Here is a 134,919-nt window from a genome sequence, read left to right on the forward strand (position 1 = left end):
AGAGTGCCAAATCTTAACCACTAGACCACCCAGGCTGGCTATCCACACTCCTACCATGTGGTTATTTCCAAGTTCCTGAGAGCATAATTGGAATAGGCATTTACGGCAACTGGCACATTGGCTCTCTGACCCATGGAGTGAGAACGTTATGGCAGGAAGGGCTAAGCCCTTGGAACTTCCACCTGCTATCAAGATAGTTAACCAGAAGCACTATCATATCCCTGGGGGAACTGCGGAGATTAATGCCACCTTGAAGATTTGAATGGGCAGGAGTTTGACCTATGCAGAAATCAGATGGATCTTGGAGAATGACTAGACTATTATAAATTTAGTCAGTTGGTGACTCCAATTGTAGCTGCTGTCTCAGATGTAGACATCTGTCCCTTACTGGGACAAATCAACATGGCCCCTGATATGGTGGAATGGCTTACTGAAGACTCAATTATGGTATCACTTGGGAGACCACACCCTGGAAGGATGGGGTTGTGTTTTACAGGATGCAGTATATACTTCAATCAGAGACCATTATATGGTGGTGTCTCTCATACAGCCAAAATGCAAGAATTAAGGGACAGAAATGGATCTTGCTCTTCTCACTATTCTACTTAACAACCCATTTATGTAGAATTTTTGCTTCCCATATTAGTAACTTTGAACTCTGCTGATTTGCAAGTCTTGGTCCTCAAGGAAGGAATTCTTCCACTAGGGGACACAAGGATGGCTCCATTGAACTGGAAGATGAGACTGCCACTGGGCTATTTTGGACTTTTTATGCCACTGAACTAACTGGCAGGAAAAGGGGTTACTCAACTGGCTGGGGTGACTGATCCTTAGGACCAGGGAACACTGGGTTGCTGCCACACAGTGGAAATGAGAATGGTGTGTCTGAAACCCAGGGGTTCTGTGGGGTGCCTCTTACTTCTTCCATGCCCAATAATAAATGTTAATGGAAAACTATAGCAACTAAAAGAAAGCAGGATGATTGAGGACCCTTCAGGAATGAGGCTTTGCATTGCTCCCCCAGGTAAAAACTATCTGAGATTCTGGTGAGTGCCAGAGAAATATGGCTTGGATACTTGAAGAAGGAACCGTAGTTATCAATTATGGCCTCAGGACCGATTACAGAAATGAGAACTGTAGAAGCTTGGTATATTTTCTCTTTGCTTAATATATTCATGTGTTTATTTGTATATGCTAACCATTTTCTTTCTCTCTCCTCATTTTTATTTTTATACAAGTTGTCAGGGGGTTAACTTTACAATTTAGTGTTTAGGTAGTAGAATATTCAGGAGGATTGTGACTGAATTTGAGGAATAATTAACATAACTAGCGATGTATACTATCGCAGTTCCCTGATTTTAGGGAAAAGGTAAGAACTTCACTTGTATGAAGGATAGCTGTATCTTATTAGGTGGAAACATAGAATTGTTTCATTATTGTATGGGTATTCTAATTGTAAAGAAGGGTATATATGAAAGCTGAGTAGCCAAAGAGATGGCTACTATGGCTACTATGACAGTTATCAATTTACTGCCTCTCAGCTACATATCTACCTTTCATTGCTCTGCTTGTGCCAGGCACATAATAGATGCTCTGTTAATGCTGATGAAGGGAATGAATGAGTGAGTGAATTTCAACTCTGAATTTAGAGAATGGGGTGGGTTAAAAAGTTACTGCTGGAAATAACAAATAGTTTTGGGGGGCCGGCCCGGTGGCATAGCAGATAAGTGCGCACCCTCTGCTGCGGTGGCCCAGGGTTCGGATCCTGGGCGTGCACTGATGCACCACTTGTCAAGCCACGCTGTGGCGGCATCCCATATAAAATGGAGGAAGACGGGCATGGATGTTAGCCCAGGGCCAGTCTTCCTCAGCAAAAAGAGAAGGATTGGCAACAGATGTTAGCTCAGGGCTAATCTTCCGCACAGAAAAAAAAAAAGAAAGGAAAAACAAATAGTTTTGGAAAACAGAAGTTGGGAGAAAGGAACAAGTATACAAAATGAGTCCAATTAAAAGAGAATTGGAAAGGTTGAAGGAGAAGAGAAGATAGGACTTGGCAGGGAACCAGAAGGAGGAACCAGACTGAGGAAAGAGGAGAACAGAGGGCACCTGGGAAGTAAATGAAAAGGTGAACTCTAAGTCAGTGTGTGGCATTTTAGGCTTGAGAAATAAGAGGGGCACTGGGGAAAAGAATACATGTCTGAGAGGGAGAAGAGAGTGTTTATGGCAGACAGTCTGAGTTTGATGTGGGGGTGAACAAGGAAAGTTCCTGAATGCAGACTCATCCACCCAACATCAAGAAGAGGCTGGATGGTCAGGGATTTGGGGGATACTCGGGGTGGGGTCGTTTCTAAAGGATTTGAATACTGAGCTATGGGAAGATCTTTCTCCTTGGAATAAGTGGGAAAGTTTCAAGGGAGAAGAGTCTGTTCCAGAGGTTTCAGGAAACTGACTCCCATTTCTTCCTTCCTCCATGGTCAGGAGACCGGCAGTAGCAGCAGGGTTTTCAGAATGATGATGCACCAGAGGGACATCATCCTGGCCATTTTGATGAGCATCACTGCGCTGGCTGTACGATTTTCTACATCTAAAGAAGCACAGCGGTATCTGGGGTGGAGAAGGAGCAAGGTGGATGAGGAGCCCAGAGTGAGAAAAGAAATGAAAGATGGGGGCCTGGTGACAAGACTGCGAGGGGCAGGACAGCTTGACAAAAGGAGGAAACTTGCTGCCTTCTAGGGCAGTGTAGAAATCCTGGGATTTGGGACATGGAGAGGTGGAAATTAGGCAATTGTTTCTTTTGTTTTATTTATTTATTTATTTATTTATTTATTTTTGTGAGGAAGATCAGCCCTGAGCTAACATCCATGCTAATCCTCCTCTTTTTGCTGAGGAAGACCGGCCCTGAGCTAACATCTATTGCCAATCCTCCTCCCGTTTTTTTTTTTTTTTTACCCCCAAAACCCCAGTAGATAGTGGTAGGTCATAGCTGCACATCCTTCTAGTTGCTGTATGTGGGACGCGGCCTCAGCATGGCCGGAGAAGCGGTGCGTCGGTGCGTGCCCAGAATCCGAACCCGGGCCCCCAGTAGTGGAGCGCTCGCACTTAACCGCTAAGCCATGGGGCCGGCCCGGCAATTGTTTCTTTTGAAGGAGAAACTTCTCTACTCTAGCAGCCTTATGTATTCCCAGTCTCCAAGATCTGAAGAGCAGCAGATGGAGAGGACAGGGAAGATGTGTCACAGAAAACTGGGTTCTTGTCCTTGAGGTAGACTTGGAAGCATAGTCCCTATTATCACATGGGTTGGAGCTTCCAGGGGTCAGAGATTCTGGACCCTACTGTTCTCTGGAGTACTGGAAGATGGGGAGAGATGAAAAGAAGGTGTGCAAATGCTGAGATGCAAAGCCCAGGAAGGCGCAAAGGGTTTGGGGACCAGACACTAGCAAGAGAGGAAGGCGGATTTTGAAGAATGGAGAGGTCCCTGGAAGGAGATGGAAGGAGCGAGTTTGAATTTGTGGACAAAAATGAGATCAATCTTTGAGGCTATATTCAGAAGGATAAAGATAAATGTGGGAGACTTGTCAGGGAAGACATTTATGAAAGCCAGGTCCTAGAAGCATAAAGTGAAGAAAAGTTTGACGAACAGGTGCCAGAAGAAGGTGATGGAACCTAAGGAAATAGAGAAACTCAGTGAATCAAGTGGAAAAGGGTGGGTAGGGCATCTGTTAACGTGTCTTCTCCTGCTCCCTCCCTTACTTTCCTCCTGAAGGATGCAGTTATGGAGACCTGTGCCTGGAGCTCCATTGGGAGGGAAATGAGAAAGCCAGAGCCTTCCTTCAGAAAGGAGATGGGGGGCCAGCCCAGTGGCATAGTGGTTAAGTTTGTGCGCTCCACTTTGGCGGCCTGGGGTTTGCAGTTTCGGAGCCCCAGGTGCAGACCTACACACCTCTCATCAAGCCATGCTGTGGTGGCATCCCACATACAAAATAGAGGAAGATGGGCACAGATGTTAGCTCAGGGCCAATCTTCCTCAGCAAAAAAGAGAAAGATTAGCAACAGATGTTAGCTCCAGGCCAATATTCCTCACCAAAAAAAAAAAAAAAAAGGAAGGGGAAAAAAAAAAAAGAAAGGAGATGGAAGATATGCTCAGAAAGGGAGCTCATTCACCAAACTGATTGCAAAGGCATCGCTAGGGTGTGCCCATCTTCTTCTGATGAAGGCTGAAGCAGCTCTTTGTACCATATTTGGATGGCAAAGATGTTTACCAGCAGTAGAAAGGACCACAGCATCGGCTGCATTGGAAAGACCTTGGTTGCAGGGTCACACTCTAATTGGTGAAGGAGAACAGCAGCTCTTGGGGGTCATCCAACCCAGCGGCTGCACACTGGTGGCTTGCAGGCATGTGTTGTTTGGCACACAAAATATTTCCAAGAAAAAGAAAAGTTGGGAGATTTCAACTTAAATCCTAAAATCAGTCCAGACTTCTGGCTTCTTTTAAAAAAAAATCGAGATCTCTGGCAACACTGGGACACATCCCTACCTGGGAGTTGGTTGGAGCTGAGAGGCAGACACCCCTTGTAGGCAGGACCCCGACTCTCCAGTTTGCCTGCTTGCTTCACCCTTTTTTATTACCTGTCTGTCTCACGTAGGCATTTGAGTTCAGGACCCCTCCTCTAATCCAGCCTCTCCTTTTACAGATCAAGACTGGGGTCCTAGAGGTCCAATCACTTGCCTCAGTTGGGAGAGCTAGTAAGAGACAAAGGAGAGCTAGAATTCTTGTCTCCTAGGACATACTGTGTTCTTTCTGCTACCAGATGTTGCCTCTTCTTGGGAAATGTTCAGGCCTTTGCGAATGAAAATTGTCCCTGTAGGATGTCAGGGAGAAGTAGGTGAACTGGCTTCATCACAGTGAATGTCTCGTCTTGCTGCCCCAGCCACTCTCTCCTAACATGTCTTAAGTGAGGAATATGGCCTCACCGTTTTGTATGAATGGGCTCCCGGTATCATTCGAGCCTCAGACTGGGATTACTTCTCAGATACACTGGGATAAAATACAGTGAGCACTAGGGTACTGCCTAGGGGTACTCCTGAGAGCTAAAAGCTGCTCACCTAATTAATCAATGAGTTTGTGTGTGTTCGGTATATATCATTAGGTGCTTTACTCTCACTCCTTTCCCTAACTTTAGGGATGTCTAATAATTTTTACTTATTTATTTATATGTAAATTCCTTATTTTGAAAACAATTTCAAACTTAGAGAAGTTAAAAGGCTACTACAAAGAACTTCAGTATAACGTTTACCCAGATTCACCGATTGTTAATATTTTGCTCTCGTTGCTTCATCATTTTCTGTCTGTGTGTATATATAGAATATATATAACTTGAACTATTTAAGAGTAGGTTGCATATATCATGTTCCTTTGCCCCATAATACTTCAGTGTATATTTACTAAGAATATACTCTTACATGCCTACAATAGAGTTATTACATTCAGGAAATTTATCATGGATGCATGACTTTATAGTTTTTATCCCAAATTCATCAATTTTCCCCATAATGTCTTTTACAGAAATTTTTTCTGGATCTAGGCCAGGATCAAGTATTTCATTTAGTCATTAGCCACCTTAGCCTCTTGCATGTATGTTTATACTATTAGCAGGATGCCAATAGGGTCCATGGATTTTTCTTTTATGCAGCAGGTTATAATCTATTACTATCCTTATTTATTTTGATGCTTACATTGTGCCAGATTTGGCCTCTTCAAGCTGGCTCCTGTGTCTCTTTGATGCCCTTATAGTTTCTTTTTAGTACTTATTTTCTGGCACAAGAAAATGGTCCAAGCTCATCTGGTACCCTCCTTGCTCCTGCTCAGGCTGGAATCAATTATTTCTTCAAGGAGCCCCGGGTCCTTTCTGTGGAATCATATTTAGAAAGCAAGATCTGGGAATTAAGTATGTGTAAGTTAATCTATCTTTTCCATAAATTTTATACTGAAATTTCCCATTCCAATCCAACCTCACAAAGTTTTTGCTCACTTCTCCCATTCCATATTTGCTTCTCTCTGCTTCCCCAGTGAGAACCCTGGTTCCCGGAAATGTCTATATATTTACTTCTGTGCTCAATCCTGCAAAACATCCAAAATAGTTTCAGAATTTCCCTGCCTTTACCATTATAGCAAACCTACTAAGAAGAATTCAAGATTTGTTTGCAGTTATTTTTGCTTTAGATGGAGGGTGCTTGAAAGTTACTTGAATTAGTTCTATTTTCTCCCCTTCAGTGGGTTATTTTTATTCATCTAAAATAGAGTTGGTTCATTTATTTACATCTGTATTCAGATTTTAGGTACCCTCCATCTCTGTTAATTTACTTTTTTGAATATGTTGACCATTAATATGATTTGAAAAGGTATACTCAAGGAAGTGTCTTCCTCTCCCCAGTCGGAGCTCTGTTGCTTCCTTTAAGAAGACTATAACTCAACAACCAAGGAACCCTCATTTTCCCCTACCCCTCATAGGTAACCAATTTTATTAGTTTTTGGTTTGTCCTTCTTGTGTTTTTCTTTGCAGAAATTTGCAGACATTTATGTTTTCTTATTTCCCCTTCTTTCTTGCACAAAAGGTAGCACAGTTTCTACTCTTGAACTTTGCTTTCTTCACTTAACACTATATCCTGGAAATCACTCCGTGTCAAATCACAATGATATAATTTCTAAATTGCATATGATAAGACCACATTCCATTCGTTTACCAATTTATTGAGTACTGTGTGCCAGCCACTCAGCTAGACATGAAGGATAGGGAAATGAGTAAAATATAGTCCCTGCCCCTTATGACCTCAAACTCCAGTGGAAAGGAGAGCCATATAAACAAAACCATCACAGTGCTCTGGGAGCCCGGAGGAGTGAGTCAATAATAGGATGTTTGGAAGGACTGACACCTAAACTTGAAGAATGAGAACATAGGGAAGAAACAGCACGCGGAAAGGAAGAGGTGAATGAGGGCAAGACATATTGTGGAAATAGGAGTTTAATGGGGCTAAAACTTAGAATTTGAGTATGCGAGCGGGATGTGCTGGGGGGAAGCAGGAGTGCCCACAATGAACCTGGAGAGGTGGCATGGCACCCTGTGGTGCAGGTAATGCTGGGAAAGCGATGGACTGTGTATTTAGGCATCTGGGAGACATGGTCTTTAAAATACCACTCGGATCCCTTCATTTCACAAGTATTTAATTGACTGCCTGCATTGTGCCAGGTACTGCAGAAGGAGCAGTGAGTAAGACCCCAAGCCTCAGGGAGCTGACACTAGCAGGAAGACAGAATTAAAGGAGCTCTTAGAATAAAGTGGGGTACATTGCTGGGCAAGCACACAGGAAGGAAACCTAACACACTTGAAGCTACGAGTGAGGCAGGGGTGAAGGAGTACTTCCCGAGGACTAAGGCAGACTTTTAGCCAGCTGTGTGTGTTTGGGGGAGAGGGGTTGGGAAGACTTCAATAATAATGCCTGGAGCGAAGAGAGATTGAGATATTGGAAGTTTCACTGGGATTAAGACCACAGACCCATCACTGCTCCACTCTATTCTCCAGGTTACAAATGCAAATACGATCTCTTCATTTTTCTGTAAAAGGCCCCCACTGCTTTGAGGATAATATCCAAATCTCTTTAAAATCTGGTCCCAGGTTACTTACCTCTGCAGTCTCATATTTTTTTAACCTCCTCCCTCTTTAATTTTATGCTCCAGCCATGCTGAAATTTTCTTGGCTTGTCACATCCTATTTCTTCTGACTAGAAATCCATCACCCAAAGCTGGATTAGGTGTCACTTCTCTCTGCTCATAGTGCCCTGTGCTTCACCTAATAGATCTAATTTTCTGAAGTTACCACTAGCTTGAACTCCTTGAGGGCAGGAAGTAGTTTAATTACAGTTGTATCCCAAACATCTAGCCTAATGTCCTAATGCCCAACTAATTTTGAATGAATGAAGGCTGGCTTTATTGCAGAGTTGGGTGGAGGATTCTGTACTAGACCTTAGGAGCTTTGGCCTTCAGACTGTCTCTTTGTTACTAGTTTAAAGGTTCATTCTAGGGCACGAAGAAACCATTTAGGTTTAAAATCACTGAAGTTCAAAATTTAGGATTAGGCATAGATTTATCTGAAAAGATCGACACGCTCAAACTGATTAACGTCCGTCAGTCTTTTATTTAAAGCAGACACGGTCCAGACTACCGCTTCACGGAGCGTACCACCCGCCTAAAAGCAAACGTGGGTCTAGTCCCGGGATTTTTTTGCACGTAGACTCCGCCCACGGGCCCCCAAATGGCGGAAGAACTGCACGCTACGTCCCGACATCTCACACTCTGCGGAAGCATCGCGACGCTACGCCGGCGGCGTAGGCGTGGCAGCCGGCTCTTCCTTCCTCTCTGCTTCTTCGGCTCCTCCCCCAGGGCTTCACACGCTCATTGTGAAGCGACAGCGGCCGCCAGCCTCTAGGGCTGTTTGAGACGTAGGGACCTTAAGTCCTTGGCGCGCGTGAACGCCCGCGCTGCTCCTTTCCCATTCTAAAGGCTAAGGGCGCGAGGTTCACCTTTCTTTATTTCTCCTCTCCCGCCCTGTGCTAACCGCCCAGGTGCGCGCGGACCTCTCGCGCCGCCGCTACCTCCTCCCCGCCCCTCCCCCGTCGGTGCTCCCGCCCGCGCGCTCCTCCCCCCTCCCCTTTCCCCGGCGACGCGCACGCGCGCCAGGCCGGCTCGCGCCCTCTCGCTTTCCTCCGGCCCGCGGGACCCCCTCCCCTTCCGCCTCGCGGCGCTTCCTCGCGCCGCGGTCTTCTCTATCCACCCCTGACACCGCGGGGCTCCCCCCGCCCGCCAACGGCGGGTCCCCAGCTTCCCAATCCCCCCTCGCTTCCCGCGCTCCCCGGCGGAGGCCTAGCCCCGGTCTCCTCTCTCCCTCCCTTCCCCCTAATTCCCCTTCCGGACGCTGCCATCATGCTGAAGCCTCAGCCGCCACAACAGACCTCCCAGCCCCAGCAGCCGCCCCCCACGCAACAGGCCGTGGCCCGTCGGCCTCCCAGAGGCAGCAGCCCTCCCAACGGCGGCCTCCCGGGGCCCCTGGCCTCCACCTCGGCTCCCCCAGGGCCTCCCGCGGCCGCTTCCCCCTGTCTGGGGCCTGCAGCCGCTGCCGGGAGCGGGCTCCGCCGGGGAGCCGAGAGCATCTTGGCGCCGCAGCCGCCGCCGCCGCAGCAGCAACATCAGGAGAGGCCAGGGGCAGCGGCCATCGGCAGCGCCAGGTGAGGAGGGGTGGGTTCCCGGGCGCTGGAGCCGAGGCTGCAGGGCGGCGTTGGCGGCTCGGTTCCGGGCCGGCGGCCGGGAGCTGAGTACACTCGCGAGGCGGGCCCCCATTTCTCGCCACCTTTGAGGGGCACCAGGGTGAGTGGGGGACTCCCCGTGAAGCTGGAGGTGGGCCCCCCTCAGGTCCTAACAGGTCGGAGGAAAGGGGTCCCGGGGCGGCCACCAGGGCATTTAAGGGCCGTGCTCAGCCCTCAGAGCCTAGGTAGGGCTCGGGGCCCGGGCCTTAAGGGCAGGCAGGGCGCATCCCGTCAGCGCTCTCGGAACGAGGAGTTGGGGGGGTGAAGAGGTGATCGGGGTCCCCGGCTCCATTACCGCGAAGGGTCTCGCGGTCCCCGGCTTCAGCCAATGGGGAGTCAGCTGCGGGAAGGGGTCCCCGGCCGTAGCCAATGGAGGGGGGCGCGCGGCCCACAGTTTGGCCAATGGGGAGGGAGGGACTTGGAAGCGGGTTGCTACCTCCCCCTTCCCAGTCTGACCAGTAGGAGGGGAGCGAGATGGGCGGGGGGACGGAAGGAGGGACGACTGGGAGGACTGCGGGTCGGGAACCTCCAGCGCGCGCGCGCTCTTCCCGTACGTGCGCGCGGATGCTCTGTCTTATGACCCAGGCTTTCGCGAGCCCCGGGTAACAGGGCAGGGGCTGGGAGTGTGCATGGAAAGGTTTGCCTGGTGGTCGTGGATGAGTGGGCGACACCCCACTCGGTTTCTTCTGTGTGTGGGTTAATGGAATTGAGAGCAGTGGTACACGCAGGCGCATGGGGTTCTGATCGCGGGAGGGGAGGTTTTGAAGAGGCCCGTGGGCTTTAGTGCGCAGGCGCAGACCGGGCGAGGCCTCCCGGTGGATGGCTTTTGCGGCTGCGCTGTCCCCCCGGCCCCGCCAACGGCCCCCTCATCGCCCTCTTCAACCGCCGGTTACATCAGCCAGCGAGGAGTAGGGTTACCGGGCGATCGGTGACCCCTCCCAGAGTGGGTAGCAGACTGAATGAGTAAAGAGGTCGAGAGGATGGGTTGTAGAGGGAATACCTTCCTCCCAGGGTTTGGGGCATAAGGCTACTGAAAATGTCTTTTCTGTTTGGGAGGTAATGTGGCTGAGCTAGGTAGTTCCGATTCTGCGCTTTTGAGCTTCCACCTTTCCATCTGGGCTGCGTTATTGGTTACTGAATACTGTAGTATTGGTCTGTGGGAAGCATGTAGCCCCTTGGAGAAAGTGAGAAGGTTGTGTTGAATTGCCTCTTAAAACAATTGACAACCGTTATTGATTGAGGTTTATTTTACTGGCATTTGGAGAAAATGTGTTTAGTAGCTTTTGATGCCTACACCTTTCTTTCTCTATAAGGTGAGAGTTTGAAAATCTTATTGCTTAATTGGTTTGTAGCCTAAATCTGCGTCTTCACCCAGTGTAGGTTTTAGGTATGGTTGTAGGATACCTAGTTCTTTGAATTTAGTTGTGTGAGAGAAATTGAACGTATTTAAATAACTAGTTTCTTGTTTGTCTTATAGGGGACAAAGCACAGGAAAGGGACCCCCACAGTCACCGGTGAGTGCCTTTTTCCCCCCTCTGAGGTACAGAGACCTGAAAATGTATATGTGGGAATATAGGACAGATTAAGTGCAGAAATAGTCAGAGGTGGTCAGGAGGGAACGGGGCCCAGCACATCCAAGGTGGGTGTGAGTGGAGTGTGGGCATTTAGAAGGAAGGTGAGATGTTGACTATTCCTTTATTTCTCCCTCTTATGTTACTGACAGGTGTTTGAGGGTGTCTACAACAATTCCAGAATGCTGCATTTCCTTACAGCTGTTGTGGTAAGTGGGTGCCTAACCCTTAGGTTGTTTGAGGAATGTAATGCATCAGTTTGCTGAAGACACTCTTATTGTTCCCATTCTCCCAGGGCTCTACTTGTGATGTAAAGGTGAAGAATGGTACCACTTATGAAGGTATCTTCAAGACTTTGAGTTCAAAGGTCAGTGTCTTCAAGTTAGCTTATTTTTGGAGTTGTATGGAAGGAGGAGGAGGAGAATGAAATAGGCTCATTGAAGATGTGAATTGAGTGGTGTTCGACAACATTGTGGCTGTTACTCATTTCTCTAGGCTTGTGCTGGAGTAGTGCAATAAAGGACATAAAATTTGAGGGCTGAGTGTTTTAGTGTTAAAATGCTTAAATTTAAAAATGTAAATTTTAAACTTGGGGCTTTGGCTAAGTCCTGTGACTGATGTTGAGAAGTCAGTGCACATGAGATGTGGTGTTGGGAAAAGTTTAGAAAGGGTAAGAGAAAAATTGTCGTATTTTTGCCTTCACATTTCTTAATACTGATCCTTGGGTGTTGGGAAATGGGACTTTTATAGTTTGAACTAGCAGTAGATGCTGTGCACCGGAAAGCATCTGAGCCAGTGGGTGGCCCTCGTCGGGAAGACATTGTGGACACCATGGTGTTTAAGCCAAGTGATGTCATGCTTGTCCACTTCCGAAATGTTGACTTCAATTATGCCACTAAAGGTATCGTGCCAGACTGTTACGTCAGACCCGCTCTGTGTGAGTAGAGGGCAGAGAGCAGTTACAGGACAACTTGAGTTTTGTTTTGTGTTTTGTTTTTGCTCCTTTACCATCTTACTTTTTTCTAAGGTAGATGGCTGGATTTTTCTTCTTGAGACTATGTCTTGATGTCTGAGATAGAGTGATGAATTCCAGCCTGTGTTGTGGTTCTCCATGTTTTCCTTGATTTGTTTTCAACTCTGCCCTGCTCCTTTTGAACTAATAAAATGAGACTTTTTATGCTGCACCTGCCCACCCCCCTGCCTCCAACCCTGACACACACAAACTTTTCTTTGCTCCTGAACTACTTATGGGGGGTGGGGGATGTTGAAAGTAAGGCTGTGAAATATCACCTGACTTCTGATCTTCAACTCTGCCCCCCACAGACAAGTTCACTGATTCAGCCATTGCCATGAACTCGAAGGTGAATGGGGAGCACAAAGAGAAGGTGCTTCAGCGCTGGGAGGGGGGTGACAGCAACAGCGATGACTACGACCTCGAGTCTGACATGGTACAGTCTCCTTCCCTGAGGATCTGAGAGCTGGGCAGCTCTGCTGCCGGAGTGTGGGTTGTTGACAGTGACGTCATTCTTGGAACCAAGAGTTGCTGGGGGGACCAGTGGGAGGATTGGATCTTTTACTCTTGTTTATAGATGGCAGTCAGATTCCAGATGGAAAGGTACAGAAAATAACAAAACAAAAATACCTATTCTCCCACCATCGGTGATTGACAGCTATCAATGTTGGCTTCAAGTCAGAGGGTTTTTGTTCAATTTAACGAAAAGTGTAGACAAGTTTGATGGGCCCATGTAGGCCCATTTCCCTTCCCAAAAACAACTACTTTGGATCATTTAAAATTTCTTCGTGAGTGAATGCATTATTATTTTCGTATGTTTGATTTGCGCAAGAATTTACTTTTCCTGCTTGTCTTTGAATTTTTCCATTTTGGTACATTGATCTAGTTTATTGCTTTTAAGTATTGTGTACCATTCTCTTTATATACACACACATGTATGTATACATGCCAAATTGTATTTATCTTTTTCTTTACTGATTGGTGTTTTGTTGCTATTTGTTATTAAAAATAGTACCTTATTGAATTTTTAGAACATGTATCCCCATGCACATATGCCAGAATATACCAGAATTTCTCTGGGACATAAATCTGGAAATGAACTTGTTGGGTCTTAAGACTTTGGTTTTACTAGTTATTGCCAGTTCTGCTGCAGTTGGTAGTACTAGTTGATATTCCTACCAGCCATGTCCCTATTTTTCCACTCTTGGTTTGGTCAGATTTTTAAGGTTTTAACCTGATGGAAGAGAAGGATAGGTCATCGTTGCTTTCCTTGCTGGGTTTTAAAAAATTCTCCCTCCTCTGTTGCTAGTCCAATGGATGGGACCCCAATGAAATGTTCAAGTTCAATGAGGAGAACTACGGTGTAAAGACCACCTATGATAGCAGTCTCTCTTCTTACACGTGAGTGTCTTGGTACTTCTCAGCTGGTGCAGTTTTGAGGCATGGGGTCATCAACAGAAGGCAGGTCTCTGGGTGGAACATAGCATTTGTTCATGCTTTTCTGGGTATCCAGGTTGCCCTCTCCCCAGTCCTGGTCTGCCTTGTGAACTGTTGCTTTGAAGGTTTTCTCTTAATCTTGATTCCAGGCCACCACATGCGTAGGTTTAACTGCTTTCTTGTCAGTCTGTCCATACTTTTCCTCTGAACTTAAAACGTATATGTGTCTAAGTGTCCTTCACGTTCAGAGACATACTTTGCTGCTCTGCCTGGGACCTAGTAGATACCCATTAAATATATGCTGAGTTGTTGAAGGGGTTCAACACCCACATACCTGAGCTGGTAACAGGACTCACAGGAATGGTTTTCCTTTTTCCCCTCGCACTGGGATGGTGGTGGTCCTCTCAGGGTGCCCTTAGAGAAGGACAACTCAGAAGAGTTTCGTCAGCGGGAGCTACGTGCGGCCCAATTGGCTCGAGAGATTGAATCGAGCCCCCAGTACCGACTGCGGATTGCCATGGAGAACGACGATGGGCGCACTGAAGAGGAGAAGCACAGTGCGGTCCAGCGGCAGGGTTCAGGACGGGAGAGCCCTAGCTTGGCATCTAGGTAATTGCTGGGAACAGCCTGGTGTGGGGTCACTGTGTGGGCCAGGGCTTGGGCCAAGAGCTTTGTACACTCTTGTTTAAGCCTTGCAGCCATATTAGATGCAGGTTAATACATAGTTATTCCCAGTTTTTAGGTTTAGAAGATTGAGGCCTAGAGCGGTTAAGTAATTTGCCCAAGGTAATGAGGCTAAAGCTTATGGATTCAGAAAAAAATTCTTGACAGTTTTGATATATATTCTCTTTTTTCTCTGCATTTTTATCCATATATATGTGTTATTTTTCCTTTTATGAAATTGAACTCAAACTGTACGTGATGATCTGTATCTTGTAAAAGCTTCACCTTGAACTACAGTGTGATATGACCTTTCTCAGAGGTTGGGAGTGGTAGAATTGTGAGGCATTGGTGGGGAGGCGGGAAATGGGCTTGGGAAGGAAGGGCTTCGTCTTTCCAAAATGTGTGGATTTTGTGACTTCTTGATCTTATTTGAACTCTCTTCCGCTAGGGAGGGAAAGTATATCCCTCTACCGCAACGAGTTCGAGAAGGTCCCCGGGGAGGAGTTCGATGCAGTAGTTCCCGGGGTGGCCGACCTGGCCTTAGCTCTTTGCCACCTCGTGGCCCTCACCATCTTGACAATAGCAGCCCTGGCCCAGGGTCTGAGACACGTGGTATCAATGGAGGTGAGTTATGAAGCAGACTTTGGGGGTTGGGGAAGGAGGCAGTAAGGAGATGAAAAGGATAATTGAAAGGATTTAGGGCTGGCCCCATGGCTTAGCGGTTAAGTACACGCGCTCTGCTACTGGCGGCCTGGGTTCGGATCCCGGGCGCGCACCGACGCACTGCTTCTCCGGCCATGCTGAGGCCGCGTCCCACATACAGCAACTAGAAGGATGTGCAGCTGTGACATACCACTATCTTCTGGGGCTTTGGGGGAAAAAAATAAAACGAAAAAAAGAAAGGATTTAGATGGGTTGGAAGGACGATGCATTGGTGATAATGTAATAGCAGGTACTCTGCCTTTTTTTTTTTCCATCTTTAAAAAAAAAAAAAATAGGCCCTTCCCGCATGTCCCCTAAGGCACAGCGGCCTATCAGAGGTGCCAAGACTCTGTCTTCACCCAGCAATAGGCCTTCTGGAGAAGCTTCTGTTCCACCTCCTCCTGCAGGTAAAATTTCAGCAGTGTTATATGAAGAAATGAATAGAAATTTGTAGAGGGATGTGAATATGTCAGTTGTTGGAATGCTGCAATGGGAGACAGTTTCAAGATAAGAAAGATGTTTTGGGGGGTTTGGATCTATGCTTTTGAGGAAAGTATGTTTTTCTTTCCCTGGTGCAGAAATCCCAACGTAGCAATCCAAAGATTGTGTCTCACTGGCAGATGGCTTTTGTTTAAATTAGTTGGCAACATTTTAAAACAGGATAAATCGTAGAAAATTTCCAGTTTGTTTTGAGATACAGAAAGTTCTGCCAACACTGAATGTGTCGTGCTGCATAGTGCTAGTTGGCTGGAGCTGAGTCATGACTGCCCCTTTAATCATTCCAGTTTTTCAAGGAGCCCATGAGGCTGTTTTACCTGCTTAGGTTACCTGCCTTGCCCTTTTAGGCATTTTGGTTTGTGACTTGTGCATAAAAAAGTAGATAAACTTTTTTTTGGTGTTTCTAGTAAGTCCATTGTGCCCATTGTTTATTGACCAGCAGTAACCATTGTACAGCTCTCCCTTTTCTTCCAGTGGGCCGAATGTACCCCCCACGCTCTCCCAAGTCGGCTGCCCCTGCCCCAATCTCAGCTTCCTGTCCTGAGCCTCCCGTTGGCTCAGCAGTACCAACCTCTTCAGCTTCCATCCCTGTGACATCATCAGTTGTGGATCCTGGAGTAGGCTCCGTTTCCCCAGCTTCTCCAAAGATCTCACTGGCCCCCACAGATGGTAAGAGCCAGATGGTTGAGGGCTGTGGACACTGTGAAGTGTGGTTCTGGACACAAGGACCTTGAGGTGTCTCTCTCTCCTTGTTCAGTAAAAGAACTTCCGACCAAGGAACCTGGGAGAACTCTGGAGTCCCAGGAACTGTCCCGGGTAACTGGGAAAGGTGAGGATTATTTTTTTCTGCCAAGGTCTGATGCCTCTTTGATTAGGAGAGCATTTCAGTTAGGAAAGTTGTTGAAATCCAGAAGCAGACAATATCTATCAGCCCTTTGATCCCAATTTCTCTTACAGGATTCTCAAGAGTTCCTCTTTTTTCTTTGGTTTCTTTGTCCTTTGGTCTGCTGGCACTGTGTAGCCACTTTCAAGAAAAAAAATGTATGTTTTCTTCTTTTTCACTCTTTCTCATAGTCCCTGGCCTTCAGAGTGAACAGAAACGCTTTCAACTGGAAGAATTGAGGAAGTTTGGGGCCCAGTTTAAGGTGAGAGAAGTGTGGGAACAAGCTAGGATGTTAGCTGGATGAAGTGGGGTGTGGGGGGCTTATAGAAGAGGCACAGAACTAGGTGGGATAGAAGAGATAAGAGCAAGCAAGAATGAAAGAAGCAAGGCCTGGGGTCTGGACCAGACAGTACTGTATGTGTGTTTGTCTCTTTCCAGCTTCAGTCCAGTAGCTCCCCTGAGACCAGCCTGGATCCTTTTCCTCCCCGGATCTTAAAGGAGGAGCCCAAAGGGAAGGAGAAGGAGGTTGATGGTCTACTGACTTCAGAGCCCATAGGGTCCCCAGTCTCCTCCAAGACAGAGTCCGTATCGGATAAGGAGGACAAACTGCCCCTGCCATCGGCAGGGAGCACCGAGGGGCCAGAGCAGCCCCCACCGCCTTGCCCAAGTCAAACCGGCAGCCCGCCAGTGGGCCTCATCAAGGGAGATGACAAAGATGAGGGCCCTGTTCCTGAGTGAGTGGGCTGGGGAGCCAGGTGGGTGTCAGGGGAGATGAGGGGCAAGCCACGAGGATTTACTTTATTTTTCTCTCTTAGACAAGTGAAGAAGTCAACACTGAACCCCAATGCCAAGGAGTTCAATCCCACAAAGCCTCTGCTGTCTGTGGTGAGATGGGATGGGAGAAGGTGGACTTTGATTTCCATGAGGGAGACTTGGGAGCAGGGTAATAATAGAGCACTGGAGGAGGAGCAACTGACTGTCAGGCAGCGAGAGGAGACAGTGTGTAAGTGCATAGGGATAGCAACAGCTGGACTGGTTTGGGGAAAGCGACAGGTCTCAGGCTTGAGTGGCAGGGGATCCTGATGTATCTATGTAGTTACAAGTTCCTTCCTGGGACTTAGCATTTGGCTCAGGCGGTATGTGAGTGGAGTAGTTACGAACATGGGTTTCATTTGGGCCCTATGACTTGGCTTGAACCCCTGTGCTTATAAGCGTGGTGATTTTGGACAAACCACTTAACCTCTCTGCCCCAGTTTCCTCACCTGTAATTTGAGAATGCCCATCTCATAGGGTTTGATGTGAGGCTTAACCAAGATAAAGCCGTAGAATGTGTTTGGCACATAGCACTCTATGAATGGCTGTTGCTATTATAGGTATGGGAGTGGAGATAGAAAATTTATAAAATACTTTATGCGTCTTCCCTTGTCTCTTACAGAATAAATCCACCAGTACCCCAACTTCCCCAGGGCCCCGGACTCATTCAACTCCCTCCATCCCGGTGCTGACAGCAGGCCAGAGTGGGCTCTATAGCCCCCAATACATTTCCTACATACCTCAGATCCACATGGGACCAGCTGTTCAGGTAAGAGACTGAGTGGGCCCAGGGTAAGAGGTTTGCTTGGGCTGGCTGAGGGACCAGGTTTATAAACAAGTCATTCAGCCTCAACTGTATTCTTGTCCCCAGGCACCTCAGATGTATCCATATCCTGTATCCAACTCAGTGCCTGGACAGCAGGGCAAGTACCGGGGAGCAAAAGGTGAGCAGGGTTGGGAGGGGCAGCTGGTGGGGCTGCCCAGCTTCTCCTGGCAGATGGAGCTTGAGCTCGGCACTATTTTTCCCCCACCCCCAGGCTCCCTGCCCCCCCAGCGCTCGGACCAACACCAGCCAGCCTCAGCCCCTCCGATGATGCAGGCCGCCGCCGCTGCTGGCCCCCCTCTGGTGGCTGCCACACCTTATTCTTCCTACATCCCCTACAACCCACAGCAGTTCCCAGGCCAGCCCGCCATGATGCAGCCCATGGCCCACTACCCCTCACAGGTGACTGAGGCACAGGAGGGAAATGGGGGTGCAGAGCCCCTGCTAGGGATCCCATCTTCTCCACCTCCTAGACTTGGGAGCTGGTGAGAGAGGCAGGTGGTGTCTTGGGTGGTGGTGTCAGACTCGGGCTTCAGTCCTGGCTCTGCTGGGACTGTAGCAAAGCACTGAACACCTGAGCCTTAGAGGTTTTTTCGTCTGTAAAGTGTAGATTGTTTAAAATGGCATCTACTTGGTAGGATTATTCTGAGTATTAAACAGGGTAGTTGAGACAAGGCCAGAGTAGTGCTGTGCACAGGTTATTGGGCAGTAAGACATGCCTCTCAAGTCGTCTGCCATGCCAACTGTTCCTCTCCTTGCCCCTCCAGCCGGTGTTTGCCCCCATGCTTCAGAGCAATCCACGCATGCTGACGTCGGGGAGCCATCCCCAGGCCATTGTGTCGTCCTCCACCCCTCAGTACCCTTCTGCAGAGCAGCCCACTCCCCAAGCCCTTTATGGTGAGTTCTGCTGTACCCTCCCCTTCAGGCTGTGCTCCTCAGTCGCCTCTGGTGTGCTCAGCATTGATTCTCTCCCTCTTTCCTGCTGTAGCCACTGTTCACCAGTCCTATCCACACCATGCCACGCAGCTCCATGCCCACCAGCCGCAGCCGGCCACCACGCCTACTGGGAGCCAGCCGCAGTCCCAGCATGCGGCCCCCAGTCCCGTCCAGGTGCCTGCCATGTGGGATCCAAATGGTTGGGGCAGGAATGGGTGGCTGGAAGAGAGGGATAGAGCTAGGGGTCATTCCCTAGTGGGAAGAATCAAGGGTCAGCAGGTGGTGGGCCTGGGTGCCAGAGGAGTGGGTGGCACTCACCCTTCCCCTCCTGCTAACAGCACCAGGCGGGGCAGGCCCCACACCTGGGCAGTGGACAGCCACAGCAGAATCTGTACCACCCAGGGGCCTTGACAGGCACGCCGCCTTCTCTGCCGCCGGGACCTTCTGCCCAGTCCCCTCAGAGCAGCTTCCCCCAACCAGCCGCTGTGTATGCCATCCATGCCCACCAGCAGCTGCCCCACGGCTTCACCAACATGGCCCATGTTACCCAGGTAAGAACCTATAAGGGACCTACTTCCTCTGGATCTGTTTTACCATAAGGACCTGAGCCATGGGGCTATCCCATTCCTTAATCCCTGGTGCCACCTTTACTTAGTGTTTCTGATGTTAGGACACTCAGAGCCCTTGTCAAGCTTCTGTGGTGCTCCCAGCTCTTTTTGTTCTCTGCAGGCCCATGTCCAAACTGGAATCACAGCAGCCCCGCCCCCTCACCCTGGGGCTCCCCACCCGCCCCAGGTGATGCTGCTGCACCCACCCCAGAGCCATGGGGGCCCCCCCCAAGGCGCGGTGCCCCAGAGTGGGGTGCCTGCACTCTCAGCTTCCACACCCTCACCCTACCCCTACATCGGACACCCCCAAGGTGAGCAGCCTGGCCAGGCGCCTGGATTTCCAGGAGGAGCCGATGACAGGATTCGTGAGTTCTCGTTAGCTGGGGGAATTTGGCATGGAAGAGCTGATGGGCTGCAGGTGGGGCAGGATGCACGGGTTCTGGGTGGGGAGTGAGGGGTCTTGGAGGCAGGGCTGTCCCACAGGGCGCCCGCCGACCTGCACCTGTCTGTGAAGTATGTAGGGTGGGCAGAAGCCACAGTCGCCGCCGCCAGGGGCTTGCTCCTGGCTCTGTCCTTTGCTTCCCTCCGTCCTCGCTCAGTTGTGATCCAGCAGCCCCCCTCCCCACTGCCTCCCCAGCTCTCAGTGACCCCGACTGTCTCCTGACTTAGCCGAGGTAAGGTCAGCGCAGCAGACAGGGCCAGGCTGGGGTGTGGGGGGCTGAGCTGGGCACACAAGTAAGGGCTCTGGCTCACTGGGAAACAGCGATTGATCTGTGCTCTGACAGCCCCATGAGACACCTTGAGGAGGCCGCTCCACCCAAACACTCCCCCACACCCCACGCTGGACAGCATTGGAGGAAGGGACAGCTGCTTGGGTTCTAATGCTCCTGCTCTCTTCTCTTTCCCCTCCAACCAGTTCAATCTCATCCCTCCCAGCAGCTCCCCTTCCACCCCCCGGGGAACTGAAGATTGTCCTGGCCGCGACCTGAGACCTCCATGAGTGGAGGGAAGAGTGATCTATGTCTCTTCCCCCAGCAGCTCGGACCAGTCCCAGCCCCCAACCCCCCTTTTTCCCCCTGGGGGAGCTGGGGAATTCCTGCCAAGCACCTTGAATCGGAGGGGCCTCAAAGTGGGCAGGGCCAGGGTCCAGCGGGGGTGGGGGGGTTCCTGCTCTGCCCCTGCCCATCCACACCCTATCTTGCCCTCCCATCCTATCATCTATCCCCCGCTGGAGTCGGAAGATCTTTTATTTTCTATTATTTATAACCTCAGACTTGGGCCCCCTGTTCTTTCTTCCCTGTTAACTTGAGTGACCGGTGTGAGAGACAGACAGATGCCCCCACAAGGATGGTTGGACAAGGACTTTTACTTTTTATTACATAAAAATATTTAAAAAAATTAAAAAAATAAAATTTTAAACTAACTTAACCTGCCTATAGTTTCCTCTTTGGAGAATAGAGTAAGATCTTAGCTGGCAGTCTTATCATGGTTCCCAAGATGGGGCAGGGTGGGAGCATGGTCCAGAGATGTTGCCCTTCTGGCTCTGACTACTGCACAGGTCACCCAACCTCCCAGTGACTTGTTTTCTCACCTCAAAATCAGCCTCATCTTGAGGTGTGATTTGAAGTTTTCATTTCTAATATAAATACTTGATGAATTATGTCTCTCTCTTTACACTGAAAATTGCTTGAGTGCTGGAGGGAAAGGCCTCAATGGTGCACAGCTGAGAGGTCTTGGGTGAGAGCTGTGAAGGTGAAGCTGCTTGTGGGAGAAGAGGGGAGAGGGCTGGCTTGAGGAGCCAGGTTAAGGGAGCAGGAGCTAAACTCGGGGTTATTGACGGGGCCAGAAGAGCATGTGATGTAGAAATAACAGGCTTCAGAGGAGGGTTTTTTTCCTTTGTTCAAGGCAGCAGTTTGGAATTCTTGCTCTGTGACCTGGCCTTGGTTTTCTTGTCTGTAAAACGGAAATAATTTCCTCCTTAGAGGATTGTGAGGATGGGACTGGTGCTCCATGGTAGGCAGGGGTATCTTAGCTCAGACCAAAGCCAGAGAAAATTGGCTGAGACCAGGGCAGGAATAATGAAGGTTAGATATTGGGGAAGAATTCCCAGAGTGTGTGGATCTGAAATCTGGTAATTGCCCGACATAGGGTTGGGGGAGGAGGGGGAAAGGTATGTAAAGAAAAGTGAGAAACGGGGTTATCTATAGCAGCTGACTGACTGCTAAAAAGGGGTGGTTTGGGGTCTCAAGGGAAAGAGCCCTCTTGGGGGATGTCAGTTGGGGTTGAGGGGTAGTGATGGAGCAGGAGCAGGGCAGCTTTCAGCTAGGTGCAGGATGTTTCAGGTGCAGATGGAGAGATAGATCTTTAATACCATGAGAGATGTAATTGCAGGTGTTACTTTTGATGCTTTATGGAAGGACTGCAGGTTATAATTTATCATCTTATTCCTGAGAGCAGAAATCTCAAAGTTGGAAGGGAACTTAGACTTCATCCAGTCAGGTAACTCCCTGTGAGACCTTTTGGCCTCCCCTTGGACACTGAGGAGGGTAGAACTAAATCGACTCTATTGTTAGTACTTTTTTGTGAAGTTGTTCTTATGTCCTTCCCTCAAGCCAAACCTGCTTCTCTGTTTGTCTCTGCTCTGGGGTCACAGGTCAGATTTCTGAGTTTCTCAAGATGGCCCTCTGGTTAGGCCCAAGAGCCTCGTGTCTCTGAGCTGCTCATCAGTGGGTTGTCTGTCCCAAATATACTCCTCTGTCAGGATCCAAGAGTGAAAGGGGTGTCCGTTAATCCTGCTGAATGTTACTTTTCATTTGGGGTAAGCATCCTCGCCAGTCATTTCAAGTTTTTAAAAGTCAGCATTTCACTCCCTGCATATTTGATAAACAGCCTTTTTCTTAATTTTAAGTCTCAGTAAATGCTGAAAATGAAACCTTCATTATGTAACTTCTCGCTCCTGCGTCTGGAATTGGTGACACAGCAGTGATTACCCATCAAGCACACATATTATGTATTTGTCAAGTACCTCTTTATGTGCTGGTTCACGGGGAAGATATAGTCCCCAGTATCACAGAGCTTAAACAAGGCTCTTAGCTAGACGTTAACAGCCTAGTAACTACTCAAAGGAAATGAGGTGGGTTTGGCACCTGAGCTGAGCCCATGCTGACCCCAACTAATATCCAGCAGTATCCTCCTGTAGCGTTTTGCTAGGCAATCACAGAAAGCTCACTAAACTGGCTTTCTCCTTTGGCTTCTGTGCCTTTCTCAAGTGTTACAGCAGTGCTGACAGCTTTAGGACCAGAGCTTTTCCAGCCTGTACCACAGAGGCAAGCTCAGGGATATCTCACAAGCTCATCTGTCCTGGGCTTCAGCTCCATTTTTATACTCCCCCATCCTCTCCAACTTCCAAAAGGACACGGGACACAGGCTAGCTTACTATTCACAGAACAGTTTATTGACCTACCTCACCTGGCAGGCCACATGGCCCCGTCTGCCCAGGGAAAGTCTCAGTCTGGCTGCACTCTGCTGGGTTGCAGCCTGTGCCCTGGGAAGGGGCGCACCAGGAGAGAACACGGACCAGTGCAGCTTTGAACGCGAGAGCCTGAGCAGAGGTCCAGACTCAACTCCACTTGATGTTCTTGTCCTCCTCAGTCATGGCTGGCGTGTCAGTGACAAGACCGGTGCCGATGGTCCGGTTGCCATCTCGCAGGGTGAAACGCTGGCCTTTTTCTAAGATCATTGGCTGCCGTAAGATTAGGCTGAGCTTCAGATCCTCCCCAGGCATGGCGAGCTCCTGGAGGGGGCAGAGACAGGGATCACACATGGCCTTCAGTGTGTCTTCACTCCAACTGTTTGCTGGCTATCAAGGAGATTAAAACTGAGGAGAAAATGCAGCAGGGTGATTCTTTCTGGGGACAGCCTCATCCCAGCTGTCAGGCAGATGCAAACAGCATGTACAAAGACAGAAAAGGACCAGTGATCAGTGTTCATAAGGTACCTTCTTGAGAAAAAACGTTGAGGAAATTGTGAGTTATGCAGGTTTCTCAGTCACAGGACTTCTCTGAGCCCTTACATATAGTGAAACTCTCAACAAGAGGAACCCTTTTCTGGGAAATCTTTCTGTGGGTAAATGCTAGTTAGTATAGCTAAGTGTTTAACCTACTTCAACCCAAGGAATACTGGATGAGAACTCACTCCCCCTAAATCCACTGGTCCAGATCCTTCCATCACTAGTTTCATCTACATCATCAGCCAGCCTCTCTTCACCCAAGGAAAAGTCACCCAAGTCACATCTGTGGAACTGTGAGGCAGAGCTGATAATGACGAGTGCTCCTTCTACTCCATCACATTCCCTATACCCACCATACCTTCCCTGGAGGCAAGATGACACGACAGGCCATGTCCCAAGTCAGGGAAAACATGACAGGCATGAAGTGGGATACGAAGGGCTTGTGGCGGCCACCCTCCTCCTTGCTGAGGATGTAAACCTGAAAGAGAAAGAGCAATGAGGGTGGAGCTGGGCTTGGCTGGAAGCAATGCCCCTCTGCAGGGGACAGTTTGGCTCAGCCCTGCCCACCATCACTTGGAGCCCTCACCTGTGCCTCCACCTTCTGGTTGGGTTGGATGGAACCTGGCTTGGCCATGACCAGGCCTCGCCTCAAGTCCTCCCGCTTCAAGCCTCGGACCAGGGCCCCGAGGTTGTCACCTGCCTCTGCCCTCTCCAGGCTCTTGTGGAACATCTCAATGCCTAAGAAGGAGGAGAAGAAACAAGGGTGGAAGACCTGGGGTAAAGAGACGGGATCTGCAAGGTGATCGTGGAGCCAGCCCCTGCGTCCCAAGGCTTGCTTCCTATACCTGTTACCACAGTGCGAATGTTCTTGCTATGTCCCAGGAACTCACACTCATCTCCCTTCTTCAAAATGCCACGCTCTAGTGTACCTGTCACCACTGTGCCCCGGCCTGGGAGAGAACAGGACAGGACATCAGGGACTCTGGGGAGGCTATTGGTAGGGGGAGGGAGTGCCAATGAGTGCAGTCCTCACCAGGAATAGAGTAAACTGACTCTATAGGCAGCAGGAAAGGCTTCTCCAGGTCCCGGGTGGGCACTGGGATGTAAGTGTCCACAGCATCCAGCAGCTTCTGCACAGACTTCACGCCTAGCTCAGGGTCACGTTGCTATGGGGGGAGGTGACAGGACTCAAATTTCCATTCTGCTCTCTTACTTACCAAGAGTCACTCCCCTGACTCAGAGCAGAGCTCTGGATGCCCATCCAGCCCCATCCTCTGCCAACATCAGCCCCTGCCTAACCCTGCGTTCACCTCAAGGGCACAGAGGGCAGAGCCTATGATGACAGGGGTCTCCTCCCCTTTGTAGCCAAACTCAGTGAGCAGTTCCCGGATCTCCAGCTCTACTAGCTCCACCATCTCAGAGTCCTGGACAGCATCTGCCTTGTTCACATACACCACAACATGCTCTACTCCAATCTGTAGATGGGAGAGAGACAGAGATGGTGTCCTGAGCGGCCCAACTCCCCACTCGTCCTCTCTTCACCCTTACCCAGGCTCTGAGTACCTGTTTGGCCAGTAGTAAGTGCTCTCGGGTCTGGGGCATGGGGCCATCATTGGCTGCCACCACCAGGATGCAACCGTCGAGGGGTGCGGTACCTGTGATCATATTCTGGTAGAGGGAGCAGAAGAAACAGCCTAGTTCAACGACTTCCTCAGCTCCACATCCATCTAGCCAAGCATAGCAGTTAGGAACTGAGGCCCACCTTTCTCTACCATCTCCTCACCACCCACTTTGGCCATGCCCACAAATCCATGATCCTAAACCCATTCATCTTGAGTATCTTAACCTCCTCCCCACAAGCCTAACATTTTTCCTGACAGGAGGTAGCTCCTGGCCCTGTCCCCAGCAACCTCTCACCTTAACGTAATCGGCATGACCCGGGCAGTCTGTGTGGGCATAGTGGCGGGCAGCAGTGCTATACTCCACATGGGCCGCATTGATTGTGATACCACGGGCCCGCTCCTCTGGGGCATTGTCAATCTCCTCGTATTTCTTAAACTTGGCTCCACCTCCCTCGGCTAAAACTAAGGTAGGGAAGAGAACACACCTTTCAGCTAAAGTTCCAGAGGTAGAGGCAAGGGCCAGGCCACAGCCTTGGGTCCTTCCCACCTAAACAAAGGACAGCCTGAGAGAATAAAGCTTCCATGACCCCCTCCCTCAACTCCTCCGGCAGAGGTAAGTTCGAGTCTGGAAAAAACGTTAAAAGGCCTCAAGGTCCAGCCTTGCTTCTTCCCTAGGGTAAAGTCTCTGCTTACAAGGCACTGGCGACGGCTCGGAGGAAGCCATTCGGGGTCCCCGATTTATGCATCACAAAGTTCTTCATGTTCAGGGGAAATCTGTCTCCTGCATCTTCCAACCCACCGCCCGCGCGAGTTCTGGCTCCCGGGACCACACTAAACACCTCCAGCAGCCACTCTGCTGGCCCCACCTCCCTGGCTCCAGATCCCTCCAGCAGAGCGGGTGCTGCCGGAAGCCCCACCCCAACTCCGCTTACTTTTCGTGATGGCTGCGGTCAGTGTGGTCTTGCCATGGTCCACATGGCCGATGGTACCCACGTTCACATGGGGCTTGTCGCGCACATAGGTCTTCTTGGCCTCCACGGCCAGGCCGCGACACAAGTGGGAGAGTGCCGGGGCCTTCAGCGGCCGCAAGAGACCCTGCAGTACTGGGGTGGGGCCGGCGCCGAGACCTGCAGGGGCAGAGGCTTGGAGTTAGGACGCGGGTCCAAGCCCGGCCACTCCCGACGACCCCCACATCGCCCTTCTCGCCCCCTCACCGCTGAAGAGAGGCGCGCGCAGCAGGGTGGTGGCCGCCATTGTGGTCGTACTCGCGCCCCGAATACCGGGTACCGGGTACCAAGTGCCCGCGCGTGCAACAAGGAAAGGGCAATTGCGTCTGTAGGTTACTTCCGGCGGAAGTGAGGGCCGGGAGGATAAGTCTGGGCCCCTCTAGCCATTAGTTTTTATGGCCATCTCCGCCGACTTCCGGGCGCAGGACGGAAGACGTCAGGCAAGGTGCCCGTGTCTCGAGAGTGAGAAAGGGTGGAGAAGGTGTCTACGACGCACGCGGGCGTCGCGGGTCGACGGTGGCGACGCAGTTTTCCCTTGCGGCGCCGGGAGACGTGGAGCGTCCCATAATGCACCACGCCCTGAAGGCTCATGGGCGTTGTAGTTCCCAGGGCGGCGGGCTGGGTTTGCGCTTAGCGTGGGAGGCAGATAGGCTAGGTCGTGTGCGGAGGGAGGTTGCCGGCCTCCGGGAGGCAGAGGCGGCGGCCCCGGCGCGGTCTGCTCAGGAACGTCCTGGCCCCGAACGCCCTGGAGTCCACCCCACTGCGCGAGCCTGGCGAGAGATCTGGTGGCTTTTGTGCCGCCGCTGGAGGTAGGACCAGGCTCTGCGGCCAGGCTGAGGAAGACGGTCCTGGGCGCCCTGTGGAGTGGGGCTCACGTGTGACCCATCTCTTCACTGAGCCTGTTTTCTTATCTGTAAGATGAAAATAGTAGTATGTCCTTCATAGGGAGATCTTGATGTCTGGCTCTGAGAGGAAATGGGCTGGACGGGAGGCAGGAATGGGGGGTCCTGGGGCCTCTAGGTCCCACAGTCCTTGACCCTCAAATACCCGCCCTCTTGGCTCACAGCCTGCGGGGACAAAGCTTTGCCGTCCACCCCTGTAGCCCCTCAGCAGCCTAGGGAGTAATTCCCTTGAGGATTGCCCCACCCACCTACCCAGTTTACAGATGACACCGAGGGTGTGGGACCAGCCTTGACTGGCTTTAAGGGCACCCTGTGTTTTTCTTGTTCCTGCTGTGTCCCTAGCACCCAACACAGGGCGGGGCACCCAATTAGTGCTCTATAAATGTCTGTTGACTGAATGAAATGAGTGCAAGGATAGTAAGTGACCTTTAACTTTAACATCCATCATCTCATCACCCTGGGATTAATAGCAGGTGCTTAACCCTGATTAGTGTTTTCCGAAACTCATCAAATCCTAAGACTCAATGGGTTTTTGTTTCAAATAGATTTCCTAATTCCTCCCTTGGAGACTATGATTCAGTAGGGCCTGGGCACAGACAGGGAAACTGTATTTATGTATAACACACACACACACACACACACACACCCTTCTTAAGCTCAGAGGAGTTTGGGAAACTCAGAACTAGAGCTTTTTATGGATCAGGCATTGTGCAAATGCTTCATGTTGATTCACATTCCATGCTCCCCATGTTATCTTGTGTGGTAGGAGCCATTATTTCCCCCGTTTTACAGGTGAGAAAATCGAGCATCAAGATGATTAAGGAACCCAACACAGCTAAACTCCAAAAAAGTGTGCACTTAACCACTGCACTGTACTATAATTTAACTGTCATTTTGCTGCTCAGATAAAATGAGGAACTTGCTAAGACTTCTGTTCTCCTGGCTCTCAAGTCCATCAGTTCTGCTTAGGAAGGGCTAGTACAGTATAAAAGGGTTTTCGTTGTCCCTACCCTGCACCTCAGTCATTCCACTCCTGGGAATTCATCCTAAGACACTATTGGCCACTACCAGGATGTGAGATTTTTTGGGGTGGTACTTGAACTAATGCATTCTATTTTAGTGATGCTGTATTTATTTTAATGTGTATTAGTTTGAAAAAAAAAAAAAGACTGACATAGTAAATACTGAGTTTAAAAATTAATCAATTTAAAAAACAATATTTGGTAGATAATATTATGGGTGGTATGCGTATTTGGCAAATTTAGGAGGACATGAATGACTGAAATTTGAGAAACACAGTGCTCAGAAAAGAGTCCAAAGGGAGAAAATTTTTGGTAGAGCTGTTGACTGTAGCTCTGTAATAGTCAGAAGTCTCGATTTACAGATAACAGATGTTACATTGGCCAGTTTAAGCAGAAGAGGGATTTGTTTAAGGGTGTTAGGCAGCTTACAGAATTGTGGGGCGAGCTGGAGAAATAGCTCCCAAGCCATAGAACTGATCTGACCTGCTAAGAAAACTGCTGCTACCTCCACTGCCACCAAACACTGAATGCCAGGATGTAGACTTGTCTGCAGCAGATACTGAAGTGGCACTGAAGCCACTTCTGCATCAAGAAAATGACTTTCTCTCTCCCCCTGCCCCCAAAGCTGGGCACATTCAAAGTATCACATGGATGTGTCTGATTGGAGAAGCCTGGATCATCATATGTCCTTGTAACAGAGGAGGCTGAGAGATGTGTTCTAACTTTTGATGTTGGGGAGCAGGACTGATGGCAGGAAATTTGCCCGTATGTCCAGCCGTGCCTATGGTCAATATCACAGTGAAACAGTGGAATGAACACAAGTGCCCAGTATCTGGATATGGTAGCATGAATTTTGGCATAGCTGCTAGATGAAATCTTAACGGGGTGGACTCAGAGTTGCGGAGACAAGGAGAGCCAACCCCCTGTGAAAATGCTTGTGAGCAGTGTTAAATGAAGAAGGAAGGCTGGCTACTATAGAAAAATAGCATGTGTACAAGGTGGGAGTCGGGGGTGGGGACAAAGGAAGTCGAAAACAGTCCTAACTTTAGGAGGTTGTGAATTTGCTTAGAAAAAGAGATTTTTCTCTCTTTCAAACATTTATGTGATTACGGTTAAAATAAAAAAAGTTCTCTGCAGAATCTTGAACTCTTAAAAAAAGATGCTCTTAAAATCAAATGGCCCATGGGCCGGCCCCGTGGCTTAGCGGTTAAGTGTGCGCGCTCCGCTGCTGGCGGCGGGGGTTCGGATCCTGGGCGCGCACCGACGCACCGCTTCTCCAGCCATGCTGAGGCCGCGTCCCACATACAGCAACTAGAAGGATGTGCAGCTATGACATACAACTATCTACTGGGGCTTTGGGGGAAAAAAATAAATAAATAAAATCTTTAAAAAAAAAAAAATCAAATGGCCTTCTGCCCACCCCCCCTCCCCCAGCAGTCTGTTCATTCTCCTGTGTGGCAGACACTTTGAGCTCCTGCGGAACAGCCATTTTTCCATCTTCCTGCAGGCAGGGCCCTGATTTGTTCAGGGTGGCCCTTTCCCAAGTTCTAGGAATAAATCCTGACAGGTCTAGTCCACTTCTGGTGGTCCTATTCTCCTTGCCAGAGGGTTTGTTTAGGGTTAGATGTGTGACTCCTTTGGGGCCAATAATTGGTAAGAGATCTGCTTAGGGGGGCTTCCAGGAAAGGGTCCCTCACTCTTAAGAAGGAGACACCTGGAGACAGCCCCGTGATGTAGTGGTTAAGTTCGGCATGCTCCACTTCAGCAGCCTGGGTTCGCAGGTTTGGATCCCAGTCGCAGACCTACACCACCCATCAGCTGTGCTGAGGCAGCAACGCATATACAAAATAGAGGAAGACTGGCACAGATGTTAGCTCAGGGCGAATCTTCCTCACCAAAAAAAAAAAAAAAAAAAGAGGAAGAAGGGGACACCAAAGAGCTGGACCTCATTCTGACTCTGAATGTTGCTGGGTCTGGATGGGAAGCTTGGAACTACTGTGCACATCTTGCTCCCAGTTGATGATGAAGCCAAAATCCAGAAGAGGACAAAGCAAAGAGGATTTTAGAAGACTGGACTCCTTGTAGTGTGTGATGACGAATGTCCTTATTGTTTAAGCCAGACTGTGTCAGAATTGTCTGTTATTTCCTGCCAGATACATCCGAACTGATTCTGTCTCACAGCACTTGGTCCCCTGAGACGTGTTTCTTGGTTGCACTTGTCTGAGACAGTGATTTGAGTAGGGCCGGGACTGGGCTCCCTTTATCTCTGTATCCTCTGTGCCTGGCCACCTAGGCCTCTGTGAACGTTTGCCCTTGAACTATTAATGAGCCTTTCACACTGAAGGGTGCCACCACCGTTGTGCCACAGACTTAACATATCCAAAATAGGACTCTTCGTTTTCTCCCACACTCTCCCTACACGTCTGAATAAACAGCACCACCTTTCTCCTTTCCCCTCACCCCTACATCTAACCCATTACCCGGGCCTGGTGGTTCCCTCTCCAACATATATCTCACATGTGACCACTTCTCTCTGTCTCCACTGTTGACACTGTGGTTCAGTCTGGGATTGTCTCTCATCTAGGTTACCTCACAAACCTCTCCAATGGGTCTCTCAGCTTCTGTTCTTATTCTCAATACCTGTCAAATCCATCCTCCACACAGCAGCCAGATCCATCTTTAAAACGTGAATCAGAAATTAATCCTCCCTCTGGGGCTGGCCCAGTGGTGTAGTGGTTAAGTTTGTGCGCTCCACTTTGGTGGCCTGGGGTTCCCGGGTTCTGATCCTGGGCACAGACCTAGGCACTGCTCATGGAGCCATGCTGTGGCAGGCATCCCGCATATAAGGTGGTGGAAGATGGGCACAGATGTTAGCCCAGGCCGATCTTCCTCAGCAAAAGGATTGGCTGAGGGTTGGAGGATTGGCAACAGATGTTAGCTCAGGGCTAATCTTCCTCACTAAAAAGAAAAAAAAAAAGAATCCTCCCTCAACTCCTTGTTACACTTAGAATAAAATCCAAAGTCCTACTTTAAATGGGTGAATTGTATGGCAGGTGAATTCTATCTCAATAAAACTGTTATATATAAAAAAAATAATAATCCAGACTCCTCCCTGTGGCCCACAAGGTGCATGATCTGGCCCCTGCCCACCTCTATGGCCCCATCTAGTACGATTTTCCTCTCACTCTCTCCCAGCCACACTGGCCATCCTGTTCTGCAAACATCCCATGATTGTTTCTACCTTGGGGTCTTTGCAGATGTTCTTCCCTCTCCCTGGAATGCTCTTCCCTGTAGCTTTCCCCATGGCTTATTCCTTCTCAGCCAGGTCCCACCTCAGATGTCACTTCTTCGATCTGAAGTAGCCCCCAAGTCACCCTCTTATCAATGGTCCTCTTTGATTTTCTTCATAGCACCTAAGTATCCTAAATTATCTTATTAGTTTGCTTGTTTGTTGTTGTTTTCTGTCTCACCAGCTTGTGACAATAAGAACTTATTTTTTACCGTAAGAACAGTGCCTAACGCTTAGGTGAAGAAGTATTTGTTGAAGGAATTATGTGTTGAATCATTTCAGTTGAGCCTTTGTGTTGGGCTTAAGTTTCCTGATGTTTTCAATGGGAAGCAAAGTTTGTATTCACATTCCTTTTAAAAATAAAGGTGAGTCACTGTAACTTTTTGGGTTCTGTGCTTTATTATCTATAGAATAGGGATGGAGTGACAAGGTTAAACTATATGATCTCTAAGATTTGTTGTAGCTCTAACTTCTAAAAGGGGGTGGGGTCTAGTGTAATTGAAATGAATACTGGGCTGCCAGCACTTAGTAGCAAATTGGGGACTAGGACCCAGTGCTTTGTCCTCGGTGCCACTCAACAGACTTATTGGAAGCTCAGGGGCATCCTTCACTCTTTTCCCCACCCACCAGCCTGGCAGTGCCTCCTCAGAAATCTCTCTGGACATTCTCCTTGGTACTAACCCCACTGCACTGCCCTGGACAGGTTGGCATCAGCCCTCTCCGGGACCACTGCACCAGTCTCCTCTGCTTCAAGTCCCCCCATGCCCCATACTGGCCCTGGATGCCCCTCCAAACACAGAACTCTGATCACACTCATGTCACTCAGATGTGACTGGAAACATTCCAACTGGAAACACTTTGTGAATGTCACACAAAAGCTACTAAGTAAAAGGCACTTGAGAGGCAGCCTAGGTGGGTTGGCCATGCATGGCTTCCTAGAGGAGTCCATACTCTGAAGCCTGAAACTGGAGGGAGGAAGACTGACCGAAGTGAGGGAAGTGGTGTGTGTAGGCTCAGAGGCAGAGCCTCAGTGAGGCTGGAGGACTTCAGGCTGTCAGAATGCCCTGAGTGAGCGGAGTATGATGTGGAGGAGGCCCCAGCCAAAGTGCCAAGACTGAATTTGACATCCCAAAAAAGAAGACAAAATAGGAGAAATCCCCACCTCTTTGGGTAGAGGAGGGTCAAGATGACCTCCAGAAGAATCCCACAAGCAACTGCTTCCCCTCCAGTCAGAAACCCGGGTTTTCCTTTGAAGAGCCACCGTCTGCTGTGCTCAGCCCATGGAGTTTGGTTGGAGCTGAGCCCATTGCAGTCTCAGATGATGGGTCTGTGATCCAGTGTTTAACAATCAGCATAATCTACCACTCATGATCACAAGTGTTGGTTCAGGGTTAGTATTCTGTTTCAACCCCAACTGCTGTAGTGAAGTTCAGTTCTGGCCCTAAGTGCCCAGAGTTAACACAGGCCCCACAAGTTAAGGGCTCACTCCTCCACAAGCCTGCCCCCACTCCCCCAGCCATCTGCACTTCTGACCAACTGGCTGCAGATCTCAGAGCTTCCTATGAGCCCCCTCAGGTTTGATAATTTTGCTAGAACAACTCACATAATGTAGGAGAGCACTATACTTATGATTATAGTTTTACAATAAAGGATACAAGTCAAGAACAGTCAAATGAAGAGATATATAGGGTGAGGTCTGGGAAGGTCCAAATGCAGAGCTTCCATGCCTTCTCCCCATAGAATCAGGGCATATCATCCTCTCGGCACACCAATGTATTCACCAACCAGGAAGCCCCACTGAGCTTCAGTGTCCAGTTTTTATTGGGGTTTCATTACTTAGGCACGAGTGATTAAATCATTGCCATGTGACTAAACTTGATCTCCAGCCCCCTTCCCTCCCGGAGGTCAAACTGGCTCAAAATCCCAACCCTCTAATCACACGTTGGTCTTTCTGGTGATCAGCCCCCACCCTGAAGCTAGCTATCTAGGGGCTTGCCATTAGTCACTTTATTAACAAAAACTCGGTTGTGATCTAAGAGGCTCGTGAATAACAGACACTTCTGTCACGTGGGAAATTCCAAGTATTTTAAAAGCTCTGTGCCAGGAAACTAGGGACAAAGACCAAATTCTTCATTATACAACAGTTGGTAATTGGATGACCCAAGCTGAGCTGATGAGACTCAACCCTATTGTGTTTGCTGGAGCTATTGGGGAAACTATGATCTTTTTCTGCTAGGATTGTTAACCTGGTAGAATGTAAGCTTGGAGCTGCTGGTGGCCATCTTGCTACCTATGAGGGGACAACCTGCCTGAGAATGAAGACAGTCCAGAGGAAAGCAGAGCTAAGAGACTGAGATGAACTTCACTTGGACATTGTTTGAGCCTCTGGCTCCAGCCAACCCTGAAAGTCATTCCACCTCTGATTTTTCAATTCTGTGAACCAATAAACTCCCCCTCTGTTCACGTTTAAACTACCTTAAATTGGGGGGAGGGATTCTATTACTTGTAGCTGAAAGCATCCTGAGTATTACATCCCCTGTCCCCGAGGAGGAAGTGTTTCTCTCTTTCATATTAACATATTAATACCTTGGATCCCATGCTTCCCAGCTTCCCCAAATCTCATTCCTTCAATTACCATCCTTTCTACTGGCTCCTTTCCCCTTAGACTTCCGACGTAATCAAGTCTCCCTCAGGATATAAACGAGCAAACCTTTCCACCCTCTCAAAGTACAACTCTCCATATCTCTCTCCTTCCCTTTTTGGCCAAACTGTGTAGGACAGCTCTCCACATTCCTCCTACCACTTCTTTACCTTCCATTCATTCCTCAATCCACTACCATTTGGCTTCTGCTTCCACCATTTCCCCAAAATTACTCCCAAAGTCACTAAGCAATATTAGTCATCAGCGTTTTTCTATGGGAGACAATGGCAGTGCCATGGATCCCTTTCTATCATTTACGTGTGATGTGTTTGCCCAACCCCCACCCACCCACCACCACCACCACCACCACCACCACCACACACACACACATTCTATACTCCCACACCCCCTGGTCTTTGGTGTGTGATTTCTCTTCCAACAGTTAGAACTTCCAGGGGTCTTTTTGTTTTGTTTTGAGGAATGCCCTCAGGCTAGTGGACGCTTCGCCTTGATGAAGTGCCTGGGAGTTGACATCTCCCAGCGGTAGCCCTTAGTCAACAGCTGAGGGACGTTGGTATATGCAAGGCCCAGCTCCCTTGTTTCCAGACAAATCTGAAGCATGACTTACATCTGGAGCTCCCCTGCGGAATCAAGCTGAACTATTCTCTGCTTGAGATCACATGTTTGCTTGGTTTCCCCTCCTTCCCTCTCCTGCTTCTCCCACTTCCTTACTGGTTTCTCCTGGTAGCACTTTTGAAATAAATCACTTGCACACAAATCCTCATCACAGGGTCTGCTTCTGGGAAACCTAAGACATCATCTCAGTACTTTCTACTCCTCTCTCTTTGCCTACCTGTTAAATGGGGTTTGTTCCCCAGAATTAAGTCCTGGGACCTCTTCTCTCTACATATATTACCTGGACAATCTCATTCATGTCCATGGCTTCAACCACAACTCATGTCTGATCACCACTAAACTGCTTTGTGCAACTCAGACTGTAGCTCCATCTCTCCATGGACACCTCCTGCACTAATACCATGGGTACTAGCCACGTGTGGCTACAGTATTTTAATTTTAGTTAATTAAAACTTCAGTCCTTAGTCACACTAGCTACATTCCAAATGCTCAATAGCCACATGTGGCTAGTGGCTACTACATTGCACAGTGCCAATATAGAACATTTCAGTCATTGCAGAAAGTTTTATTGGACAGCTCAGACGCATTTCCAAACCTAACTCATCATCACCAGCCCCTTGCCTTTCTGTGTTCCTCAACTGTGTCTCAACAATGGGCAACTACAGAGAAAGGGTGTTGTAAGTGTATCAGGAAGGAGGGAGGTGACCACAGAACTAGAGTCCTTTCCATTGACATCTTCCTCTGAACTGGGAAGATGGATGGACAAAGATGGTGATGAAGACTTTAACAAAGGCCATCTGTGAGCTCATGTTAGTTTGGTTAGAGCAGGGGTAGAGCAGGGAGACTAAGGCTGGCTAGGCCAGAACTTGCCCTTCCACAGTTAATTTTTCCAACTCCATCGGGCAGCCTCAGCCTTGAACAAATATTTTTGTGTGAGTCAGGGCATTTACCCATCTCCACCCTCTCTTTGGTTACTTGCCTTTGTGTTTCAGGATGAGCACTTGATGCAAGCCAATCAGCTAAAGTCAGTTCTGGAAATTTTATTGCAAATCTCAGAAAAGAGACATGCTCCTTCTACTAGAGTTCCTAAGCTATTAGGACTTAAGTTTGGAGTTATGGAAAGCCATTTTGCCACTAAGAGGAGAGCCTGCCTGAGAGTGAAGCCAAATGCATGGGGAAAGCAGAGCCTAGAGACGGTGAACCACAGCTTCCTGATATCTTTTGGCCTTTTTATTCAGCTATTCCTGAAGAAGCTTGATCCATCCTGGACTTTTCAATTGCTTGAGCCAATAGATTTCCTTATTGCTTAGGCCAGTTGGAGCTGGGTCAATGAGAGACCTGATTGATAGAGAATCTCATCGTGCTCATGATTTCAGGTGCCTTCTATACCTTAATGATTCTCAGTTTCTGAATCTGGCCTTGACGTCTCTCCTGAGCTCCCGACTGTATGTCCACCCGCCTCGTGACGTATCACAAGCACGTCCAAAACTGATCTGATTATTTCTGCCCCCATCTTTAGTTCCCGTCTCCAAGACGGAACCTCCTAGAACCTCCAGTCCCTTTCCTCAGAGAAGCCAAGGTCCTAAGCTCAGGCCCCGCCTCCTCGCGGGGCCTCACCAAGGTCACCCGCGTCTGCCCTCGCCCAGCTTTTTGGGGGCGGTGTCCGCGAATCCATCAGCGGCAGGGCCGGGCGCTCTAGGCTGCAGCGGGCCCTTCAAAGAGCCTTCTCATCTCGCTGGTTTCCAGGACCGGTGGCTTCTCTAGCCTTCAACAGGGCCTCGGGACTCTATCCCCTAAGGAGGCTTCTCCAAGGTTGACTTCTCTCCTTTGTCCCGAGTTCCTCCTGTTGGACTCTGGCAGGATCCAACCGCTTCCTTCGGCTGCTCCTGTGGTCCCTTTTAGGTGCAACTGGGGCGGTCACTGACCCCTCCGAGACCCACACCCTCCTAGCTCTTGAAGCGTTGCCCGGAGTGGGAGGATGGCGGAAGTGAGTGTGAAGGTGTCCTTCCCTGTCGCCGCTCTTCTCTATGGTCTCTTCCTTCGGTGACGGGAAAAGGGGTCCCGGCGCCTGCGCAGAACCAGGCCGGGAGCTAGTCGCGGAGTTGGGGGGGGGGCAGGGAGCGGGAGCTGCCGCCGCCGCCGGAGCTAACCGCGGGGACCGAGATGCAGGTGGGACCGGAACCGGAACCCCCCTCTTCAAGTCCCTCTTCCCTCTCCGCGACCTGGCCCCGGCGCCTGAGAGGAGCCTGGGTGGGGGCGGGCGCGGGGGGCTGGAGGCAGGAGGGACGCCCGGCCCGGAGAGTGCAGCAGACAGGGCTGGTCCCGAGGAGGCTGCGGCCCCGGGGAAGGGGCGGGTAGAGCGTGTCCAGGGAGGAGAGTAGGGTCGGAGTGGATTGACCGCCGGGCCCGGGGGGTCCGAGCCAGGAGCGGAGCCTGCACCCTCCACCACCCGCCCTTCGGGAAGTGTCAGAACTGAGCCAAGAGGCAGGTGCACCGGGAAATGTGTCTGAGTCCTGCTTGGCAGAAGAGAAACTGAGTCACCAGCTCAGGAGCCGCAGGGTCAGCGGGCCTGAAGGGGGCTGGGTCTGCCTGTGGTGCAGAGGGTTGGGTGGGCCTGTGTGAGCTGAGGTGGCCTCTGCCTGGAGATTGGTCTCTCTGCTGTGTCTGCCCCTCTTGGCTCCATTCCCCTGTGCTCCATGACTCTTGCGTCTCCTGGCTTCTTCTCCTTGGTTTGGAATTGTCCTTATGGTTGGAGCCATCTGAGTGTGTAGGGCCTAGGCCAAGGAGGGCCGGGAGGAATCAGTGACTGTGGGTAGGAGTCTGAGATTTGAGGAGACTTTCCTGAGCTGCCCTTGCCCCAGTCGTGGTGCCACTCGTCTTCCCATGTAACATGGGGGAGGAACACTAACAAAAGAGTCGTGGGTTGTCAATTCCATGCCTGGCTCTGTCACTTGCTAGTTGTAAGATCTTGGCAAGGCTCTTCCTTTCTCCGATTTTTCTTTTAGAAAATTGGAACCCACAAAGATAGTAATAATGGCAGTCATTTATTGTGTGCTTACTTTCTGTCAAGCACTGACATGTTCCATTTAATTCTCCCAACAATTCTAGGGGGTAGGGATCGTTAGCTCTGTTTTATAGATACAAAAACTGAAGCTCAGAGAGGACATATAATTTGTTCAAGATCACACAGCTAATAGGTGGCAGAGCTGGGATTTCATCCCAAGTCTGACTCCAGAACCCATGGCCTTAACCACCAGGCTAACCAGCCTTTAGGGCACACTCCTCAGTGAGAGAAGAGGGAGGTGAAAAATCCTAGGGCCCCAGCTCCCAGTTATGTTTTATTTACTTTGTGGCCAGCAAAGACTTGCCCTGACCCAACTGACTGTCATTCTTCACCTGGTGCTGCTGCCTTTGGGCCCCAGATTAAAGGGGCACCAAAGAAGTGGGCTGTGGCCTTTCCAAGCTTCCTTCACACAGTGCTTGGGTGCTGGGCCCTGGGGTCAGCTTTCAAGATAATTGCTGTTTCAATCCATCATCCATCCATCCTCCTTATGAGCAATGTCCCTCCTCAGAGCTGGACCCCAGGATGCGTGAGACAGGGTCTCTAAGCTCTGCAGGCCTATCTCCCCTTAGAGCTGGGGCGGTAAAGGGCTGTGACTGAGGCTGGTCCAGCCAGTTGCTGGGAACAAGGACTATGCAGTGGGAAGAACGGTAGATATGGAGTTCTGAGACTTTTCTGAGCTTCGATTTTCTCATCTATTGTAGAGGTTTATTAAAATCTCTCACAGGGAAAGGTAAGAACAGAACATGGGAAGCATATAATGTTGAAGGATCTGTTTTAGAGAAGGGAGGTGATGGGAAAAAGATTCCTTTTTAGAGGAAGGTGCTCCACAGTCGTTGTTGCTCCTTGAACCAAAACCAGGGAAGGTGGCTTGGGAAGGCAGCAGGATAGGTGCAGGCTGGACACTGGGGAGCTGGTTGACTGGAGCTTGTGGGGTGCAAGGATCTGGGAAAGGGAAGGGAGGCAGTTTGATGTTCTTCCCCATGGCTCTCTGAGGAGTCTAGACCAGAGTAGGGAGTCTGGCGTGGGGTGGGGCTCTGCCCCCAGTCCCACCTCAGCAGTGACTCGGTGTATGTGCCTCTCTTCCTTCTGCAGCTGCTGCCGCTCACCCCGTGTCTTCTGGCCGCTTCCCTCTTTGCTGCCCCTCCCCACAGGCTCCCCTTCTCCACCTCTTGGGGACCATCATGAATGGTGCCCCTTCCCCGGAGGATGGGGCCTCCCCCTCTCCTCCGCCCTTGCCACCACCCCCTCCCCCAAGTTGGCGGGAGTTCTGCGAGTCCCACGCCCGGGCTGCTGCCCTGGATTTTGCCCGCCGTTTTCGCCTCTACCTAGCCTCCCACCCTCAATATGCAGGGCCTGGGGCTGAGGCTGCCTTCTCCCGCCGTTTTGCTGAGCTCTTCCTGCAGCACTTTGAAGCTGAGGTGGCCCGGGCCTCCGGCTCCCTCTCGCCACCCATCCTGGCTCCTCTGAGTCCTGGTGTGGAGATCCCGCCACATGACCTGTCCCTTGAGAGCTGCAGGGTGGGCGGGCCCCTGGCTGTGCTGGGCCCTTCTCGATCATCTGAGGACCTGGCCGGCCCCCTCCCTTCCTCAGTCTCTTCCTCTTCTACGACATCCTCGAAGCCGAAGCTAAAGAAACGCTTCTCACTCCGCTCAGTGGGTCGCTCTGTCCGCGGTTCAGTCCGTGGCATCCTGCAGTGGCGGGGGACCGTTGACCCTCCCTCCCCAGCTGGGCCCCTAGAGACCTCATCAGGCCCCCCAGTCCTAGGTGGAAACAGCAACTCCAACTCCTCTGGCGGGGCTGGGACCATTGGCAGGGGACTGGTTAGTGATGGAACATCCCCCGGGGACAGATGGACTCACCGTTTTGAGAGGCTGAGACTGAGTCGGGGTGGGGGAACCTTGAAGGATGGAGCAGGGATGGTGCAGAGGGAAGAGCTGCTGAGTTTCATGGGGGCTGAAGATGCAGCCCCTGACCCAGCTGGAGTGGGCCGGGGAGGAGGGGCAGCTGGGCCTACCTCAGGGGGAGGAGGGCAACCTCAGTGGCAGAAGTGTCGCTTACTGCTTCGAAGTGAAGGAGAAGGAGGAGGAGGAAGTCGTCTGGAGTTCTTTGTACCACCCAAGGTGAGGCCCAGAGGAGGGTGGGTGACTGGGAGCCAGTGATTGCGCAGCCAGAGTGCTAACTCGGCCCACATACATAGCTTTGCTTACTTTGGTGTTTCCTGACGCTGGGTTAGTAGCTGTGGGCAGGACTGAAAAAGTAGTGCCATTACCTTTTGTCTAACTCCCTTAGGATGTAGAAGGAAAGATGAATCTCTGGAGGGAAGGGAAAGATGGTCTCTGCACATCAAAAATCTGGATCTCGTTCTCTCTCCCAACCTAGGCATCTCGGCCTCGACTCAGCATTCCCTGCTCTACTATCACGGACGTGCGGACAACCACAGCCCTGGAGATGCCTGACCGGGAGAACACGTTTGTGGTTAAGGTAGGGGCCCTGAGCTCCCCCTCCCCCTTGGAGCGCTTGTGTTGGGCAGAAAGCTCTTTGCACATTTAAGCAAGGGGCATCAATGGAACGTGTGGGTATGTCGGTGCTTTGAAAGCGTGTCCCTGGGGCTGCAGCTTTTCTGGGGGGAGGGGAGAGAGGGAGGCTGCTGTTATTCTCATTAGGGGTGGATTAAGGCCTCAGGACCTGGAAGTGGCCTGTGGGCCTCCTCTTGTCCCCATAGGTGGAAGGCCCCTCGGAGTATATCCTGGAGACGACTGATGCTCTGCATGTGAAGGCCTGGGTGGCTGACATCCAGGAATGCCTGAGCCCAGGGTGAGGAGCCTGACTTCTGTCACTGAGGGGGCCAGGGGCTGGGGACAGGGAGCAGCCTTGTGCCTCTCACTTTCCTCCCAGCACCATTTTCCCTGTCTCTGCAGACCCTGCCCTGCTACCAGTCCCCGCCCCATGACCCTCCCTCTGGCCCCTGGGACCTCATTCCTTACACGGGAGAACACAGACAGCTTGGAGCTGCCCTGCCTGAATCACTCAGAGAGTCTGCCCAGCCAGGATCTGCCGCTGGGACCCAGTGAGAGCAACGACCGCCTGTCACAGGGTAAGCGTGGAGACTTAGAGAGCTGCGAGCCTCAGAACCTGCCACGCCAGACCCCCTGCTGTCAGGCTCAGGCCCTCTCTCCAGACGCCCCAGGCACCTCATCCCTGCTCCTCAGCTGCCCACCCCCACCCATCGAATGTTTGTCTTTTGTCCCTGAACATGCCAGGCCACAGTTTGCCATTTAGAACCATCACCATCACCACCCCACACAAGCCCCAAGCAAACTGCTGTCCAGCCTTCTGTGCCCAGCCTTGTCACCTCTTCCATAAGCTTAGTGCAGGCCACCACTCTGGCTGGAGGTAATGGTTCTCTTCTCCAAGCTTCCAGAACACTTTGTACCCATCTTTGTTTTGCTCTTACTCTGCGTCTCTGTGCATATGTCAATGGTACCAAATTTTCCTTTGAGTCTCTGTACTTCTTGGCCTGACTAAACACACGCATACCTTACCCACCCATGTAAACACACACAGACGTGTCTACCTGGCCCCAGCTCACCTTTCTAGACTCCACTATGCCCTTTGCTCCTCACCCTCCGTTCTGAGTTTCAGTTTCACGGTGCTTAGCACAGAGGCTGCATTCAGTGAATAAACAAATGAATTACAGACTCTTAGAGGTAGAATGGACTTTGTAAGTCATGGGTTCCAATCCTCTTGTTTCTTAGGCAACTAAGACAAAGGAGGGGAAATGGCTTTTCTGAGGTCACCTGAGAGTCGCTGACAAAGACAGGGGCTACGCCAGCTTGATCCCTGAGCCCCTGCTCTCTGCACTCCACATATACCTATCTTCTGAGCACTACCCATGTACAGCATTCCTACAGGCACAGGCCTGCCACTCAGCAGGCATTCAGGAATGCCCTTGTACATACTGGACCCTGTGCCAGGCTCTGGAGCAGGATGGGGGAACCCAGAGATGCCTGAGATGAGCTCCCTGCCCTCCATGGGCTCACAGTCAGCTGAGTTGACAAGACATCACTCCCTCTAAAAAGCAGGCCTACCATGGAGAGCCTGTGCTTAGTGTCCTCTGAGCAGCACAAGCAGGAAGCACCCTGGGAGCTCAGGAGGAAGAGAATCGGGGAAGGTGGAACAGACAGGGAATACTACACGGAGGAGGTGAGAGAAAGGAACACGGCTTGGAGGAAGCAAATGGCGAGAGCAGAGACCAGAGATGGGGTGAGCCCAGGAGATTTGGAAAAATTGAATGGGATAATTGAGCTAAAGCAGAGGATACGTGAGTACAGGTGAACGTGAAGGTCAAGTTGGTTAGGTTGCAGGGATTAATCGAAGGAGGATATTTGATGCCTCTGAGAGTTGGGGGCTTTGACCTGTAGGCCAAGAAAGAACCCCTTTCTAATGTGAAAATATTTGAGTGATTCTAACCCCCACCTCTGCAACAACAGCTGTAATTTCAGCTGTTGATTCAGAACAGATAGAGGCACACTTGGATTCTGGGACCTCATTGTAATAACTCTGCGGTGTCTCAGCGGTGCATGAAGCGTCAGTTAGAAACCATTGGTAAAAACCATCAGGAGTCACTACCTAAAGAAGGATCCAGCATTTCAGCCAGCTGAGTCTGCCAGTGCACACATGGTAGACTGGCTGGTGGGGAATTAGGCCCAGGCAGACCAGTCCTGCCGAAGAGTAGCTTCTCAAATTCTCAACTTTGCCCTCCTCCGTTTTTTTCCAGGCGCATATGGGGGCCTCTCAGACCGCCCCTCAGCATCCATCTCCCCCGGCTCTGCCTCCATTGCTGCCTCCCATTTTGACTCAATGGAACTGCTTCCCCCAGAGTTGCCCCCCCGCATGCCCATTGATGAGGGACCCCCAGCAGGGACAGTTCATCCCCTGTCGGCCCCCTACCCGCCCCTGGACACTCCGGAAACAGCCACAGGTATCAGAGGTGTGAGTGTATGTCTGCCTCCAGGCACGGTTGCCCACCTTCCTGAAACTCTTGTCTTGGGATCCTGAGGGATCTGACCCAGGGGGAGGGATGTGACACGTGAGGGGAAAGCAGGTCTTTTCTTCTCCCAGGATGGGGGAGGCTTCCCTGACACCCCGGTTTCCCTCCCTCTCTCCTTCCTGAAGGGTCATTCCTGTTCCAGGGGGAGTCAGAGGGACGTGAGGGGGACCAGCCCCTCTCAGGGTATCCTTGGTTCCATGGGATGCTCTCTCGACTCAAGGCCGCCCAGCTAGTGCTGGCCGGAGGCGCCGGCTCCCATGGTGTTTTCCTGGTACGTCAGAGTGAGACAAGGCGGGGCGAGTACGTCCTCACTTTCAACTTCCAGGGCAAGGCCAAGGTAAGTGACTGAGGAGAAGGCTCTGTTCTCTGCAGTGAGCTTGTGGGTGGAGTGGGGGGGCGTTGCTGTCCGGGGGAGAAGGCTTCTGTGATTGGCAGGGGCTCGGGCTCCCCGTTCACCTTGCTCATCCTGCCCTCAGCACCTGCGTTTGTCGCTGAATGAGGAGGGTCAGTGCCGGGTCCAGCACCTGTGGTTCCAGTCCATTTTCGATATGCTCGAGCATTTCCGGGTGCACCCCATCCCTCTGGAGTCTGGAGGCTCCAGTGACGTTGTCCTTGTCAGCTATGTTGTGTCCTCCCAGCGACAGCAGGGTGAGCAGAGCAGGTCTGCTGGGGAGGAGGTGCCCGTGCACCCAAGAAGTGAGGAGGTGTGTGTGCCAGAAAGACGGGGCGGGGGGCTGTGCGGAGGAGAGGCTTGGTCAGGGAGAGCGGGCTAGAGAAGGTTCCTGTGTGTTGGGGTTTTGAAGGGAGAGAAGTACACTGAGAGGCTGTAGGAAGGCAGAGGGCTCCTTGCTGGAGCCAGGGAGGAAGTTGAGTGTCGGGTTGGTGCATTCCCATTCCATCGGACTCTGTTCCATCATTCGTCTGTCTCCTAGATCCATCTTCCCCAGCCTTGTCTTTGCCCCTCCTCACAACCTTGCCTTGGGCCTGCCCTTCTTGGGGATGCTTGGTCTGATCCCCTTCCCCCCTCCCTTGATGTCTGATGTCCCTGTCTGCTCTCTCCCTTTTCCCCACCCCAACGTCCCATCTGTCCCCACGTTGCCCCTCCCCCCCAGGCCGGGAGCAGGCCGGGAGCCATGCAGGGGTGTGCGAGGGAGATCGATGCTACCCCGATGCCTCCTCCACCCTCATGCCCTTCGGAGCGAGTGACTGTGTGTAAGTGTGGTCCTCCTCTCACCACCGCCCATGATCCATCTTCCATGGATGGGGGGTTGCTCAGGAGAGGGGATGTGGGGGAGATAGCACATGGCTCCTGGGGGGATGAGTGAAGGGCAGGCCGCTGCAAGAGCTTGCCTCCCTCCACATCAGTCTGTCTTCTTGCCATTCCTATCCAGAACCGAACACCTCCCGTGACCCACCCCAGCCCCCTGAACCCCCTTCATGGACAGATCCCCCATATCCTGGGGCAGAAGAGGCGTCGGGGGCGCCAGAAGTGGCGGCAGCAACAGCCGCAGCAGCCAAAGAGAGGCAAGAGAAAGAGAAAGCGGGCAGTGGAGGGGTCCAGGAAGAGCTGGTCCCCATGGTTGAGCTGGTCCCCGTGGTTGAATTGGAAGAGGCCGTAGCACCAGGCACGGAGGCCCAGGGAGGCGCTGGATCTGGTGGGGACCCTGGGGCAACCCCGATGGTGCAGCTCCAGCAGTTACCACTAGGGGGCGGTGGAGAAGAAGGGGGCCATCCCAGAGCCATTAATAACCAGTACTCCTTCGTGTGAGACACATACCCCGCTTTTTCTCCACTCTCCTTGCTCCCCAGCCCTCAGTTCCCGAGACTGGGGCTGGGCAGGGACATAGAGGAGCGGTAAGATTCCCCTCCCCACATGCTTCCTGACCCTTGACAGCCAAGGGCATGTATGTTGGTACAAGAAGAGGTTCAAGAGCCCTGTTAACTCCCCAGTTCATACACTACAGGTGCCCCATCCCCTGGGCAGGGGATTTGGGCTCCATTACCTCCCCAAGGGGCTCTTATGGTCAGCCCCACCCCTGGGGGCCATTTCCCCACTAACCACCCCCCAACCCAAGGAAGGGTGATGGGGAAGGGCTGTCAGTTATATTAAGGTGGTTGTTGTTGTTGTTTTAAACAAAATGGAGAAGCATAAATAAATAAAAGGGTTTATCTCAGTTCCATCGTGATGGCTGTGGCCAGTGTTTGCAGTGGGGGCAGGGACAGGCTGCTCAGGAAGGCAGCCCACTCAGTGTTGTGAACTCCAGCGCGGAGAGGCTAGAGGGCTGGGTCAGGGTGGGTCCCTGGCGCTCTCCAGTCCTGTGCATTCGGCCCATCGCTCCTCTGTGGGCTGTCCTGTGTGTTGAGCGGTAAGTGCAGAGCCAGACAGTCCTTCTCAGGGTTTCCAGCCAAGTTCTCTTAATGGGACAGGACAGTGAACAGCAGCAGGATCGACACTCTCCAAGGGACTTTCCTGCTTTGAATTCTTCAGTTAAGGCTTCCTACCCTAGGGGGAAAGCAGGCAGAGACAGATCATGGGGGTGGGGCCAGGGGAATGGTGGCTGTGTTAGGAGAGATTTAATGTGGCAGCCACAGAGTCTGGCTGCAGAGGGGCCCAAGGGCAGGCTGACTGCCCTCCTTCTCAGAGCCAGGCTGGGAAGCTGGAGGATGAATGACAAAAAGCACTGTCTTCCAGTCCTGGCTTTGCCTCTCATTTGCCATGTGGCCTGGGCAAAGTGTAGCCACTCTAGGCCTCAGTATCTTCATCTGTAAAGTGGGAAGTTTCATCTAGGTTGGAGCTGCTGACATGATTTGCTTGGCCTGGATAATGTTTCCCTTGGAGTTTCACATAAAAGTTCAGATTATTGGCTTCTTGTGAAAATCAGAAGGTCCAGCATTGCAGGGTCCACCTTCCACATCTGCTCCATTCCCACCTGCCCACTTCACTCACATGACATGTCTGGCCCTGTGGGCATTTGAGTTCACAACATCCTCCCCTCCTCCTGAACCACCCGCCTTAAACCCAGGCTCTGCTCTCTGAGCCGAAGTATGGCTGTGCCCTCCTCCAACGGAGGGCACCGCTGGGCTTCCCAGCTCTGGGGTTGGCGGGTGCCAACAAGGAGGGGCCAGGTTCTGAAGACTCCCACCTATTTTGCTTGGCTGTCTCCCCTCCCCACCTCCATCCAGCTCTGCCCCTTACCATTCAGCCTCTCACTTTTCCTCCCAGGCAGCGTGAAGCCCACACTCATGCCCCTCAGCCTCTGCCCCCACCTCCAGGAGGCCCTACCCATGCTTATGACCTTGCTATTCTGGGCCTTGCGTCCTGTTGGGAGATGGACAGGAGACAGCTGGGCTCATAGGCCACCCAGGCTGGGGGCTAGCCGGGGAAAGCCTGCTGGCTCTCCCAGTTTTGTCTAATCCCTGGGGCTCCCCCAAACTTTGGCCTCAGGAGACTGGGAACAGAATTGGCCTTGCAAAAAGGGGATGGTTTGGAGATCTGGGTGCTGTGTTCTCAAAGTGAGATGGCGAGTGAAGGCTGTGGCGCCCCAGGGTAAGCAGGACCTGATCCTCTCCTAATCTAGCAGCAACTGGTGCTGCGAGGCTCCCTACCCCCCCCCCCCCCAACCCTGCTGGCCTTCAGGGACTTGCCTTCTGAAGATGGGTGGGGGAGGGGTACAAGGATCCCCCCCCACCCCCTACGATTTGGATGTCTTGGCTGAAGGAGCCTAAGAGACTACTTCCCTCTAAGCCTTTCTTTATGAATGGTTAAACTGAAGTTTGGAACTGGTCAGAGACTGGCCAGGCTCTATCTCCGTGTTCTTCACAACTAGGCCTCTCTCCTTCTCAGCGGCAGCCCTCAGGAGAGGAAGAATGCCTTCCAGCTCTGGGCTTGGAGACCCCCAGGGGGAGAGTCCAGGAGAGTGCTCATGCACAGCCTTCCTCCATCCCAGTTCACGCCCCCACCCTCCCTGATGCTGATCCTTTTGCAGCTCTTGGCTGGTGGCTTTCTCTCTCTGGCTTCAGTTTCCCCCTCTGGGAAGTTGGGGGAGGTAGAAATGAATAACCTTAAAGGGCACTGTTGGCAGCAACATCCTGTAAATCCTGCCTCCTTTCCTCGGCTTCTTGCTCTCAACTCCCGTGAAGCCGCGATGTCCCCAGTCTTCTCCCCCTTCTCCATGTTTGGGCATTCCTGCTCCTTTAAGACAGTGCCCGTCACTCCTCCAGGTAGTGGGGGAGAGAAGCCAGCCAGCGCCAAAAAGCTTGGCAGGTGCTGAGCTTGACTCTGGCCTAAGAAGGTGCGTGCTGGGCCAGGTGGAGGTGCCTGTCAGTGTGACCCCCGACACTCATACCCCGTTGTCTGAGCACCCCCCGCCCCCTAGATCACAGCAGGATTTTGCTTCAGGGAAAGGGTTTGTTGGAACCACAAAAAGGGGGTGGGAAAGAGCACCGTGTCCTCAACTCACCCTGGTGGCTGCCCCTTCCCCAAGTCCAGGCAGAGGAAGGGATGCGTATGGGGGGCTAAATCCTTGAGTTCCATCCGCCCCTGCAGGCCTACTCACTGCCCAAAAGTGGGGCTCCCCTTCCCTGTGACCCGCTGTCTCTTATGCCATTGTCTGCTTAGGAACTTGAGCACCGGAGAGGGAAGCAGCCTTGAGATCCCATTCAGTGGTCCATGCTCCTCATTGTTCATCTCAGGAAACTGAGGCCTAGAGGGAGGAAGGACTTGCGGCCAGGGCCAGGAGGCTCCTTCTTCCCCTTACTGACCTTTCAGCGTTACGCTCATTGAACCTCTCTCTTCTCTCTGCCCTCACCCCAGGCTACCCTCTGTCTGCTCCTCTGGCAGCTGCCCTGGTAGTAACCAAAAGATGCCCGCATCCCGGAGCAGGGGTGGGGGCGGGGGGCTCAGACAGCTGCTTCTCTGAGGAAGCTGACACCCAGGCCAGCCGTTCAGCAACAACTTGTGGCTTTGCACCCAGCCCTGGGCCCCCGCCCCGCTGGCTACTGCATGCCTGCTCTCTGCTGTCCCCTTTCCCCACTGCTCAGACTTCTCTCTGACCCCGGCAGCCCCGTCTCTGCTCCCCCAGCTCTGTTCTGTCATCTTTTCCCCTAGACCTGACCCCTGCATCTGCCCGCTCCCCGTTCCTCTGGTCTGGCGCCTCTGCCGCACCCAGCTTGCCCAGGCCTCTTTCCTTGATGCCCCCTCCCTCATGGCCCAGCACCTGAGCGCACAGCTCTGATCCTCGCTCCCCTTGAGGACAGATTCCTCAGGACCAGGGTGGAGTGCGAACCACACACTGTCTGGGGTCTGCTGTATAAACCCCTTGGGTTAAAGAAAGCGCAGTGTGGGATGAGGTGACCCCCACCCCCATCCTGAAACATTTCTCCCTCCCCCTCTGCCATCGGTACATTCTGTAGCTTCTTGGGTTACCCAGCTGCCTGGGTATCCCATTTTCTTGGTGGGGAGGATTCCTTGTCAGGGATGGGGGGCTCCTGAAGGCTATCTTCCCAGAGGCTGAGTTAGAGCGATGGGGGTGGGGGGAGTTTAGGGGAGAGACAGACAGTCCTGGCTTTGCTCACCAGGGCTTGGACACTAAATCCCTTGTTGATGGCTGCAGCAACCCCTCCCTAGAGTAGGGTTACCATCTTCTGCCCTGTCCCTTTGACCCTCTCCCCTCCCAACTTCCCCTTGTCCCTCTAGAGCCACTTCCTCTGGCCCCCAAAGGATGTTCTCCCCTCTTCAATCCCCTGAAGGTTGGTGGATCTCTGCTGCCTTTTCAACAAACTAGGCGAGGAAGAAGGGACTGTAGCAGTAGAACCTGGTTCAAGGTGGACAAGACAGGAAGAGGAGTGCGAGGAAAGTGAAAGTCGAAGGCCTGAGAGGAGGAGCGGGCTTAAGGGAAGAACGGGGGATGAGTTTGGAATAGGAAGTCCGGTGTGACTGAGGAAGTCAGGCAATTGGGGTCAGTAGCAGAGAGTGAAGTCTCTCCCTGCCCCTCTTCCCCAGGGCTGGGGACACCTTAGCTTCCCTCATGAGTGACATCTCAGGCTGCAGCCCCACTGTTCCCCCTCTGTCAGCAGAAATATCTCTCTCTTCTGATCCCTCCTGCTGGATTCAGCCAGCCAATCACTGATCTGGAGGAGGGGGGAGCCTGCCCCCCCACTCGCTCATAAGGACCAGCTGGGGGTTGGGGGGGTGGCCGGCTGCTGCAAGTGGGACGGGGTCAGAGCTTCGTGGAGGGAAGGAAAACCTGGGGGGGGGCAGGAGAGAAAAAGGAAGAAACCCAAACAGGCAGGTGGACGCACTGAGGAAGGCCCCCCACGCGTGAGAACCCCCCCCAGAAGGAACACACCGCCCCCTGGCCCCCAGGAAGGGAGCACAATGGAGGCTGCACACTCCAAGACCACAGAAGAATGTTTGGCCTATTTTGGGGTGAGCGAGACTGCAGGCCTCACCCCGGACCAAGTTAAGCGGCATCTGGAGAAATACGGCCCCAACGGTAAGTGTCCTTTGGAGAAGAGGCTGGTAACGCCCTCTTGTGCCCCCGGCAACACACACACACACACACACACACACTGGAGCCTCTCCCTCAAGGGTATCGTAGGGAAGAGATGGGCCATGGTCCAATGACTGTGGAGGAAAGAGGATACTGAGAAAACAGGGTCCCTGAGACCCAGAGTTTTGGGAGGTTTTGTGGGATGACCTTGGTGAACCTCAGATGGCCTTTTGGTGGCCTGATTCTCTTATCTTAGCCACAAAGTCCTTGGTGTGGGGGGGCATTAGACTGAACCCCAAATGAATATGTCCTTTTCTTCTTTTTCCCTGGGTAGAGCTCCCCGCTGAGGAAGGTAAGTTACCCAACTCCCTGAGCTCTCATAAATGACCCTCCCTCTGCTCTGGGCCCCACTCCTTTCTCCCTGCCTTCGCCCTACCCACTCCTGGGGCAAATATCCCTCCTCAAAGGTTAGAGTCTGGCTGGGGGCAGAAGTTTCCAGGCACTCTCTCCTTGAGGCATCCGGCCGTTGAACCACTGCCCACCGCTTTGAGGAGCCTGTTTATTTAGACTCCTGGCAGCTCTCTCAGCTCTTCTCTCAGTACCAAGTGGCCTTGCCCATCACCCCAGAACCTTCCTGCTCCAGGCTGTAATTCAGGGCACTCTCAGTTCCTGGACCCCAGCCTGCACCTGGAGTCTCAGCCGTTCATCCACCCGCTAGACCTTAACCCTGGGGGGCCACCTCCCCTTGCCTCTTCCCCCAGCGAAGTCCCTGTGGGAGCTGGTGATAGAGCAATTTGAAGACCTCCTGGTGCGGATCCTTCTCCTGGCCGCCTGCATTTCCTTTGTAAGTGTGGTAGGGCATCTGGGGGCTAGCCGGGGTGTAGGTTGGGGGGGATCTGGAGAGCCTGTTGGCGGGGGGCGGGCTCCGAATCATCCTATTGCCCTCAGCATCCTATTCTACAGAGCAGAACTGAGGGAGGTGGGGAGGCGCTGATTTGCATTCTCCTCTGTCCTCCCCCACACCCCGCGGGCACGTTTTATTCCCGCAGGCAGGTTTTATTTTAAGCTTTAAGGGTGTTCTCAGCCAAAACACTGAAGCTAAGCCACCCCCGCAGCTTCAAGGGTTTCGAGGGCTCGTGTTAACCCCAGAGCGCAGGGCTCCCCAGCTCAGACGCGACTCCCGGGCCACCACTACTCCCAGCATGCCCTGGGGCGCTCGCCCCCGCTCAACCAATCCCTGAGCATCCTGGCGCCCCTGCCCCGCCCTCCTGATACTGATTGGTCCAGGCAAAGACTCCCTCCTCGAGGCGGGAAAGAGCTGCTGGTGCGAGGAGGACTCCAAATGCGCGCGAGGGCCCAAATCCCTCGCCTGTCTCCCAGCTTCGCCACCCTCCCTCCACATCAGGACTGGAACTCCTGTCACCCTCCTGGCCTGACCTTCACCTTCTCCTTCTCTGCCCTTCCCAGGCCCCTCACAGCCTCAGCTCCTCCCTCCCCCGGCCCTGCCATCTCTCTTGCCCTGGAGCTTCCATCAGCACCCACCGTCCCAACAGTCCATCCCGCATTTGGGAGTTTCTTCCTTAACATCTTAGGCCTGCCGGAAGATAAGACTCTAGAGGCAAAGAAGTCTCCCTGTCTCCTGGTCTCCTTAATGAAGGCCCTGCGGGCCCCTGAGTACTAGCTGGCAGGGCCTCCCTTCTCCCTTCTCACATTTGCTCCTTGACATTTCCCTGTGGCTGTTGCCTGGCAGTGGCAACAGCTGGGGTGGGGTGTGTACAAGAGGCCCCGTAACACTATCCCCACCTCCTGCTCCCTCATGAAATTGGAGCTTCCCTGCCTTGGGCTATGGGGGAGGGCTGTGGGTGGGCCAGTCGCCCTCGAGGACCACAGGGTTTTTCCTATGGCGTTTTGGCTCCCGTGGGATGGATGTGGCTGGGATGGATGTGGCTGTGGGGGTAGTTGGCCCGGGTGTCCCCTGAGCTTCGTTTACAAGCCAACAGCTCAGTCAGGGAAATCTGAAAGCATTCCCAGTTAATCCCCGAGTTGTGCATGTCTGTGCCCGCCTGTGCCCGCTGAATAACGGCAGTGGCAGTGCCCGTGTGAGTATGCGCCTCAGAGCCTGGAGAACCTCAAACCCACGTGGGGCTGCAGCGCCCCCATGATGCCCTGCCCCGTTCATGTTCTTACCTCCTTCTCCTCTCTTGACCCATTTGAGGGGCTTTCTTAGCTGATATTCTCCCTTCCTGCTCCCCAGGTGCTGGCCTGGTTCGAGGAAGGTGAAGAGACCATCACTGCCTTCGTTGAACCCTTTGTCATTCTCTTGATCCTCATTGCCAATGCCATCGTGGGGGTTTGGCAGGTTAGTTTTGACCCCGCCTCACTCCTTCCCATCCTGACACTGACCATGAGGCCAGCCTCCCTCCCTGTCTCTTCCTCCTCCATCACTTCCCCTGGGCTAGCCTTGCTCTTTGGTCCTATTGCCCAGTTTGGAAATGGGATAGAGTGTTGGAAAGAGGTGGGAGACTGGTGTTCCCACTGTCACTTGCTGGCTGTGTAACCCTGGCAAGTTCCTTCATCTCTCTGAGCCTCAGTTTCCTTATCCATAAAATGGGGCTAATATGCTGAGGCCGTGTCCCACATACTGCAACTAGAAGGATGTGCAGCTATGACGTACAATTATGTACTGGGCCTTTGTGGGGAAAAAAAAAAGGAGGAGGATTGGCAATAGATGTTAGCTCAGAGGCGGTCTTCCTCAGCAAAAAGAGGAGGATTAGCACAGATGTTAGCTCAGGGCTGATCTTCCTCACAGAAAAATAAAATAAAATGGGGCTAATAATCCTGTCCCTCAGAGTTGTGGGGAAATTTAACAAGATGGGTGAGTGTGGAAGTGCCCGGCCCTGTGCCTGGCATATAGTAGGATTTCAACAAATGCTAGTTTGATTTCCTTCTTTCTCTTCCCTTCCCTCCCTCTACTTTTCCTGTCCCTTGCTTTCTGATTTTCTTTGGTGCTTCTTTCTTCTCTCCCCCAAACGCCCTAACCTGTTTTCAGCCACAGGGGACAGTTTCCTCAACACACACACGCCTACCTTCATGTGGGGTTTGTCTGCTTCCCCTTGCCAGGAGCCTGGGCTGTATAACCTGCCTCCTCCTCTGTGACGTCCCTATTTCCGCCAGGTCTCTGGCCCCTGCTCCTCCATCTCCACAACCCCCTCCTCTTCCCCCACCAGTCCCCTCCCATTCCACGACCTTCCTACCTCTGATGACCCTCTTCTCCTCCACCCTGTCCCCCCAGGAGCGTAATGCAGAAAACGCCATCGAGGCTCTAAAGGAATATGAACCGGAAATGGGGAAGGTCTACCGGGCTGACCGCAAGTCAGTGCAGAGGATCAAGGCTCGGGACATTGTCCCCGGGGACATTGTGGAGGTGGCTGGTGAGTGATGGGAATGAATGGTCCAGGATGGAAGGCCTTGGGTTCGAGGCCAAGAAGATGTGTATATCGGGGGGGGCGGGGGGGCTGGTCAGCCCCTGATCCTGGTGTCCAGGAGGTAGCCAGGATGGCAGAGTCTTTGCTTCTCCTTCCCAGACATCTCAGGAGGTCACCCCAGGGCACTGTGGCCACAGCACCCCCTCCCTGCCAGAGTCGCAGCAGGAACAGCCAGTCCTGTCCCTGAAGCTGCAGGCAGACCCCCTGCTCCCCTCCTCTCACCCAGCACTTACAAGCAACAGGTGGAACCCAGTGCCTGCCAGTGGCCCCGTCTCCACCCCCCTCCTGAGGCCTGGCTTCCCTCTCCTTCCACCCACCCCCAAGCTTGGTCAGCTTGAAATCTTGACCTCTCAGTGCCCTTGAGGCCTCTCAAAGGGGAAGGAGTGAGGGTAGAAGGGAAGAGGGGGGCCGAAGGCTCAAGCCCCCGACCATGTAAGGGAAACTCAGGCCCCAGCAGAGAGCACGGGACCTGAGAGGAGAGGAGCTCAAGGAGTGCCCCGCCTCTCTGGTGAGGGACACTTAATGCCTGACAGGGAGGGTGGGGGCCGGGTGGCTAAGATTACTGGGATTCTGCCCCCTTCAGCGGTTTTTATATTTGCCCTGTGCAGGCCTTCCCACGTCTCCAGGCCCCTGGCATAGGGGAATATATCTTTCTAGGCCTGCTTCCCTCCACCAGACACCCAAGTTGCCACCATGGGAAACTTGGGGAGAGGGAGGGAGGGCGGGCTGAAGACCCTGGTGCCCCATCACAGGGCCATCTTGCCACAGTGACAGTTTGGAGTCAGTGCCATGAATCTCTATAAATATTGCTTCAGCTTGGGTGACAGGGTGTCCCACCCAACTCCGTCGCCGACCTCTTCCCTCCTCCATCAGCTTCCTCTGGCACAGGAGGAGGGACCTTAGAAACAGGGAAAGGAAAGCCGTCAAACGCTGTCCCCAGTACCATCCAGGGGACCAGGTGGGATGAGCCAGGGGCCCTGGGAGGCAGTTAGCCTGCTCAGCGGTCTCTAAGTCTGGCGGGGCATCCGCCTTGTCAGCCTCTGCCCAGCATGGTTTCTGTTCTGACCCACTCTCTCTGTGCATCTCCCTTGGCCTCCCCCCTCTTTCTCTGCTCTCGGGGGGTGTTGCTTTTTTTGCCTCCCACTCCTTGTTTCTCACAGCCCTCCTCTTCTCTCCTGCCTGTCCCCCAGCTCACTCACCGCAGCTCCCTGCCTTCCCTCAGACGCTCAGACCAGGGCCTGGCCTCCCCCTTCTGTCTTGGTTGACAATGATTTTCTCATTTCCCGTTTTTTCCTCCCGTGTCTGCCTGCCTCCCTGGCTTGGCTGTTCCACTTCATTCTCTTCCCCCGACACACTTCTCTCCAACTCACCCTGTTTTCTTTAGTTCTGTTCTTGCTTTGCCCTCCTCACCATTCTCCCTGTTGTTTCCCTCTCTGTTTGGCTGTCTCCCATTCTCAGTTGTATTTTCTCCATATACAACTGAATTGTTCCTGATTTTCCCTCCGTCACTCAGCGCACATTTACTGAGCATATGCTATGTCCAGGCGGTACGCCAGACCCTCCCTCACAGGGCTCACAGCCCACAGGGAGAAAGGCGCTCAACAACAGGAGCAATTGGAGTGAGCGTTAAGGGGAGATGCTCGCCTGGGCTGCGGGGAACATGCCAAGGGCCCGACTCAAGCCCGGGGCTGGGGGGGCACCCAGCCCAGGTGACCCCTCCAAGACCTGAAGGATAAGAGGAAGTAGTCAAAGCTTGGGGTTTTCCTTAGGGAGGAAGAGAACTCCTTTCTCAACTGACTTCACTCTTCTCTACCCTCTCCGCAGTGGGGGACAAAGTCCCTGCAGATATCCGCATCCTCTCCATCAAATCCACCACCCTCCGGGTTGACCAGTCCATCCTGACAGGTCTGCTGGCCTGGGTGGGAAGATGCAGCAAGGGGGTGTGGGATGAGGATTTGGTGAGGGAGGAGCTGGGTGGGCAGGGATGAAATTCTAGGTGGATAAAAGAGAACACTCAGCAATAGGGCCCCCTCCTGGTTCCACAGCGGCAGCCACGTCAGCATTGCTCAGCTTTGTTCATTCTGTGGCAAGCCTGACACAAGGGGCCATAGGAGAGGGCAGGACGTTTGTGCTCATTCTCCAAATAGCTATCGACCCACCCCTCCACACGGACGTGTGAACATACTCACCTAGAGAACTATTCTGTCTCCTCAAAAGTCCCCAAGTGAGGAACCATAGATTCTAGGACAAGATGGAAGGTTCGCATGTACTTGAAACCATGGCTGCTTCTGTTTCTTCTCTGGGAGAGGGAGGGTGAAGAGCCGGTGACCATTCCCTGTGGTCCAAGGAGGCGAGGCTGGGCTGGCCCAGGATGACTGCCTGAGCCCCTGCGATTTGGGTGAGGGGGGTAAGGTCCCAAGGGTGGCGCCTCTCCCTCCCAGGAACGTGCTCCACAGTTGACAGTGCACTTGCACATTCGTCAGCTTATTTGACTTTCACCAAGACCTTGTTCTGAAGTGCGTGTATTACTGTCCCCATTTTACAGAGGAGCAAACAGAGGTTAAGTGGCCCAAAGTCATGCCGCTTTTAAGTGGTCCAGCTGGGGCTCCGGTCAAGGTCTTTTTACTCTGAATGGATTCCCCATTTGCCTCCAGTGGCTTCTTCTGGAGTCCAGGCTTCCTCCAGGATTGTTGCTTGGTCCTTACGGGGCCCTGTCCTGCCAAGCAGGGAGGGAGTTAGGGGCGGGCAGTGGGGGAGAAGGACATGATGTCATCTGAAAACCCCTCTGCCCCTTCTGCACAGGCGAGTCAGTGTCTGTCATCAAGCACACAGAACCTGTTCCTGACCCCCGAGCTGTCAACCAGGACAAGAAGAACATGCTTTTCTCGGTGAGCCATCCAGGGCCAGCTGTCGTGCGCTCAAGCCAGAGGCCCTTGTCTGGGAGAGGATGGTGGTGTGAGAAGAGATGAGGCCCACGGTAGGGGGATGCAGCATGAGGGTCACCTCTTGCCTGATTCCTTGCTCTTCTTCACCTTCCCAGGGCACCAACATTGCAGCTGGCAAGGCCTTAGGCATCGTGGCCACTACTGGTGTGAGCACCGAGATTGGGAAGATCCGTGACCAGATGGCCGCCACAGAACAGGACAAGACCCCTCTGCAGCAGAAGCTGGATGAGTTTGGGGAGCAGCTCTCCAAGGTCATCTCCCTCATCTGCGTGGCCGTCTGGCTCATCAACATTGGCCACTTCAATGACCCCGTCCATGGGGGCTCCTGGTTGCGTGGTGCCATCTACTACTTTAAGATTGCTGTGGCCCTGGCTGTGGCTGCAATCCCAGAAGGTATGACAGCCTCTCTTTCTCCTCCTATTTGCTGATCTCATCTGCAAAGACCCTTTTTCCAAATAAGGTAACATTTACAGATTCCAGGGATTAGGACCTGATTGGGGGCCGTTATTCAGCCTATCGCACTAGGTTTCCCTTCCTCCCCCATTATTGTTCCTTCCCTCTCTCTCCTCCCTCCCCACAGGCCTTCCTGCAGTCATCACCACCTGCCTGGCCCTGGGTACCCGCCGGATGGCAAAGAAAAATGCGATCGTGAGGAGTTTGCCCTCCGTGGAGACTCTGGGCTGCACCTCTGTCATCTGTTCCGACAAGACAGGCACCCTCACCACCAACCAGATGTCTGTCTGCAAGGTCAGGGGATGTGGGCAACACCCCACTCAGAAGACTGCCTCTGGGGTGAAATGAGCCTCCAAAGATGGGGCCACCCCTTCCTCACTGGCAGCTTCTCGTTTTGGCTTGGGAAATGCTCAAAGGGCAGATAGAGTGCCATCCTGCCAGCTATGAAGGGATCAGAGAGGCCCCTCCACCCCAGCCAGAGAGGTCCCTCTAGCCACCGTCCATGTGCCAGACACTGCCTGCCAGCTGTTACCTCTAATCCTTCACAACAGCCCTGTCAGGGGAAGGTCTCATTAACCCCATTTTTCAGAGGAGGAAACTGAGGATCTGGGAGATTCAGAGCACAGTTAACAAGTAGCAGTGTTACGTTTCAAACCCAAGTCTGTCTGGCCCCAGAGCTCCTGCCTGTGCACCAGACCGCCCTCCAGCATGGTCGTCCATGGCAGGGCCTGGGGCGCTCAGCCACACTAATCTTGAACAGCATTTCCTAAACCAGGGCTCTTCATCTTTTCTGTGCCTCAGACTCTTTGGCAGTCGGGATCTCTTCTAAGTATGATATTTTAAACATATAAGATTGAATACATAGAATTCTGTTTAAAAAATATATCAGATTAGAGAGGAAACCAATGATTGAAATACAGTTATCAAATATTTTAAAAACAAATTTGTGATTTGGTAGCACATATGCTTCTTTATTAATGCATTAAGTAGCAAGTTCTAGTGGTCGGTCTAAGAACCATTGTAACGCTGAAGCAGCAATGAGGACAGATGCTATTTTGAGGGCTCTGCGACAATGCGATGTGATAGGAAAGTATCTGTGGTTACATTGGTGGCAGAGTCACGGGTTTTGCGAATACTGATGTGGTCCATTGCCTGCATTCATAATTGGAAGGAAATGCTGCATGTCAGTTAGAGAGAAAATAAAAGATATAATTTTTTTTGCCATCAAGTTCACAGACCCCTTGGGAGGAGGGTTGGCCATGGACCCCAGGCAAAGAACTCCTGCCCTAAACAGAGTCCTGTGGAATAGCGTGTTCATGAAATACAAATTGCTGTTCTGAGAAGCGAGGGCTGTGTGGTGAGATCAGGGGGAAAAAGGCTATACCCTGAGCCCCTTGGGGAGACCCACATGCCTGTTGGCATTTGAAAGCCCCTGAGAAGGCTGATCAAAAACAGGATGGATTCTACTTTGTTTCACCCAGAGTTTGCCAAATTTACTTGACCACAGAACTGTTTTGTCTTGGAACATGTCTGGAGCCCAGTCCCCTCCACGCTTGCTCTGGTTCAGGGCAGGCTGCTCTCCCCTGGGCGTTGCGTTCTCTACAGCTCTCCAAAGCACAAGCTTCGAAGCCAGACAGCAGGCTTGTGCAACTGGCTCCTGTCGTGTTTTATACAAATGAACTAATTGCCCACATTTGAAAGTCAAGAGATTTCATAGGAAAATAACCTGACTTTCTAGCTCTCCCTGGAAAAATGGCAAAACTGGAAGATCTGGCCACAAGTGGCTGGAGCTGTAGATGGGCCGTGTGCCAACAGGTGGACTAGTAGCCACGTCCCCACCACACTTTGTTGTGCACGTCTTATTTTATTAACTGATCTAAAGGAGCCTCCAGCGTGGCCTTCAGTCACTTTTGTTTTAAGGCCACTAACACAACGTGGAGAATGATTGCAAGGGAGTGGGGGAGAGGGGAGGATGCAGGGAGGAAAAAGGAAAGCGGGGAGGGGGCGGTGGTAGGAAGTTCAGTTAGTCTACGCACATGGCTGGGCAGAGGGACGTTAGGAGCACGGGCCTTCGGGGATGCAGAGAGTTAGACGTCTGTGTGCGTGCCCTTCTCCCCTGCAGATGTTTATCATTGACAAGGTGGATGGGGACATCTGCATTCTGAACGAGTTCTCTGTCACTGGTTCCACTTATGCTCCAGAAGGAGAGGTGTAAGTCCCCCCAGAGTCTTCTCCCCAGCTCCTCATGCCCCCCTACACACGCCACCTCTTCCCTAGCTCCCTCCCTCTAGTGTTGTCTTCCTCTCTCTCTCCTCTTCCTTCCCTGACCTTGTTCTCTATCTCAACTCATCTCCAAGTTGGTTGCCATCTCCCTGCCTGTCCGTCACTGCCTTCCCCGAGCTCTCTCTGCATCTCACTCTCTATTCTTCTCTATCTGTCTCTTTCCCTTCCTCCCTCCCCGACCCCGCTGCCAGCTTGAAGAATGATAAGCCAGTCCGGGCAGGGCAGTACGATGGGCTGGTGGAGCTGGCCACCATTTGTGCCCTCTGCAATGACTCCTCCTTGGACTTCAATGAGGTAACCTCTCCACTCCTGAGGCAGCCCCTTCTTCCACTTCCAACTGGCTCAAAGTCTAGGCCTCCTCAACAGGCCACAAGGAAGGGGTCGTGGGAAGGGGGTCCCTTGTCCCAAGTCCTCTGCTGGGTGTAAGGGGAAGGGAGTGGCTTGCTCCCTTCCCATTCTAGGTGGAAGGCGGGTATGATAGGTGGGAGCAAGGGGCCCAGAGCCCAGGCACCTACTTCCTCTTCCTCCTCTGCCCTCTCAGGCCAAAGGTGTCTATGAGAAGGTGGGCGAGGCCACCGAGACGGCACTCACCACCCTGGTGGAGAAGATGAATGTGTTCAACACTGACGTGAGAACCCTCTCGAAGGTGGAGAGGGCCAACGCCTGCAACTCAGTGAGTCTGGGTGCTCCCTCCCACGGGGTCACACAGACTAGGACCCAAGGAACTTCGGGAGGCAGGGGCCCCCGGTCAGGCTGGGCAGGGCTTCATGCCCCATGCTGGGACCCCAACCAGCACAGGCAGGCGGCTTCTCCACAGCTTTTCTTGGCCAGGCTGATTTGGGGTGGGGCCTACTGCCCCTGGACTTATAGCAGAGCTTATACGAGGCTCTTTCTCCCGCCTAGCCGTAACATCCCTTGATGAATTTAAGATCACTTCTTCCCGTTGTCTCTAGTTGAAAGGGACGGAGCTGGACACAGAAACCACAAGTGACCTATCCTGAGGCAGCCACGATTTCAACTCTTATCCCTTTGTCTCTAGAAGCACACTTGTTTTTATCAGACCTCAAGACCTGGTTTAGGATTTGGGAAATATGACTACTGCGTATTCCTTTGCTTCCCCTTGTCTGGAAGCCCAGTCTGTAACTCTCACTCTAAGTTCTGGCTGTTAGTATTTACCGAATGTCTCTCTTGCATTCCTCTGGGGTGTTACGTTCCCCATATTGCTCATTCTTTTTTATGTATAGGCAAGATGCTCATTGCTGCTTTATTTAATATAACAAAAATAATGAAAACAACCTAAATATCTGTCAATAGAGGATTAATTTTAAAAATTTACAAATTATAATATAAACATCAGCTTATTTTTTATTATTGTTATTTTTGTTTAATTTTATTTTGTGGAGAAATATCCATAATGCATTTGGTGAAAAAAAGCTCTCATTAATTTTTATGGTGTATTACTGCGTGCTAGGCACTAGGTCTGCTCTGTCCAACAACACGTATCTCTAGAAGCACATGTGTGGTTATTTATATTTAAATTAATTAAAATTAAATAAAAGTAAAAACTCAGTTCTTCAGTGGCACTGGCCACATTTCCCGTGCTCAGTAGCCATGGCTCAATTGCTCCATATTGGACAGTTCAGATTATAGAACATTCCCATCACCACTGAAAGTTCTGGACGGTGCCCTACTACGCCGTCCTGTTTCTGTTGTGCTTAAACTGGACACTGTAAGACGGTGGCAGCACGAGCCTTGGAATTCTCTCCATTTGTGCGGTAGGTACCAGACTTAACTTGTGTCTCAGGCTCAGCTTAGGGTCTGCTCGGACCTCGAGATCCTTGTTAACTATGTTTTAAGGGGTCTGGGACTCTTCCCTTCTGGCACGGTATCGTTGCTCTTTTCCCACCAGCCTCGTGTCTGGCCTCTCCCTCCCTGTCTCCTCTCTCCCAGGTGATCCGCCAGCTAATGAAGAAGGAATTCACCCTGGAGTTCTCCCGAGACAGGAAGTCCATGTCTGTCTATTGCTCCCCCGCCAAATCCCGGGCTGCTGTGGGCAACAAGATGTTTGTCAAGGTCAGAAATCAGAATGTGCCTCGGCCCCCCTGTTCTTCCAAATCCTGAACCCCTCTCCTATCCCTGCCCCGTCTCACTGTGCCCTGGAAGACAGTAGTCTCTGAATGCTGTTCTGTCTCCTAGGGTGCCCCTGAGGGGGTCCTCGACCGCTGTAACTATGTGCGAGTTGGCACCACCCGGTTGCCCATGACAGGGCCGGTGAAGGAAAGGATCTTGTCGGTGATCAAGGAGTGGGGCACTGGCCGGGACACTCTGCGCTGCCTGGCTCTGGCCACCCGGGACACCCCCCCAAAGCGAGAGGATATGATTCTGGATGACTCTGCCAGGTTCATGGAGTACGAGGTGAGCAGACAAAGCCTCGCATTGTCCCAGAGTCGTCCACCTCACCCCTCCACCACCCTTGTCATTGCCTACTTCATCATGGGTCTGAGAGGCACAGGACGTTAGAGTTTGAGAGAACCTTGGGAGTCATCTAGTCAGGGCGACTTTGCGTGTGATCTGCAGACCTGCCTGCGATGAGGTGAGGTGCTTATACCAGAACAGAAATCAACTAGATCACTAAGCATACTCAGCTGACGTGTTTGCATAGTGACATCTTGATGCAAGACGCAGTGCACGACCTGCGTTCTGATACAAGCTCCTTATCTTGTAGTGGACTGGCTCTCTGAATGGCACCAAAGTCCACTCCCTTCATTTTACCGAGGGGACACTGTGGCCCGGCAGGTAACACAAATTTGCCCATAGTTGTAGACCAAGTGATGGCCCTGCTAAAGGCAGAAACCACTGCTCTAACTTCCAGCTCAAGTTCTTTCTGTGAAAGACACTACCTGCTACCTACAACGGGCCTGTCACCACCAGGCCTGCAGGTACACGTGTGAACAGGGAACATTTCCTGCCCCTGAGTGTACGAGTCCCTACTGAGGTTTGAACACCAGGCCCAGGATCAGCTCGCCCTCCAGCTCAGTGATCTTTCTCCCTGTCTCCCCCTGAGCTTCCTCCTTGGCTGATTTTCCATCTCTGCTCTGTCTCCCCAGACGGACCTGACCTTCGTTGGTGTGGTAGGCATGTTGGACCCACCCCGCAAGGAGGTCACAGGCTCTATCCAGCTGTGCCGTGATGCCGGAATCCGAGTGATCATGATCACAGGCGACAACAAGGGCACAGCCATTGCCATCTGCCGACGAATCAGCATCTTTGGGGAGAATGAGGAGGTGGCCGACCGGGCCTACACAGGCCGGGAGTTCGATGACCTGCCCCTGGCCGAGCAGCGGGAGGCCTGCCGCCGCGCCTGCTGCTTTGCCCGCGTGGAGCCCACCCATAAGTCCAAGATCGTGGAGTATCTGCAGTCCTTCGACGAGATCACGGCTATGGTGAGGATGCCAACAGGGCTGCCCAGGCCGGGGTCCATGTGGAGTCTGGTGTGAGGCAGTCTGTTTAGAGTCCACTGAGATGATCGTCTGGGAGAGCTGGGGGCTAGGGAGAGGGGTGCTGAGTGGCGGCCCCGGGGAGATGCACGGAAGGAGGGATTCAGGCCGTCACGGGAGAGTCTCAAGGAGGGGTGTGTGGAAGGGGCCGGGTCCCACCTTCTCTTTCTCCGCACAGACAGGTGATGGTGTCAATGATGCCCCTGCCCTGAAGAAGGCCGAAATCGGCATTGCCATGGGATCTGGCACTGCTGTGGCCAAGACTGCCTCCGAAATGGTGCTGGCCGATGACAACTTCTCCACCATTGTGGCTGCCGTGGAGGAGGGCCGAGCCATCTACAACAACATGAAGCAGTTCATCCGCTACCTGATTTCCTCCAACGTGGGCGAGGTGGTCTGGTAAGCAGCCAGGGCGGGCATCCAGGAGGAACCCAGGGCTGGTTGGGGCATGACCACAGGTCTGGGAGGCAGGACAGACATGTGGCCCCTCCTTCTGGCAGCATCTTCCTGACAGCTGCTTTGGGGCTGCCTGAGGCCCTGATCCCCGTGCAGCTGCTGTGGGTGAACTTGGTGACTGACGGGCTCCCGGCCACAGCCCTGGGCTTCAACCCACCAGACCTGGACATCATGGACCGGCCCCCCCGGAGCCCCAAGGAGCCCCTCATCAGTGGCTGGCTCTTCTTCCGCTACATGGCAATTGGGGGTGAGCAGGATGGGACCCCACAATCTTTCCCAACCCTTGGGACTGACCTTCTCTCTGGGACACCAGCTTCCCCAGTGCAGCCGCCCCGATGGGCCCTTTTCCTCAACCAGCTGTTCATGGCCGAGGCCTTCTTGACACTTCCCCTTTCCCCAGCCCTGACCTCCTGACTCCCATCTCTCTACCACAGGCTACGTGGGTGCAGCCACTGTGGGAGCGGCTGCCTGGTGGTTCATGTTTGCGGAAGACGGGCCTCAGGTCACCTACAGCCAGCTGGTAGGGGATGACGGAGGAGGGGAGAGGACAGGGAAGCAGGAGGGTGGCATGGGGGCTTGCTGCGGGATCTCAGTTCCTCTCCCCTCCCCCTGCAGACTCACTTCATGAAGTGCAACGAACACAACCCCGACTTCGAGGGAGTGGACTGTGAGGTCTTTGAGGCCTCCGAGCCCATGACCATGGCCTTGTCTGTGCTGGTTACCATCGAGATGTGCAACGCTCTCAACAGGTGGGACCTACCTGCCCTCCCCCTGCTGCCTTCGTCCTCCACCCCTGCTCTCTGTCCTCACCACTCCTTTCCTCTTGTGTCTCCCACCCTGGGCTCCGCCTGGCCTCCCCCTTGCAGCCTGTCTGAGAACCAGTCCCTCGTGCGGATGCCGCCCTGGGTGAACATCTGGCTGGTGGGCTCCATCTGCCTCTCCATGTCCCTCCATTTCCTCATCCTCTACGTCGACCCTCTGCCGGTGAGCCTTCTTCCAGGCAGGGGCCACCTGTTCCCCATCCCACAGGGAGCCTGTGTAGGGTCCATGACCACTACGGCTAAAGGCACTGACAAAGGGAGGAAGGCGGGGTCAGTTTAGGGCAGCGCTGGGTCCTCTGGCTCCTCCCCGCCCCCTCCTGAGAGGGGCAGTGTCCATCTCACTGCCTCCGGCCCCCCTCTTCCCAGATGATCTTCAAGCTCCAGGCCCTGGACTTCGCCCATTGGTTCATGGTCCTCAAGATCTCATTTCCAGTCATTTTGCTTGACGAAGTCCTCAAGTTCGTTGCTCGGAACTATCTGGAGGGTAAGACGCTCCCCTCCTCTGAGCCCTGTCAGGCCCTGGGCCATGAGCACAGCCCCTCCCTCTGCGCTGCAAAGGCGCCTGCCCCGCCTTCCTTTTCAGGTGGGTGTGTTCTTCCTGTCCCCTTGGCCCTTCCTCCTTACCTGAGGCCTCCAGGCCTGGTGCAGACACATTCTCCCGGGTGCCCCCACCACCTCCTCAGCCCTCTTGGCCCTCCATGCCCGCCATGCCCGCCTCCCTCCCTCGGTAACAGCTGTCTCTCTGTCCTCTCTGGCCATAGGATAACCCGTTCCCCTCCTCCATCTCTTTGAACTGTGTCACAGGTATCGGCCCCTCTTCTTGCCCTCGCCCCAGCTGCTGTGCCCCCCTGCCCGCCCCCTTCCCCCTGGGTGGCACCTGAGGTCACTTGCGCTCGCAGCTCCACCTGGAGCCAATGCTGTCGCCTCCACTGCCAAGCTTCCAAGTGGGGGTGGGCTGCTGCCCTTGCTCTGGGGGTCAGCACTGCCCCCACCTCTGGGCACCACTGTCTGCTGGGCTGCGCTGCGTCGCGCTGGCTGGGCGCTGAGCTGTCTGACGCGGGGGCTGCAGTGGTTGGGAGGAGTGGGGTCTAGGGACACAGGTGAGTACGGGAGGACCCTCTAGGTGAGTGTGCCGGGGGATGGGGGACAGGGAGCCTGGGAGGGACTTTTCCTCTCCTCTCCTGCCCCGGTCACCTGCTTCATCCCTCCCCTTTGTCCTTCCAGATCCAGAAGATGAAAGAAGGAAGTAACCAGTCCTTCTGCCCCTTCTTCCCCACCCTGATAGCGACGCATCTTCAGCCAGAGCTGTGGCACAGACCCCCACGTACCTTTACTCCCCCTGACATTTTCTGTTTATAAACACAATGTCCCCTTCACTTCTCCTCCCCCCTCAGCAACCCTCCCCTTGCCAACCCCCCCCCCCCGACCCCGTGGGGCTTGCAGGGACAAGGCGACCGACTGAGCTGAGCTGCTTATTTATTGAAAATAAATGACAGAACAGTCTGGCCTTGCCTCCGTGCACATCTTGGGGACAAGCATCTTAGTGTCATGCAGTTCAGAAAGCAGCTGCCTGTCCCAAGGTGCGCGTGTGGAGGGCCCACTGACAGACACAGACCCGAGGCTCCACCCCCCACTCTCAGCTCGGCTGTGCCTCGGGGGGCTGGACGACCGGTCATAACAGGCGTGGCTGTTAGTCTGGCTGGGGAGGCGGGCAGGAGGGTTGGGACTCAGAGGCAGCATGGCAGCCAGAAAGCTGCAGGGCTGAGCCTGCACCTTTGGTTCCAGAAGGGGATTGGGACCCTCACCCAGGTGTCATCCTTGGGAGCAGAAGGCCCAGCCACCCCTGGGAGGAGGCACTGGAGGGACAGAGCAGAGGTGGCCCTGTCACCTCCACCCAGGCTTGGAGAGGGTAAAGACTCCATTCTGAAACCCCCCAAGCCCAGGCCTCACAGTCCGGGAGTGGAGAAAGGCAGTCTCCCCAGGGCGGGCGGTTCTGCCCTCAGGTGTCCTGGATGTCCCTGACGTCCCTGAGGGGCGCCTCGTCCATGATGCTACGCACTTGCTCCAGACTCTCTGCCTGGCGGATCCGTTCCAGGCGCACCTGTGGGGTCCGGCGAGGGAAGCAGAGGGCCCTTGGTGGGGAAATGAGGCCCCCACCCCACCTGCCAACCCCTGAGGGGCAAGGGCCCAGGACCAGTGTACCCAGGCCCCAGCTCCCCCAACCCACAGCGAAACTGGGTTCATGGGAAGAAATGGGTCCTGAGAGAGCCACCTGAGGAAGTGTGGGCAGGGGCAGGTGGGGCTGACGTAATGAGCACGCTGCACGTCTGTGGGCCAGGCCCCGGGCAACGGTCTTCACGTGTCCGTCAAAGATGGACACACAAGATCTTCAACTTTTTTTTGAGCAATAGCTCAGAGGAAAGGATCATGCCGGCCCCAGAAGGAGGAAGAGGACTCCCCTGATTGGGGCACTGTCCTTGCGAGACCTAGGACAAGTCACCGAGAGTCATGCCAGCCTGGTGGGGAGGGGACATGCAGTACCTGCAGGGCCTGGGACAGTCGTACGAAGTCCCTCTGCACCTGTTCACTGGTCTCCAGCTCTGCCTGCAGCCGCAGCACCTTCGCCCTCTGTTCTGAGAGGAGGTCTGTGAGCTGGGCCTGTGGGATGGGGTGCAGAGCTGGGGCCTTGGGCCAGATAGGAGGGTATGTGGCCAGAGAAACAGGATGTCTGGACCGGGGAGCCCCTGCCACACCACCCCTGACTCTGACCTCTTCTGTGAGGCCTGAGCCTGGTGGCTGCCACAGGGCTTCCTGCTGCCTGGCCTGAGGGAGACCAAGGCCAGCAGGGGCCGGATAGTGTCTTCTCCACACTGCCGCCCCCTCCCCTGTCATCCCAGCCTGGCTCCTGAGTTCTGCCTCACCTTGCTCTGTTCCTGCTGGATCCGCTCCATCTCCGTCCTCAGGCTGCACAGGGAGGCTGGGAAGTCAGGCGGGGCAAGCCGTCAGGCCCACACCCTCTCTCCTTCCCCACCTGCCCTGACCAGCCGGGCTCCAGCCCCTACTCACCCTCTAACACCTCTGTGTGGAAAGCAAAGAAAGAGAGGTCAGGCTCGTTGGCGCACTGGCACCCAGGCGGTGCCCTGTGGGGAGGTCAGCCTCCCTGGGAGCGGGGGCAGGGTGGCTCGGCTCCTCTTCCCTCACCTGTCTCCTCCCGCTGCACCCTCAGCTGCCCCTCCAGGCTGGCCCTCGCCGCCGTCTCCTCCTCCAGGGCCTCCCGCAGCGTCACGATCTCAATCCGCAGGCGCTCAGCCTCGTGCTCCTGGGCCTGCTGATGGGCCCGTGCCTCCTGCCGCGTGCGGCACACCAGCTGCTGCAGCTCCTGGAACGGATGCAAGTCACCCGCTGGGCATGGGCAGGAGGAGTGGAGGCCACAGGGGCCACCTGCTCGATGGGGATTGTGGGGAGGGGAAAGGAAGGGAGGAAGAAGGAAACTTAAAAGGGAAACAACCCAAATGCCCATCATGGGAGAGTGGACAAAGACACTGGGACGGCAGTGAACATTCCACAGCAGCCACACCCCTCCGGCATGGTGGAGGACCCTCAGGAACGGTGCTGAGTGAAAAGTGCCAGGAGATGACCTAGAGCAAGACACCCTTTTATAAAGCTCAAAACCAACTCAAGTTAGCACTCCCTTGTCTAGGCAGACATGTATATGTAATAAGAACAATCCCCCAAAAGAACAAGGGAATGATAAAGCTCGGGAGAGCAGAAACAGAGCCTAGCAATACGGGGGGTGCACATAAGGAGATATCAGTTGTAGTTCTCAGGGCGAGCAAAGGTTCCGGGTGATCTTCCTATTTTTAATAAATTCAATCAACCAAGGCCATGCACAGATCAATGATGACAGCTTGTTATGACCAAAGATTATGATGAATTCAATTCTGTGGATCTCACGTGACTTACAAATAACCAACAAACCCAATTACTGCTTTCTTCACGTCAAGCATTCTGTCAACTCATTTTCTCTTCGTGCCAATGCTGAGAAGGTGGTGCGGTCCCATTTTTCAGATGAGGAAACTGAGCCTTAGAGAAGTCAAGTGAGTTGGCCGAGGTGACGCAGCTAATACACAGCAGCCCGGGTCTGTCCTCGAGTCCCATGGTCCCACGTCAATGCGTTGCTGCGTACAGAAAGGAAGGGCCGACAGGGTGGCCCCCAGCGCCCACACCCCCCTTACCGGCACGGAGCTGGGCAGCGATTCCTCTTGGCCCTCATCCTGCTCCAGGCCCCGGGGGGCTGAAGACGGCGGCTGCTCGGCCCGGAGCCCTTGGTTTTCCTCAGTCAGCCGCTTTACCTCGTGGCTCAGGCACTTGTGGGAGGTAGCCAGCTCTGCCTGGGGATGGACAGTTAGTACAAGGTGATGAGGGGGAGAGTCTCCGGTGCCCTGTGAGGGCAATTCCTGAACCCTCTCCTGGCCATTGCTGATAGCCAGAAAGCCCACGCCCTCCTCCTCTCCTGAGAAAGGAAGAAACACCCTTTGTTAAGTGTCTTTGGCTCCCAAGCTCCTTATACACCCTCCCTGATGACTTGGAGATCACACAGTGGCAGCCACTGGCCGTGTTAAATATTTTTTTAAGCTTAAATTAAAAAAATTGCTAACCTGAAAAACTGGGAGACTACTATATACATGACTGCATAGATTCCTGGCTTCTCTTGACAAATCAGAACACCCAGCAGCATGGTGCCCGCGTTCCCACGTGGCTCTAGTCCGGGAGCTGAGGAGCAGCAGGCCCTTTGCACGCACTCCTACTTGGCAATGCTGCCCCTTCCTGGCTCACACCTGGCCCAGTTCAATCATTCACATCTCCCATTTGGTCTCGGGAAGTATCTGACTTTGCAATCCCTGCTTTTAATCTTCACGACTCTGCAAGCTAGGTCCCATTATCTCCATTTCAAGGTGGCAAGGCTGAGGCTCTGAGCTGTGGGATCAGCTCAGGTTCACAGAGCGAGTGCATGGTGGGCTTGGTCTGAATGCAAAGCCTCTCCTCTGGCCACGGTGCCAGATGCCCTGGAAACCCTCTTATCCACCTGGCAGCAACTCCAGGACGAAGCCCGAGCGGCTGGGAGGCAGGACAGGTGCCTCAACCTTCCACGTGCCCCCTCAACCAATTCCCCTCACACTCCTGCTCCGGCGCCCAACCTCACCATCTGCAGCTGAACCCGCTCCTGGGCCTGGCTCACGGTCCCCTGCAGGGTCCGCAGCAGCTGCTCTGAGTTCTGGACCTGGGCCAGCAGCAACTGCATCTGTGGGTGGAAGGAGGCGAGGGTGAGATGGGGGCTCAGGAGGAGGCGGGGGCCAGAGGCCCCGCTGGGCTGGAGCGGAGGCTGGACCCACCTGCTTGGTGCAGTCTTCGTTGCTCCGTCTCAGACCCTCCTGCAGCTCGTCCCGCTCCCGGCTGATGCTCTCCAGGTCCTTCTGCAGCTGCCGCCCCTGCCACAGACCCTGGCCTCAGCCTCGCCCTCCAAGGGGAGGCCTTCCCTCCTCGCCACGCCTCTCATGCCTTGCCTTCTGCATCTCACTGGGTGGCGCCATCATCCACGCAGTCACTCAAGCCAAAAGCCCAGGAACGGATGCTGACTCCTCTCTTTTCTCCACTCCCCACGACCAACCCGCCAGCAGGCCCATTCCGCCTCCAAAGTGGATGCCAAACCCGCCCACTTCTCTCCACCTCTGCTGCCCTCTCCTGGTCCCAGTCACTACCTTCTTCTAAACTGTCAGGCATCTCCCAACCAGCCACCCCACTTCTGTTGTCGCCTCCTCCCCCCTACAGTCCATTCCTACAGAGGCCCAGTGATCTGCTAAAAGCCTAAAGCAGAGCAGGCTTTTCCTCAGCCTAAACCCTGCAGAGGCTTCCCACTGCTCCTTGTCTAAGATGCAAACACCACGGCAGGCCCCGGAGGCCAACCTCCTGCGGACTCTGCCTTCTTTCTTTTTTTTTTTAATAATTTTATTTATTTATTTATTTCCCCCCCCAAAGCCCCAGTAGATAGTTGTATGTCATAGCTGCACATCCTTCTAGTTGCTGTATGTGGGACGCGGCCTCAGCATGGCCAGAGAAGCGGTGCATCGCTGCGCGCCCGGGATCCGAACCCGGGCCGCCAGCGGCGGAGCGCGCGCACCTAACCGCTAAGCCACGGGGCCGGCCCTCTGCCTTCTTTCTGATCGTATCTCTCCTCTCCTCCTCCGTGGCCTTCCTGTTCCTCAGACATACTATAGCCTGTCCATCCTCAGGGCCTCTGAACTTGCAGTTCCTTCTGTCCCCGATCTTCGAAGCGCGCCTCTTTTTCACCATCCAGGTCTTAGTCTCCTGCACTGCCGGTCTCCACCTCCTGACCCTATTCAGTTTGTTCTGGGCGTCTCACCCTGCGACACCGTCTTCCTCGTGTGCCCATGTGCACGTCTGTGTCTGGCTCCCTCACTAGGAGGAAGCTCCCAGAGGGTGGAACCCCCAGCCCTAGCTCAGGGCCTGGACATAGCAGGTGTGCAGAGAGCATCTGCTGAAGGGAGAGACGGCGGCATGCAAGCAGGCCACCCTGCCCACGCCACTCACCTCCATTTGCAGCTGCTCCCACTGGTTGTCTGGGACAAGCTGGTAACCAGGAGGGGGCAGGTAGATGCCCTCGGGGACCAGGGTGCCCGTGGACACCAGGGAGGCTGTCTCTTCCTGCTCAGGGCTCAGGCCCTGGCGGCTCCGGGGCAAGGAGGCGCTGCTGCCGGCCCCACCGCCGAGGGCGAAGGAGGAGATCGAGGCGCTGTCGTCACAGTTGTGGGCAAAGGCCTCGGCCGCCGCACCCCCGTCTCCACTCAGCTCCTCGAGAGGCTCCAGCGGGGGAGACGGGTCCCGGGACAAGGACAGCAACTCCGTGGAGCCGTGCAGGGAAGGGGGATGCCGGGGCCGTCTCTAGGGAAAGGGGCAGGGAAGAGGCTGGGGGCCGGGGTCCTACAGCGCCCCGTCTTCCCTCAGCGCCCCCTGGCCGGCCCCTCACCTGGATCTCTTGAATCAGCTCCTCCGCCCTCAGCAGCTTCGCCTTCAGCTCCTCAATCTCCTGCTCCATGGGCAGCACGATCTCTCGCAGCTTCTCCGAGTCCTCATGGGCCTGGAGGGAGGCGGTCGGGCAGCGACAGACCCCTCCCAACTGCAGGACCCCTCAGGTCTGTGCAGAGCTCTCTCCTAATCCTCCCAAGAAGGCGCCATTCACCCCCATTTTAGAGACAAGAACACAGAGGCTTGGAGAGCTTGCAGGCCTTGCCCCAGGACACACGGTAGGTAAAGGGGCCAAGGTCACGCCTATCTTCCTGTTGCCCACTTGCTCACCACACTTCTTCTCCAGCAGCCATTTTTTCTTTTTCTTTTATCATAGAACCTCATGTTTTTAGTTGGACACATGGCCTAAATTCTAGAATACCATCTATTTCTCAGCTTCCGTGTAACTAAGCATGGTCACATGACTAAGTTCCAGCTAAAGAGATGTAAGCGGATGTGCCATGTGCAACATCCAGGATAACTCCTTAAAGGGAGAGGGCGTGCTTTTCTTTACTGCTCCTCCTCCTCTTGCTGGCTGGAATGTGGACATGATGGCTGGCACTCAAGCAGTCATTTTGGACCATGAGGCAGTAAGCTACCTATGGGAAAACAGCAACACAGAAGGAGCCTGGGTTCCTAATGACTTGTTGAGCTACCACATCAGTCCTGGAAATGTCTGCCTCTGGAATTTTAGAAAAATAAACTTCTATCTTACTTAAGCCACTGTTGATTTGGGTTTTCAAACCTCATCCTAACTGATATGACCTCCCACACTCCCATCACCACCAAATTGCTGGCCATTTCTTTTTGGTCTCTTTTCAGGTTTGGGAACCTGCTGAACTTGCACAGCCAACAGCCTCTGGACATCTTCACTTAGATGTCGCACAGCCTCCTCTACCCTAGGAGAGCCAAATCTGAACCAGCTCACGAGGCCATTTCTCCTCCCACAAGCACTTGGTCAGTGAGAATGGCCCTGCCACCCACCCAGCTGGGCAAGGCAGAAACCTGCCAGTCACCACCCTCTTCCAACTCATGCCGTTTCTACCTCTTGAATCACTCAAAAACTTGTCTCAAACAAGTTCAGTTTAACCCTCCAAATCTATGTGAACAGTTGCAACAGGCAGGGTAAGGTGGCCCAAACAACACACCTCTGAAGCCCTGGAATACATCTCTGCAGATGCCCACAGTGGCCGGACGCAGGAGCTGGGCCAGGACTGGAAGTGCCCGCCTCTAGGCCCGCTGCCCCTTCTGCTCTCCCAGGCGGCTCCAATTTAGCAGAGCCCCCTCCTTCACCACCCTGTGTAACTGCTCCCTAAGGGACACTCTGAAAGCAAGCAGCAGCCTCTGCTGGGAAGCCGTGGGTTAGAAGCCTTCCTTTCTTGGGCTACCATTTCATCTTTGTCTTTCCAACCAGGCGATTTCCTCCATCTCTCTCTGAGCCTCAGTTTCCTCATGCATAAAATGAGGTAAGTATCTGCCTCCCAAGGCTGCTGTGATGATCAAACGAGGTAACAACGTGAACTTGCTTTGAAAGATGAAGAGTTTGGGAGCCGGCCCCGTGGCATAGCGGTTAAGTGCACGTGCTCCGCTGCTGGCAGCCCGGGTTCGGATCCCGGGTGCGCACCGTGCACCGAGGCACCACTTGCCAGGCCATGCTGTGGCGGTGTCCCATATAAAGTGGAGGAAGATGGGCACGGATGTTTGCCCAGGGCCAGTCTTCCTCAGCAAAAAGAGGAGGATTGGCAGATGTTAGCTCAGGGCTGATCTTCCTCACAAAAAAAAAAAAAGATGAAGAGTTTGGTAATATGTGCTTCCCACTATTATTAATAACAACAATAATAAAAGAGGTAATATACCACAGAGATTAAGAACTAAACCTTTAGAACCAGACTGCCTAGATTTTTAAATCCCAAATCTGCTCCTTTTTATGTGCATAACCTGGGAAGAACTGAGCCTCTCTGAGCTTCACCTTACTCATCTGTTAAATGGACATAATGGGGGGAGAAGGGGAAAGATTGGGGAAACTGAGTCTGTCAGGCAGTGAGCACAGGGCCTAGTGCATGAAGGTATCCTTTTTTTTTTTGTGAGGAAGATCAGCCCTGAGCTAACATCCATGCCAATCCTCCTCTTTTTGCTGAGGAAGACCGGCCCTGAGCTAACATCTATTGCCAATCTTCTTCCTTTTTTTTTTCCCCCTTTTTCTCCCCAAAGCCCCACTAGACAGTTGTATGTTATAGTTGCACATCCTTCTAGTTGCTGCATGTGGGACGCGGCCTCAGCATGGCCGGACAAGCAGTGCGTCAGTGCACGCCTGGGATCCAAGCCCGGGCCGCTAGTAGCGGAGCGTGCGCACCTAACCACTAAGCCACAGGGCCGGCCCCCAATGAGAGGTATTCTTAAGTGTTAGCTCCCTTCCTCCTACACAACTTTCCCTAATTTTGGAGGTAAACGAACCTGGCCATCCCACTAGGAAGTGGCAAGCCACGACCCTGCCGAGCATGGAGCTGTACCTAGAATTATTACTGGGTGCCCTGCTCCCAATGACCTGGGAAGGGACACCAACAACCCCTCTGCTCTACGGTCACCTTTAGCTGCCTCAACATCTTTCCAAATCCCAGGGGGAGGGGTAGGCCATCCTAACGCCAACCTTTTCCATCTGCTTCTCCAAGGAGTCCAGGGGGTGAGCCCGGGACAGCAGCTGCTTCAGGCGGCCCAGCTCCCGCTCCTTCTCCTCGCAGTCCTGCTGCTGCTGCTGCCGCTCCTGCTTCAGGGTAGCGATCTGGGCTTCATAGCTGCTGATGGAGTCTGGCGGGGCGGGAAGAGCAGAGGAGAGAGGGGTCAGTGCACTGGCCCTAGCTGTGGGCGAGCAGAGGACTCTCCATCCCCGACGCTCTCCACTAGGCAATTGACCATGGCGGTTAGGACAGTGGGCTTTGTGGAGAGATGGCCCTGGGTAATCAGTTAGCCTCTCTGCATCAGTGTCCTCAGCCGCAAAATGGGGACACTTATGATTACCCCATGGGGCTGTTATAGGATCAAAGGAGATGACATCTGGAAGGTATTCAGCCTTCTTCCTGATACATAATAAATGCTGAAGATATGGTATCTACTCCTGTTAATATATACCAATAACAATCAATATCTAATAACAGTCATAAATATTTACTCTGGACTAGACTTCGAGCTGGGCTCTGGGAATAGAGAAATTAATCAAACACAAACCCCGACACCAGGAGCCCATGGTCCAACAGGGAAGGGAGTCGTGGAAATAGTTAGGAAGCAGTGTGAGAAGAGCTGCAAGAGGACCGTTCCTGGGCTTCTAGATCCCACAGGAAGGAGCCCCCCACTCGGCCTGCCTGGCCAGGACAGGACACAAGCAGGTGGAGAAGCAGGGAAAGAACCAGCACGAGCAAAGGCTCAGGGGCAGGAAAGTGGATGGTGTGTCTGAGACACGGTGGGCATGCTGAAAATTGCTGGAACGAGGTGCATGAGGAGAGATGCTGGAAAGGGTGGAGAGGGTGGCAGTGGATGGCTCCCAAGGCCTTGAATGCCACGCCAAGGAGTTTGGAATTTATCCTATAGGTCAGTGGGAGGTGGAGGTGATGTTGGGTGGAACACGGTCATTTTTTATTTGCATAGTTATTTATTTTAACGTGTATTACATTAGAAGTAAAGGTTCTGCTGCCTGAGTTCAAATCTTCTGTTGCTTTCTTGCTGTGTGACCTCGGGCAAGCTATCTAACCTCTCTGAGCCTTAGAGCTTCTTTTGTAAAATGGAGAGGGACAATAGTTTCTCCCTCCTAGAGACTGTTATGAAGATTAAATACTCATAAAGCATTTAGCTCAGTGCCTGGCATATAGTAAGTGCTCAATAAATGTTAGTTATTATCATTTAGGACACACTTAGTTTCTCTTATAGGGACAGGAAGTTTCCTTTAAATAAAGGTATGTTGGGCCAGCCCCGTGGCTTAGCGGTTAAGTGCATGCGCTCCGCTACTGGCGGCCCGGGTTCAGATCCCGGGTGCGCACCGACACACCACTTGTCCAGCCATGCTAAGGCTGCATCCCACATACAGCAACTAGAAGGATGTGCAACTATAACATACAACTATCTAGTGGGGCTTTGGGAGAAAAAAAAAAAAAAGGAGGAGGATTGGCAATAGATGTCAGCTCAGAGCCGGTCTTCCTCAGCAAAAACAGGAGGATTAGCATGGATGTTAGCTCAGGGCTGATCTTCCTCAAAAAAATAAATAAATAAATAAAGGTAAGTAAGTTTTTAAAAAGTGGATCTATTTAAAGAACAAATACGTAGTAGATAACGGTAAGTCGTCCGAGGAGAAAACCACACTGCACAAGTGGCAGGCAGATGCCTGCAATGTGAGAAGTCTGGAGCCAGAAGCGGCGGTTAGAAAGGGAAATGACATGGCGGGACAGGATTTTAGGAAGTTTACTCTGGAAGGCCAGACTACAGAGAGAGACCTGTGAGAATGCCGGGGCAACAGTCCCAGGGAGTTGACGAGAGCCGCACTACAGCAGTGGCAGTGGCAGCAGAGGAGTGGGACAGGACTGGAAGATCTTTCGGAGACTCTGCCCTCCGACAAGAGGAGAAGGGGGAAATCTGAGAAGCAGCTGGGGGATCTGCGGCAAGCGGAGCTGGTGCATCCCGGAACAGAGGACGGGAGGGAGCAAGGGAAGTCGGTGCCTGGGGGAGCAGCGTGAGGATTAGGGGTGTGGGCAGGGTTGTGGATTAGGGGTGCCTGGGGAAGGAAGGAAACCAGAGAATTAGACCGGTTCAGAGAACTGAGAAGTTGCTCATCTTCAGGGTTGATCAGTCATCAGTGAGGGACAAGAAATGACACGGGGCAAGGGATCAGGGAGAAGCTCCGAGCTAAAGTTAGCTAGAACTGACAGAGCTGTTGCTAGCACAGGCAGCGCTTCTATGCAAATTAGAAAAGGGCGCCCCTTCCTCTGGGCACACAGGCCCGCCCTGTGCTAGGCAGCCCTGCTAACCTACCCCATAGCTTATCTGTGCCCCTGACCCCTTGCTTGTCATGCACTCCCCCTTATGGGGCTAATGGGGGGTCTGGGAGGAGTCCCCACCTCACCTTTCAGGATGGCCTGCAGCGAGGCCACCTCTTCTTGGCATTGCCGCTGCACTGCGGCCACAGCTTCGGCCTTCGTGCTCTCGCTCACCTCCGCCACAGCCTTCATGGTCTCCATTTCTGCCAGGGCGCCTGCCAGCTCAGCCCGAAGCCGGCCGACCTCCCCGGACTCGGCCTCAACCTTTGCCCCATCTTGGGGCTTGGGGTCCAGGCCTGTGGGAGACAGGGAGCAGCCTCTCTTCCCATCACTCCCGGATCCCCAATACCCCAGGCCACCAAATCCGCAGGTCCTACAACCTGGTACGGCAGCCACGGTCCCGACTACTCCCACCTTCAGCGAGCCCCGCCCCGCTCACCTGGCCCCGCCCCTTCCCGCCTCCTTCTCACCTAGCTCTGCCTTGTGTTGCCTATAGTCCCACCTCTTTCCGGCCCCTCGGCTTACCCAATCCCCTCCTTTCTCTGACACGACCCCGCCCTTCCAGTGGCCCCGCCCCCTGCCCACCTGGTCCCGCCGCTTCCCTCGCTGGGTCCCACCTCTCACCTGCCACTGGCCCTACCCCTCGAATCTCCGGGCCACGCCCCCTCCACCAGCGGCTCCAGGCCCCGCCCCCTCTTCCCGGCGACATGGCCCCGCCCCTTTCTCCAGACTCCCCTCACCCCCCACCAGCCCCCAGCTGCCGAGCTCGGCCCCGCCTCCGGCTTCGCCGCCCCTAGCGTGCATGGACGCACCCTCACGTACCGGCCCCCAGCCGCCGTCGCCGGCCATCCTCGCCTGCGGCCGCCGGCGCAGCTGCCGCCATCGCCTCTGCGCAAACGGCGGGTTCCCGCACTCCCTGGTGACGGCGCTCACCGCTTCCGGGTCCTCTCGGCTGTTTCCGGATCCGCTCGGCTATTTCCGGACCGGCCCCGGGCTCCAGGCTGAGGCCGGAGTTGGGGGGGATTGCCGAGCTTCAGCCGAAGATTTCCGAGTGGACACCCGGCCGCGGCTCCAGGCCCCGCCCCCCTCCGCCTTCTTCCCTGGCAGCGCTGTTTAGGGAGGTCGCCCGTCCTTCAAACCCCGAAGAAATCCTTTCACCAAAGGCCTTCTGGTGTCTCCGCGTGACCTCGGAAGCTCTGCTCAAATTACACCTCCTCCGGGACCCTGCCGGCCTCAGCCTAAGGAGGGCGAAGCTCTCGCGTTCTCTCCGGAGCCCTGGAGCCAGCCTCTGGGTCGGCGCCTGGCCGCCCTTCCGCCCGAGCCTGGCTCACGTTACAGCGAATTGTGGCCTGGCGTCCCTGCACCTCCGCCCTCGTGGAGCGTCCCTCCGGGCAGGGCTGGGTCGGCGTCACTTTTCTGGGTCCCCGCGTAGTTAGTCGTAGAAATCAGAAACTTCCAGGTCCGCACTCCCACTTTGATATTGCACCAGTTACCGCTTCCTGCTAATCCCTCCTCCCCCTCCCAGTGCCTCTCAAACCCCTCCTCTCCCACCTCGGCCACTGCCCTAGGTCAAGCTCTCATTATCTGTGGCCTCTCCCTCCAAGAGCCGACCTGACATCTCCCCTTGGCCGGTGACAGGCAACTCAAACTTCAGTCCAGAGCCTTGATTCCCCTTCTCCCAAACCTGTTTCTCTCTCTGTAAAGTACACTTCAGGAGCCTGGAAGTCCTTGAGTCTTCGTGTCCTCCCGCAAGTCCTGTAAGCTCTACCTCCAAAGGACTGAATATTCCAGAATGTGTCCCTTTTTCTTCTTGTCCAGCGCTAACACCCAGCCCCAGGCTCCATCTTTTTTCTCCTGAACTTCCACAATGCCTCCTAACTGTTCCCCCTGTGTCGCCTTTTGGCCTCTTTAGTTAATTCTCAAAGCAACTAGAACCATCTTCGTAAAACATAGATCATGTCTTATAGCTGCTTAAAATCTAGTTCAGTCCAATTTGAAAATGGGCAAAGGACACAACTAGACATTTCACTGATGTCACAGATGGCAAATATGCGCATGAAAAGATGTTCAACATCATTAGCCATTAGGGAAATGCAAATTAAAGCCATAAGGAGATATCACTACACACATATCAGGATGGCTAAAATAAAAAACGAGTGATAATACCAAATGCTGGTGAGTATATGGAGAAATGGGGTTTCTCATATATTCCTGATGGAAATGTAAAATGGGATAGCCACTCTGGAAGAGAGTATGACAGTTTCTAACAACACTAAACATGCATTACTTGAACATACCAAGCTTTTCCCCACCTGAGGTCTTGGCTCAGAAGTCACCTCCTCTGCATGGCCTTCCCTGACTGCCCTGTCTAAAGTAGCCACCTTATTACCTGTTCACCATTAGATCACAGCAGAGACTTCTCACCATCTGAAGTTGTTTATCGGTTAACTTGTTTATTACCTGTCCCCCTTAACCCTTCTGTGGCCCCAAAACTTGAATCAAAGCTCCATGAGATTAGGAACCTTGTCTTTCTTGTCTCCTGCTGTTTCCCCAGCTCCTAGCACCGTGACTGATAAATAAACGTAGTAAATAAACATTTGGTGAACAAATGAATGAATGAACACTTTCCTTACTGATCTCTCTGGTCTCCTGCCAATTGCCTGTCCACACTGCAGCCAGTGGGAGTTTTAGAAAATGCAAATCTGGCCAGGTCAACTCCTGGTTTGTAAATCCGCAGTAGCTTACTGCCCTCAGTAGCTTCCTGTCCTCAGACTCTCTGTGTACATGGCAGGGTTTCTTGGGAAGGGATGACTGTAAATAAGGCTCCAGTCAACTATCAGGTTTGGATTTTATCCTGAGGCCCTGGGAGCCACTGAAGGCTGTTGAGCAGGGGAAGCACATGACTAATACTGAGGAAGCTCTCTGTGTGGCATGTAGGTGGGAAGCAAAGAGATAGAAGACAGAGAGCCCACAAAAGAAGCTGTTGAAATGGTTCTGATTGGGAAGCGAAGAGTCCAAAAAGAGGAGAAAGTTGATTCTGGAAATATTTAGGATAGAAAGTGGACTAGCCTTGGTGACTGATGGCATGGAGGGAAGAAAAAAGAAAATTTTCTTTCACTCTTCCTACCTTCCTTCTTTTATACAACAAATAGTTATTAAGCACCTGCCGGATGCCACTGAACAAGACAGTAAAGATCCCTGTTGTCGCAGAGGGAACATTCTGGAACAGGAGGCAGGTGAGAAGACTAACAAATAAACAAGCATGCTTTGGGGTTGGACAAATGCTGGGAAGGAAATAAAATGGGTGTGAGATCAAAAGTACCCGGGGGATCAGGGAAGGCCTCTCTGAGGAAGTAACATCTGAACTGAGACCTGAGTGAAGAAAATGAGCCAGTGGAGCAGAGAGCTGGGAAATGTAGATAGGGGAGGCCTCACTCAGGCCTTTGGAGGCCATGGTTTGGAGTGTTTTTTAAGTGGATGAAAAGCCACGGAAATGTTCTAAGCAGGGGACCGATATGCTCCAGCAAGAAGACTGCACGTGAGGCAGCTGGGAAGCTAATGAAGGGGTTAGAGAGATTTTTGTGGAATGCAAGGCAAATGGGGTCCTGCCACCTCACCCTCTCCATTCCCCAATGCCCTTCTCTTCCCCCCTTCCAGCCAGCCCAACGCCATCAAAGGGAAGTAAGGGCCCTGCCAGCTGGGGGGTCCCCTGGGGTTTGCCTGAAGCAAACAGGAAGCCACAGCCCAGTGAGCCGGGCCTGGGAACCGGCAACTGAGAAAGTAGGTCTTCGGCGTCCCTGGACCCTTTTCCTGAGTGACTGCGGCGGTGAGAGACACAGAGATACACATGCACATACAGAGAGAGAGGCCGGGAGAGAGAGACGGGGGGAGGAGGGGAACAGATTTAAGAGTCCAGACTCCTGGGGTCTAGTGCTCACTGTACCCCCAGCTTACTGTGTGATCTCGGGCAACCCCCTGCCCTTTTGGAGGCCTCAATTTCCCCATTTCCAAATGGGTTCCTTCCATAAGTGAAGCAGGGCTTTCTGGGGAAGAACTGGAGAGAATGGGGCATTCATCATCAGTCATTTCTCAGGGCCGCTGCAAAGGAGCTGCTGTGGCAGTCTGGCTGGAGCTCTTGGCCGTTAATTGATGCTGTCTCTCATTAAGGGAGGGCCTACTATGTGCTGGGGGCAGGGCTAAAAATGCCGTATGTATATTGTCCTGTGTGATCCTCACAAACAATATTTGATAGTACTATTATTATCCCCACTTTACAGAGTGAGAAACTAAGGCTTAGAGAGATGAAGAAATTTAGCCAAGAGGTGGAGGCAGAAAATTCAAAGACAGGTCTGCCACATCCCAAAGTATGTGAGGGGCTGGTTGTATGGAGGTGGGAGGGGGCCCAAGAATGTTGGTTGAGTGAATGAATGGCGTGTGTGTGTGTGAGGAGAAGTGGATTTAGAGCCTGGGGTTGAAGGAGAGAGGAGGAGGAGAAGGCGGGAGCCCCTAAGACTGGATCCACTCATTCAGCAAATATTTATTGGGCGCCTACGATGTGCCAAGCACTGTTCCAGGGTGCCGTGCATACATACAGTGGTGAACAAGTTGAAGTCTTTGCAGCAAGGGGCTCACATTCTAGTTGGGGGAACAGAAAGTGACCAAGTAGACACACAAATAAGATCACTTCACATGGTGGCAAGCGCTGGGATGAAAATAAACCAGTGTAGCAGGGAGGAGATGAGTTTTGTGGGTCTGGAGGGGTGCATGGAGAAGGGGGCCTGAGGCATGACCACCCCTTCCTCCCCGGGGGGACTGCCTGCCCGCCCCCGCAGACACCCATGGTTCAGTGCCCACCGGGCCCCAGCCTGCCCCAGCATCCCCCGCGGCGAAGCTGGGTGCCGCGGGGAGTCTGGCCACCATGCCACCTCCTCTCCTCCTCTTCTTCCTCCTCTTCCTGACTCCCGTGGGAGGCAAGGCCCAGGAACCACAGCTGGTGGAGGCTAAAGGTATGTCCAAAGGGCAGAGATGGAAGGAGTTGGGGCTGGAAACCTAGGTTCCGCCTGGATGCCCTTGGCCAAGTAACTTACCCTCGCTGAGCCTCCATTTTCTTGTTTGTAAAATTCAGGGAGGCTTTGGAAGAACTCTGAGGGCTCATCTGCTCCCAGCTGCTGGGGTCATTGGGTTTATAACCCAGTGTGAGGAGGGAAGAGGGCTAGGGGCTCCTCTCACTCTCCCCGCACCCTCTCTCCACAGAGGGAGACAACGCTGTGCTGCCGTGCTTCAATTCCCCAGAGGGTCACTCGCAGAAGCTGGCCTGGTTTCGGGAGACGGCAGCTTTCTTAGCGCTGAGCCCAAAGTTACGAGACCTGAGCATTCAGAAACAGCCCCTGGGCATCATGCTGCTCATCTTGAACGTCACTAACCAGATGGGGGGCTTCTACCTGTGCCAGCCAGGGCCCCCTTCTCCGCAGGCCTGGCAGCCTGGCTGGACAGTCAGCGTGGAGGGCAGTGGTGAGGTCCGGGCTGGGGCAGGGAGGGTTAGATGAGAAGAGGGAGGCCCACCATGGATGGAGGAGTTCCAGCAGCTAAAATGGATCTAGAGGGAGGGGCTGGAGGGTCTGAGGGACAAGCAGAGAGCCAGTTTTAGGTGGCTCCTAAAAACGGCGGCTTTGTGACTTCAACACTGAGATGCTCCGTATCTCTCTGTCTTTCACTCTCTTCTCTCTCTGTCTGAGTTCCCGTTTCTCTGTCTCTCTCTGGGTCTTCGTCTCCATTTGTCTCTGCCTTTCTGGGTCCCTGTATCTCTTTTTCTCTCTTGGATGTCTCCGTATCTGGTTCTGGGTCTCTTCCCAGGGGAGCTGTTCCGGTGGAATGCCTCAGACCTAGATGACCTAGGCTGTGGCCTGGGCAACAGGCCCTCAGAGGGCCCCAGGTCCTTTCCTGGTCACCCCACAAGCTCCCAGCTGTATGTGTGGGACAAAGACCAACGTAAGATCTGGAAGACAGACCTTAAATGTGCCTCAAATAGGAGCAGTCTGAACCAGAGCCACACCCAAGGTAAGGTACTGAGGAGATGCCAGGAAGTGCGGGATCTAAGGGTGTGGGTGGTGATTAGGAACTGGAGGGTTTGTGGGGGAGGATACCCCAAGGACTACTCTTTCCTAGCTTTAGCTCTCCCTGCCCCAGACCTCATCGTGGCCCCTGGCTCCACACTCTGGCTGCCCTGTGGGGTGCCGCCCGACTCCCTGGTTAGAGGCCCCGTCTCCTGGACCCACGTGCATCCCAAGAAGAAACCCTCATTGCTGAGCCTAAACATGACGGAGGATGCCCCAGTCAGAGAGATGTGGGTCCTGGGCACCCTCAGAGGAGGGGCTGTTCTGTTGCTGCCCCAGGCCACAGCTCAAGATGCAGGCACCTATTATTGTTACCTTGGCAACATGACCCTGGAGATAGAGCTGAAGGTCACTGCTCGGTCAGGTAGAGTTTCTCCCAATTGTGGGGTATCTGTGTGGGGCTACTGAGAAGAACTAGAAGCCAGTCAACCTTGGCCCCCCAACCTGAGGGCTAGTACCAGCCCCATCCTGAACCCCACCCTCTACACTGAATGCTGACTCCACCTCCTTCCTCCCTTGCTTCCCAGACACCACTTTTCTGGTCTTCTACTACCACTGGTTGCTCCTTCCCATCAGTTTTGGTAGAGTCTTCCTCCCCGACTCCTCACTGTTGGAGCCCTGAGCCCTCTTCTTGCCCCTGTCTACATTCTCTCATGCTTGTCTACACACTCTTCCTGTTTGACCTCCTTTACTCCCATGGCTCCTTAGGCCACCACGCTTTGGTGACTCGATTCTAGGCTCCATACCCCCCACACCCAGCCATCTCCTGGAATTGCCATTTGATGTCCCATGGATGCCAGACTCAACATATACAAAATCAAACTCAACATCTTCCCCAGGCATAGTCTTCTGGGTGGCCCTGTGTAAGCGAAATACACTACCACCTGCCCATATGCCCAAGCCAGGAACCTGGGCATCTTTCCTTTTCTTCACCCATCCATCAGATTGGTCACAATGTTCTGCCCATTCTGTCTCCCTTAATACAATCCTACCATGCTACCCTAACCACAGTTCTCAAACTCTGCGTCAACTTTCACTCCAAACTTGACCTCAGCACATTGCTGCATCCCACCTCTAACCTTGTGGACTCGACTCTGCCTTTCACTTTGACCCTGGCTGTCCTTAACTGCAGCAGGAAGCTGATCGTCCTGCTTCCCTTAATCCTAACATTGCCTCTGACTATAGTCATGGTTTGTTCATGGTTTGCTCAATAGATACTACCCCAAGCCCCATGTCAGGCTCTGTGACACAGTCCCTGACCTCAGAGGGAGGGAGAAGAGCCCTCCTTGTAGCTTGGGACTTTGAGGATCTGTGTCTTGCCCTGTCCCCCAGACTTATGGCCCTTTGAGGTCTTGAAGCTGGGAAGCAAGATGCCAGCCTGAGGTCCTCGTCTCATAGCTCCTTCCCCCTAGCTGTATGGCATTGGCTGATGGAGACTGGTGGCTGGAAAGTCCCTGTTGCGACTTTAGTTTATCTGATCTTCTGCCTGGGTTCCCTAGTGGTCTTTCTTCATCTTCGAAGAGGTGAGTCATGTCCCCCAGCCGGTCTGCCCAATCTTCCTCAGGAAAGCCCATGTGGGCCAGTCTGACAACCATCTTTCTCTCCTCCCCTACCTCCCCCACAGACCTCAGAATCCTGCCCACAGCTCCTCCTCTAAACCCCTTCGAAACTTCCCAGACCCCTTGGAATTTGAACTCCCATCTCCTCCATTGACCCAAGTGACCTCCTCAGCACCCCCTAAATCTTCACCCTGCCAAGCAGCCCCTCCTCTGATCACTCCCCTTAACTCCCACCAGCCCTGATCCTGAGGAGGAAAAGAAAGCGAATGACTGATCCCACCAGAAGGTAATGATGCTGTGTGCCCCCCCAGTCTCCCACTCCCGCACTTGCACTTTCTGCTTCTGTTTCCTCTCCTCAGGGTGTCTTTTTTCCATCTCTACGGTTACTGTCCACTCTTCGAAGCCCAGCTGCAAAGCTACCCCCTCTGTAAAGACCTCCTTGGAGTGATCCCAGACCCCTCTGTAGGCTGTCCCAGCACAGAGGAGCTAATTACAAGCGACCACATTTTAACCTCCGGGGGCCTGGCCTGAATCTTGAATGTGTCTCTCATTCCCCTTCAGGCCTGGCCTCACAGGGCAACTCCCCTTCCTCCACCAGGTTCTTCAAAGTGACGCCTCCCGCGGGTACCGGCGCCCAGAACCAGTATGGGAACGTGCTCTCCGTTTCCACGCCCACCTCTGGCACGGGTAGGAGGACCGTCCGGTCTCTGACCCAGAGCTAGAGGCCCACCCACTTTCCTCATCTCTCAATCCCTGAGCTCCAAGCTCGGAGCTCCGCCTTCAGAAAAGAGCCCGCCCCGGGGTGCAGAGTCCGCCCAAGTTTGAGCCCCGCCCCCAGAGCCAAGTCCCACCCCCAGAACTCATAGCCCCGCCCCAGGAGTAGGGACCTGAAGTCGTGTTCCGAGAGTGGAACCACCCCGAGACTTGAGGCCACGCCCCCTAGAGTTAGATCCCGCCCCCGTGGATCACGGCCCCGCCTCGCAGACCCTTAGCCCCGACCGCCCCCGTCTCTACTCACCTGCTTCCCTACAACGCTTCTCTCGCCAGGACGTGCCCTGCGGTGGGCTGCAGGCCTGGGGGCCGCCGACCCGTCCTCTGGAAACTCACGCAGCCACGTCCAGGAGGCCAGAGCCACCGGGTCCTGGAGCCCGCCGGGAGCGGGTGATTGGCAGTGGGGGTCGTTACTCACGTGGGGGGTGTTGGAGCGGTCTGTGGCAGGAATAGTGGACTGGGGCCTGGAGGAGGGGGGCCGTGACTCGGTTCCCACCTCCATCCCCAAACCCCAGGCCCAGAAGAAGAGGAAGGGGAGGCCTATGAGGAGCCGGACAGTGAGGAGGGCTCCGAGTTCTACGAGAACGACTCCAACCTTGGGCAGGACCAACTCTCCCAGGGTAAGACTGCCCTCCCCCAGGACTCCCCTAACTTCTCAGCGTGGGGCTGTGGGCCCTCGCTGGACCCTCCCTCCTTCTCCACCAGACGGCAGCGGCTATGAGAACCCTGAGGACGGGGCCTTGGGTCCTGAGGATGAAGACTCCTTCTCCAACGGTAATTTGGGATCCTTGAGGGGCCTCAGAGACTTGGGAGGATCCACAGGTCTGTGGAGCCCCTACAGGGCAGGAGTGGTCCCTGGAGTTCTCTTTTTTCTGCAGCAGCTGAGTCTTATGAAAATGAGGATGAAGAGGTGGCCCAGCCAGTCACCAGGACAACAGGTGTGTGTGAGGATCGTCACGTTCCTGCTAGGGGTGATGGTGTGTGTGACCAGGAGGCCAGGGGGAATAGTGACTTCCTTCTTCCTTTTCCAGACTTCCTGAGCCCCCATGGGTCAGCCTGGGACCCCAGCAAGGAGGCAACCTCCCTTGGTGAGAAATGCTTGGGACCTGCCTGCCTTGCCCAGATTGGGTTGACCTGGCCTCAGCTCTGACCAGGCCCAACCTTGACCTTGACTCTGACCCCTAACCCAAAGCCAATCCTGACCTTAGATTTGACTCCTAACTCTAACCTCAACACCGACCCCAACCCCAGTCTTGACCCCCCCTGTTTACTCCATCCCTAACCATGAACATTCCAGCCTGCACTTGGACCTCCATCTCATCCCAGCCCCAATGCAGACTTCAGCTTTGACCCTAGCTCTCTCTACAACGTCCTCATGACCCTGACTTTGACTCCTTCCAATTCTGTTCTTGACCCTTTCTCTGACCGTGACCATAATATAACACATACCTGATCGAACCCTACAACTAAAAGGGCCCTGAACCTGATGCTGACCCTAATCACTTCTTCCTAGTACAACATGGGTCAAGCCTTCCAGCTTCCTCTGCCCCTCAGACTCCCTCCATATCTTAGGCAGCACTTCCCTTCCCCAAGTCCCCAGTGTAGCTCCCGGGCCTCCAACTCTCCATCCCCTGTCCAAGCAGGGTCCCAGTCCTATGAGGATATGAGAGGGATCCTGTATGCAGCCCCCCAGCTCCGCTCCTTTCGGGCCCAGCCTGCCCCCAATCATGAGGAAGGTGGGTGCTTCTACTGCTGTCCCCTCTTGTCCTCTGAGGCTGACCCCCTCCCAGCCTCTTCCAGCTCTATCTGTATCTTACTCCCTACTGGTCCTAACCAGATGCAGACTCTTATGAGAACATGGATAATCCCGACGGGCCAGAACCAGCATGGGGTGGAGGGGGCCACGTGGGGACCTGGAGCACCAGGTGATTCCCTTCAGGTGAGCTGGGAACTGCCCTCTAAGGAAGGGGGAGAAGGAAGGAGATGAGCAGGGATGGAAGTGGGGTGCTGGCTCTCAGGGCGGCAGAAGGGAAAGAGTTCCCACAGCCTAGCTCCTGGACCCCTCCCCGTCACAGTTTCTTCTACATAGCCTGGGCCTCCTCAGGCCCCTGAGATCCATACCTGACTCTGAAATCTGGGAGCCCAAGCAGATGGTGTCAACCTCTGGAACGATGTTGCTCAGGATGTGTGTACCTGTGTGTGTGTACACAAGCGAAACTTTGGCCCCCTTTGTGCTCCGAATAAACTTAATGAGCTCTTCCAATCCTGTGATGTAGTGCCCTTGTGTGGGAGGGGAAGGGAAGATGAGGATGGGTGTACTCCCATCCCCTCTCGAATCCCGCAGAGGAGAGAGAGCTACATTCCAGTTACAACAGGGCCTTTTCCCTCCTGTGGCTAGGCCTGCACTCATTTCCCTCATTTGCCTGCCATTCCCACCCTCCAGTTATTCAATCATTGTTCATCCAGCGGTTGTGTGCTGGGTGCCCAGTGGAGAGGAAACAATCCAGGAGTCATCCCGGACATAATCCTTACACTAACCTCATAAAGTTATTGAGCACTTATGTGCCAGGATTGTGTCAAAGTATTTTATATTTACGTGTATTCGCATATTTTATCTTCGCAGACAACCCTATTTCATAGATGAGGAGACTAAGGCAGAGAAGCTAAATAACTTGCCCAGGCTCATCTAGTTAATAAGTGCTGGGGTCAGGACTTAAACTCTGGCAGTCTAATTCCAGAGCCTATATTCATCTTGACACTCCCCTCCTAGGTGCGATTTTGTAGATGGGAAACCTGGTGTCAGAGAGGCCAAGTAACATGTGGAAGGTCACACAACTAACACTTCACAGAGCTGCATGTGAATCCAGAAATCTGGCTGCAGTTCTAGCCACTGTGCCTACTACCTGATAAACTGCCTACTTCTAATATAAACCATGAACACGAAGACTCTCAGAGCTAAAGTCTCCAGGCCCTGCACCATGCTGTAGCAAGCTCCACCACACCCAAATTCTTGTCTCCGGCAAAGGTGGAATCACTCACTGATGTTCCCGATGTCTTCTGCCTGGTCTCCGTGCCACCAGTCTCCCCAGCCCTGGTGGTCCTCTGAGACCTAAGACTGGCATCTGAAACCCAGAGAAGTTTCAATGCTTTTTGTATGACTGACTAGACTTTTTCGGTATCTACATTTTTCTTTCTGGAGTTCCTTTTTTTTGCACCAGTTCTTTCTTCATAATGTCCTGTTTTTGTTTCAGAGACTCTCTTCCTTCTTTATCGCTCAACCTTTGTAATTTGCTGTATCTGTATAAACAAACAAATTAAACTGAAAAAAAAGAAAAGAAAACATTATTATTACACGCCTGGCGTTGTTCTGAGTGCTTTACAGGTAGCATCTCGTTTGATCTTTACAACAATCCTGGGGCCGGCCCAGTGGCATAGCTGTTAAATGCGTGCGCTCCGCTGATGCGGCCTGGGGTTTGGATCCCGGGTGCGCACCAATGCACCACTTGTCAAGCCACGTTGTGGCAGCGTCCCATATAAAGTAGAGGAAGATGGGCATGGATGTTAGCCCAGGGCCAATCTTCCTCAGCAAAAAGAGGAGGATTGGCATCGATGTTAGCTCAGGGCTGATCTTCCTCACAAAAAATAAATAAATAAAATAAAAATAAAAATAAAAATCCCAGATCTAGCTCAGCGTTTACACCCCCACCTTACCCTTCAGCTAAAATAAGCTCTCCATATTCCCATAATCCCAGCCATTCTCCATTATCTTTCATCCAGCCTGTTTCATTCATTTAGGTTTCCTGCCTGTGCCTGAAGCATTTGAGCATGTGACTCCTGCTGAAAACATCCTGCCTTCTTGAGGGTGAATCCATGTCGGGGTCTTCTCTGTGCCCCTGGGACCCAGCCAGGGGATGGCAAAGATCAGGAGCTCAGGAAGTGAGTGGGGAAGGAGGAGGGAATGAAGGACTGGAGAAAGTCCTGAGATTCAGGGTGCAGAGGATGGAGCCACTCCTGTGGGCTCTGCCACCCGGGGAAGCCTCGGGGGAAGTGGAGGAACAGAGGTGTGCTAACTCCAGCCCCGTGCTCCGGAATCAGACTCTCTGGGTTTGAATCCCAGCTCCGCTCCTTAATAACTGTGTGACTCAAGCGGTCTGTGCTGTAGCTTCCTGGTCTGCAAAATAGGGATAATAACGCTAGCTGCCATAATAAGTCCTAACTGAGATGTAAAGCACATGACAGCAGCATTGTGGGCACTCAAACATTAGCCATTATTTATTTATTTATTTTTGCGAGGAGATCAGCCCTGTGCTAACAACTGCCAATCTTTCTCTTTTTTTGCTGAGGAAGACTGGCCCTGGGCTAACATCCGTGCCCATCTTCCTCCACTTTATAGGGGACGCCGCCACAGTGTGGCTTGCCAAGCATTGCGTTGGTGCGCACCCTGGATCCAAACCGGCGAACCCGGGATCCAAACCGGCGAACCCTAGGCCGCCGCAGTGGAGCGCGCGCACTTAACCGCTTGCGCCACCGGGCCAGCCCCAGCCATTATTATTATTTGGCATTTATCAAGGGCCTACTGTGTGCCAGGAGCCAGAGGCACCAAGACCCATTTGGATTGTGCAGAGAGACCTGCTCAGGAGGAAGCCACATCCAAAGCTCCTCAGCTTCCCACCCCATGACCAGGTGTTTTGGCAGGGACTGGACTTATAGCTCTTGAGCAAGGTTTAGGGAGAAGGAGGCTTGAGGGACGTTTCAGGCCCTCAGGCCCACCCCTGCTTCCCTCCTTTGCAGTGGCCTCCCAGGTGGGGCCTAAGGCTGGCAGAAGGGCTTTTGGCGCAACCTCTATGCTTCCACCCTGGCTACAAAGAGTGGCTGAAGGTTTGCTGGGGCTGGAAGGTCCTTGGAGTTCCCCCTGTCAGAGCCTAGGAGCCTTTGTTCCCTGGGAAACAGCCTCACCTGCTGAGGTTGTGCACCTTCAGTCTTGGCCTGGGCTGAGTCTGCGTGGGGGATCTGAGGTGTGAGCTGACTGATTCGGGGTGTATGTGTTACCAAACCAGGTTCATTGCCTGCCGCACAATCATGCCAATCACCAAGACGACGAGTTTGCAAAGAGAAAGGATTTACTCACAAGGCAGCCAAGTGAGGAGGCGGGAGAATCAATTTCAGATCCACCCCTCCGAAAATGGAGACTCAGGGATATTTATGGGGTAGGGAACAAGGTGGTCTGAAGTGTGGGAATAGATGATTGGAGATAAGGAGAAATGAGGTAATTGATGATCTGTGCAAGCATAATCAAGCTTCATGCCTCTTCATAGGACGCATGTTCACAAAATGGCGGCATTACCATAACCTAAGGGTGGAGTTTTTAGCTCCTTGGCGTCAAAAAGGTCACTTCTTGAGCATTTGTGCAGGTCCAGTTGATGGTTGGCTCAACCAGCCTGAACTGGACAAGAGGTCTGAGTTCCTGAAAAACCACTCTTAATTACTCTGTTGATAAGATGGGGTCAGTTGAACTGGTCCTGGAGGGCCCTCAGTTACATATGTGTGGGGGATATCAGTGTGGCAGAGGAGGGGGATGGGATGGGATGTGGGTGATGGCCAAGATGCTGTACTGGATGGATGTGTGAAGTCCGAGTTATGTGAACATTATGTGTGTGAGAGGCAGGTGGTAGGGGTGTATGCTGTGTGGGTATCGTGTGTGCAGTGTGGTGTGGGCTGTATGGTGTGAGGTGTCAGGGGTCATGCAGTTGGACGTGATATGAGAGGTATGAAGTCTTGAAGGGGTGTGTCTGCTGTTGGGGTGCATGTCATGCAGGAATTGTGAGTAAGGTAGATGTGTGGAGGAAATGTAGCTTCTGAGGTGCGTGATATTGTTGGTGGGTGTGCTGGGGAAATATAACAAACAAAGAAAATCTCCCAACTCAGAAAACCTCTCCACGGAGGTAAAAGAGACAGAAAACAGTTTTTTTATTGAATAAGCATGAAACCAGAATGTGATGTGTGTCACAGGCAATCTGCCAAGAGACTGCAAAGGCAGAAGGAACTCTCACCCTTATTATATGGCCAAGCAGGTACAGCCCATTATTCTGTTTTCTTTTTGTGTGTGTGTGTGTGAGGAAGATCAGCCCTGAGCTAACATCTGCCAATCCTCCTCTTTTTGCTGAGGAAGACTGGCCCTGAGCTAACATCCGTGCCCATCTTCCTCCACTTTACATGGGACGCCGCCTCAGCATGGCCTGACAAGCCGTGCGTCGGTGCGTGCCTGGGTTCCGAACCTCGGCCGCCAGCAGCAGACTGCGCGCACTTAACCCCTATGCCACGGGGCCGGCCCCTGTTATCCTGTTTTCAAGATAAATTTTCAAAACCCATATCTTGTTTTCAAGATAAACAATAACTAGGCCTCAAGTAAGAGGACTTGACAACCACTTTGGTCACACATAGTTCATCCTAACTTTATCACGGTAACTGGCTTTTATCCGGAGAGAAATACACTTCTCACTTCCTTTGTGACAGGAGGTAGTTTTATATATTGCAGGAAAGCCCCCATCAAAGTTAGGCTGTTATTTTCCCCCAGAAACTGGGAGACTGGGAGCTATGTCCCTTGATGTTTGCATTTCAAAAAGATGGCTACCAGGTCCTGGAGTTCCTGGGTTATGAGACTAGCAAGAGCCTTATTTAGCCATAATAAAGCTTTACATACATTTGAAAAGGACGGAGAAAGAAATTCTGAAAGAAAACGGGGAGTGGGGAGAAGTCACATCCCCTATTTTCAACATGGAGAATTAAGCCTCTTATTTTTCATTTGTATTTGCCCTTCCAGGTGTTGTTTGTGAGGCGTGTAGGTTGTGGGAGGGTGTTGCGTGAGTGTATGTTGTGTTGACACTGTGCGTGAAGTGTGTCTGTGGGGGTGCCTGGTGTGAGGGGGGGTATGTATGCTGTTGGAGGTAATTCGAAGACTTGGGTGGTGTTGAAGTGTTGGTCTGGGGTGTGCACTGTGAGGATTCTGCACGTGAGGAGGGGCGTGTGCGAGGGGTTGGCGTTGAGTGGAATTACTCAGCCCACAACACGGTTGGGGGAAACAATAAAGGGGATATCCGTGAAGTGTGAGGCCTAATTCCGTGGTTTCTAAAATGCTGTCCTCAATCTTCCTTCCGCCTCTCTGTAGTCAGGGCTTGAGGACTACAATTCCCAGCATGCCCCGCTCCTCCACCAACCGGGAAAACGGATCTCTTTAGTGGGCGGGCCTGGGGGGGCGGGGAAGGCTGGTCAGGAAGAGAAGCAGCTTGGCCAATGGGTGAGCCGGGCCGAATCGAAACTTACGCTGATTGCGTCGAGGCTGACTGGAATCTTTGGCGCCTTGGTTTCAGTGGTGGATGCGTGATGGGCGGGTGCAGCGACCAGTGAAAAGTCGGGAGGCGGATCCAGAGAGTGTGGGCGGGGACAGGTGCTGACTAACGGGCGATTTGCCCAATGAAGGGCGGAAGTCGCTGGAGGGGGCCGGGCGAGTCGGCTAGGGGCGGGTCACTGTGGCGGCCGTTGGTGTGCCATGGCGGAGCCGGTGAGGAAACGGGGCCGGGGGTCCCGGGGCGGCGGTATCGGCCGAGGGGCTCGGGGGTCCCGCGGGGGCCGGGGCCGGCGTCCTCGCGCCCAGCGTTCTCCAGCCCGGCGCACCCTGGACTCGGTGCTTGTGGACTTGGTCAGCGACAGCGATGAGGATATCTTGGAGGTCGCAACGGCGCCCAGCGCTGCGGACCCGGTCGAGGTCCCGCTCCCGGAGCTCCCCGTGCCGCCCGCGCCCCGGGACGACAGCGACAGTGACAGCGAAGGGGCGGACGCACAGCCGGCTGGAGCCCCGCGGGCCCTGGTCAGGCGGCGGCGGCGACTGCTGCTGGATCCCGGGGAGGCACCGGTGGTTCCAGTGTACTCCGGGAAGGTGCAGCCAGGTCCCCGGGAGGGCGAGCGCGGAAGGGCTGGGTTTAGGGAGTGCTGAGGGTGGGGTTCGGGGGTGGTCTTGGGGGACTAAACGGAAGCAGGGGCTAGGGCCTTGGAGGCAGAGAGATACAGGGTTCCTGGGGTTTCTGCAGATGGGGGAGATGAAGAGGTTTGGAGTGTGTTGAGAGTTTGGGATTCCCGGGAGCTGGAGTGTCCGGGGCATAGAGAGGCTAGGGAGCTGGGATCCCTGAGGGTTCAGAGAGGGGCTGGGAGGACCTAGGACCGGTTTGGGACATGTTGGGTTTTGAGGTGGGGGCCCAGTGCTAAGGATCCAGGAAGCTAGGATATTGGAGGCTGGTGTCCGTGGAAGTTCAGAGAGGACTGGAGGCTCCAGGAGGCTGGGGTCCCCAGGTGGTGGGGTGAGCTAGGGGACTGCGATTTCCTTGGGTTCCAAGATAGCGGGATGGCTAGCAACTTAGTGAAAAGAACTAAACTAGCATGGTCAGAGTGTCTTAGGGAAAGGCGGGGTAGGAGTAAGGGTACTCCAATTTTGGATCCTGGGGAAGCTGGGCTCCTGAGTCCCCGGGAGAGGGCTGTGGTGTCTGCATCCTTAGGGAGGACTTGGGATCTGGAGGAGGCCTGGGTGTGAGGGAAGAGTCATCCCGTTTTTCCTTTCAGTGGAGGGAGGACTTACAACTGATCCACTTTGGTCTTTACAGGTGAAGAGTAGCCTCCACCTCATCCCAGATCACCTCCTGAAACTCTGTCCCCCAGGGGCTGAGGAAGGTAAGGCAGGAGGGCTTCCAGGGAAAGGTGCCCAGCCCGGCGCTGGCCCCTCCGAAGAGACTTCCTGGAGGTGACATCCCTGCAGTTAGTTTGTTTCCTGAGGCTCAGGGGAAGGGCATGGGAGAGGTGACTCCTGCATGCTAGCCAGAAACAAGCTCCAGGCCTGAGAGGAGCTGGATTTTTAACCAGACGGCACAGGAAGTACTGTCGAACCACACGTCCCCCAATTTATAGGCATAAGAGTGTGCTAATATACAGATTTCCAGGCACCATCCCCAGAGATTGTGATTCTGTAATCCTGGGGCCAGGGGAGGGGAGGTGTTGAGAATCTGTAACATCTTGTTACATCTGCAGCAAGTTCCTTGGGAACACTCTGGAGCTAGCAGGGTGTTCTTTGAATCTTATCAGGGCTGCCCAACGTTTGTCTTCCCCCAGTGATGTGATTTTTGCAAACCACCCAAGGGCAGTGAATGGGAAGCAAGTCTAATAAGGAAGTGATCCAGTGGGCAAATGCAGACCTTGGACCAAGACTTCTGTACCATGAGGGAGTATGGTAGGGTGATTAAGAGCTGATGTAGGCTGCTGGCCCGGTGGCGCAAGCGGTTAAGTGCGCATGCTCCACCCCGCCGCGGGGCGGCCTGGGCTTTGCCAGTTCAGATCCCAGGCGTGCACCAACGCACGGCTTGACAAGCCGTGCTGTGGCGGCGTCACATATAAAGTGGAGGAAGGTGGGCACGGATGTTAGCCCTGGGCCAGTCTTCCTCAGTAAAAAAGAGGAGGATTGGCAGATGTTAGCACAGGGCTGATCTCCTCACAAAAGATAAAAAAAAAAAAGAGCTTATATAGGAACCACCTGGCCTGGGTAGCTATGTGATCTTAGTAGCTGTGTGACCTCAGGCAAGCTAATCTCTTAATGCTTCAATTTCCTCATCAGGAAAATGGGGATAGTAGTGGACTTATGTCAAAGGATTTTGGTGAGAGTTAATTAAAGAGAATATATAGAGAGCCCTCTCTTGGGCTACATATATGGTTTAGAACATTACGTGGAACGGACAAGTGCTATATAAAAGCTGTGTCCTTGCTTCTCAAAATGTGGGCCCAGTAGTGTTGGGTAGCCCCTGGGAGCTTGTCAAAAATGCAGAATCTCAGGCCTCTGGCAGCTGCCATATTTAGCTAGGACAAGATTTCTGAACCTCAGCACTACTGACATTTAGATTGGACAACTCTTTGTTGTGTGGGGCTGTCTTGTGCATTGTGGGATGTTTAGTAGCATCCTGACTTCTACCCACTAGATACCCATATCACACCCTAATCCCCTCCCCGTCTCTTTGTGACAAACAAAATAGTCTCCAGACATTGCCACATGTCCCCTGGGAGGCAAAATTGCCTCTGGTTGAGCTAGGATTTATCACCATTGTTTTGTTTTCACAGTTATTTATTTTTATGGTTAATGATGATCTTTTATTGGAGGCAAGCAAATGGCAGAGAGTTTCTATGTTCTAGAATAATACTTGGTTTCCTTTTATAAGAAATTTAAGTTTAAATGAGTGATTTAAAGAAAGATATTAAACAAATAATAACAGAGATATGGCAAAATGTGATAATGACACTCACATGGATGAAATTTGAGAAACATGGGCTTAAAGGACTGTACTTGCCTCTTTACCTTGTTCCCTCTCTGCACCTCTTCCCCCCTAGACTCACATAGTCTCTGTGCCCACCAAATTGAGTACAGGAAGAAAATAAGAGAAACATTTTTAAAAAAACCATCCTCCGGGGCCGGCCCCATGGCGTTGGGGTTAAGTGCGCGTGCTCTGCTGCTGGCGGCTCGGGTTCGGATCCCCGGCGCGCACCGACGCACTGCTTGTCAGGCCATGCTGTGGCGGCGTCCCACATAAAGTGGAGGAAGATGGGCACAGATGTTAGCCCAGGGCCAGTCTTCCTCAGCAAAAAGAGGAGGATTGGCATGGATGTTAGCTCAGGGCTGATCTTCCTCACACACACAAAAATAATAAAAAAAATCAGGGGCGGCCTGGTGGCACAAGCGGTTAAGTGCGTGCTCCCCTGCGGCGGCCCCGGATTTGCCGGTTTGGATCCCGGGGCGCACTGACGCACTGCTTGGCAAGCCATGCTGTGGCGGCGTCCCATATAAAGTGGAGGAAGATGGGCACGGATGTTAGCCCAGGGCCAGTCTTCCTCAGCAAAAAAAGAGGAGGATTGGCAGATGTTAGCACAGGGCTATCTCACACACACAAAAAAAATCATCCTTTGACAACATCTGTGTTTTTTTTGTGAGGAGGACTAGCCCTGAGCTAACATCTGACGCCAATCCTCCCCTTTGTTCTTGAGGAATATTGGCCCTGGGCTAACATCTGTGCCTGTCTTCCTCTACTTTGTATGGGACACCGCCACAGCATGGCTTAGCAAGCGGTGCGTTGGTGTGCGCCCGGGATCCGAACCTGCGAACCCCGGACCGCCGCAGCGGAGCGCATGCACTTAACTGCTGCGCCACCTGGCCGGCCCTGACAACATCTGTTTTAATGTATGTTTTGTAACATACATAATAGTATGTCCACGTATAGTGAGTGGTGTGTGTTTTATTGACTACGTAGTAGTACATACACAAACACATGTTTTCTGGGTTATGTGCTCAGTATTTTTTATTTGTGGGGTGCATGTGAACAGAAGAGTGAGACGAGCACTGCTTTCGTTGGAGTGGGCCACTTTCCGGTTGTCCACCCTCGCCGTACTGTCTCATGCCTTAGCTCGAGGCTCAGACACTCTCTGGTTCTGTCATACTCCAGCTCATCCTTTTCTTGGAGTTACGCATTTCCCTTTTGATTCAAGCCTTTTGAGCACTTCCCCAGTTTTGTTGTGTGGTCCTGTGTGTGTCTGGGGGCTCTGCAGTCTCCTCCTTTCTCAGGACCTTCTGAAGCCCTGACTTATGTCTCTTTGGCCTCCTGCTGCCCTCTCTTGGCTAACATCTTTCCACTTTCTCTTCCTCTGTCCCCAGAGGCAGATATGGCAGATTCTAGCAGTTCCCACACTGAGGATCCCCCATTTCCAGATTCTCCTTGGAAGAAGAAGCTGAGGAGTAAGAATGAAGAAGAAAAGAAAAAGAAGGAGCTGCTGTGAGTGAGGCTGAGGCACTGGGGCCCTAGGAACAGAAAGGGAGCTGGAGTGTTAGGCTGAGGCGGGCAGGACCCTAGGATGGCTCTTGAAAGGGTAAGGAGACAGATGGAAGGAGTCTTGAGGCCCAGGTGGGGAATGAAGCTCTTGGGAGAAGAGTGGCCTACACCGCTTCAGGACCACCCCGTGGAGTGGAGTGTTTCGTCTTTGTGTCTGAGACGGTAATAATGCAGGGGTGAAGGGTGTGGCCCTGGAGACAGCCCTTGTGGTTCAGATCTGGCCAGCTGCCTCTTCCCTATCCTCTCTGTGCTTCACTTTCCTCTTCTGAAAATGGGGGTAATACTGGTAGCTGTGTCCGAGAGCTTTTGAGTCGATCAAGAGTTAACCTTTGGCAGGTAGTGAATGCTCAGTGTCTGCTGGATGTTATCAGACATTCACCTGGGAAGTGACTGACTTACCTTAAAAGTTAGGCATTTTCCTCCCTGATATTTGGGTCATGTAAATAGAAAAATGATGACTCAGATTTTCCTTGTCCTTACCTCCCCCTGTCTTCCAATAAGGTGGATGTCACCGGAAGATGCTCCATCTTGATTCTCCAGATCCGTCTCTTGGTTCCCAGGGGTCTAGAGCCCATGAGGGGAGGTGTGGGGCTGAGGTCTCTTCTCTTCCTCCATCCCGCCCCTCTCTTCTCTCTGCAGGGCTCAGGACACCTCTCCTTTGCCCCCACCTCTGCCAAGGACCAAAAGCAGAAAGCACACTCAGGCACTGCAGAAGTTAAGGTGCCAAGGTTGGGGGGCTCTGGCTGGGTGGAGCAGGGCAGTTTGGAGGGTGGCCGGCCCTGGCAGACCCAGAGTCCTTTCTGCACTGCAGGGAGGTGAACAAGCGCCTCCAAGATCTCCGTTCCTGCCTGAGTCCCAAGCAGCACCAGGGCGAGGACCACCTGAGCCAAGAGGATGAGGTGGTGCTAGTAGAGGGGTCCACTCTCCCAGAGAGTCCCCGACTCTTCCAGCTCAAAATCCGCTGCCGGGCTGACCTGGTCAGGTTGCCCGTCAGAATGGTGAGTGCCTGAAGGGCCTGTGGGAGAAGGGTCCCAGGAGCTGCCTGGGGCAAGATGGTGGTGTCTGGGCAGTGGGGACTGTGTCTTCCTTTGCTCATCCTGCTCTCTGGAGCTGCCAGGCTTTTCAGGCCTCCATGCCTTTGCTCTCACTGTTCCCTTTGTCCGAATTGTCTTTTCCTCTCTCTCCCCTCTTTCTGGCAAACTTCCCAGCCATTCTTCAAGACTCCACGGAAGCATCCTAACAAGCTTTGCTCGCAGCCACTCCCGAGGGTGCAGCCCTCCCTCTTTCCCTCCCTCGGACGCTGCACTGCCCTCTTGTGCTTGCTCTTCCTGCATTAGACACACAGATGTCCCTCAGTCATTCTGAGCTCCCCCAGCTTCCTGGTGCAGACTACTGTTTTTGTAGGGATGACCCCGATTCCAGAACAAGGATGATAACAGAAATGACCATTTTTTAAAATAATTTTATTTATTTATTTTTTTCCCCCCAAAGCCCCAGTAGACAGTTGTATGTCATAGCTGCACATCCTTCTAGTTGCTGATGTGGGACGCGGCCTCAGCATGGCCGGAGAAGCGGTGCTTCGGTGCGCGCCCGGGATCTGAACCCGGGCCGCCAGCAGTGGAGCGCGCGCACTTAACCGCTAAGCCACGGGGCTGGCCCAGAAATGACCATTTATTGAACAGTAGCTATGCTTCAGGCGAGCACCTAAGCCAGAGGTTGCAAACTGGCAGCCCCTGGCCTCATCAACAGTGCATCTTCTTTTTTGTGTGCATCTTCTTCTCTTGCCCATAGAGTGCTTTTAAAATGTATGAGTTCGTTGCCAATCTTTGCCATGGACGATCTCATACAAAGGTCCAGATGTCTGGCTTCTCTTAAACAGGAAGATGTAGTCAACACTGGCCTGGTTTCCCATATGGTGCCAGTCAGCTGGAGCTGTGGAACAGCTGGCCTGTTTATTTTTTATTTATTTATTTTTTTGAGGAAGATCAGCCCTGAGCTAACATCCGTGCTAATCTTCCTCTTTTTTTTTTTTTGCTGAGGAAGACCGGCTCTGAGCTAACATCTGTTGCCAATCCTCCTCCTTTTTTTTTTTTCCCCAAAGCCGCAGTAGATAGTTGTATGTCATAGTTGCATGTCCTTCTAGTTGCTGTATGTGGGACATGGCCTCAGCATGGCCGGAGAAGCGGTGCATTGGTGCACGCCCAGGATCGGAACCCGGGCCGCCAGCAGCGGAGCACACACACTTAACCGCTAAGCCACGGGACCGGCCCACAGCTGGCCTGTTTAGATGGGGCATAGGAGCTGTTTGCCACAGTCCCTACCACTCCCTTTTGTTCTTCTATCCCATGCCTGCTTCATTTCTTTGTGTTATTTGCCTGAACCTCTTATTGACATGATTTTATTCTATAGCTTGCCAGATAAATAGGACGCAACTCACAGCTGAGGAGCTCAGCGAGTAGCAAAGGCCAGAAGCTTGTGTTGGGGGTGGAGTGGGGTGGGCACAGCAAGGCAGGAAGGCCTCCTTTACTTCTTGTCCCCTTCCCCAGTCGGAGCCCCTACAGAGTGTGGTGGACCACATGGCTGCCCATCTCGGGGTGTCCCCAAGCAGGATTCTCTTGCTCTTCGGAGAGACAGAGCTGTCCCCTACTGCCACCCCCAGGACCCTAAAGCTTGGAGTGGCTGACATCATTGGTGAGAGGAAGGCAGGGACGTGGAGCCTCGAGGAGGCTTTGCCATGGGGAGGGGCTAAGGGGAAAGGCCCAGAGGGGGCCCTGCTTCCAACTCCAGCTCAGGCCTGGCTCCCCACCCTGCCTCCCACAGACTGTGTGGTGTTAGCAAGTTCTCCAGAGGCCACAGAGACGTCCCAGCTGCTGCAGCTGCGGGTGCAGGGGAAGGAGAAACATCAGATGCTGGAAGTCTCGCTGTCTCGAGTGAGTGGGTGAGGTGGCTCTCCACGCCCCTTGGCCTGTCCTCTGCCGTCTCTCTTGTCAGTTAATGGCGGATGCACTGCTCCTAATCCTGGAGACACTGCCCTCCGTGGTCTTGGGTTTCCGCCCACCCTAAAGAGTGGCAAAGCCCATCATCGTTTAACTTCCCTCCACCTTCTGCTGGGAACCTCTACTCTAGTCTCCTAACTCCTCCTTCCAGTTAAAATGCAAAGAAGCCTTGGACAGTAACCAACAAAACCCATCAAAATAACAGTTAAAGCCACCCTTCTAAGCGACAGTCCCTGTGCTAAGGCTAATCACTCCACATGCAGGATACTAGTGAATTTCACAGCAGTCTTATATGGGACAGCACTGTTGTTACCCTCATTTAACAAATAAGGAACCCGCGGTCTGGAGAGGTAGAGTAACTCACTGTGTTAGTTTCCTAGGGCTGCTGTAACAGCATACACACACTGGGTGACTTAAAATAGAAATTTATTCTCTCACAGTTCGGGAGGCTAGAAGTCTGAAATCAAGGTGTCAGCAGGGTCATGCTCCTTCTGCGACTGGGTAGAATCTTTCCTTGCTTCTTCCTAGCTTCTGGTGGTGGCTGTCAATCCTTGGCATTCCTTGGCTCGAAGCCACCATCACTCCAATCTCTGCCTCTCTCATCACATGGCGTTCTCCCTGTGTGTCTCTGTTTTCTCTTCTTACAAGGACACCAGTCACATTGCATTAGCACCCACCCTAATCAAGTATGACCTCATCCTAACTCGATTGCATCTGCAAAGGCCCTGTTTCCAAATAAGGTCACATTCACATTTTCTAGGAGTTAGGACCACAAGGTATCTTTTTGGGGGACATAATCAACCCATAACTCTCACCTAAGGTCACCATCCAGTTAAGTGGGAGAGCCGGCTCCCAGCTGGGATCACTCTCTCTGGAGTCTGGGCTGCCTTCATCGTTGCCGTGTATGCCTCCAGGGGGAGCTGACGAGACCAGGTTTTGGAGAACCTGCCTAGCCCAGAGCCAACGCTCCTAAGCCTTGGGCTCCGTTGCCCAGTTCCCGAGAGAGGAACCCAGCTGTGCTGGCTTCTTCATCCACTCGCCCTCTCCTTATGGGCTCTGACTTGACTTGTCCCCTGTCCTCCCCGTCCCAAGTCCTCTATCCATCCCAACAAGTTCTCCCCAGCCCCTCTTTTCAAATTCGTACATCCATTTTGTCCTCTCCATCCAGGATTCTCCTCTCAAGACTCTCATGTCCCGCTACGAGGAGGCCATGGGACTCTCGGACCGCAAGCTCTCCTTTTTCTTTGATGGAACAAAGCTTTCAGGCAAGGAGCTGCCGGCTGATCTGGGCATGGAATCCGGGGACCTCATTGAGGTCTGGGGCTGAAACCCCACGCCCTGTTTGGAGGCCCAGCCTGGACTTGGGGAGAACAGCTGCCCCTTTTTGGCCCCATAAGGGCTAGCTGAAGCTGAGGTAGAACTTACCCTTAAGCTGAAGCAAAATCAAGGAGTGATCTTTGACCCCCTCTCCCGTTGACTCTAGTTTTAAGCTGTTAGTTACCTGGTTAGTTGTGTAGTCGTTGTTGCTGCCCTGGCTGCACTGTGGCTCGTCCACACAGCGTGTGAGCTTTGCAGCCCCCTGGGACATGGAGAACGTATCCCTCACTCCCATCCTTTCACCTCCACCATCACCCTTTCCTTCGTTGAAACGTCTGTTTTATGAAACTGCTCATATTTAAAGAGTGAGTTGAAATAAATAAGGGTTGGGTATGGGATTCCAGTCCTGGGATTTATGCCACGTTTTGGACCAGCAGTGGCCTTAATGTCATTTGAGGGTTGGAGGTGAAGTTTGCTTGAGGCACATACACAGGTGTGGTTCCTTGGCTTGTAGGAAAATAAATGATCAAACTCACACACGCATTAGCTGCAGCAGAGGCAGACAGGGGGTTACTCTTTTGAAGGCTGTAGTGGGTTCTCAGCCTTGGATGTCTTCCTCCCCCCAGGACCCTTTATAACCACCTTCTGGATGCACACACCTTATTAAAGGCATAATTGAGCACGTTGAGCCTTTTAGTTTTGTATCTCAGGATTATAGTCCACGCAAGCCTTCTCTGGTTTTATGGCTTTTTCCCCTTTCTTCACGCCATCCTCTCCCATAAGCACCCATTCTAATGTGTTGATTACATGTCTTTGAATATGAATGTATCCCTGTACAATGCAGTGTTGTATGTGTGAAGATACTTTTTACATCTGTGGCATTGTGCTATAGATCTTGTGCTGTTTCTTTTTTCACTCAACGTGTTGCTCATTCTACACCTTCTACGCTTCGTTGCTTTGAGCTGCTCTGTGGTATTTCACAGTGGGCGTCAACTGTATTTTACTTACGTTCGCTAAGTGCTGGACACCTGGGTGCCTCCAACTCCTCAGCACGTAGACAAGGCCACGACGAACATCCTTTCATGTGTCCCCTTCCGTGCTTGTGTGGAACGTTCTCCAGCATAGGTACCCAGGATGGGATTACAGGTCAGACAGGTTCATTTCTCTATGGTTCTACCACATTTTTCTTTAGCATGGTCACTGACCCTCCAACTTGAGGCTTCCCATTTCTCCTCATCCCCACCAGCACCTGTTATTGCCCAACTTGCTAATTTTTGCTAGTCTGATGAGTGTAAAGTGGCACTGTGTTTTCATGTACATTCATCTGATCACCAGTAATTTGGGGAATTTTTTCATATACCTGTAGCCTTTCTGGTTTCCCTTTCTGTGAACTGCTCATCAAGAGCTTCCTGTCTCTTTTTGTTTATTTTCAAGAGTTGCTTATATATCTCTGGGCAGTTGCAAATAAAGAATGGCACTTGTGTTTGTGTATCTAGGGGTGTCTTTCACTAAACAGAAGTTCTTAATTTTAATGTAAATGAATTAACTATTTTGTCATATCATCTGTTGCTTTTTGATTTCTAATTTAAAAGTAGTTAAGATGTTTTACATTTTCTTCTGTTAGCTTACTAGTTTTTCCTCTCACATATAGCCCACTAAATAGGGCTGAAGTCCAGCTAGTACCCGCTGGTATGTGCATTGGCTGGCATCTGTTCCGTGTGGTTAAACATTTGTTCTCATTGGTTGATGCCAGGCTGTACTAGCTGCTAAATATTAAATATTTTAAACTATTTGAAATTCACCTTTGTATATGAGATCCAAGTTTTATCTTCACCCTATAATGAGCCAGTTGTCTCAGTGCTGTCTACTAATAAAGCCATTTTCCACTGATAAGTGGTATAATTGTGGCAAAAGTATGTCACCTTCCTAAAAAGTTTTTTATTGGAATGTGGCATTCCTTTGAACTTATATTGTGGGAAAAATACAAATAAACCTTTATAACATTTAAATAATCCATGTGATGGTATAGCTCTCATTTTTTTTCAGATCTTTTATGTCCATTAATGAGTTTGAACACATTAAAATTATGTATTCAGTCTCCACAGAATAATGAGAACACATTCAATTTGTGTATACTTGAAGATTTCTATCTTTGTGGTGCTTGTGGGACCCCCACTATGGCTCCTGTGACTGAGACCAGTAGTTGTGCCCTCACATCCATTCTTCCTCCTTTCAGGGTGATAGAACCCCTGGGTTTTAGCAAAGCACAGGGACTTCAGAATGAAGACAGTACTTCCCAGTCCCCCTTGTAGCTAGGCATGGCCAAGTGCCAATTCAGGCTCATGAGTGTAAGGGGAACAGGGGTGTGGCCTCCAGGACATGTCCTTAAAGGGGCAGTGTCCTTTGCTTTCTTCCTGCTGCTGCCTGGAAGTGGACCAACCCCACTGACACGAGGTGAATTGGGGAAGGAGGCCACACAGGGCAGGACAAAGAGAGAAGGAGCCTGGGTCTCGGCCTCCACGCAGCATCTTACCAGCCGCCCTGAGCTCTGGGCTTTCACGGGAATGGGGAACTTCTGTCTTATTTAAATTACTGCTATTTGAGGATTTCTGTCCCTGGTAACCCCAGCCGGTTCTAGCCCCGGATGTTGCTCTTACAAGCAATTTTAGGGTGCCCGGGTGAGATTTCCCCAGGTTTATATCCAGGAGTGGAATCACTGGTTGTTGAATATACATTTACCCAGTTTCTCTTGAGTACTGCCAGATTACTGACCCAAGTGGCTGGACCTCTTTATAAGTACCTTAGCAAGTGCTAGAAGGTTCCAGTTTCCTTTTATCTTCCCCAGCACTTGATCTGGGATGATATGGGAAAGACTACTCATTGTAAAAGAATTTGCATTTCTTCTGTGATGAGAAAGATTGTTCATTCCCTTGATCAAAGAGATTGATCACTTCTCAGAGTGATCTTTTTAAAACTCTCCTGATGAGAAACCTTTAAAACTTGAATGAGCTCTTACTTGGTGCCACATACCAAGCTTGGCGATTTTCATAATCTCATTCGTCCTCAGAGCAATCCTGTGAGGAAGGTGGTGTTATTATTCCCATTGCAGAGAAGAGAAACAGAAGCTTGGAAAGATTAATTAACCTGCCCCAGACCACACAGCCACCGAACGCACAGCCAGATGTAAAACCAGGTGGGCCTGACACATGACTTAGCATTCTTAATGAGACCAGCGCTTCTCACATTTTCACGTGCACACGAGTCAGCCGGGGAGCTGGGGAACTGCAGGTGCAGATTCAGCAGCTCGGGGGTGGCGCCTGAGACACTGCAGTTCTAACAAGCTCCCTGGTGTTGCAACACTGCTGACCACACTTTGAGTGGCAAGATGCTGTGACTTTTTTCTGTAGCCTTACACCTTTAAATTCCCATCTCCCCACCCCTGCCATCCCCCCCAACTTAGGGGTTGTTCCTCCATCAAGACCCATAGGATTGGCCACATCCGCTTGTATATCCCACCTCAGCCTGGAACAGGGGGCTAGCTCAGCACACTCTTACACCCATTGATCTATGTCTTGTTCTTCTCAAAGATCCCTAGCTCAGTGTCTGACACATTGTAGCTACCTAGCAAATGTTTGTTGAATGAATCAATAAGTTCCTCATCTCAAAGAATCCCACTACCATCCGTCTCATTGCCACCCGTCTCATTGTGTGTGCCAGAAACCTAAAGTTCCACTCTTGACACAGTTTCACCCCCATATTCACTCCATCACCAATCAACTAACTGCCCCAGGAGGCTCTCAAAGTTCACTTCTCTCCCTCCATCCCATCCTGATGTGAGCCACCCCTGCCTGCAGCCTGGTCTGATGCCACAGCCACCTCTGGTTGCTCTGCTGCCCCTATGGCTGCCTCCAATCCATTTACACTGCAGCCAGAGTGATCTTCTCAAATGCATATCTGATTTTAGTATGAAGGAGATCCTTAACATGGCCTCGGCCCTGCCCAGCCTGGCCTCTGCCTGCTTCCCTGCTGGCCTCCCTTTCTTGGTGCTTTCCCCACTGCCCTTGTTTCAGATCCTTGTGTTCATTATTCTTCCTTCTGTGGCAGGGCCTTTGCACATGCTTTCCACTGCCTGGACTTCTCTTTCCTCCCTCCTGGGCATAGTCAGTGATTACCCCTCCCCACATCTGAACTCAAGGGCCACTTCCTGGTAACAGGGGCTCTCAACCTCCCTGACCAGGTCAAGTGCCTCTGTTACCAGGTCCTTATCACACCCACATGCTGGACTTCTTTTTTGTGGCATTTGTCATAGGTAAACTTTTTTTCCAAGAAATTCCACGTGTATTTATATTTCATGAACCACAATTTCCAAAGTAAATAGGTTAAAAGTTGAGGTCCAGTTTAAACCAATTAGACCTGTACATATTTATTTATCTGGCCTTGAAGGAATTCTAATCGAGAGATCCGTCAAATTAAAAAGCACCCGGGGGGCCAGCCTGGTGGCATAGTGGTTAAGTTTGTGCGCTCTGCTTCAGCGGCCTGGGGTTCACAGGTTCGGATCCCAGGTGTGGACTTACACACCACTCATCAAGCCACGCTGTGGTGGCATCTCATATACAAAATAGAGGAAGATGGGCACAGATGTTAGCTCAGGGCTGATCTTCCTCACCAAAAAAAAAAAAAGAAGCCCTGTACTTGGAGAGGAGCCAAATATTTTTCCCATTTGGCAAAACTAATTAGCATTGAAATATTTGCCTTTATAACTACAAAGTTTTACTTTCATTAATGTCCAGTGGTATCGTGTTTGGAATACAGGCTTTTTAAAAAAAGTATTAATGTTTAATTTACATGGCTAAACATTCACTCATTTTAAGTATACAGCTCCATGAGTTTAGTAGATGTACACAGTCGTGCAAATGTATCCTGGTGCCTATTTGCACTCCTCCTTCCTGACCCCAGGCAGCCACTAATCTGCTTTCTGTCACTTTAGTTTTGCCTTTTCTAGATTTTCATATAAATGGAATAATACAGTGTGCAGCCTTTTATGTCTGGCTTCTTTAACTCAGCACAATGTCTTTTGAGATTTATCCATGTTGCTTGTATGGCTAAGTAGTAGTCCATTGTATAGACTATTCACCTGTTAATGGACATGTAGGGGTTTTTCGTTTTTTGGCTATGATGAATAATGCTTCTGTGAACATTTGCATACATGTTTTTGTTGGGACATGTTTTAATTTCTCGTTGATAGACACCTAGGAGTGGAGTTGCTGGGTTATATGGGAAGTATATGTTTAATTTTTAAAGAAACTGCCAAACTGTTTTCCAAAGTAGCTGTACTGTTTGCATTCCCACCAGCATTGTATGGGGGTTCTAGCTGCTCCATATCATTTCCAGGACTTTTTTGTGTGTGCGTGAGGAAGATTGGCCCTGAGCTAACATCTGTACCAATCTTCCTCTATTTTGTATATGGGATGCTGCCACAGCGTGGCTTGATGAGCGGTGTGTAGGTCCGTGCCCGGGATCCAAACCCATGAACCCTGGGCCACCGAAGTGAGCACATGAACTTAACCACTATGCCACTGGGCTGGCCCCATATCAGTGCTTTTTTTAGCTATTCTAGTATAGAGGTATCTTATTGTGGTTTTAATTTGTATTTTCCATAAAGACCGATGGTGTCATATACTTATTGACCATTCGTATATATCTTCTTTTGTGAAATGTCTGTTTAAATCTTTTGCCCATTTAAAAAATTATTTTTGTCTTTTTTTTTGACTTGGACAAATATTTTTTCCAGTTTTATTAAAAAATAATCAACATACATCACTGTGTAAGTTTAAGGGATATAGCATGATGGTTTGATTTACATATATTGTGAAATGATTACCACAATAGGTTCAGCTAACATCCATCTTCTCATATAGATACAATAAAAAGAAAAGAAAGAATAAAGGAAAAAAATTCCTCCTTGGGATGAGAACTCTTAGGATTTACTCTTGACAACTTTCCTGTATAACAGAGAGCAGTGTTAGCTACAGTCATCATGTTGTACATTACATCCCTAGTACTTATTTATCTTATAACTGGAGGTTTGTACCTTTTGGCCATCTTCCTCCAATTCCCCCTCCCTCCACCCTCTGCCTCTGGTAACCACAAGTCTGATCTCTTTTTCTATGAGTTTGTTTTTTAGATTCCACTGTTTATTGAATTTTTTTTTAATAATTTTATTTATTTATTTTTACCCCAAAGCCCCAGTAGATAATTGTATGTCATAGCTGCACATCCTTCTAGTTGCTGCATGTGGGACACGGCCTCAGCATGGCCGGAGAAGCAGTGCGTCTGTGCGCGCCCGGGATCCGAACCTGGGCCGCCAGCAGCAGAGCGCGCGCACCCAACCGCCAAGCCACGGGGCCGGCCCTGTTTATTGAATTTTAAGAGTTCTTTATACATCTGGATGTAAGTCCTTTGTCAGATACATGCTTTGCACATATTTTCTTTCCATCTGTGGCTTGCCTTTTCATTTCACAGATGCAATTTTACATGTGTATGGATATGTCTCCCTCAGATAAGCTTCACAAGGGCAGGGACTAAATCTGCTTTTGCCTGACACCTAGCACAATGCCAGGCACATAGTAGATGCTCAATAATATTTTTTTGAGGAAATTCAGTGACTACAATCTGAAGTTCCTCTCCATCTCTTTCCCTTAAACCCTTGGGGAGACCAGGCGTAAGGTTCTGAAATATGAAGTATGTCCTGGGACAACCCCAACAGGGGTATTCATGAGTCAAAATAGTTTCTGATAAGGCGTCTTGGGGGCCCCATGCTCTCCCCATGAGACTCAAGAATTTCAGTAGAGGGGCTTAGAGGTCTGGTCGGAAGAGGGGTCTTCAAGCTGCATTTGCATAGAACGAGACTGGTTTTACTTAGAGTGTGTGTTTGTTAGCCGCAGCTTGGATACTGGGGCGGGGCATTGAAGAACCACGCCCAGCTATCCTTTGGTGCCCGGGCTCTGTGGGTTTTCTCTGCCTGCCGTTCAGCAGCTACGAGTCTCCTTAGGCCTCGAGCCCCTGCCTGCCCCAAATGAGACCACCAGAGGGCGCAAGGGTTTCGGTCCCGGGTGGAGGTGAGGCCAAACCTCCAAAAGCTCCAGACCGGGCGGGTGCAGTCGGGGGACGCTTCTTTCAACGTCCACAGGGAAAGCCCAGGGGTTTACAGGTAGCTGGGTTGGGGAATCCGAACCACAGGGACGCGGGCGGTGCAAGAGGTCAGGCCTGGGGGCCGCTGCTCAACATCCATTCATTCAACACGTACTGGGCATGCACGGGGCCCAAACCAGACGCTGAGGATGAGAGAATAATTACCGGCAGCGAGAACTGTTGGCTGGCATTTCCAGAGGTATTTACTATTTCAGAACTTTTTAAGATTCCGTTTGATCTCGCTTGATCAGAAGTCTGCCGAGTGGGTGTTGCAGATGAGGAAGCCGAGGATCAGAGGGCTGAGCGACCTCACCGTTCTCCGGAACAGCCTCGGGCTTGCGGGCTGGCGGGGACGCGGCAGTGGAGGCGCAGGGCGCGGGGCCTTGGACCGGTCCCTGGTTACCCTGGCGCCCAGCGCGGTCACGTGACGCGGGCGCCCGCGGCGGCTTCCGTAGTCTGCGGCGGGTCACGGTCCAGCGCTCGCCCCGGGGGCGTTCTCCGCAGCGCCCCGGCGTCACATGACCGGCGCGGAGGCAACATGGCGGCGGTCGCGATGCCGCGCCGGGGCTGAGTGACAGCGAGCGGAGGGGGCTCCTACCGGGGTGAGGGATGGCCTCCCCCTGGGTAGGGGGTCGCGCCCTCCTTAGCCCGCTCCAGTCCCCGACATCACCCGAATCCCACACGCCCCCTCTGCGCGCTGTGTCTGCCGGGACGGGGAGGCAGTGACCCGGCCCGGGCTCCATTCCAGCCGTGCTCTGTGCTTCGGGGCCAGCTCCTGTCGGTCTCTGGGCGCACCTCCCTCACCGGGGTTCCCTCCATCCTCCTTTCTGCAGCTTCCTCCCCTCGCAGGTGGGATCGTCGGTGGGACCGGAGCGCGCGCGGGCGGGCGCGGCCCCCGGGGACCATGTCTGGGTCCGACACCGCGCCCTTCCTCAGCCAGGCGGATGACACGCACGACGGGCTGGTGCCCGGCGCCCCGGGGTTACTGGACGTCCCGGGGAACCCGAAGTCCGAGGATCCCGAGGTCCCGGACCGGGAGGGGCTGCAGCGCATCACGGGCTTGTCTGCGGGCCGTTCGGCTCTTATAGTGGCCGTGCTGTGCTACATCAACCTCCTCAACTACATGGACCGCTTCACCGTGGCTGGTACTGCCTTCTGGGAAGAAAGGGGAAGGGAGCGGGGTCCCGGCGGTGGGGCTGCCTCGCGGAGCCCATCCTGAGTCGTCTCCTTCCCAGGCGTCCTTCCGGACATCGAGCAGTTCTTCGACATTGGAGACAGTAGCTCCGGCCTCATCCAGACCGGTGAGTGGAGGCCCCTCCTGGGCACACGGCAGCTCTTCTGCCTTTCCTACCCCAGCGGGGGCCACATGCTGGCCTGCCTGGGGCCTCATTAATGGAGGTATAGTGGCCAGGGCTAGGGGAGGAGGTGGCTCTGGTTCTGCTTTGGGGCTGTTCTGTTTAGTTAGGACAACACATTTAAAGAGGAGTCAATTTAGTGTCATGGTTAAAGCAGACCTGGGTAGAAATCTCAGCTTTCCAGTTATACAGTGTGATGGTAGGCAAGGCCCTCAACCTCTCTAAGCCTCAGTTTCCTTGTGGGTGAGATGGAACTAGTAATAACCCTGATGACCTCATAGGGCTGATGTGAGGATTAAATGCGATAATGCCTGTGAAGTTCAAAGTGCAATGTTGTGAACGTGGCAGGCACCTAATAAATAATGGAAGGAGAAGGTGTCTGGAATTGGGCGAGGTGGGCTTTACTTGTTCAGAACTTTGGGATTTGTGGGAGAAGCAAAGCCAGGACCAAATCCTCTTTTCCTTCCTTCCTTCCTTCCTTCCTTTCTTGAACGTTTCTGAGCACCTACACTGTGTCAGGCCTTGGAGGAAGTGGTGATAACGTCTACAGAACTTGGCCAAGACCTTTTATGTTGATTGTCTTCTAATTCTTCCATCAGCCAAGGAATATGTGTTGTTATTCTTATTTTATAGAGGAAGGGGGTAGCGTTATGTACATTTTTATAAAGAAACTGAGGCTTGGAGATGAGTTAAGACTTGTCCAGAGTCACACACAAGTTAGAGTCAGAACGGGAATTTGAAACCAGATCTTGCAGTATTCTCTACTCCACTCCAGGCCAATAAGGAACTGGATGTATTTAAGGCAAAGTTTGGAGGAATGACGTTGAGATCATAGGTCAAGGTCTTCAAAGCTCTGAGGAGTTGTTGAGTTAGAGAAGAAGCGAGTCTTTCTCAGCAGTCTTATTTCTTCACTTTTTCATTCCACATGTGTTTCTTGAGCCACTATTTTGTGCTAGGCCGTGTGTGTTAAGTGATGGAAACACAGTCATGGCCAATACAGGCGAGGTCCTTGTCTTCACGGAGCCGACATTCTGTGTGCATGAGGGGGCAACAGTTCATAAAAACCTAAACTAGTGATGAGATAATTTTCTAGAAGAATAAGTGGTTATGCAAAAGGACAGAGAGTAAATGCGATAGAGAGGGAGTGGATGTGTGGTGGTTGGGAAGGTGTCTGACCTTGAACCCAAAGGAGCTAAGCTCTGTGAAGCGCAGGGGAGAGGAGAGAATGTTCCAGATAGAGGACAGCAGGTGTAAAAACCCTAAGGTTGTACTGAGGTTAGCACTTGGGCCATTGGGGTAGGGAGAAGGGAAAGTGGATGAGTAGGAGGTTGGAGCGGTAGGGAGGGGCTCGATCTGCTAGCGCATTGTGGGCCATGGTATGGAGTTTGGACTTTGTTCTTGGCTGGATAGGAGAAAGTGACAAATCAGCTGGGCCATCCATTCTACAATGGAAGGTTTGAAAGACCTTGAGGATGGGGCTGGAAGCTCTGCTGGTTGCAGGGTTGGGCTATGGGGAGGGCATGAGCTCTTGGTGAGGAGAAGGTGGGGACCTGCTCTCCTCTAGTTATTCCTGCCCCGCCTCACCCTCCCTGCGCTGGAGTGGGGGTTGGGGGTAGGTGTCCTGGGTCTGGGCGGTGACTCTCTGCTTCCCCCCAGTGTTCATCTCCAGTTACATGGTGTTGGCACCTGTGTTTGGCTACCTGGGTGACAGGTACAATCGGAAGTATCTCATGTGCGGGGGCATTGCCTTCTGGTCCCTGGTGACACTGGGGTCGTCCTTCATCCCCAGAGAGGTAGGCCTCGTGCTGGCTCTTGCTTCCGGCCCCCCCCCTCCCCCATCAATCTTTGCTGCTGCTCCTTGGAGTCCTTTTGGACTGGGCCTGGGGAACTTCTGCAGTTGCCTTGGTCCATGCCATCTTATAGCCCCCGGTTGCCTGAGTTAATCTGCCCACCCCGTCCTCTCCCCTTTTCTTGCAGAACCTTCTTCTGTCCATCATCCCCTCTCCCCCTGACCATTACTCCTTCCACTCTGCCCCTAAATGCTCACGTTTCTCTGCCATGGAAAAGACCTTAGCTGGACTGCCCTCTCTCGCTCCTCCCCTTCCTAGTCAGACTTCCTGAAAGGCCCCTTGGCCTAGCTCTAGGGGCAGGGGCAGCCAGGGTGAGGCTCTCCCTCTGCCTGCCCTTCCTCTTCTCCCGCGCCCCCCTGGGGCACCGCCAGCAGACCTGCCCTCACCACTCCATTGCCAAAGTCAACAGTGGCCTCCCGGTTGCTAAATGCAGCTCCTACCTCCTAGTCCTGCCCTCACTCGACCTCCTGGGAGCCTCTGGCTCTGTTGACCCACTTCTTTTTTCCGGAAACTCTCTTCTAACCTCTGTGATGCCACTCTTCTGGTTTTTCTCCTGCCTCCCTGGCTGTTGCTTCTCTGCTCCTTTGAAATCTCCTTTGTCCGTTCCCACTGTCTGCCCCGGAACTCGGTCCTCAGCCCAGCCCAGGTGCTACATACTCTCCGTGGGTGATTGTGCCCTGTCTTAGCTTCAGGGGTCTTGGTAGACAAATAACCCCCACCCTAAGATCATTATTCACCATTGGGGTGTCTGGGGTGGGGTGACAAGATAGAAATTAAGGTTTATTTTGCACCTGCTGGGTGCAAGGTAATGAATAAGCTTTTTATTGTCCAGTCCTCCCAATAGTTATGTGAACAAGTTGTTATTATCCCCCTTTTGCAGATGAGGAAACTGAGGCTCAGAGAGGTTAAGTTGCTTTCCCAAAGTGACAGCTAGTAAGTAGTGGAGCCAGGATTCAAGCACAGGTCTGTCTGATTCTAAAACCCAGGCCTTTCCCACCATCCCCGCTGCCTCTCCAGAGCCGGCTGGTGAGGTAGGCTGGGAGGCTGGCTGCAGGGTGGGGTGCTACCTCCCCCATGTCTTGTTCCCCAGCGGTTCTGGCTGCTCCTCCTGACCCGGGGCCTGGTGGGGGTCGGGGAGGCCAGTTACTCCACCATCGCGCCCACTCTCATCGCTGACCTCTTCGTGGCAGACCAGCGGAGTCGGATGCTCAGCGTCTTCTACTTTGCCATCCCAGTGGGCAGGTGAGTGGGCCTTGGGCCTGATGGGGAGGCAGAAGGGCCTGGCGTGGGGGACGCGACTGACCAGCTGTCTCCTCTCCTCTCCCACTCCCTTCCCCCAGTGGTCTGGGTTACATTGCAGGCTCCAAAGTGAAGGATGTGGCCGGGGACTGGCACTGGGCTCTGAGGGTGAGTCTGGTCACGGCCTGCCGAAGGTCAGGAACATTCTCACTGATCCCCGTTTCCTACCTTCAGACACCCCCTCTTTTGAGGCAGTCTCACTCTTGCAAGCCTTCAGGAAGCCTGGCTGCCCTCACCATGAAGCCATGTGCTAGAACTCTTGGTTGCAGGTGACAGAAGCCCATTGAAAAACTGTAAGCCCCAAAATGGGACTTTCTTGGCTCTCATAATGGAAAGTCCCAGGGTGAGCTTCAGGTAAAGCTGGATCCAGGACTCACCCACTGTCACAGGAATTTGATCATCCTTTTCTCAGCTCTGCTTTCCTCTGTGTTAACTTCATTCTCAAGCAAGGGAAAGCTCCACATGTTTGTATTCCTATTTAGAAGCATCAGCACCCTGGATCCTTGGGCAGTAGTCCTACATGGTGTCTGATTAAATGAACATGGGTCACATGCCTGCCACTGAATCAGTCACTGAGGCTGGGGAGGGTAACACTACTCTTGTTGGCCAAGTCTGGATTACAAGCCCCGCCCTGTTTGAACTACATGGATTGAGAGAAGGCAGAGTGGTTTCCTAGAAGAAAATTAGAGTACTGTTACCAAAGAGGGAGCAGCTAGGCTTGCAGACACGGGGCCCCTAGTGGCATTTGCCCCTCCCCCCAGTTGTAAGTTTAGCTTCCCTGAACAGGCACTCACCTGGCTGTTTGAGGTCTTGAGGCCTGAGTTGCCTTAATACCCCCTCACTTTCTCCCAGCCCCAGGTTGAGTGTGTCCCTCCCTGTGCCTGTCCTGAAGCCCACTCTTCCCCCAGGTGACACCAGGTCTAGGAGTGCTGGCTGTTCTGCTGTTGTTCCTAGTAGTACGGGAGCCGCCGAGGGGAGCTGTGGAGCGCCACTCAGACTCACCGCCCCTGAGCCCCACCTCATGGTGGGCAGATCTGAGGGCTCTGGCAAGAAAGTGAGTTTAGTTCCATTCTCACCCAACATCTGAGGCCCCCCAGGGAGGCCTGACATCTAGTTTGAGATTTAGTGGGCGTGGTCTTTGTTTTCTCTTATGCCAGCTGGCTCTACCTCAGGGCCTGGAATTCAGTCACCACTGCCTCCTTGTGGCAGCAGCTTGAATTACAGGCCCAGATCCTGGGCACCAGGACAGCCTTCACCCGGGGCCCAGACCTTATTAAAATAAGTCAGGAAGGGAGAACAGAGGTCCCCTACCCCAACACCTCAGTGGAGTCTGACTTCTCCTCCCAACTGTCTGCAGTCCCAGTTTCATCCTGTCTTCCCTTGGCTTCACTGCTGTGGCCTTCGTCACGGGCTCCCTGGCTCTTTGGGCTCCTGCCTTCTTGCTGCGTTCCCGTGTGGTCTTGGGGGAGACCCCACCCTGCCTTCCTGGAGACTCCTGCTCTTCCTCTGACAGGTACCCAGATTGGGGCTGTGCTGGGTGGCCTGCAAGCGGCAGGGGATGGAGTGGAGAGAGTCTGCGATTCAGACTCAGGCAAGGAGAGTTTGAGCCCCAACCCCAAAGCTACTTCCTCTCCCCGAGTCTCAGTGTCCTGGTCTGGGAAACAGGGATGGGGTGACGCCTTCCTCTTTGAGCTTAGTGAACTGTGGGGTGCTGTGCCTGGATAGACCTGGGCTGTGAGGGTGGCTGGGATGGACCATCTTCCTCTCCAGGCCGTGGGGGTGAGGCTAGGGGGCTTTGCAGCCAGAGGGTCTAGCCCGCACCCCCTCCACTCCCCCCAGCCTCATCTTCGGGCTCATCACCTGCGTGACTGGCGTCCTGGGTGTGGGCCTGGGCGTGGAGGTCAGCCGCCGCCTCCGCCGCTCCAACCCCCGGGCTGACCCGCTTGTCTGTGCTGCTGGCCTCCTGGGCTCCGCACCCTTCCTCTTCCTGTCCCTCGCCTGTGCCCGTGGTAGCATCGTGGCCACCTATGTGAGTAGCCCAGAGGTATCAAGGGGGGTGTTCCGGGTACAGGGTGGAGGAACGGGGTACTGGGGCAGGACTGGGGTCAGCCAGCCAGTTCAGAGCCGACTCTGGAGCAGGAATACCCAGCTTTGCATCTCAGCTCCAGCCTTTCCCAGCTGTGTGACATTGGGCAAGTACTTAACCTCTGTGCTGGGTTTCATCACCTGTAAAATGGGAGTGATAGTAGCACCTGTTGTGAGGATTAAATGTGTTAACAGATGGGCCTGGTACCTGGTAAACCCTCCATGTATTTGCTCTTCTTGTGATGAGGACCCCCCCCCACCCCCCAGATTTTCATCTTTATCGGAGAGACACTGCTATCCATGAACTGGGCCATTGTGGCTGACATTCTGCTGGTGAGTAGCCGGGCCGCTCCAGGGTTAGCCCAGAGGCTAATGAGAGCAGGGAGTGGGGGCAGCAGGCCTCACTTTCCTTGAATTGTGGCCTTGACCTCATCTTCAAAACCAGCCCCAGACTGACTTCAGAGTCCAGCCCCAGACGGGTCTGTAGCCTTCCCCCCAGTCACACCTCTGAGCCAGGGTTCACCTCTGACCTCAGCCTAGGCTGAGCCTTGGCCTTGTCCTCAGCCTCTGCCTCCTGCCCCTCCTCCCCCCAGTACGTGGTGATCCCCACACGACGCTCCACCGCCGAGGCCTTCCAGATTGTGCTGTCCCACCTGTTGGGTGACGCTGGGAGCCCCTACCTCATTGGCGTGGTGAGCACTGCCCCTTGGCCGGGCCTGGGGTGGGAGTTGGGGGCCCCTGCATTCCTAGCACCGGCTGGTGGTCACTGGCCTGAGCCTGGGCCACATTGGAAGGTCCCAGTTAGGGTCTGTGCCCTCTGTGCCAGGCCCCCTCACCTTGGGTCCTCAACTAGTCAGGAAGGGTTTTGTCCTGGCAGATGCCCACAGTGAGGCCGTGGAGCTCGCCTGGCGGACCAGCCCTCCTGCCCTTCCTGGCTCCAGGCTTTGTTCTCTGGAGTTCGGGGGCTCTCTCTCCCTGACCCCGTCCCCTGGCCTTCCTCTCCTGTCTCCGGCAGATCTCCGACCGCCTCCGCCGGCGCTGGCCCCCCTCCTTCTTGTCTGAGTTCCGGGCCTTGCAGTTCTCACTCATGCTCTGCGCCTTCGTTGGGGCGCTGGGGGGTGCGGCCTTCCTGGGCACCGCTCTCTTCATTGAGGGCGACCGCCAGCGAGCCCACCTGCACGTGCAGGGTCAGTTGCGCCTTCCCTCTGTCCATCCACAGCTCCTTGCCCTGCTTGTCCATCCGTCCGTGTGCTCGGTCCTGTGTGTCTGTCATCCCTCAGTCCACAGCCCTCCCCTCATGTGGCTTCAGCTCTGCCTGTCCAACAAGCTGATGCCCCTGTGTCCACAGCCCTGGTGGCTCTGCTGCCCAGTCCATTGCCCGCTGCCTGTCGGTCCCCTCCCTGGCTTTGTGTCTATCTTTGCCTCCAGCCCTGGCTCTGACCCCTTCCCGGCAGGTCTGCTGCATGAGACAGGGCCCGCAGATGACCGTATCGTGGTGCCCCAGCGAGGCCGCCCCACCCGGGTCCCCGTGTCCAGTGTGCTCATCTGAGGGGTTGTTGCTCGCCCACCTGCACACCTACCCCAGGAGGTGCCCGGGCCCAAACCCACAGCCTGGCCCAGCTTCTGGGAGGGACCTTGGGCCATGTTCCAGCTCCTAGACACTACACAGGCAGCCAAGCAGGGGGCAGGGGGGTCCGGGAATGGGGTCCCCCTCCACTGGAGCCGCCCGAGGGGCTCGGTGCTATTTGTACCTAAATAAAATTTATAGCCAGACCCCAAATGCCTGCTGAGTCTCTCTCGGTGCTAGCGATCTCTGACCTCTGGACTGCAGGGGATGCCATGTCTGCAGCCCCAGGACCCCCTGGGGGCTGTTGGGTCACTCCTGTGGGGCCTTGGGCAAATCCCTGCCCTTTGGGGCTGGGTGAATGAGAGGGTGGAGTGAGCTGGCTCAGTGTGATGGTGAGTCACGCCCACGTTTCCCCCAGAGCCCGCCCCTCTTGGCAGGCTGGCCAGGGGGAGGGGGTGTGGGCACTGCCCTGTGCCCCTCGGGGATTCCTGGTGTCAGAACCTCCCTCCCTGCTGCCTCCTCGAGCCGCGGCTGAAGGCTGCGGCTGCTGGCCTGCCAGGCTTCCCTCCTGCCACTGGTATAGTTGCCTCTTGTCCTGGAGGCCGGCAGAGCCTTCTTGAGGGCCTGGGGTGGCTCATCGGGCCTCCTCCCCCTCCCCACTGTCTGGGTGGGGGTGGGAAGGGGGCGGGTGCAGCCGGCTGAGGAGCCCGATGATTTCCTGCCCTCACCCGGCGCTCACCACAGCTTCCTGCCGCAGGCGGGCGGGCGAGGAGGAGAGGCGGGCGCCAAGCTGAGGGGCAGGTAGGACTGGGGTGCAGGGTCTGCGCAGGGTGGCTGGTGCCTCAGACTCCAGTCAAGGCCCTGGCCTGACCGCCTGGGGATCAAGGGTCTTCCAGAGCCAGCGCTGACCCCCACTCAGTCCAGTGAGAGGAGGGGATCCAGGGCCCCCAAGGAGGGCACAGCTGTCCCCACCTGGCTCCTGCCTGGTGCCCACTGGTCCCGGCACCTTGCTGGCCCAGTCCTCGCCCTGCTGCAGCTCTGCCCCTGAGGGGCGTGCGGCGAACAGCCAGGCCTGGTCCAGGCTCTCTTCTGCAGATGGAGGCGGCCATCCTGATCCCCTCCGTGCTGGGACCCCTGCTGCTGCCTCTCTTGGCCGTGTTGCTGATGGCACTGTGTGTGCGCTGCCGAGAGCTGCCAGGTGAGCGCGAGGTGGCGAGGTGGCCAGGTGCTCGGACACACTGACAGGGCTCCTCACCCTGCCCCCAACCCCTTGCTCCGTCTTTAACTGTCCCTAACTCTGTCCTGCACACGGAGATACGGAGAGCCCCGGCCTCCATCACCGTTTCCCCTTGTCACCCCCTTTTCCTGTCTCTCTTTTCCAGGCTCATATGACAGTGCTGCCTCTGATAGGTGAGTCGCCCCCCGACCGTGTGTCTGTCTCCCTCAATACTCATGCGGGGCTGGGCTGGGGGGCTGGCTGGGCCTCTCCCGGCCCTTCCCCTAGCTGTGTGTTTCCTGCCAGCTTGACCCCGAGCAGCATCGTGATCAAACGGCCTCGTGAGTACACGGGGTGTCTCCTCCCTCGAGTAGGGGAGAGGGTCCCCGGGGGTGTGAGAGAGCGTGTGCCTTTGTTCAGGTTACCCCCCACTGTGGCGTCCACATGGCCTTGACCTGAGCTGGGGATGGGGAGGGAGATGGGTGGCCTCAGGCCTGTCCAGGGGTGTCAGGGGTTAGCCTGCCCTTTGAGGCCTCGAGGATGGTAGGGGCATGAGGTTGGAGTCATTCCTTCAGCTTGGTCCTGTGTCCTCAGCCACGCTCGCCCCATGGCCACCGGCCGCTTCCTACCCGCCTGTTACCTCCTTCCCACCCCTGAGCCAGCCAGACCTGCTCCCCATCCCGTAAGTAGCCCGTTCCTCTCCAGAGTCTCCTCTTTACCCCTCACCTCCTTGGATTGGGGCCTCTTTCCCTGTTGTTACCCCTCTTGTCCCAGAGCCCCACTCCAGCATAACCTCTGACCTTTGACTCCCAGGAGATCCCCACAGCCCCCCGGGGGCTCCCACCGCATGCCATCTTCCCGGCAAGGCTCAGATGGTGGTAAGCGTGGAGCGGCCTGGGGGGCTGGGGCTGTACATAGGCTAGGCCCCGCCTGAGCTGACTCAGTCTCCCTCACTCTCTCTCTGCAGCCAACAGTGTGGCGAGCTATGAGAACGAGGGTGCTTCTGGAACCCCAGGTGCCGTGGCTAGGGGAAGGCTAAGGCCTGCCCCAGGCTTTGCCGACCCCCGTGTCGTTACCCCAGAGCCAGCCTGTGAGGACGCGGATGAAGATGAGGATGAGGAAGACTATCACAACGAGGGCTACTTGTGAGTTGCCCGGCGGGAGGTGGGGGCTGCGGCCGGGAGTCCGTGCTCACACACCCCTTGACTTCCTTACAGAGTGGTGCTTCCTGACACTGTCCCAGCCACCGGCACCGCCGTCCCGCCACCTCCTGCGTCCAAAAACCCCGGCCTCCGAGACAGCGCCTTCTCCAGTGAGTCGGCCATTTCTGACCCCTCCCTGGCCCCTCCGTGCTGGGGCCCCTCCCCTTCTCCTTCTCCTGTTATTTCTTTGATGCTTGCTACCCTCCATTTTCTCTCCTCTCTCTTTCTAGAACTCCTGTTCTTCAGAGAGTGGACTTCCTGCTCCGATCTCATTTTCTTACTTTTTCTCTTCTCTTTCCTATCTTTTTATCTTTTCCTTTTATTGTTGGCGAGATTTCCTTGACTTTCTTCTTCTTTTGACTCCGTTCCTTGATTCTGCTCTTTTATGTTCTCTCTTCTATCTGAAAGTTCTTTGTTGATCTCTGACTGTTCCTTTTTCATAGCCTCCTGTTCTTGTTTCATGGAGGCAATATCATTTTGTACATTTCTAAGGGTATTGATTATACATTTTGCCGGGGGCAGTTGTTTTGGAAGTGTTCTTCTGCTTCCTGCATTGCTTTGGTTTCCTTGGAGCTGCTGTTCCCCCTTCACTTTGGTCTCATCCTGCCTGTGAGAGGCTTTCCTCAATGTCTGGTGGTCTTCAGGGTTCTGTTACTCTCCTCTCTCTCTGTACTCACTCTGGGCCACCCCTTCTACATCCTGGCTTCATTTGCCATACAGATTCCCAGTGCCTCTCTCCTGAGCTCCAGATCACTTGTCCAAGTGCTTCTTTTCATTCATTCATTCATTCGTTCACTCACTCATTCATTCATCGTATTCACTGTGTGCCTCTGATACAACAGCTCGTGAGGTAGAGTCATGATAAAAGAGCTGATGTTTGTTGAGGGCCTACCACATGCCCTACTAAGAGTTTTCCATGTGTTGACTTATTAAACCTCACAATGCCCAGGTGCTGCTGTGCCTGCCCCTTCCCCTCCTGGCCTCCCTTGTCACGTCTGTACAATGGCAGCGCTTACTGTATGACAGGCCCCGTTTTAGCATTCACTGCCATAATCCTCAAAACACCCCACGAGGTGGGTGCTGTTACTTGCCCTATTTTACAGATGAGAAAACTGAGGCCCAGAGACGTTAGGTAGCTTGTCTGAGGTTCCAGAGTTAGTTAGCGCTGGAGCTGGATTTGGACCTGGGCAGTCTGGCTCCAGAGCTGCCTTTTCCATGTCCTCACAGAGAAACAAGTCAATACATAAATGAACAAGATACTGTCAACGGCGATAGGTGCTATGAAGGGACTAAGACAAGAGTGGGGGGCAGGGCAGGCCTGGCCGGGGAAGCAGGGCCAGCTGGGCCAACGGCGCCTCTGACCTGGCCCAGCCCTGAGTGTCGTCTCTGCCTCCATACATGCCCCCCAGCCCGGCCACTCTGAGCTGCTCCCTGTCCCTGCTCTCCAACCTGGAGGATGTGCTGGGGTCTGTCTTCTGGTTCTCCTCTCTCCCACAATTCCATTCCCTCTAATCAATTCTGGTCAAGTTGCCCTGCTTCTCTCCATTCCATGGCCTTTGCCCTCATCCAGCCACTGGCATCGCTGGTCCAGAGGTCCCTCCCTGTGTTCCTCTGGGGCCGCCTTTGGGGACGGGTCTCTGGGCGTGCGTGTGCAGGAGTCTCGGGCTGGTTATGTCGAAAGTCTTTGGTGGCTGCGGTTGGGAGCCCCTGGGTGTCTGCGCTCGGGGGCCCTGGGAAGCTGTGCTTGAGGGCTCTGGGTAACAGTGCGGGGGCGCTCCACTGGTTTTCCTGCAGTGGAGTCGGGGGAAGATTATGTGAACGTTCCTGAGAGTGAGGAGAGTGCAGAGGCGTCTCTGGGTGAGTGGCTGGTGTCCCCCTGGTGCCCTCCTAGGGTCCACCTTCTCTCCTTTACCCTCAGCCCTGCCATCCCACCCCCACTCTCAGTGTGGCCGGGCCCCAGCCCTGGGGGTGCCCACAGTCCCCTCTGTGTCTCCCTCGCCCTCTATCTGGATGTCCTCCTGCTGCTTTCGGTGTGGCCGTCCCTCCTTCTGACCTGTCCCCGCAGATGGGAGCCGGGAGTACGTGAACGTGTCCCAGGAGCTGCAGCCCACAGCGAGGCCTGAGCCTGGTGTGTGCTGGGGGTGGTGGGGGCAGAGGCTGGGGGGGCTGCCTGGAGGGATGGTTTGCGAGCTGAGACCAACCTCCCCCCCTCTCACAGCCGCACGGAGAGCCCGGGAGGCGGAGGATGAGGAAGAGGGAGCTCCAGATTACGAGAATCTGTAGGAGCTTAACCGAGAGCCTGGTGAGAGGCCCTGCCCAGCCCGCCCTGCCCTGCCCCTCCTCCCCGACCCCTCCTCGCCACCTCAGCCCTGTCCTCTCTGACTCAGGGGACCTCTCTGACCCCATAACCCTTCCCCCTCTGACCCCATAACCCTATTGTGTTTCAGTGTGAGGCGTGCCTGCCTGGAACCAGCCTTGCCTGGGACGGCTGAGCTGGGCAGCTGGCAGTGGCTCTGGAGGGCCCCTTGGCACCCTGCCCTGGCTCCAGTCTGACTGCAGCCTGAGAATTTCCCCCCTAACTTATTGTCACTTTGGGGTCCAGTCTGTGTGCCCCCAACACTCTGCACCTTCTGACGCAGCCTGAGAATGAACTACCCTGGCCCCAGCCCTACTCCGTAATAGAATAAAGGCTGGTGTGGTCTGTAGTGCTTTTGGCTTCGGGGGGCCCAGTGGGTTGGAGTCAGGGTGAGAGTGGGCTGTGCCTGAGGACTGCATGTGAGTGTGTGTGTGTCTGTGGGTGTCCGTCCTCCCCAGGCCCTTCGTGCTCCCGAGGGTCCTGACCAGGTACTGTGTGAGTGACAGCGTGAGTGACGGCGAGGACACGTCGCCTGAGTCAGGCACGTCTGGCCCAGGCCGGCACTTCTGGGGCTCAGATGCACATCCCCCGAGGTAGCCCATGGAGACGGCAGAGGATGGCTGCAATGAGGGAGAGTGGGGCTTGGGGAAGCACTGGGCGCGGAGTGAAGGTCTGGAGCGGGACCCGTTCCCGCTGGTCCCCAGCTTCTCCATCTTTAAAACAAGGGGATGGACTTGACCTCAGAGGGCTATCTTAATTCTTACCTTTTGTGGTCCTCAATAAAACGGAACTTAGAAATGACCTGAGCAACTGGAAAAGTTGATGTGCAGCACAGCATTTTTCAGACTTGGGTGTGTAGACGACGCACGTGGAGTCTCAGATGCAGATTCTAGTTCAGTCGGCCTGGAACGGGGCCTGAGAGTCTGCATTTCTCAGGAGCTCCCAGATGGTTCTGATACTGCTGCTCCGAGAACCACACTTGGAGCGGTTCTGAAGTGGCAGCTTCTGGTGGATGCCCGGTCACTGTGCTTGGCTCTGGTGTGGGTGTGTGGCCTAACCTGGGCCAGTGAGGACCCGCCCTGGGACCTGGGCAGGAAGTGTTGGGAAGAAGCTCTTTTTGTTCGTGGCCGTTGTTAGGCTGGAATAGTGTAGTCCCGGACCCCCCACTTGGAGAGCCTGCCCAAGAGTGAGGCCAGCCTGGGGGAGAGCGTGGCCCCCTGATGGACAGGGCCGGTGTCCTGATGATGTCAGAACGCCCAGATCCGGTCACACCTGCAGCGACACCCCTCAGACTTCCCAGTTGTGCAGCCCAATAAATTACCAATTTTCTTCAACCGGCTTGACTTGGGGTTTCTGTCGCATACAACCACAGTAGTCATGAGTGATACACAAAGTGCTGGCTCCTCTGTGGAGCGCTTGCCACATTCCCGTGCTCATCTCATGTAATTTCCATCTCTCTCCTGTTGTCGGTTACTGTGGGCATCTCCTTTTCACAGGTGAGGAAACAGGCTGCCCAGAGGCACACAGGCAAAGTGGCACATCTGGGATTAGCTCTGTCGCCTCCAGAGTTACTGCCGCCAGTAACTTGTCTGGGTGTCGTGCGAGGTGCTGGCTGCCCCAACCCGGGGGCTTGTAAGCAGTCCCATGGGAGAAGTGGGGGAGGGAGGTCTGGGGAGGGGACTGGACAGGCTGGACGTCAACAATTGGAGTTAAATTGTATTATTTAGAGGAAATAGAAAAGAGCAGAGGCATCTTTGTACCTGGGCTGAGGGACAGAGAACAGTGTACCAAAAAGGTATGTTGGTATAACCCCCTTGGAGAAGAATCTAGCGACAGCAGTAAGGCTGAAGATGGCATATCCCTTTACCTAGCAAATTCGTGGGTGTAAACCCTGACAACTAGCACTCGGGCTAACGGGGTGGGTACAAGAGGCTCAGGCCAGCACTGTCATGGCTGGAAATAGCAGATGGCCATCTCCGGGAGAATGGACAGAGGAGCCGCCATCCAGCCACAGCCCGGATACTCACCAGCAGGGGAAAACGAGTGAATGGGAGCAACACCTATGAGCACAGATAAATATCACCAACAGCTTGTGGAGTGAGAAAGAGAAAAGTTTTATTTACATAAATTGAAAAACATGAAAAAACTGTAGATATTGTTCAGAGATATGCATATATGTAAGGGTATCAAGATATAGGCAAAGGAATGAGGAATACCAGATTGAGGAGAGCGGTGACCGGTGACCGTGGGGTGGAGGGAGAGGAATAATTGGGAAGTTCAGGAAGGCCTCAGGGGTACGTGGACTGTCTTATTCTTAAGCAGGGTACACAGGTATTTGATGTACGATTCTTTTAAGTGTTTGCATATGTGAATTTAGGAGACAGTAAACGGGAGGCTCAGAGTTGCTGGTCTGTCTGTGCCAAGTGAGTGAGTTGCATATGGTGCTCTAGGCCTTAGGAGCAGCATATGCAAAAGCCCTGAGGTGGGGACAGTGAGAAGGCTGGTGGAGTAATCCACATGAGAAGTCGTGATGGGCAAGCCAGAGAAGGGGCAGGGACAATGGAAAGAGGTGGTGGAATGAGGAGATGTTTGAGAGGCAGAAGCAAGGGAAGTGGTGACAGGTTGGCTGTGGTCTCCGAGGCATGGGGAAGTCCAAGGTGTCTCTGGTCCTTGCCTTGGTGGATTGGAGGTGGGGGGCGTTCCCTGAGGCTCTAAGCAGATTCCCATTTGTGTTTCTTGGACCAGGCAAGAGGATGTCTTTATTTCCACCAATCCATGAGCCAGGAGGGACAGACAGCAGAATCAATGCAGTGAGGTCTCCGGGGCTGGGTCTGGAGTTTCTTAGCACGTTGGGTGGGTCAGTGGGGAGAATCCCGGCAGACGGAAGCTGGGGAGCAGAAATCAATTTTTTCTTGAAGTCTGTTGTTGGAGGAAGGGTAGATTTGGTGATAAGTGAGAGACAGTGTTTCTGGAATTGCGGGGGGAGACGTCTAGGTGCTTCTAAAAGCCATCAGGAGGTAACAGGTGTCTTGATTGGGGTTCTCTCAGAAGCAGTCCTTGAGGGTCCTAGTGCAAGTAGTTCACTGGGGAGGTGGTCCCGGAAGACACTGCCAGGGGAGTGGGGGAGTGAGACAGGGAAGAGAAAGCAGCCAACAAAGGGTGCATTATTCAGCCAGTTGCCACTGTGGGCAACTGGGGTGCAGTTCTGTCAGGCCTGCTGGGAGCCATCTTGCCTGGGGAGGGAGCTGGGGTATTTATACTTCCCCTTCCAGTAGTCACTGGTTGCGAGCTGCTCCCGGGGGGTGTTAATTCTCCAGAACCTCTGGCCTGCCATTCATATGGGCACAGGGGGCTCCAGTGGCCAGAGCGAGGCCTGAGCAAAGGAAGGCAGGTGCTGGCAGCTGCACAGGCCAGGGTGCACTGAACCGTGAGGAGGGCCTATGGACGAGGCATCAGCAGTGCCTGCTATGAGAGCCTGGGCTCTTTGTGGCGTTCAGTGCGGCTTTTCCCAAAATGCATGTGTGGCTGACGAGCCCTGGAGAAGCTTCTCAAGAAAGAATTCTGTGGTCAGGAGAGTTTGGGAAAAGCAGCATTCTCTAACACCCCCTTGCAGAGTCCAATGTGCATGGATCAGTTAATGGCTCTTAGAGATCCTGTGATGGACATCTTTGTTTCTCTTTGCCTAACTTAGTTTTTCCCAAATTTATTTGACTTCAGAACCTTTTAAAAAACGTCTATAGCATTTTGCAGACCACCTTCTAACATCCGTAAAGGACGTCTTTTGTTTTTGCCTTCCTGGCATCCATTCCTCCTCCTTCCAAAGACGCCGATGGATTTGCTTTGGAAATGTTTATGAGGCTCAGGCGGACTGACTTCTTAGCTGTGCGTGTGACCTGGGATTGGTCGATCATTATACCCCCACCCCCTGGCCACAGTGATTGAGTGACACAGGGACACGTGACCCAATTCAGGCCAATGAGACACTTTCCTGAGACTTTGGTGGAACTATGGTAAAGAGCAGCTCTTTATCCATTGGGGGTGCCAACCCCTGAAGACATAGGCTCGGAGTTTTGCAGGCTTCCTCTTGGAGAGAGGCTGCCAGAGAAGGAAGGCACTGGAGAGGAAAGCAGAGTTGATAGAAAGGGAAATAGAAAAATTCAGTGCTGTAGCCTCAGCACCCAAATCCAATGTGCCTGAAGCCATCACTCCTTGATGAGCCAATCAAAAATTTTTTTTTCTGCTTAGGTCAATTTGAGCCAGGCTTTCTGTCACTTGCAGCAAAAAGGTTCCTAATGGATAACCATGGCTGCTATCGTTTCCACCAAATCCCAACCATAGTCAGGTCATCCTGGGCTAGTGATGAGCGCCTTGTAACCAATATGAGAAACCTCCAGACTCACCTTTTTCCTCCCCTACCCCCTCTTCTAACAGCCCCTCAGAGACACCTGGATGAACATCCTACGGCAGGTAACCCATCTGTCCCGTGCACACGGGTCTGCCCACCCTCCTCCCTCATGCCCCTCCAGCGTCCCATCTTCCTCATCAAGCCCCTCAGGGGACACTCTGTGGGTTTTCCTAACTTCTGCTTTATTTATATGGGGTTATTAGTCTCAGAGCTGAGGAGCTCTCATTCCAAAATGAGGACGGCGTTTGGCGGCAAGAGCGCTAGAGGAAAGTGAGGAGGCTTAAGTTTTAGTCCTAACTCTGCCACTAGATGTCTGGACTTTGAGACCTTTGAGCATGTTGGACTTACGTTTTAAAACCTTCTCATGCTAGGATCCCTAGCCCCAAAAGATGTCCCTGAAAGTAAAAGACTAGGATCCCTTGTTGCTGAGAAGATTGGAAACGTTCAGGTCTGGCTGGAGCCAGAGGCCTAAATATTCACCAACTTCTCGTTTCTCTTCAGCTCTCCTTTCTCTATTGACCCCATTTTCACGGTCTCTCCCTGTGTGGTCATGCGATGGTTCTAGCGGCTCCAGGGACCATGTCCTTCCGGGTCCCCATCCCTGGGAATGGGGGGAGGGGCGGCCAAAAAGTCCCAGCATCTCCAGCCAAAGCCCTAAACTTACTCTAATTGCCCTGGCTTGGGACACATGACTCCCCAAACCAATCACTGGCCAGGAGAATGTCATGTGCTGACTGAAGCCTGTGTCATATGCTTCACCCCAATTCTAAGGAACTGGAAATGGGGAAGGCACACAGAGAAAACTAGAGGCTATTGCTGGTAGAAGGGAGGGTGGCTGTTGAGATGCGTTTATTCCACACTTACTATTTCGTTGAGTCTACAACATTCCTATATATAAGGTAGAAAGAGCCCCTTTTGTAGAAAAGGAAACAGGCTCAGAGAGGTTAAGTGATTTGCTTAAAGTCACCCAGCAAATTCGAAAGTTATTTATGGAAATGCAGCCTACTTTGGGGTTGGGGAGGGAGGCTATCTACTGGTAAAAAGTTGGTGCAAAAGGAGAAAACGAAGAGGCAAACCAAAAGAAAAATTCCACAGAGAGTAAACTCTGCTTTGCACAGGAACTTTTGCTAGAACTCTTGGGAATAAAGCTCGATCTTTCCTCTGGGACCACTCAACAGGGAGGAGCTTCCAGGGGCCACCATGTGAAGGGCACCCGTGAGAGAGAAGGCAGCACAGAGGTGAGCAGTGCCGAGGTGAGGGAGAAAGGTTCCTGAGAACGTGGGTTGAGTCCTGGACCCATTTGTTCCTGAAACTGGATCCACCCATGAACCGAGTCGCACGAGTTAATAACACCTTTCTTTCACTTGGCTCAGCTCCAGCTGGGTTTCTGTCGTTTGCAAATGAAAGGGCCCTGACTCATCTAGACAGGATGCTGTGGAGCATCAACCTTCAACAAGGCCCACCTTCAGGCACCTACATATGGCGTGCTCGATGCCACACACTCCACACATATTTGGTTCTTAGTGTGACTCTGAGTAATTTCTCATTATCACGCTTTTATAGTGAGGAAACTGAGGCTCAGAGGGCCGGTGGCCAGACCAAGCAGGGTGCTGGCTCTCCCTCCCTGAGCAGTCCAAGGCAACCCCTGCTCCCCAGTGCCTCCTTCCGTGCCCGCCAAGTCCTTCCTCAGGCCTCTCTGTCCACTTCTGTCCCTGGGCGGTGTGGGCAGCAGAGGCCACTCAGAGTGCACTCCCCTGCCAGACTTCGAACCCGGGCTGCTGGCTGTGAGGTGGAGGGTGGCTCCAGGGCTGGGTGAGAGCCGAGTCTCTCTTTTCGAGGACACGAGCGAGGGCTGCTCGAGCCCAAAGGGGGCACGCCTGGCGCATCTGTGGCCCCGTGGGGGCTGAATTCCGAGAAGGAGGGGGACATGGGACCTCTGGTCTCCTCCCGTGGGCTTTCCTGCCTACGTGCTCAGGGTCCCTGTCCCTGTCTGCCTCCTCGTGCCCCTGGAGGGGGGTCTCTGAGCATTTCTCACCCTCTCCTACCTGGCTCTCAGGCTCCCCAATTTTCTTTCTGATTCCGGGCCCCCGCAAACCCCTACACTCCAAACCCTGACTCCAGCCCCCTCCCTCGCTGTCCCACTTGCTGCTTTCAGTTCTGCATCTCAGTCTTGCGGCATCTCCCTCCTATCTCCCTTTGTCTCTGTGTATCTCTGGGTCACCCCTCCCTTTCTGACTCTGTTTCTGTCTTTCTCCATCTCTGTCTGCCTCAATCTGTTTCTCACTCTCTGTCTTGGAAGCGCTGTCTCTCATCTGTCTCTCTTTGTTTGTCTCTGTCTGTTTCTCTGTCTTGGATAGTCTCTCTCTGTGTCTCTCTGTGGCTCTCTGTCTCTCTCTGTGATCTCTCTCTCATTCTCTGTCTCCCTCCTCCTCTCCCTGCCCCTCCCTCCCCACATCCTGAGTTGTCTTTGGGGAACCGGAAATTTGGGGGATCAGAGAGATACTGGGAGGCTGAGCTGCTGCCGCCTAGAGATAATGCGTGGGGAGGGCTGGGGCTGGATGGGGGTGGGGGGAGCCCAGAATCCACTGCGTCTTCCTCCCAGCCCCGATACACACAGAGACAGACAGAGGAATTGTGTCACCTTAGGCCTCAGTCCCACCCTCTGTGGACTGGGCCTGATGGACCCACCTCCCTCACGGGGTGGGTGCAAGAATTAAATCAAGCAGTCTGGCCACGGCCTGGACTCAGAAAGACCTGGCAAATGAGGGCAGCAGGGAGGGCACGTGCCAGGGTCTGAGGGGTAGGCAGCTGGGGCTGGTGAGGGGCTGAGAGGAGGGATACTCCCACGTGTTCCTGAGCCCGTCCCTTCCCTTCCCTGCACCTCAGTGGTCCCATCTGTACTATGGCAGGCTTATTCATTTAACAGACTCTTGGCAGCACTTACTCTGTGACAGGCCCTGTCCTGTCCCATTCATTGTTTTAATCCTCACAACACCCCTGTGAAGTGGGTACGGTTATTAACTCTATTTTATTGATGGGAAAACGGAGGTACAGAGAAGCTGAGTGACTTACCCAAGGTCACACAGCTGGGAACAGGACTCTAAGTGACAAGACTCTGAATTAGATGGGTCATTGCCAAAGTCTGGGTGTGCATATACATGCCCATTTTAAACAGAGGCAGCATTAATGCACCTTAAATCCTGGGAGAGAAAGTCATTTTCTTCTCAATTCTGATTATGGTGACAGAGAAAGTCTCTTTTGGGTGCTGCTGTGTCTTCCCCTCGACACCTGCTAATCCACTTTCTTACACAGAGGGAGGAAGCCTCAAGCTCAGGGCCCTGAGCGGGCTGCACTATGGAATTACATAATTGTTTTGATTTTGCTGAATTTGGTTTTTAGGATTTCCGTTTATATAGGGCAAGCAACACTGGCTTTCTGTTTAGGAGTGTGACATGTAGTTGCCTAGTAAATGAATTTAGGTTCAAAAATGAAGTAATTTTAAAGAAAATAAGAGGAAGATTGGGTACAGGCAGTTATGGATATGGAAAGTCCTGCATGTGGACTCAGAATTAAATTTTAGGAAACCCAGAGGGACTGAGAGCCCTTTTCTGGCTCTCCCATGTCCTGATCCCAGCCCGGCAGAGCCCACCATCACCTGCCCAAGACCACATGGCTAGTCGAGGGCAGAGCTGGGACCCTAGCGGCCATCACAGGGGCTGTAGGGATGACTGTGGAGGCACTGGAGCCTGGGAGACCCTCTAGATCCTTCAGAGTTCCTGGTAGAAGCAACAGAAACTAGCTGGGGCTGTTTGATTCAAAGAGCTTCACTGGCGGGGGATCCAGGCCCAGAGGATCATGGGAGAGGGCTGAAGCAGGCTTGGAAAACCAGCAGGAAGTGAGGGGATGGTCCTGCTGAGAAGGTGGCTGCTGCTGCCACTGTGACCAGACACCCCCAGCCCTGCCAGCAGGCCACTCGCTTGACCCCCAACTGTCCCTCCCTCTTTGGTCACCTCCACCATGCCCTTGGCCCAGCCCAGGCCCCACACCCACGCCCAGGGTACCTGGGGGGCGGGGAGGGAGTTCTTCCCTTAAGAGAAGTAGAGCCTGGGGCCCTCTATGCCCCGCAATTGTGGCTTCTCCCACATAGGTAAGGGCCATGGGCTGTGGAACCCTCCTTCTCCCAGGCCCCGCCCCCCAAACTGGGAACCAGGTGCCCCTCACCTCCAGGCTTCACTCCTGCTCTGCCCTGGCCTTGCTTGGCGCCCCTTCCCTGCTCTGGGCCTCAGTACACCCATCTGCTGAGGGGGGTGATGGGGCACCAGCAGATGAGGGGTTTTTAAATCACTCCAAGGAGCTAATTCAGGGGCTCAGCAGACATTGGATGTGTTGAGGCAAAAATGATACATTGAGGGGCTTCTGTCGACCCAGCCTTTCTCTAGGACGAAACAGTTTGTTGTTATAATTTATTCTTTATCATAAAAGATAATAATACATTTGAATCACAAAACAAGTTTATGCCGATAAAAGACTGGTTTTTATCTGTTTCGTGTGCAGGGGGCTGCTGGCAAATTTCAACCATTCACGTCCCACTGGCTCCCCGAGTCCGGCACGCTGGCTTTCCTGCGCTTCTCCACCCAAGACGAGCCAGGCTCATTTCTGCCTCCGGGTCTGTGCACTTGCTGTCCCTCTGCCTGGAGCTCTTCTCCATGTCCTCACGGGGCTTCTTCTGTCATTCGGATCTCAGAGGAAATCTCCCCTCCTCAGGGGCCCTCCCTGTCTGCTCCTTGTAGTCTTGTCTCCCTGCCGGCTCCCCTGTATCCTGTTACCCCATTGAGTTGGCATCATAACGCTGATCTTTTTATGCGTTTGGTGTTCCTTGTCTGTCCCTCTCTAGACTGTGAGCTCCCTGTCTATCTCTGTCACTCCAGGGCCTAGCAGAGAGCTTGGCACAGTCAGGGCTCGGTGAGTAGTGTTGAATGAATGAATTAAAAGAGAGCTTAAGACAAACACGTGAGCCCCTAAGTGACAAGTTCCCCACGGTCCTTGCAGTGCTAACACGTGGTACATGCCCTCCTTTGGGGAAGCACTGTCTAAAAGAGAGACTGCAAACTGGTGGCCCACCGCCGTGTTTAATTTTTTTTTTATTTCAGTAAAGAAAATGCATAACAGAAAATTCACCATCATAACCATTTCTCAGTGAACAGCTGAATAGTGTTAGCTATATTCACATTGTTGTGCAACAGATCTCCAGAACGTTTTCATCTTGTAAAACTAAAACTCTGTACCCATTAAACAACAACTCCCTGTTTCCCTTCCCCCTCAGCCCCTGGTAACCACCATTCTACTTTCTGTTTCTATGCATTAAACTACTTTAGGTACCTTATATAAGTGGAATCATACAGTATTTGTCTTTTTATGTCTGGCTTATTTTGCTTAGCATTATGTCCTCAAGGTTCATCCATGTTGCAGCATATGCCAGAATTTCCTTCCTTTTTAAGGCCGAATAATATTCCATTGTATGGATACATTTTGTTTATCCACTCATCTGTGGATGGACGCTTGAGTTGCTTCCACCTCGTGCCTATCGTGAAAAATGCTGTGATAAACATGGGTGTGCAGATATCTCTTCGAGAGTCTGCTGTCAATTCTTTTGGGTATATACCCAAAGTGGAATTGCTGGATCATATAGTAATACTGTTTTTAAATTTTTTTGAAGAACTGCCGTACTGTTTTGCGTAGTGGCTGCACCATTTTACATTCCCACCAACAGTGCACAAGGGTTCCAATTTCTCCACATCCTCGTCAACACTTGTTATTTTCTGTTTTTTGATAGTAGCCATCTTAATGGGTGTGGGGTGGTACCTCTTGTGGTTTTGATTTGCATTTTCCTAATGATTAGTAATATTGAGCATCTTTCGTATGCATGTTGGCCATTTGTATATTTTCTTTGGAGAATGTCTTTTCAAATCCTTTGTCCATTTTTAAATCCAGTTATTTGTTTTGTTGTTGTTGTTATTGAGTTATAGAAGTTCTTTATATATTCTGGACATTAACCCTGTATCAGATATATGATTTGGAAATACTGTCTCCCATTCTGTAGGCTGCCTTTTCACTCTGTTGCTTGTGTCCTTTGATGCATAGAAGCTTTTAAGTTTTATGTAGTCTCATTTATTTTTGCTTTTGTTGCTGTGCCTTTGGTGTCACATCCAAGAAATCATTGTCAAATCCAATGCCATGAAGCTTTTCCCATGTTTTTTTTTCCAGGAGTTTTATATTTTTATGTCTTAAATTTAGGTCTTTAATCCATGTTGAGTTGATTTTTGTATATGATGTTAGGTGAGGGTCCAACTTCATTCTTTTCCATGTGGATATCCGGTTTTCCCAGTACCGTTTGTTGACAAGATTGTCCTTTCCCCATAGAGTGGTCTTGGCTCCCTTGTTGAAGATCATTTGACCATATGAGTGAAGGCTTCTTTCTGGACTCTGTAGTCTATTCCATGTGTCTATATGTCTGTCTTTATACCAACCAGTACCACACTGTGTTGACTGCTGTAGCTTTGTCATAAGTTTTGAAATCAGGAAATGTGAGTCTTCTAACTTTCTTCCTTTTCAAGATTGTTTGGCTATTCGGAGTCCCTTGAGATTCCATAGGAATTTTAGGATGGGGTTTCTTTTATTTAACTTTTTAAAAATTAGCTGCTGTATCACATAGAATTAAATTCTTTTGGGTGTTAAAAAAAAAAAAAGACTGGAGGGAGGCAGCTGGGTCTTTGCACAAATTAGAAAAAGATGCCCTGTTCTCCAGAGACTTTTTTCCACCTACTGGAAAATTGTTGTAATATGTTCATTTTGTTCAAATAAGACATTCCACTACTGTATTCCAGAAAATGGTCACAATGCACATACAAATCTGCAATGTCCACCATGTGAACGGTGTGCCTTCAGCCAGAGTGCCCAGTCCAGGGAGGCGTGCCAGCTCTGCAGTGTCACCAAGGACCCAGCTTCCTTTCGTATTTCTGCTTCACCATCCTCAGCTCTTAGCTCTTGGTCACAAGATGGCTGCTGATGCTCACATCTGTGTTCTGGCAGGAAGAAGAAGAAGGGCTGGGGCAGGGATCGGGGGGGCCAAAATGTGCCCCCCTTCCATCAACTTAAAGCCCCCACTAGAGAGGTTTTATGCATCTCCACTCAGGGAGACCACAGCTTCTATTCCAGTGACCACTCCTGACTGCGAGGGAGGCTAGGAAATGCACTTTCACCTGAGCACGTTGCAACCTCGAATACAGAGTTCCTAATTCAGACAGAAGCCAGTAAGGACAGGGCAACTCCGGGCCCCCATGGTGGCCAGCCTGAAGAACACAGGCAATTCCCACACAGAAATTCTAGTTCCAGCTTCTCCTGAATACCTGAAAGATCTGGCAATGCCGGGCCTGCCTTCCCACGTGTCAACAACTGAGTACAGCTGAGTAGAGCCTGCCCCATTTTATTTTCAAAGCTTTAAAATTAAAATTTAAGACATTTTCAAAAATAGACATTACATTCCTGTCTTTCAAAATCTCAAAGGCACTGAAGGGTATACAGTGGGAAATCTCCCTGCCACCCATCCCCACCACCAAGTCCCTGTCCCAAGGTACAGTTGCTGTTATCTGTTCCCCGGGGAGTTTTCATGCATATACGAGCAAATGCACGTACATGCGTATTCTTCGCCCCTCCTTTTCATGTAAATGGTATAATTCTGTATGCTGTTTGTATCTTGCTTTTTTCATGTAACAGTGTAGCCTGGAGATTGTTCTGTATCGCACCCCAAAATCTTGCTCATTCTTTTTTACAACTGCATAATTTGCCCTTATATAGATGTTCCTTACCTAGTTCTCTAGTCATGGACATCTAGATTGTTCCCAATAATTTAGTTTACAAAAAAAAAACGTTGCAATGAACAATCTTATACATAAGTCATTTAGCCTCTGTGGGAGTATCTCTGTGTAATGGATCCCTAGAAGTGGAGTCATTTGGTCAGAGTGAACGAGCGTGTGTGATTTTGGTAGACATTGCCAAATTCCCCTTCGGAGGAGGGGGCCAGTGGACACCCCCACAACCGATATCTGACAGCGCTTGTCTCCCCACATCCTTGCCAACTCAGAGTGCTATTGAACTCTTTAATCTTTTGCCAAACTGTCAGGCAAAAAATTGGCATTGAACTGTAGTTTTCATTTGCATTTCTCATTATGAGAAAAGATGAGCATCCTCTCATGTGCTTAAGACTTATTTGTATTTTCTTTTCTGTGACCTGTTTGTGTCCGTTGCCATATTTTGAGTAGTTTTTTCTTATTTATTTCTACAAACGCTTTATATATTAGGAAAATTAACTCTCCTCTGTGATATGAGGAGCAAATATATTTTCCCAGTTTGTCACTTATCTTTTTTTGAAAAAACTTTCTGAAGTATAAGATACACAGTAAAGGGTCAAATCATAAGTGTGCATCTTGATGAAACTTCACAAAGCGAGCCACCTGTGACACTTGTCATTTATCATGTTTATCATCATTTATCGTGAGCTTTTGCCATGAGGATTCTCTTATTTTTACGTAGTAAAGTTTATCAATCTTTTATTTTATGAATTCTAGGTTTTGTGTCATAGTCAGGCCTTTCCCACTCTGAGATTAAAAAAGAAATCTGGTGGGCCGGCCCTGTGGCTTGGCGGTTAAGCGCACGCACTCTGCTACTGGTGGCCTGGGTTCGGATCATGGGCGCACACCAACGCACCGCTTGTCCAGCCATGCTGAGGCAGCGTCCCGCATATGGCAACTAGAGGGATGTGCAACTATGACATACAGCTATCTACTGGGGCTTCGGGGAGAAAACGGGGAAAAAAAGCAGGAAGATTGGCAATAGATATTAGCTCAGGGCCAGTCTTCCTCAGCAAAAAGAGGAGGATTGGAATGGATGTTAGCTCAGGGCTGATCTTCCTCACAAAAAAAAAAAAAAAGAAATCTGATATTTAGTTTAGCATTGTTGCTGTTTCATTGTTTTCATTTAAAATTTTAATATAATTTATGCTGGTATAAGGTGTGTAGTATGGAACAGCCTTATTATTATTTTTTTCAGATGGCTAAACCTTGTCCCAATGCCATTTATTGAATAATCTATATTTTCTTTTTTTTTTTTAATTTTTTTTTCCCCCCAAAGCCCCAGTAGATAGTTGTGTGTCATAGTTGCACATCCTTCTAGTTGCTGTATGTGGGATGCGGCCTCAGCATGGCCGGAGAAGCGGTGCGTCTGTGCACGCCCGGGATCCGAACCCGGGCCGCCAGCAGCGGAGCACGCACACTCAACCGCTAAGCCACGGGGCCGGCCCATATATTTTCTTTACTAATCTGAAATGGTGCCATATCCCACAGTAAGTTCCTCTGACCTCTTTCTGGATGTTCTGGTCTGTTTGCTGTCTGTCTATTCATGGGCCATTTCAGAGGTGATCCCTGATTTGGAGGTGTATTGAGCACTTCTGTACTGCGTGTTCTGCACATCAGCTGTAGTAGTTAACAGCCTGGACCCTTGAGCCCTTAGTTAGAACACTAAATCCAGCAGCCATGTGACCTTGAGCAAGTGACTTCATCTCTCTGCCTCAGTTTCTCCATGTATAAAGTGGGGATGATAATAGTACCCACCTCATGGGGTAGCTGAGATGGTTAATTTAGTTTATTGTATAGAGTGCCTGGAACAGTGTCCAGCATACAATACACACTAAGTGTGAACCATTCGTGTTTATTATTTAAGGCCATTTTTAATCCTTTCTTCAAGCCTGTGATGTAGAAAGTATTGTCGACTCTATTTTTGGATGAGGAAACCGGGACCTGGAGCCACAAAATGACTTGCCCCGGTCCTTGGTGAGTGGCGCTAGTTCTAAAGGGGCCTCGCCCGTTCCTGAGCCCCCCACGGGTGGGCCTGGCCACCTCAAGCACTCGGACCTCTCCGAGTTCCCATGGGTGGAAGGGGCCTCCTCTTCCTCCCTCTCCCCAAGCGAGCGGAGCGGAGCCGGCTGTGGCTGATCCTCAGAGAGGAAGTGTCACATGCAGCCTCAGCTGCGGGTGGTGGGATGAGGCTTCACCAGGCGGCTGCAGCCCCAGCTCCCGTGAGAAAAGACCTCACAGTGGAGGGGCCTGGAGCCCCAGCAGCTTAGCCCCTCCCTACAGGGCCTGTGGCATCGCTGCAGGGAACCCAAGTCTCCGAGGAGGTGAGGGCCTGCTCTGGGCAGCCCCAAGGCCCTCGGAAGAGACCTCCAGCCCGCTACTCACAGTTGTGTGACCTGGGACGGGCCCTGACCTCTCTGAGCCTCCGTGTCCTCATCTGTCAAATGGGCACCTTGTAGCGGGACTCACAGCAGAGGCCGTGCACATGGCAGGAGGGCGTGCAGGGCTGACTTGTGGTGGCCTCGTAATCTGAGACCTCAGTGTGCTCTGTTCTCACCGCCCCCCACAAAAGCAGCTGGGATGCAGAGGGTGAGCCCAAACTGCCAGTTCAGAGGACTGCCAGGTGTGAGACAGAGGGTCTGGGAGGGGATGCCGAGCGGGAGAACAGTTCCTCCTGCCAGCAAGAGAAAATGTGCACGAGCTGGCAGGGCCCCAGAGGGAGAGTTTGAGATGAAGAGGAGCATGCGGGG

The 134,919-nt window shown here is 52.8% G+C and overlaps 9 protein-coding genes across 47 annotated transcripts; 7 read left to right on the forward strand and 2 right to left on the reverse strand.

The window, feature by feature from the left end:
- Positions 1-8,487: 8,487 nt before the first annotated feature.
- ATXN2L (ataxin 2 like) lies at positions 8,488-20,728 on the forward strand. Of its 20 annotated transcripts, none has more exons than XM_058569732.1 (24): positions 8,491-9,276; positions 10,832-10,868; positions 11,078-11,134; positions 11,221-11,292; positions 11,676-11,826; positions 12,249-12,373; positions 13,247-13,338; positions 13,783-13,983; positions 14,486-14,661; positions 15,036-15,146; positions 15,694-15,906; positions 15,995-16,066; positions 16,312-16,382; positions 16,559-16,854; positions 16,936-17,005; positions 17,556-17,702; positions 17,781-17,877; positions 17,971-18,158; positions 18,524-18,653; positions 18,745-18,866; positions 19,031-19,243; positions 19,422-19,611; positions 19,815-19,974; positions 20,217-20,296. In XM_058569732.1, the coding sequence occupies exons 1-23, from the start codon at positions 8,975-8,977 to the stop codon at positions 19,967-19,969; spliced, it is 3,288 nt and encodes a 1,095-aa protein (XP_058425715.1). In that variant the 5' UTR covers positions 8,491-8,974; the 3' UTR covers positions 19,970-19,974; positions 20,217-20,296. The 20 variants fall into 20 exon arrangements, with proteins under 20 accessions (XP_058425734.1, XP_058425715.1, XP_058425716.1 ...); XM_058569733.1 differs by having other exon boundaries at positions 20,240-20,258; XM_058569730.1 differs by having other exon boundaries at positions 19,815-20,303.
- Positions 20,729-20,806: 78 nt separating this feature from the next.
- On the reverse strand, positions 20,807-26,330 carry TUFM (Tu translation elongation factor, mitochondrial). Its single transcript, XM_058569762.1, has 10 exons — positions 26,146-26,330; positions 25,864-26,058; positions 25,227-25,393; positions 24,873-24,977; positions 24,620-24,784; positions 24,343-24,475; positions 24,155-24,259; positions 23,896-24,047; positions 23,668-23,787; positions 20,807-23,093 (listed from the first exon to the last, which is right to left on the reverse strand). Exons 1-10 carry the CDS (start codon positions 26,183-26,185, stop codon positions 22,920-22,922), a joined length of 1,356 nt encoding a protein of 451 aa, XP_058425745.1. The 5' UTR covers positions 26,186-26,330; the 3' UTR covers positions 20,807-22,919.
- A 9,823-nt stretch (positions 26,331-36,153) lies between these two features.
- SH2B1 (SH2B adaptor protein 1) lies at positions 36,154-44,716 on the forward strand. 8 transcript variants are annotated; one of them, XM_058569759.1, is made up of 10 exons: positions 36,432-36,597; positions 38,585-39,612; positions 39,872-39,973; positions 40,215-40,306; positions 40,411-40,586; positions 42,270-42,473; positions 42,668-42,879; positions 43,019-43,190; positions 43,655-43,754; positions 43,934-44,044. In XM_058569759.1, the coding sequence occupies exons 1-10, from the start codon at positions 36,456-36,458 to the stop codon at positions 43,950-43,952; spliced, it is 2,247 nt and encodes a 748-aa protein (XP_058425742.1). In that variant the 5' UTR covers positions 36,432-36,455; the 3' UTR covers positions 43,953-44,044. The 8 variants fall into 8 exon arrangements, with proteins under 8 accessions (XP_058425741.1, XP_058425737.1, XP_058425743.1 ...); XM_058569755.1 differs by having other exon boundaries at positions 43,019-43,246; positions 43,934-44,021; XM_058569758.1 differs by lacking the exons at positions 36,432-36,597; positions 43,655-43,754 and adding an exon at positions 36,154-36,415 and having other exon boundaries at positions 43,934-44,716.
- Positions 44,717-48,845: 4,129 nt separating this feature from the next.
- ATP2A1 (ATPase sarcoplasmic/endoplasmic reticulum Ca2+ transporting 1) lies at positions 48,846-64,353 on the forward strand. Its single transcript, XM_058569763.1, has 22 exons — positions 48,846-49,036; positions 49,368-49,385; positions 49,795-49,877; positions 51,288-51,392; positions 52,326-52,464; positions 54,343-54,423; positions 55,321-55,406; positions 55,559-55,856; positions 56,044-56,210; positions 58,039-58,127; positions 58,391-58,493; positions 58,741-58,872; positions 60,150-60,272; positions 60,396-60,614; positions 61,307-61,642; positions 61,875-62,095; positions 62,197-62,399; positions 62,587-62,672; positions 62,768-62,901; positions 63,019-63,136; positions 63,340-63,457; positions 64,198-64,353. The coding sequence occupies exons 1-22, from the start codon at positions 48,919-48,921 to the stop codon at positions 64,221-64,223; spliced, it is 3,003 nt and encodes a 1,000-aa protein (XP_058425746.1). The 5' UTR covers positions 48,846-48,918; the 3' UTR covers positions 64,224-64,353.
- Positions 64,354-64,622: 269 nt separating this feature from the next.
- RABEP2 (rabaptin, RAB GTPase binding effector protein 2) lies at positions 64,623-76,553 on the reverse strand. 2 transcript variants are annotated; one of them, XM_058569764.1, is made up of 13 exons: positions 75,897-76,553; positions 75,161-75,370; positions 72,704-72,861; positions 70,019-70,129; positions 69,583-69,933; positions 68,367-68,462; positions 68,177-68,275; positions 67,209-67,364; positions 66,175-66,352; positions 66,040-66,051; positions 65,895-65,950; positions 65,515-65,631; positions 64,623-65,074 (listed from the first exon to the last, which is right to left on the reverse strand). In XM_058569764.1, the coding sequence occupies exons 1-13, from the start codon at positions 75,955-75,957 to the stop codon at positions 64,973-64,975; spliced, it is 1,707 nt and encodes a 568-aa protein (XP_058425747.1). In that variant the 5' UTR covers positions 75,958-76,553; the 3' UTR covers positions 64,623-64,972. The 2 variants fall into 2 exon arrangements, with proteins under 2 accessions (XP_058425747.1, XP_058425748.1); XM_058569765.1 differs by having other exon boundaries at positions 75,887-76,553.
- A 2,984-nt stretch (positions 76,554-79,537) lies between these two features.
- CD19 (CD19 molecule) lies at positions 79,538-86,870 on the forward strand. 5 transcript variants are annotated; one of them, XM_058569769.1, is made up of 15 exons: positions 79,548-80,080; positions 80,328-80,585; positions 80,928-81,131; positions 81,261-81,551; positions 82,600-82,710; positions 82,984-83,032; positions 83,345-83,433; positions 83,794-83,907; positions 84,033-84,137; positions 84,223-84,291; positions 84,399-84,455; positions 84,549-84,605; positions 85,161-85,253; positions 85,355-85,456; positions 86,288-86,870. In XM_058569769.1, exons 1-14 carry the CDS (start codon positions 79,993-79,995, stop codon positions 85,444-85,446), a joined length of 1,677 nt encoding a protein of 558 aa, XP_058425752.1. In that variant the 5' UTR covers positions 79,548-79,992; the 3' UTR covers positions 85,447-85,456; positions 86,288-86,870. The 5 variants fall into 5 exon arrangements, with proteins under 5 accessions (XP_058425753.1, XP_058425752.1, XP_058425751.1 ...); XM_058569768.1 differs by lacking the exon at positions 86,288-86,870 and adding an exon at positions 85,593-86,275 and having other exon boundaries at positions 79,549-80,080; positions 84,396-84,455; XM_058569767.1 differs by lacking the exon at positions 86,288-86,870 and adding an exon at positions 85,607-86,275 and having other exon boundaries at positions 79,550-80,080; positions 84,396-84,455.
- A 4,181-nt stretch (positions 86,871-91,051) lies between these two features.
- NFATC2IP (nuclear factor of activated T cells 2 interacting protein) lies at positions 91,052-101,752 on the forward strand. 2 transcript variants are annotated; one of them, XM_058569771.1, is made up of 8 exons: positions 91,052-91,450; positions 92,169-92,235; positions 95,249-95,366; positions 96,063-96,143; positions 96,235-96,421; positions 97,970-98,114; positions 98,244-98,353; positions 99,588-101,752. In XM_058569771.1, exons 1-8 carry the CDS (start codon positions 91,064-91,066, stop codon positions 99,744-99,746), a joined length of 1,254 nt encoding a protein of 417 aa, XP_058425754.1. In that variant the 5' UTR covers positions 91,052-91,063; the 3' UTR covers positions 99,747-101,752. The 2 variants fall into 2 exon arrangements, with proteins under 2 accessions (XP_058425754.1, XP_058425755.1); XM_058569772.1 differs by lacking the exons at positions 97,970-98,114; positions 98,244-98,353.
- A 5,293-nt stretch (positions 101,753-107,045) lies between these two features.
- On the forward strand, positions 107,046-115,306 carry SPNS1 (SPNS lysolipid transporter 1, lysophospholipid). Of its 6 annotated transcripts, none has more exons than XM_058569774.1 (13): positions 107,046-107,126; positions 107,777-108,072; positions 108,163-108,228; positions 109,939-110,075; positions 111,223-111,374; positions 111,473-111,539; positions 112,340-112,485; positions 112,789-112,944; positions 113,271-113,460; positions 113,784-113,849; positions 114,110-114,208; positions 114,532-114,703; positions 114,971-115,306. In XM_058569774.1, the coding sequence occupies exons 2-13, from the start codon at positions 107,832-107,834 to the stop codon at positions 115,063-115,065; spliced, it is 1,587 nt and encodes a 528-aa protein (XP_058425757.1). In that variant the 5' UTR covers positions 107,046-107,126; positions 107,777-107,831; the 3' UTR covers positions 115,066-115,306. The 6 variants fall into 6 exon arrangements, with proteins under 6 accessions (XP_058425757.1, XP_058425759.1, XP_058425760.1 ...); XM_058569776.1 differs by having other exon boundaries at positions 107,096-107,126; positions 107,761-108,072; XM_058569777.1 differs by lacking the exon at positions 107,046-107,126 and adding an exon at positions 107,438-107,529.
- Positions 115,307-115,588: 282 nt separating this feature from the next.
- Positions 115,589-121,191, forward strand: LAT (linker for activation of T cells). Of its 2 annotated transcripts, XM_058569781.1 has the most exons (11): positions 115,589-116,281; positions 116,466-116,493; positions 116,606-116,640; positions 116,894-116,981; positions 117,113-117,177; positions 117,267-117,444; positions 117,517-117,611; positions 119,296-119,358; positions 119,567-119,629; positions 119,720-119,803; positions 119,949-121,191. In XM_058569781.1, exons 1-10 carry the CDS (start codon positions 116,179-116,181, stop codon positions 119,782-119,784), a joined length of 783 nt encoding a protein of 260 aa, XP_058425764.1. In that variant the 5' UTR covers positions 115,589-116,178; the 3' UTR covers positions 119,785-119,803; positions 119,949-121,191. The 2 variants fall into 2 exon arrangements, with proteins under 2 accessions (XP_058425764.1, XP_058425763.1); XM_058569780.1 differs by lacking the exon at positions 119,949-121,191 and having other exon boundaries at positions 115,589-115,884; positions 116,179-116,281; positions 119,296-119,629.
- Positions 121,192-134,919: the final 13,728 nt, after the last annotated feature.

The sequence above is a fragment of the Diceros bicornis genome, chromosome 26, assembly GCF_020826845.1.
Source record: "Diceros bicornis minor isolate mBicDic1 chromosome 26, mDicBic1.mat.cur, whole genome shotgun sequence".
NCBI lineage: Eukaryota > Metazoa > Chordata > Mammalia > Perissodactyla > Rhinocerotidae > Diceros > Diceros bicornis.

Coding starts and splice junctions, on each gene's coding strand:
- RABEP2 (XM_058569764.1), bottom strand. CDS start 75,957: ATGGCGGCAGCTGCGCCGGCGGCCGCAGGCGAGGATGGCCGGCGACGG. Junction 72,862..75,160: donor GCTGCAGGCCATCCTGAAAG/GTGAGGTGGGGA, acceptor CCGCCCCGCCAG/ACTCCATCAGCAGCTATGAA. Junction 65,632..65,894: donor TCCAGCAGGAACAGAGCAAG/GTGAGGCAGAAC, acceptor CCCATCCCACAG/GCCCAGCTCACAGACCTCCT.
- TUFM (XM_058569762.1), bottom strand. CDS start 26,185: ATGGCGGCCACCACCCTGCTGCGCGCGCCTCTCTTCAGCG. Junction 24,978..25,226: donor GTCATGCCGATTACGTTAAG/GTGAGAGGTTGC, acceptor TCCCTCTACCAG/AATATGATCACAGGTACCGC. Junction 24,785..24,872: donor ACTTACTACTGGCCAAACAG/GTACTCAGAGCC, acceptor TCCCATCTACAG/ATTGGAGTAGAGCATGTTGT.
- ATXN2L (XM_058569749.1), top strand. CDS start 8,975: ATGCTGAAGCCTCAGCCGCCACAACAGACCTCCCAGCCCCAGCAGCCG. Junction 15,907..15,994: donor CTCACTGGCCCCCACAGATG/GTAAGAGCCAGA, acceptor CTCCTTGTTCAG/TAAAAGAACTTCCGACCAAG. Junction 17,878..17,970: donor CAAGTACCGGGGAGCAAAAG/GTGAGCAGGGTT, acceptor CCCCACCCCCAG/GCTCCCTGCCCCCCCAGCGC.
- NFATC2IP (XM_058569771.1), top strand. CDS start 91,064: ATGGCGGAGCCGGTGAGGAAACGGGGCCGGGGGTCCCGGGGCGGCGGT. Junction 91,451..92,168: donor TTCCAGTGTACTCCGGGAAG/GTGCAGCCAGGT, acceptor TGGTCTTTACAG/GTGAAGAGTAGCCTCCACCT. Junction 96,144..96,234: donor CAGGCACTGCAGAAGTTAAG/GTGCCAAGGTTG, acceptor TCTGCACTGCAG/GGAGGTGAACAAGCGCCTCC.
- CD19 (XM_058569768.1), top strand. CDS start 79,993: ATGCCACCTCCTCTCCTCCTCTTCTTCCTCCTCTTCCTGACTCCCGTG. Junction 81,132..81,260: donor GAACCAGAGCCACACCCAAG/GTAAGGTACTGA, acceptor TCCCTGCCCCAG/ACCTCATCGTGGCCCCTGGC. Junction 85,254..85,354: donor TGCCCCCAATCATGAGGAAG/GTGGGTGCTTCT, acceptor GGTCCTAACCAG/ATGCAGACTCTTATGAGAAC.
- ATP2A1 (XM_058569763.1), top strand. CDS start 48,919: ATGGAGGCTGCACACTCCAAGACCACAGAAGAATGTTTGGCCTATTTT. Junction 60,615..61,306: donor CCAGGTTCATGGAGTACGAG/GTGAGCAGACAA, acceptor CTGTCTCCCCAG/ACGGACCTGACCTTCGTTGG. Junction 62,673..62,767: donor AGGTCACCTACAGCCAGCTG/GTAGGGGATGAC, acceptor CTCCCCCTGCAG/ACTCACTTCATGAAGTGCAA.
- LAT (XM_058569780.1), top strand. CDS start 116,179: ATGGAGGCGGCCATCCTGATCCCCTCCGTGCTGGGACCCCTGCTGCTG. Junction 116,494..116,605: donor GACAGTGCTGCCTCTGATAG/GTGAGTCGCCCC, acceptor GTTTCCTGCCAG/CTTGACCCCGAGCAGCATCG. Junction 116,641..116,893: donor CATCGTGATCAAACGGCCTC/GTGAGTACACGG, acceptor CTGTGTCCTCAG/CCACGCTCGCCCCATGGCCA.
- SPNS1 (XM_058569774.1), top strand. CDS start 107,832: ATGTCTGGGTCCGACACCGCGCCCTTCCTCAGCCAGGCGGATGACACG. Junction 111,375..111,472: donor TTTGCCATCCCAGTGGGCAG/GTGAGTGGGCCT, acceptor CCCTTCCCCCAG/TGGTCTGGGTTACATTGCAG. Junction 113,850..114,109: donor TTGTGGCTGACATTCTGCTG/GTGAGTAGCCGG, acceptor TCCTCCCCCCAG/TACGTGGTGATCCCCACACG.
- SH2B1 (XM_058569753.1), top strand. CDS start 36,456: ATGGTCTCTTCCTTCGGTGACGGGAAAAGGGGTCCCGGCGCCTGCGCA. Junction 40,307..40,410: donor CAGGAATGCCTGAGCCCAGG/GTGAGGAGCCTG, acceptor CTGTCTCTGCAG/ACCCTGCCCTGCTACCAGTC. Junction 43,191..43,933: donor GTCCTCCCAGCGACAGCAGG/GTGAGCAGAGCA, acceptor ATTCCTATCCAG/AACCGAACACCTCCCGTGAC.